A 141,396-nucleotide genomic window follows, 5' to 3' on the forward strand; every position below is an offset into this window, starting at 1 on the left:
CAATAGAGCTGTTGGTTTGTCCTCATCTCCTCCTGCCTAGAAGACATTAAACATTAGCTACAGGCTGCTGGCTGAAGTGGAGGCATATGGAAAAGACTTTCTGCACTACTGGAAATAAGTGTGGTAATGATTCCAGAATGCAGAGCAGAGGGAAATTGAGCTGGGCTCCTGACACATGAGGGCCAATCACTTTACAACACGGAAATACATTTTCTTGTTCTCTCTGAATAAAATGCTCCTTGTTTTCAAAATGAAGCTTGTAGGAATTTTGATGCTGGTTAGTCATCAAAAGTGGTTGTTTAGTGGGTTACCAGCACACAGCCCAGTGCAAATGATTTCAGCAGCTGACAGTCACAGACTGCAGTGACCCAGCTGTCTAATAACCTTGCCTAGAGTCAGGCACCAAGAGAAAAATTAATTTTAACACGTCTAGATCAGCAAAAACTAGAACAGCAGGAGCTAAGCACAGGGAGTACAGTGGTGGGGTCAGGAAGGTGAAAGCATTGCTGCCAGCCAGAGGCAACGTTCCCCATGCTGATGCCTGGAGGACTGATCCATGTCCTGTGCCAGGGGATGGAGCTAAGCACCACTTATGGGGCTGGAAATGAGGTTAACTTCACTGCACACACTGCCTGTGGCTGCACTCTCTCTGCTCTTGGGATCCTGCACAGATGGATGGGAAAGGAGAGAAATCCCAGTGTGACCAGCACTAAAATTTGCTTTCCTACAACAAACAGGAATGACAATAGCAAGAGATAAGGCTGCCTTGGAGAGGGTAACTGGCCATATCCTACTGCAGTAGACATGAACCTGGACCACCCTAGACTGACTTTTTTTTGCCCTGTCTCTGTAATTCCTTATGTTCTTCTTGTCTACCACAAGGAATTCATTTGCTCTCTGCCCCATCCCACATACAATTACCACAAAAGTCACATTGCTTTCAAGCAGTTCTCTCTTTCCTGCTGTGTCCCTGGCAATAAAGTTTGGGGAATGCAAAGCACAGATACATAAATGTGGGCTAATACACCAGCACCAGTCCATGCACCCACACATCCTGGGGAGGCTGGTACCCATCAGAGACTTCTGGTTTTCAGCAGGATCTGCCCTGCCCCATCAGCACCCAGCTACCTGGAGATGCAGCTCAGGGAAAACAGCTTCCTGGATCTGCTCAGAGCAGGACACTTGGCCTGATCTCTGCTCTGCAGAGCACAGGAGAAGCAAAGCCTTGCATTGCTGGACTTGTTAAAGAAACTGCTCCACTGAGTTTGTCCCAGCACTGCATTGGGTTTCTGTGCCCTGGGCCCAAGGGCAGCCACACAGGGTGTTTGATTTGGCAGGTGTGGTGCAGCCTGGCCTCAGAGCTGGGAACAGCCACAGCCTGGGCTGTGACACTGCAAAGCAGCCTCTGTGCCAGGCAGGGTGCAAGGGAGCAATGTCCCACCACACCTCCACACAGGGTCCTGCTGCTGTCACACACAGCACAGCTCCTGCACAAACACACACATGGCTGGACACAGAGCTTTGCTTTGAAGGATAACCCTTTTTTTCTCCCCCCCTGAGTAAATATCCTTATCCAAAATCAGCGTAAGAGAATTCTGGTGAGTCTTATCTTGTTCTGCAATTTTCCTGCCTTGCACAGTCACTAATAGTTCCCTATTTATTAGCACTGGCACACTTCCACACCATCTCCCAAGCCCTGGGCTTGCAGGAATGTAGACAGCCCTGCTTCACTTCCTCTCACCATAGATTTTGGAAGCTGTGGATGAATGAGTTTTGTAGCAGATGAAGGAACTTTGTGCTAGCATGAGTAAAAGGAAGGAGGCAAAAGCTAGAGTGGCAAAACAATAAGAAAAATAAAGGAGAAAGTCCAGACCATGTGAGAACAAAATTTTCATAAATATGTTATAGACTAGAAGTTTAGATTAGTTAGGATCACAAAATAATTTAGGTTGTAAAAGACTTTTAAGATCATCAGCATGAATCCAGCTGTGCCAAGCCCACCACTAAACCATGTCCCTCAGTGGCACATCTACATCTTTTAAATCTCTCCAGGGATAGTGACTCAACCACTTTCCTGGGCAGCCTGTTCGAGTGCTTGACAACTCTTTTGGTGAAGATATGAACAAATCAGTAAGCATTGGGAACATAAGAAAAAGTGTCCTTGAGCAGAAGAACACTTCCTCAGTTATCAAGCACAGCCTCCAGCTCTCAGCCTGCAGCAGGTGAATATAATTCATTAGCTGTCCTGCAGCCTCTGTGTATCTTATTTTGACTTAAGCCAAAGGAAGGCAGAGTGGAGAGAAAAATGAAAGCAAGGCCATTGCTGCAAGCCCAACGGGCACAAAGGGCAGCACTGTGCACCCAGACTCCTCCTTGGATGCCCTGTGCATGTCCCTGCTCATCCCATCCCATTCTGTACCATACAGAATTGCCTGCATGAGCAGCTCTTGTGTTTCAGGAAAGTCTTGCCCCAGTGCAAAACCAACTGCATGAAGTATTGTACCACATCTATCTTGCCAAACCACCAGGCTTTTCCCCCTTCAAACCCTCCCTAAAAGCTTCATTCCAGGGTAATGTTGTCCAGCTCTGAGCACATTGCCAGGATTTAATAATAAGAAGCTGCATGCAGAACATCAGGCCCTGGAAATAACCAGGTTACAGCACACCAGAGTGTCACTGGAGATAAAAAATGACCAACTGTCAGCTACATGGCAGAGACTGTATTTTCCACAGTTTGCAGATAACTCTGTTTGGTTCTTCTGCCCAAAACTACTGTGTCTGATCTTCTGCATTTCATGTTCTCTGGAAACATTATTTTCTTTGTAAGCAGTTGCTTGTACCTTAGCTAGGAGAAAGAAAACATGGATTCAGTAACTTTTTGGGATCTGCTCTTGGTGGGTTGATAAATCAAGTAAAGAGACAAAATCACTTTTTCATTGTCATGCTTTTTTTGGATTTTGGTCTAGGTGTAGGAGGGGCATTCACCCTGTTGATATGAACTGCAAATAAAATGTTAAGTCACCCACTCTCCCATGTGCTTCAAAGGTCAGTGAGTCCTCTATAAACTCAACCCATAAGAACTGTACTTGAGGGCTGCACAAAGGCATCACATGTGTAACTCTGCCTTGCCACTGATGAGTTGCAACTGAAGAGCTCTTGTGAAGCTGCATGGGTGAAAAACTCTTCTTGACAAGAAAGAGTGCAATTTTAAATAAGTGAAACATATACTGCAGGAGAGAGACAACACGAGACACTGGGCTGCTCCTTTGCCAAAGCAAGAGCAGATTAAATAGGAGGCACTGGTGGTTTCACAGCACAATCTAGAATCCCATGAGGTGATGTGTCATCTGGCAGCCAGGACAGTGAGAGGGAAGGCAGCCTGCCCACAGCCTGGCAGGCTGTTAACTTTGGTGGGCAAGCTGCACTCACATGGGGAGTCCCAGAGACTTCTATAGACTTTGATTATGGATTCCCTGCACTGCATAAACTTGATGGATAAACTTACTGATAGTTATCTCCCAAAAGTTGTTTTTAAGTAAAGAAATTCCCAGAATTATTTGAGTAAATGTTTCTAGTGGGAGGTAAATTCAATTTTCTGTAGTTCAAAATATTATGCAGATTCCCATCTGCTTTCTTGCAATGGAAAAAAAAAAGTTACAGATTATTAATTTATTCACAATACCACTCAGTTGTTCTCTTTGATTGATGACAAGTGTTTTTGGCTTAATATCCTAGTTCTTATATTCTGTTAATGTTGTGGGGAAGTATTTGTAAGAAAACAAAACAAAAGTCTAGTTGAGAACAGATGCCCTAATTCTAATGGAAGAATTTCACACCGACTCCTTAAAGGCCTCTTCTGAACTCATATGAACCCCTACAGTGTGTTTTGCAGTTTCTCCCTCTCCCTGACATACTGTGCATCAGAGTAAAACGTTTTTAATTGCCCTGTCAGGCTCCCTTTCCCTCTTCCTGATTGTCACCACCCCTCACTTCTGGTCTGTGATGATTTTTATCTGAGGGCAGCTGTCTCAGCTGTGGATATTAGCACTGTTCAATAACCCAGCCAAGAGAAATGATTTAGCTTTTATACAGTGGAAAAGCAGTACAGGAGAAGCATCACTAAGCTGCCAGATAAGAAGCTTACATTTCAACAGGGACAATAAAAATTCATTTCAGTTCTCTAGGCACAGAGTCACACTAACATTAACCTGGTAGTGGCAAAGTCTCTTAAGGGCCCATCCAGTTTCCACTGGAATCAGTAACAAAGTCATACTGGATGCAGGGCCAACCCTCCATCTGATTATTATGATTATTGTGGCAATAAACTGCATTTATAGAAATCCATATCCTTACAAATTAAAAAAAAAAAAAAATCCAACAGGCAGTCTCCTTCCATTGTGGCTCTGTAGCCAGAGCATTTTCTAACACCCGTTAAATTCACTGTACTCTGTTCAAGAAGAGAATTGATGAAGCACTGTTTAAACAAGTCTTCAAGAAGTATGGCCTATTTCCTTCCTCCTAATTTCCTATGTGCTAGTAGTTTATGAAGTCAGAGTCCTCTGTCTGCATATTTTCTACAAGAATATTGCACTATAACTTCATTTAAAAGTCATACTAAATAACACTAGTCCTGCTGTTAGTCAGGTTGGAAACACCTGTCTCCTGTCTGGTCCTAAGTCCTCTCTTCTCATGGCACTGTGTGGAAAGTCCCTCTGTGCAAACAGTGCTCCTTGTCATTTTCTAAACAGCAACCTTTTTGAAAGAGCTTTAAAAATGCCCCAAATACAATTTCAGGAACCAGCGAACACCAATATTCCAGATCCACCCTGTGCTTCAGTCTCTGTTTAAAATCTTCATGGGACATTTCTTAAGGGACTGGTTTTCCCCTGTGACCTTTGGCAAAATTTCACCTTTCACCAGTTACATCACTTGTGGTTGCAGTGAAATAAGAATCCAATGCCTGCTGCCAGGTGATCTTGAAAAACTCTGTCCACTCTTTCACAAAACCCTGAGAAAGGGAAACCAATGTCTGTGTTAGAGTGTTTTTAACCATAAATAATCACCCAAGAACATGCAGTTGTGTGTTTATGCAAACAAGGTGTTCACAAGTTATGTAAATGAAACTCCACATTTTGACATCTTACTCAGAATATGATAATTACATTGACAGCATAATAAAAATATTAAACTGAGCTTGATGACTATATTGGGGTACTAAGCAGTGCTTGTAACTGAATGAAGTGTCTACTATAGCTCAACTTTCTTTGTGCAAGAAGACATGGGGAAATCCTAATAAAGAGGCAACTGGTACATGTTCAATATGTTTAATACTTCACTCCCTCATTTAGAGAACAAAGAGTTGCCTGTTTCACACTACTGGTTTGGACAAAAGCAGGGCATGGAAATGTGTAATCTGCATTTTCTGAATAGTCAAGATTCACAAAGATGATTTCATGTCTCCTGTTGTTTAATGTTGGCATGCTAGCAGAAGGGGAAGAGAAGTAATCCAACATATAATTCTTTTTGCTAAAATCCAGAATCAGGATCAGAAATACTCCCAGCTCTGTTGTGTCTGTAATGCAGTGTGAAGCATTGCTCTAATCTAAACACAGGACTACCACCACAGAGCATAAAATTGAACTAATCTTTTAAATCAGTCTAAAATTACCACTCCTATCTCCTAGACCCAGCCTAATAAACTGATGAATATGTAAGAGTTTCTGATATCCAATGAGAAATCCAAGTGTATAAAAAGAATAAAAGGGTGATGGGAAGAGAGTCTGATTTTTCTCAGGAAGCTGCTCCTGCTAATGTGATGAGGAAACTCCCACTGTGAGCCACGTCGCTTCCATCACGTGGGACAACTTTATGAGACTGTGTCATTTTGTAGCTTTGGAAAAACACTGCAAAATGAATTTTCCTGGCAATTTTGACAACAAAATGTGTTTAACCTTAAGTTATAATGATCAGACTGACAGCCTTTCTGTAAATAATTCATATAAAAATTCATAACATAGGACTATGCAATTCAGATCCAGAGATGTGCACCTGTAACATGGCCAACACAGAGAACTAAATACTCATTGCAATCAATTTCACTGGGCAGTTCTAGCTAAATATGCCCTACATTTATTTAAGTTTGAAAGAGGAGAGAAAGAATGATCTAATGCTGGTGTGTGCTTTATCTATTAATAGTCTGTTAGGTAACTGTCACCTTTTGGCAAGTTTAATTTTTCTGACAGTAAACAGCAAAATATGAGATGTGCTTTTACATTATACAACAGCTAGCACCTTCCATTAGTGTTCCTGGTTGCTACATGAATTTATTACTTTGTACCGTTCTCACCTACAGGCATGGAAATGCCTCATCTTTCTGGCCTGGAAAGGGATTTTTTTGTGCCTGAATGCATGTTTGCTTTTCTCCTAAAATCAGAAGAAGACATTAATATCTGAAGCCATGTTTTCTCCTGGTCCTGGTGGACATGCCAGCATTGGCCAAGAGTATAAAGTTTCCCATTTGGGAAAACAACTTCCCATTTTTCTGGCCCATGTCTGAAGTGCAGGTCTGGCCTCATCTCCTCCTCTGTTTCACCTCCTTCTTCCCACAGCAGCTGTTTGCTTTTTCTTTCTCTGTTCGAGGCCTATTTGGATTAACTTCTGTTCTCCACCACTTTTACGCAAAAGCGTCCCTAAGGCCCTTGGTTTCCTGAACCCTTCCAGCAATTTTCGGTGTGAATATCTGTGTAGCAAATGTAGAAATTAGGACACTTATGAGGTCACCTATCCCAAATTGGGCAGCTGGAAGCTGTGTGGGGAAAGGCCATGGCAACAACATTCTGTGTGCAGGAGCACCAAATAACGGGGTGCAAGGCATAACAGGTGCAAGGGATAACGGGGTGCAAGGGATAACAGGATACAAGGGATAACGGGGTGCAGGATAACGGGATACAAGTGATAACGGGGTGCAGGATAACGGGATGTAAGGGATAACAGGGTACAGGGGATAACGGGGTGCAAGGGATAACAGGGTACAGGGGATAACGGGGTGCAAGGGATAACGGTACAAGGGATAACAGGGCACAAAGGATAACGGGGTACAGGCACCTGCACTGCCCTTGCTGCTCGCGGGAGCCAGGCTCTGTGCCTGCCCCCGGCTCTGCCCTACGGGGAGCTCCTCGCCCATTGTGCACCAGTACCAGCGTTCCCTGGACATCCTCAGCATCACCCGCAGGGCTGTTCCTGGGGAGACAAGGGGAATTCGGAGGGAAGCCCAGAGCTCCTCTGTCTGCGTGGCAGGGCTGAGGCAGCCAGCGCTGCTGTGCATGGAGACACAGCGTGAGCACAGAGGGAAGGGATGCCTAGAGAGAAGAAAGGATGCTTGCTTGGGGAATTGCACACAGGAGAAGAATGAGGGATGCTCGCCGGGCAGCAGTGGGGGGTCATACATGCCGGGCATGAGGATGAACGCGCGCAGGACAAGAGCGGTGAAGGCAGGGAGCGCAGCGGGGAAGACACGGCGGAGCAGCCCGACGGCGGCAGCCGGGGCCGGGGCGTGCCCGGGCGGGGAGCCGAGCCCTGCCCTGCCCTGAGTGGCTCGGCGGGCGCCCAGTGGCGGCGCGGGGCGCGGTGATGTGCGGGCGGGCGGCCCAATGGGGCCGGGGCGGCGGGGCCGCGGCGCCGAGCGCGGGCAGCGGGCGGGGCGGCGCGGCGGGACGGCTCGGAGCGCACGGACGGTGAGTGCTGCGGGCTGCTCCGGCGCCCGTGCAACTCGGGAAAAGTTGCGGGAGTCGCCCCGCCGCGGGATGTGCGATGTGCCGGCTCGTACGGAGCATCCCGCCCGCCGTGGCGGGATTGGCAGCGGCGGGGCGCCGAGCGGCTCTGCCGGGCCCGGCCCGGCCCTCGCTGCCGCCCGGGCGCGTCCCGGGGCTCCGGGGCAGCGGGGCGGCGGGCCCGGAGCCGCCGGTGCGGGCGGGACGCGGGGCCGTGCCCGCCGGGCGCGCTCTGCCGCTCCCGCTCCCCGCGGCGGCGAAAAGGCGCTTGTCTGATTCATCCCCTGCGAAACTCCAGCGCCGGGCTGAGCCGGGGGGATGCGCTGCCCGCGGGGACGGAGCCCCGGCTGCGGCAGATCTGGGGCTTTGTGCGAGCTGGTGGGAGCAGAGCCCGGCCGAGGGCGGGAGGTGCCGCTTCCCGCTGTGTGTTCCCGCAGAGCGGCACTGGAAAGGGGTTCGGTTTGTATTTCACTTTTATCTTTTGTGCACGGTAGCATTCCCAAAGCAGAGAGTGTGAGGAAATGGGAACCACTGCTCATCTGATTGAAGCGGGGTGAAATAAAGTGAAGTCGTGGGACAGCTGCGTGGGTTTATTTTTATACATCTTTAATTTGGACTGGGAGAGGAAGTGTCACCCTACTCCCCCTAACAATGGCTTCTTGTTGGGAGCCTGGGAAGGGAAGGAGAAGAACAGGGAATTTTTCAGGACTTGAAGCTTCAAACTTTCCTTTGCTGGGGCACCCTAATGCTGCCTGGAAGTGTTGTAATGGATTACATCAAGTCCCAGTGCTCAGAGAGGTAGCAACTGCAGGCGTGACTGTGCTCCAGTTAGAAGTTTTTCTAAGTAGAAATAGTGATGAAACATGTGGATGGGAACAGACCTCCAGTTAATGCTTCCTTGGGACAGGCTGCATGTGCCTGCTCTGTAAGAGCATCTGTACCTTCAAGCAGGGCATCACTTGGACCCATTTCTTTTCAGGAGAGCTGCTGTTATAGATCTGAGCAAATGCCATTGAATCAGCCTTTGAGGTTGTTATTGCTGTTACACAATTCCAGAGGAATGTGAGAACTGGGCTTCCTGTTTTTGGTCAATCTGTAGAAGCGACTATAAAAGATAATAGATATCTCAAGTAAATTGCTTTTGCATGACAACTTGGAGCCATTGTTCAGCCAGTAACACTTGTGACTTCTCCAGTGAGCCTGGTAACCTGAGAAGCAAAACTCCTTAATGCTGGGAGACTTGTTCAGAGTAACTTTAAAGACAACAGCTGGAACCTGGATATAAAGAGGAATAGTTACCGGGATCAGCATGTGCTAGTGCTGTGCATAATGATGTATAGAAATTCAATCTGTTTTGAAAAGAAATCTTGTGCAAAGAGGAGCTGCTGGTAGCTTGTGGGTCGACAGCAGTGATTCAGGGGGATTAGTGGACACAAGGCAAGTCCCCTGGGTGCAATATTCTGCAGCTGATTCTGCCCTGGGGGTGTTTGATGTTTTTTTGTGGGGTGTGTGCACACACAGAGACTTAAAATTCCGGATCTGTTTGTTTGCATCTAAATAATTCTTGAAAAAAAAAATTGTTAAATGAAACCTTTTCCAGGCGCTGTTTTTATCGTAGCCTGTTAATCTTGCCAACGGTTTAACAATTTGAGGATGTTGCTTGGTTGTAACCAAGCTCCTTTGAAGGAATTTTTTGCTTGTGGAAGGTGAATTACTCATTCTTTGTCTGAGTTAAGAGATTATAATGTGATTATTAAACTCAGTTATTCAGTGCTAGATATAAAGAATTGTTTAGTCAGGGTCTTTGTTCTCTTATCAGAGTTAATCTGATGAAGTTTCCCCTCCTGTAAAACACGCAAACATCTCCCCAGATTAAGAATGCCTCAAACTCCAGAAACCTGTTTACCAGTTTTGGCTAGATGAGCTTTACGGTGGAGGGGGCTCTGATGACTTCATTAGGTATTTGGATAAATGCAGAGGAAGCCCTTCCCCTGGGGCTCCCTTACTGACTTCTCTGCTCGGGATTTCAATTGTTGTGAGATTAAGATGGTGAGTGAAGGAATTGCAGCCTTGTTAAATGAGTGTGTGCAGAATTCACTCATGCGGGATCTTCTAGTAACTCTTTCCTGTGTTTACTTGGCTTTCTAGTGCAGTGACTTAAATGGCTTTGAGGAGCGGAAATACAACAGTTCTGGCTTTAGGGAAGCAGAGAGTGCTGCTCTGTGATTGATTGGGAGGGGACAGTTATTTCAGTAGTTGTGCTTAAACAGCTGCTGCTGATCTAAGTGATCTGTGTGCCTCGTGAACCACTTAATCTCTATTTTTTCTGTAGGAAAACTGCGAGTGCTCCACTTTAGTATGGCAGTTGCATTTTTGACAATGTGTAGCAGCGCATTGGGAAAAGATGAATACTTTTGTTTTACACGATTGACAGTGAGTTTAGGGAGGGTGTGCCCATCACAGATACTGTAACGCACTTCTTTATCTAAGTAGATGATGCGATCAGTAGCTCATTTCACACCTGGGTTTGTCTTGGTAGTGATATTTTAAGTGGTGATAATTTATTTGGTGACGTGTCCCAACACACAGATAGTGTTCTTGGTAATCTATTTTACACCGCATTAAATAATAGGTGGTGAAACAGAAAGGGGCAGTGTTTTCAGCAGAGACAAAGACCAAGTAAGTTGTTCTTTATATCAGTATGAGGCATTTCTTGTTTGTGGTTGGGGTTTGTGTGGTTTTTTAAGTTACCGTGTTTTGCATCTCTTTGAGAGATGAGAAATGTGGACTGGAATTCTCTGGGGACATTTGTCCCTCTTTAGATACAGGCTCGTTAGCTTGATTTTCTTGCACGTGAATTGCCTGTGGCAGAGGAGGTGATGGAAAAGCAGCATCAAGCCCGCTGGTATTATTCCAGCACAGGTTTTGTACAGATCCATCAGAGCCCTGCAAAGCACAGTCCTGGCTCTCTGATGGTGCTCACAAGGGCAGCTCTTGACCTGCCACGTCGGGAGGCAGTTTAACCCTGTGCAGGGATGTGGTGATGCTTCTGATCATGAACAGAGAGGAAAGCAAAGGAGGGAGATGCCAGCTGCTGCAGTGCTGCTGTGCAGTTTGCAGAGGGCTGGACAGATGAAATGTGGCTGCTAGTTGGTTTTTATCTGTGTATCACCCAGTAGCACTAAGCAGCAAAAGAAACATGGTTGAAGTCGATGTTTTGTTCAGGCTTTGAGTATGACTCTGCCTCCACATATATTAGAGCAGTAACTCAGCATAAAAAAAGCAGATTCTCATCTCTCCAGGCCAGCTGTTTAAACATGTGATTGACAAGCTATCAACCTGCCTGGTGCAATAACAGAGATTAATTTTTAACTTTCTTTTAAGTTTCTTGTCAAATTTGGAATAGCCGTGGCGTGATATGTTAATATTTATCAACCAATTACTGGTCTTTGCATGCTCAGCACTTTTTGGACTAAATACTACTGTGCGTTTAGTAATCTGTGTACCTTTTTGGACATTGAGCTCATGAAGTAATTAGAGTTGCTGATTACATCAAAAAAGCCAAACATGGATCCAGAAACCCCTACCAGTAGATGTGTTAAAGGTGGGTACTGAATTTTAAAAGTTTACCAAATAGCCTTAATACATACACAAAGCAAAACATTCCTGAATATCTTCTCTTTTCAAGCATGTTGCACAACTGAGACTAGGTCTTGTGATGAGAGTGATGCAAGTTTGAATTAAACCAGTATCTGTTGTGTTACTGTAACAAATGTCACAACATCACCTATCCATGGCCCCCAAGCCTCTTGATAGGCATCTGTTGACATCTTTGCACATGCATTCCTATTGGCACTTTGGGGATTGGATTATTGCACAAGCAGCAGTGGTTGTGTTTGTGGTGGGTAATGTCTTGGCAGAGCTCTGCCTGCAGCACAGCTGGTAGGGGAGGGCATGAAAGGATTGTTTCCCCTGTGACCCTCCCAGAGAGTTGCTCAGACTCTTATGCAGATTCAGCTATCCCTGCTTGCACCATTAAAACTCTTTTCTAACCCTGCTGCTTTTGCTGCTGCTGGGTAAGTAGGTGGGAAGTGTGAAAGCTGCAGGCAATTGGGTGGGGGCCCAACATCTGGGCTCTGGGTGCTGTGGCTGGGAGAAGTGATGCTTGGGGGGCATCCTGGAGGTCCCTGAGCAGCAGCAGCAGCTCAGCTGACAGTGACTGGGCTGCTGTAATCACTTTCAGCCATGTGACTGCTGGCCATGAATGAGCTACTGTTGTGTCCCCTGCTCTGTACACAGGGGCTTGGGTGTGCCTGTGGGTGTACTGTCTCTCTTGGATTTATTGAATTAAAAATAGGTGTCTCTGCTGTGGTCTATGCTGGGGGTAAGCATGAAGTGGGTGTGTATAGACACAGCAGCATTAGTTCAGCTTCAGTCTTGGCAGCTGCCTGCTTTGTGCTCTTCAATGCTGAAGTTGTAGGTGATGGGTCAAGCCTGTCCTGTCCTTGCTAGTGTTTCCTGCCCTGGATATCCTTCCTGCTTCTAGGTCAAGTTTCTCTGAAGTGGAGTCTTGGATAGCACCTTTCTATGTGTTGTGAGATCCACTTGGAGCACTGCAGAATGCTCTGTGAAAAGTCTTCTGGTTTGTGCACGTACTTCCCAAGTGAAGGGCTGAAGGTGTTGATTTCCTCTGCTTTACCTGGGTGGCATTGCCATGCTGTGCCATCAGCATGGGGACAGGGGACCCTGGCTGTCAGAAATCCTCCTTCCTCATCTCACTGTGCTCAGCCCCCAGCCCAACCCATCTTCAGTGGCAAATGGCACTGGCACAGCTGGGGTGGGTGTGCTGTGACACTGGGGACATGCTGCCTGGGGAGGCTGATGGAGGCCCATTCTTTTAAGTCTTGGTTGAGGTGAGTATTTGATTATAGCAAAAAAAATGGGACTTATGTGTTTGTGGCTGCAGAGCCCAGTTGGGGCAGCAGGCACTGCATTTGAGATTTCAGGTGTTTGGTGTGCTTCTGTGTGATCTTGCCAGCCTTGTTAGGAGCAACCTGTACCAGCTAAACAAGCAAATGTGGTTATTTGATGGAGCTGAAGACAGAAGTCCCCACTTAATAGGGCTGGAGAGTGGGTTGGGAGGAGAAAACATGCACTTCTGCACTCTGCTAGTGCCACGCTGTTTGATCTGGAGGTGGTGGCATTGGAGGTGACAGAGCTCTTCCTGTGGTGGGCACATCTGACATCAGTGCTGACCACGACTGACATCAGTGCTGACCAGCAGCTGCCCTGGCATCAGGGCTGATTGCTTGGCTGCTCCACCTTCTCCCAGTTCTGTTCCCATCAGGGGTGTGGACTTCCCTGGGCAGGGTGCTGAGCTGGTGGCCAGCCAGTCCACTCAGTTACTGTGGCATCTGCTGGTCTCCTGGGAATCTATAATCTGTTGGCTTTTTTTGGTAATAGATTTAAAACGCCAAAGATGATAAGCAAGTCCTGTCTGGCCTGCTTGGAAGAATTATATCACATGTGCTCCTCTAATAGCTAGGGTTTCCTCTCTGGGTTTGTGGGTTCATGGGCTACTTAAAGCTAATTTTGCACTGGGTTTGTGAGTGGCATGATGATGAAAAGGGGGCTTCCATGCCAACAGAGATGGAGCTATCCACAGTCATTCTTTCCCTTTTGTTTGTTTTGCCAGCTGATTCCTGTTGGTTTGTCTCTACCTTTCAGCAGCTGAGCTGTGAGGGTAACCCTGCCCATGAAATGCAGCATCCTTGGCAGGTGTGCTGCTTGCCTTAGGTCCCCTTCCTTGTGTCCCCCTGTGCTGCTGGGCAAAGCACACATTCCTGGGGGCAGATTGACTCCTCAGCAACATCCAGGCTGTCCCCATGGGCTGTGGTGGCCTGTGCACTACAAACATTTGGGGTCAGTATGGAAGAAATAAAATAATGATTGATGTGACATGTCTGAGGATGTGGGGAGCAGGATCACTGTCTGAAATGGGAAGCTCTGGTCAGGACTGCTGCAGATTGCTCATGTCAATCTGTATGGGCCATGTGCTTCTAACAAGTCTCCTTGTCTCATTTCCTTCTCTGAAATGCTTACAGCTGTTTTTCCTGCTGCTTCAGTAGGTTTTTTGTTCCTGTAAAAAGAGTGACAGCTCACAGATGCTGTTGGGAGTCCCCACTGAATAGCTGGGAAGAGAGAGACTGTTACTGAGATCTTCAAGAGAAGATAAAGTGTAGTGTCTCTGTGGGAGGCCTGATTACTGATGTTTTAAGTAAGCTTTTTTGTTTTTTCTTTTTAAACCTGACAATAGACTTAACTGTCTCATTCAGTGTTTCCTCATCACATACTGCCCTTAGTGATGTGTACTGAGAGCAGGTAGTTGATGATATTGCTTAGATGTTTGCTTTTTTTCTAAACAAGTCTGTGACCAAAGTGATAGCAGTGCTTGAGGTTGGTCCTCCATTTGTCCCAGTGTACCATCCTGCCCTTTCTGCATTCTGCAAGAGAAGTAATTGCAGACTTTTGTAGTTGGGTTAATGATCCAGCCCTGGCTGGGTGAAGAAGGAGCTGTAGAGATGCTGATGCCTATGCAGGTGTTTCACAGTTTATGGATGGGTGCTAAAGGGGCACCTGAAGACAGTGAGAGAAGCTATCTGTATCTCTTTAGACAAATAACCTGTGCATTACAAGGCATGTGGGGCTAATGTGGCAAAATAAATGGCTGTGTTGAGTTGGCTTGAATGCCAAGTTAACACAGGGTCTGTAACAAATAAAACCTAGTGGTATGTTATGTCTGAAGTCCCTACAATCTTGGATTTGTTTAGGTGCTGAGAGTACAAAAAAAATCTCTGCTTTTAGTGGGTTGGTTGCCTGTTGGCCATGAGCCCTAAATGAGCAAAACTTGCCTTCTTTTCCAATCCTCTGCTTTGCCTTTTTTGGGTCCCAACTGCACAAAACAGTGAGGTGTCCCAACAGCTGCAGTCCTGGTGTCTGAGATAGGAAACCTTGTATGGGATCCTGTGGTATGTCTATGGCTGGTGATTGTTTCCTGCCTTTTCCTTCCAAGGGTCTCACTGCTGTGCAAGGAGCCATGGGTTGGCTTTTCCTCCTGCAAAAAATACTGGGGCTGTACTCTCCTCAGCCCATGTTATAAATTATAAACTACTGTGGGAAATGGAAAATGGAGTAATTCTGATTTGTGTTCTTTTAGAGCCCTGTTCTTTAGACCAAAATACACAGGATAAGTCTGGCCCTTCCCTCTATTCACTTTTCACAGCCTCCTTTGTTTTTAATTTATATATCTTTTTATTCTAAATTCCTCCCATCCCCAAAATAGAACAGACATCAGACTGCAAGCGAAGATTGCCAGGCATTGGTCTTGTGGATTGTAGTGGCTTTTTGGCCTGGTTGGAGACTGAGCCCCACCCTACGCAGGCTTGGATTAAAAATAGTCTTCCTTTTCATCAGTCTGAAAACTGTACACAACACGTCTGTGTCTTGGTTTCTGGGGTATTGGTAGCCACAGGAAGCCCTTCAGCTATAAAATGCCTCAAAAAATCTGTTTGGTGCTAATTAATCCATAAATGCTAAGGTGACCACTGTTGGAAAGGTGTAGACCAGATGTCTGACTGCCAGCCATGTAGTTATCATAGATGTTGATCAAAGTTTAACTGTGAAGGGCCTGAAACAATTGAAAACTCCAGTCCACAGCCTGTTTATTAGGTTGGCACTTTAAAGCCTCAGCTCAGGTGCTGCAGGGATGTCCAGTGCCCCAAAGCCTCCAGCTCAGAGCTGCACACTCCTTCCTCTCTGTATGAAACAGAAAAAACATTGAGGGCAAGAGGCTGGCTGGTATCTGGAGTGGTGATCTCACTCCCCCACTGCCTCTTGGAAAACCCAACCTTCTTAGGCAAGTCTGAGTGGTTTACCATGGCATAGCAGAGGGAAGATCTGAGTCTCTCCTTGCCCAGGGCATCTGTTCTCTGCCTCAGAACCTCAAGTGTTGACTTCTTGTGTTGTTCTATTTGTTTCCACTGTCCTTGGCCATGCTTGGTGGGGCAGGGAGTCCTTTTCCAGGGTGGTAGGAAATGCTGCTGGCAGGCTCTGGCTGCTCCATGGGGAAAGGCAGGATGAACCAGGATCTGGGAGCAGGCAGAGCTGCCTGGCAGTTCCTCCAGCTTAGCCACAGCCTTTATGGCTGTTTAGGGCAGGGCTGGGGGTAAATGAGCAGGGGAGTGTGATGGGAGGAGGGCAGGGAGGCTGCCCAGTGCTGCTCCATGGCTGTTAATGACTGGTGTGCTCTGTGTGACCTTGGTGATCAAAGATCTCTCTGTAATCAGAGAAAATGCTGCCTTCTCTCCAGTTTTTTGTAGACTCTGCCTTGGTCTGTTCTGTTTCTGGTAATTCTATTCTAGAGTAGACTGTAAAAAATACTTTAAAATGTGAAATATTTTTCACATGTGAAGCATTGTCTCATAAAACCTTTGTAAACAGTCGTGAAACTGTCTGTAGAAGGACACTAGAAGGATTTTATTTCTCCCAAAGCCTAGGGATGAGCTTTCAGTCTTTGTCTAACTCAGTTTTTTACATTGAGAGTCAAGGGGCTATTTATTAATATCTCAGATTCTTAAAGTGGAAAAACTGACTTGTTAGGTCTTTACTAAAGACTTTTTTATTTTCCTGGCTAGAGGAAACTGAATTTTTCTTGAAAATATGCTAGCCATGCTGTTCTAACAAATTGTATATATACAGGAACTGACACACAAGGCAAAGGGAGTTGCTGCCTGCTGCAGGGTCAGGTCAAGACAAGGAAAATTCTGCAAAACACCAACTTGGGGAAAAGCATAAAGGAGATCTGGTAATCTGGTAGATGAGACAGGCTGAGTAACATCAGAAATGCTGCTGGCACGTATCAGTGTTTCCCATAGAGCTGCAGAATGGGGCTGTGGCTCAGAGAGATCCTGTGGGTAATCCTGCCCTGGCCTCTGTCCTGTTAGTGTAGCTTCTGCTGGGCTTTTGTGTGCTGGAACTGCTTCTCCTGCCATGTGCCCAAATGGTGGGGAGACTGTCTTGCTAGGAGGAAAACAGAAAGAGCTCCAGGGACATCCTCTTGGATTGCTATTGAAATTGTTGTTTTTTTGAGGTAGTGGGAAAAGAAAAATCCCCTTTGTTTTCTCTTGCTTTTTTTTTCCCTGAAGGTTGACATATGAAAAGTATTTCTACACTAGAAAGCAAATAGGGAGGCATATGATTCTGCATTATATCTATGTGGCTTTTTTTTTTTTTTTGCCAAAGTATTAGTGATTAAATTAGGGGCTCTCCAGAGCTGAATGCACAAAATGTTTAAAATTCAGACTGAAGACCCTGGATAACAGAAGCTTGTATCCTGTCTGGATTAGATGGAAGGTGATATGGGTTGTTCCTGAAACAAGTTTCCACTGTCACCTGTGTGCCATTTCAATGTTCTTCCTTGCCTGTTGTAATATATGAAAACTATATTGAAGTCCTTTTTTTCTGTGTTCATTCCCTCAAAGTATCTTTTTTGATTGGATTTGGGGTATTTTGATGTTTGTATTGATCTTTGCCTCAGTGATGTTGCTGGTGCATGTGGTACTGTCCCACTGTACCAGGACTTCTGCTCAAAATAGCAGGGAACTGGGGTTGCTGATCTGCCTCTTCCACTCTCTCTTCTGTACTACAAGGCAGCAGAGTGTCTTGCTCTACTTTCACAAACTGTAGGACTGAACTCATTGCCTTTGCCTCTGCCCTGCTGGGAAGGTCAGGAGCTGGGGGAGTTCCTGTGGATTTTCAGTCTCTGTTTTCATGGAAGATCTCAGTGCAGCCCCTCTCAGCAGATGAAACTGCTGGGCAAGCACCAAAGTTCTCAGTCTGTCCAGTGCAGTGCTAACCAAGTGGAAACTTGAGTTCAAGCTACCCATCCCTGTAATTGGCATTCATATTTTGTGAAGCAGTGCTTCAGCTGGGTCTGAAAGATCATAAATTCTGGCTCCTTGTTTGTGCTGCCATCGCAATCTTGTGCTCCTGCCTGCTAATCAGCCAGGAAGGGTTTGTGCAGTGTTGTTTGGGTTTGCAACAGGGCTGTGGTTTTGAGATTCCAGGATGCTGAGTCTTGTCCCAGGGACTGGCTTGGATGCTCTCCTGCCTTGGAGCCTCTGCAGCAAGATGTTAGTGAGCAGGCTGATATTGCAGCCCATCCCTGTTTTCCTTGGGCTAAACCAGTGTTTGCCTTCTGCTATAACTGTTGAGCAGCTGCAGTGCTGTGGTGATATATACACATGTATATTCTGCTATAAATCCTGTAGTTAAACATTTCCTTGACCCAGCATAGGACAAGGTGCTTGCCTCCAGCTGGTCAGAGAAATAAAGGAAGTGAGCTCTAAAACAATATTGCAATTAAGCTGTTTTTTCCTGAATTTTGCACAAAATGTTTTGCCTCCAAGAATGCATTGTGAGGACTTTATTTTAGGGAATACATAGGGTGTTGTGGGTGTATGTAAAGTTACCCTGTTTTGATTGATATTGAGCAGGCATTCAGGGAGAAAGTTGGCCCTTGCTTTTAAGAACTGTTTTTGAGATAGCAGCTTCCTGAAGGTCAGTAGAGAACAAATGAAAATACATTTACAAAAGCATTCATGCTTCTTAGTGCTCCTGGTACTAGTATGCAAGTTTCTAAATCCTCACTTTAATAAAATTCACCTTTCCATAAGGAGAGAGGGGAAACTGGGCCTTCTGAAGACTGAAAATATTTTGAATAAGCAGCCTTCATGTCTGAGCTAAACTTGAGCCTGTTCCTTTCTGCACTATTTGGCTGAGGCTGGGACTAAGCTTTCCTTGGGGACATGGATGGGAGGTTCCTGTGCAGTCCTGCTCCTGCCCTTCTTTTGCCCACCCCTTTGTAATGTTCTCGTTGATCTGATTTCCAGCTGGGCTCTTGCCACTCTGTTATATAAACCAAATGCTCAAGCAAAGACAGTGTCGTCAGTTCTTGCTGAAAACTTGAAAAACTGACATTGCTTTTGCCCAGCTAAGAAACTCCTGGAAGTTATTGTAGCTGTGCTGACAGATGGTCATGGCAGTGCCCAGCCTGCATTAGTTAGATCCATCAATAGTGGCAATAACTTTAATTCCTTCCTCCTCTTTCTCTAAGTAGTATATACACTTTTTCTGGGCTATATTGGGCTGTTTTAGTTGGTCCCTTTGCTCCCTGTGTTCTGAAGGTCTGTATAAAAAGAGTTTTGAAAATTATGAAGTGGAGTAAGATTCTGCCCTGTACAGTCCTTGAAACCTGCTGTTACGCAAGAGCCTTTACAACCAGTACCAATCAATAATTCCCTTTAGCAATTAAACTCTGTGCATTGGTTTGATATCAACTTGGCACACAGCAAGGCATTGCACTTTCTTTAGTGCATTGCACTTTCACGTGCAACACTCATGGCTGATATTCTTGCTCAGCATTTGGACCTCTTTGGTGTAATCCATGTTGAACCTTGTGTCATTTCTCCCAGCTATCTACCTGAGCCCCAAAGTCACTTCATGCCTTCTAGCAAATACAATGCCTTGTTTGGCTTTATGTAGGATCTGTGGGTGTTTGGTTTTGTTAACTTCTAGGATAAAGGTTTCTTTAATACTAATTCATAAAGAATTAAACTCAACAGAAACAGCAGACTAGAGAATTTAAGAAATCTGCTGTCAAAGCAAAGACTGGCTTCACAGCACAGTCTGCTACTAGTAGCTGTTTTTTATGGTCTGGAAAATGTGAGATGGCTCACTAATTAACAGTGTAATGAGCTGTGTGGTGAAGATTGTGCTCTAGGGACCTGAAGGCTATGGGTGACAACTTACAGTGTGTGTTGTGAGTGATAATCCAGCTCTACCCCACCTTTCTACATACTTGAAAAGAGTTGCAGTAGTTGTGGGTACCCCTGGAGTTACCCTGTCCAGTCTCCTACAGGAGACTTTCTGTTGGGGTCTGAGATAAAAGGAGCAGTTGGAGAGAAGCCATCAAGCTTCAATGTCCCTTGAGAGAGATTTTGGACTAGTTCAACACAGATGAACTTGTAGGTCCCCTTGCACAGTGGGATGAGCCTGTGGCAGGATGCCCAGATGGGATACAAGTCCCCTCCTGGCTGGGCTGGGTGTGTGTGCTGGGCAGTACCTGAAATCTTTCTGGCAGTGGGAGCTCACCTGCAGGTGTAGATGGGTCGTGTGGGACTGAGGAGCCACCCAGTGGCAATCTCCCACTGGCCAGGAGTGGGTGCAGCAAACTGGTCTGCACAGTGGTCAGCAGTTGGCCAAATGTCCATTTAGTGGCTGGAGCAGGCTGGGACTGCACAGGTGTAATCTCTTGTGCATATAGGTGGAAGGTATTAAGTAGTTCCTGACCTTTAGTTCTGCATAATTGCCACTCTTGCTACAGTCCATGGATCTATTTTTCACATCTTTTTTACTGTTGTAGTTTTATTTTGAAGATTACACCTATTTTATTAGTAGTCTAATAGGGCACTTCTGTAGGCAAATCCCTGGTGGTGTTTGGCATTAGAGAGAGCTCTTGTTTTCAGTTCAATTTTTTAAAGTGGAAATGGGGTGCATTGTTTGGCTTTGGTAGCCGTATTTGTTTTAGTTTTTACAAAGTGAATCTTCTCAGGGGAGAAATCTGGCTCAAGTTGCTGAAAACTTTGCAAAGGTGTTGGTGCTGCTCAGGCAGCAGAGTATTTATCACTGATAGAAAGTTAAAAGGCTTATGACAGACTTGTATGAAAATATGAACCTCTTCTAAACAACTCTGTACTCCTGTAATTTGCATTATGATTGGGTTTTTGGTGCCTTTTAAAAGTTTCTTTAGTGTATGTCAAAAGACCTTAGTTCAAAGAGCTACATTCCTATTAAATGGCAGCTTTTCCATATTAATACATTCCATGAGGATACAGTCCACATGAATGCTGTATACTTCTCAGTTGTAGATGTGTGTAAACTAAGTGTTGACAAAACTGGATCAGAATGGTTTCCCTGTTCTGAAACATTGTGTAATAGTCACTTGTGTTCTGCAATAGCAGTTCTAGTGTGAGATAGTGTTTCCTTGAGTAGTGGCTGAAGCTGGATAGTCACCTAGAGCTGGATAGTCACCTCAAGAGAGCAGAGGATTGCCTAAGTCATGTCAAGGAGGTTTGGGTGATGGACAGTGCTGGCAGCTGGGATGAAACATGAAGTATGTTTGTGCCTCCAAGACCTGGCCCAGTGACACTCTTTCTCCAGTGGCTGGTCTGTGGGGTGGCTGAGCTGGTTCTAACTGGGATGCTGTGCTAAGAGTGGGTCCTCTGCTCACTGCCTCCTCTTCATTGTGCTGATGTCCACTGACCCCTCAGCCAGCCAGGATGGGAGCACTGAAATGCTGAGAAGGAAAGGGAGAGGATGGCCTTTGGATGATGTCAGCCCTGCCTGGGTGCAGTTTTACTAGTTTCTTTTCCCATGCTTCAGTGACAGCCACCAGGCTTCATCTGATGCTGTTGTCATCACTCAGAGTGTTTTCTTTGGGGTGTGATTGTTGCAAGGTGAGCTTTGTGATTGGTTAGGTGGAACTGCAAAAATGGCTTAAAAATATTCTCTACTCCCAAGTTCCTTCCACTGGCTTCTCCAGTGGCATCCAGCAGAAAGGATGGGAAAGTGCCTCAGAAGTGGTGATGCCCTGCTCAGCCTGCAGGACTGGCTGGAGAGATCCCAAAGGCACTTGCAGACTCCTGCAGTGTTTTTAGTGCTGGTTTCTGCCCTGGAAAGTGCAGCTCATCTGGCAGCTGCTTTTCCAGTAGATGTGCAGAAAGGGTTTTTCCAGCTAATCTCTTAATTTCTTTCTCCCTTTACAAAAAAGAAAAAAACCAAACAAAAAAAATTCAACTCTACACTCCCCGTGGCCCATGATCTCCAGAGAATAACTTGTTCACTTTTCCACTTATCCCTTCTCCACACCCACCTTTTTTGTCTTTTGAATTTAATAAAGTGGGTGACTCAGTACTAAATATAAAGCCTCCTGCTTCCGGCATCATCTGCCTGTGGCTCATTTCCTGGAGCTGACATCAGTTGAAGCCTCCCAATTTCCTTATGAAATAGCAAGACATGAAATATCCTTTGCGTGGTGATCTGGGCATACTTGTGGACTTCTTTGGTGACTGCTTGGCTCCCTGATCTAAGCTGTGAATAATTAGCTGGTTAATTGCTAAGCTGAGCACTGGTGGAGCACAGGGTAAATTGGGCAAGTCCTCAGATCTGTTTTGCACTGCAGAATCATACTCCTGTTTGCAGGCGTTTTTTAAATAAAGACCAACTTTCAGTTCCTGCATATGGAAGGTTTTTATTAAATAAGCATGAGCCTGACTAATGTCTTGCTTTCTTCCAGATGACAGGCTCGCTGACAGAGCAGCTCAGGAAGCTTTTAAGGGGGAAGTCTAGCAAAGATGGACCTGTTTTTTCTTTAAAAAGACTGATAAACTGGGGAGTTAAGGTCAAATGCTTGCTCCTCAGTTGTCACATCTTTCCATAGCTGTTTACCTTGATGAGATATATACTGCCATTGGTTTGCACTGAGAGAGAAAGCAAAAAGTGCATAAACCCTCAATTTGTATCAAAAAGCACTGGTGAGAGCCTTTCTATCTGTTAATAATTTCATTAAAATCCTTACATTTAAAAGAGAATGTGGACAGACTGAAGGAGGAGAACATCTTGCACTTACTAAGTGGTCACTGATGTCAGTCCAAAATGGAGTGATGGCTGGCCCCTTTGTTCCCTAAAGCCCTGGCTCACAGGGCATGGTGTTTTTTCTTTGGTGAAGTAGACTATTTGAGTTACCTGGTGTTCTCTTTCAGTTAGGTATTCTTTGGAAGTTCTCCCAATTTTCTCTCTCTTTTTTTTTTTTTTTTTTTTTTTTGTAAGGAGAGGGGATGTTCCTGAAAACACAAGATTTGCAGCACCAGAGCAGGCAGAGGCAGGAGACTGAGCCACTTTTGCTGCTCCTGAAGGCTTGCCAAGGTCTGCTGATGCTCTCTTGGCTCTGGGATCTCCCAAGGCTGCTGTGGCCCAGCCCTCTGGCCATGGAAGTTTCTCTAGCATGGAGATGCTGGAATGGACCAGCATGTCCTATACCCCTGTGACTGTTTGACAGTGGAGCTGGCTGTATCCCAGCAAACAGATATTTTAGGCAGGAGCTAGAAGTGCCAGCAGTTAAAACCCATCCCAAAAATCACTGGGACAGATGTAGCATGCTGAGGAACTTGTTTATCACTGTGGATTTCGTAAGTTATCTCAAACACCTTACAACATCAGCATGGTATCTCTTGGCATTAGTGAGGAAAATGCTACTTCTGGAGTGGGCAGGAGAACTTGGTGTCCAGAAACAGATGGTTGTCCTTCTTCTGGACTCTGGGGAGAGCAGTGAGGCTGCACAGCCCTCTCTAGCCAAAGGCCAGCACACTGGGTGAGCTCTGTTCCTCCCCCAGAACTTAACAAAGGGTCTGTTCTTGAGGGTCTGTGGTGGAAAACAAGATGACTGTGAATTTACCCTTTCTGCACCCTTGTCACCTGGAAGGCAGAGCCATTGTTGAGTACCTTCTGAAGGGCAAGCATGTGTTAGTGGCCTCCCAGTGAAACTTGGCAGCTGGAGCTGCAGAGATGTGTCCCTCTTGTGCAATGATGGGCTGGAGTCACCCTGCCAGTGCTGGAAGTTCTCTCTGTGCACAAACCTACAGCACAGTGTTCCCGTGCAGGGGACTGGATGTGTCACCTGAGCACCTCAGGAACCTTCTTCTTCCCTAAAAGGCTTTTTTTAAAGCGTGAAGAAGAGGGAAATACACCGGTATACTGGCTCTACAAAAAAAAATTCCTATTTTGGAAGAGTTTGGGGAGTGGTGTGAGAGCAGGCGTGTCACGGAAGTGCTGGGAGTGCCCGGGGAACTGAGCGTTCAGTGCCTGCCATGGCCACACCCTGGACATGACGTGGGGATGAGTGGTATTGGCACTGCCGAGCTGCTATTTTGGGTTTGACTGTAATTGCAGGTTGGACCGCCAGGACTGGATCTGAGCATTCACAGAGCAGAGTGCTCTTAAAGCTCTGGAAAAACTGGCTATCTCTGATCCTTTGCAAATGTAGAAGATGGGGATTTCAGGTGCTCTGTGTGTGAATTGAGCTCCTTGTGGTGGAGCCACTGAGGGAGGACCTGTGCTACCTGGTGACAGGGGCAGGGATGTCCTTTCCCTGAATGATCATACCTGATAGCCCTCTGGGATGCTTTACCCTTACCTGAAAACAGAAAAACGAGTGAGCAGAGGTCTGAAGACATGGGCTGGTGACTTTTAGGCATCTGTCTCTGCAGTGCCAGTCTGCCACCTGCACACCTGCAGGTGCTGCCTTGCTGTTCCAGCAACACAGAGGACAGAGACAAGGAGAGGAGGCTTTTATTTCCCCCCCAAAAGCAGACACTGCTTTTGCAATGGCTCTGTCATTGACTGATAGAAAGTCACAACCTAGTTTGGCAGCTGGGCTCTGGCATGCTCTCCCCAGGACCTTCAAGCCCCAAAGCCTCACTAACCCTTACAGGATGAATTTCTGCTGTGCAATGTACTCATGTAGGATGGAAAATGGAGACACTAAACTTCATGAGATGAGTTTCCTCATTTTTGTTGCATGTTTTCCCCTAGACTTCACAGGCTGATGCAGTCTCTGGTTTTGGTCAGAGCAGCCAGAGGCTGATGTGATGCTGAAGCTGGTTGCTGGTGCAGAGTTGAAGTTGCTCTTCCCTAAACTGTCTGATGTGCATTCAGCCTGGTCTCCGTGCACTGCAGAAGTGTTTTCTCAAACCAACTTCTTTCCTTTTAAGTTGCAGCTGCAGTTCTGGGCATAAAACCCTCTATTTTGGTTTCTATGATGTTTACCATCCTGAGGAAGCTGTCAGGCTGTGGGTTTGGGGTTAGGTTTTCTGTTTTATTTTGTTTTTTGGGGTGTGTTTTATACCTCTTTTGAAACTTTACAGCTGGAAGCTAAATTTTCAGGTGATACCCAAGAAATGGTACCAGGCAGTGACTCACTTTCCAGGGTGATGTAATTTTTAAAGAGAAAAAATAAAAAACCATCCAGTGACCATAGTGACCATAATTTTTAGAACAGTCATGACTTCTTCAAATTTTTTACTAATTCAAATATTGTGTTTATTAATAAATGACATATTTTCCTTTTAGCTATGGAAATGCTCAAACATTATGGACTTAATAGAAACAGAAATCTCTAAAATATGATTATAGTTTGGAAAGCTGACTTAACCTTTCTGGTGATTGATTCTGTTCCCGTGCATTGCATCAGGAATACACAGTACATGATGTTTCTGTTGCTTCTGTCTTCCTGGCTAGCAGCAGATGCCTGTCCTTGTTTCATCTAGAGCAGACAAGGATTAATTGCTGAGGTAATGCAATATATTACAGTGTGGGCCAGCTCTGAACTCTGAATTTAATTTAGTCTAATCTATTCAGACTATTTTAATTTTTTTTTTAATTTTTATTTTTGAGGAGCTATGAGGTGAAATAGCAGGGTGCAGACTAAGGCCGAATAGGTCCTTGGTATTCTGTGAGCTTCTGCTTGTTTCAAAGACATCCATAAAATCGGTACATAAAGCCAAACAGAAGCTCTGCGTTGCTGTTTGACTGGACACGCTGGGAACTAGAAAATCAAAATGAATTTGTTTTAGACTGAAGAGCAGTAGAGGGTTGTGGGGGTTTGGGTTTGTGTTTAGTTTTTTATTAATTAAAAAAAAAAAATGAGTTTGCTTACCGAAAAGCTGTGTATGTTACTGCTCGCTGCTGCTGGGGACAGTCCCCTCGCCCGCGGGATGCTCGGGCGCTGTCGCGACATGAGCGCATCCCTGGGAAGCGACCTCCCATCTGGGCGGGGAGGGACGGAGGGAGGGAGGAATGCTGCTGGCTGCCCAGCTCCGGGCTGGGGGCGTGGGAGACGCTGCAGAGCTCGGGAATTGCGAGGGAGCGATCCTCCTTGCCGGGGAGGAGACGGAGCGCAGGTAAGGAGCGCTGAGCTGTGAGCGGTGCCCGGGATTGTCCTGCAAAGACTTGTTTTGCTTTGCTTTCCTCTGCGAAAACTCTTGTGGTTCCTGCTGCTGTAGTAGACGGGGGAAAACACACGAGGGCAGAGTGAATTTCAGGTTTTGGTGTGTCTGGGTTTGGAGTTTATGGGAGCACCTGATGCTTGCGAGGCTCCGGCTGGGCATGACCCCGTTCGGTGTTCCAGCAGGCTTGGGGTGTGTCCTCCCAGAGCTCTGGGACACAGTCTCGTTCCATCTCAGTCTGCAGCAGCCTTGCACAAAGCAGAACTGCTTCAACTTGCATATTGAAGTGTTAAATAGTTAAACCTCTGCCTTGCAGAAAGTGCGAGGGGCTCCGAGTGCTTTTGGGAGATGGCTGTAGCTGCTGGCTCTGGTGGCACTGAACTTTTTGGGGTCTTTCTCCTGGAGAGGCTGGGCTCTGAATGCTGCCTTGCCATTCCAGCTGGAATGACATGAGGCATTACAGGCTGGCAGGATTTAGTTTCCTAACAGAGAAGTTTATCTTGCTGTGGTTTCTGGCTATACCTGACACTGAAAGCCAATGTAGAGCCTCTCTAAACTCTTCAGTAGTCACTACTATCTTAAAGCATTTCTATACCAGTACCTTTTAGTATTGAACTGAAATGCTGAAATTTTTTGTGCCAAAAGCTTCACTTGTCTGCAAACCTTTAAAACACTTCTATGTATAGCTTCTTACATCCTAATTTTGTTTGTAATGAATTTATTGCTCTGAGGTTTTGCTAAGTTATGTTTTATTAAACTGATAATATACTTGCTGTTAGCCAAAAGGCTGAGAAGAGATATTTTACTCTGCATTTATCCTGCAAAGCATCTGTCTCTAAAGAATGATTTCCACAGCTGGAGGACTCTTACACCCTCCTGAAATTCAAAGTAGTGATGAGGTTGCATGCTGTTTAAAGTGCATACGTCTCTTTAACCACAACATCTGTCCTAGGGGTATTGGGCACTGGCAAAACAGAGGGAGGAGGAGGAGGAGGCAAAGCAGCTTGAAGGAACCTAATGAGAAGTTAGTGCTTGGCTCCAGGAGTGCCTGATGCATTTTCCTAACATTGATGCTGGATGCATTTACCTGAGCTTGAAACCTGCCAAATAGAGTGCATTTTGTGGAGGTTATTATTGCTTCTCCAAAATCCAAGAGTCACACAGTAGAGCTTGCCTGATCCTGAACTGGCGACTGCTGTCTTGGGCTCCCTATCACTCCTCCCCATATTAAGTTAAATTATAGAGAAGTGTGGGGAACACCCTGCAGTTAGACTAAATGTGATTTCATTGTCATTGCAACCTCCTGGGAGGCAGAGCCAGCATCTTTCCTTCACTTCTGGCCATTTCACATTAATTTTTGAGATTAATGTTTCTGATTTTGCTAAGAGTATATGAGATCTACACCATCTATTCTACAGTGAATAAGTAGTGAATTTACAGAGATTTTTCCTACTTCATAAGCCACTAAGACAGCTATGCACTGATTTATTGTAGTCTAATGTTGTTTTCTTGCTCTGAAACAAATTAATTTGACTTCTTTCCCTTTTTCCCAAGTTTTTTCTAAACAAGATTACAGACAGCTGGGGAAGGATGGAAAATGGTTTTTCTTTTATCAGAAGCTTTTTCTTGTTAAAGATCTGTTACTGAAATTCCTGGGGTTTAAGACACTTTTGAAACATAATTACGACACTTGGGGTATGTTTGTAGTTTCTAGTGTTTTGTTTCTTGTTTAAGAAAATATTAATTGACACATTTCACTGAATGTTTATCATCTGGGCAGCCACAATTTCAGCCTTGGCTGTGCTCTTTCCGGACAATTCTGTTTACCTTCAACTGATAAAACAGTTTGCAAACTGCTTGACCACAGCTATACCTTCTAAAAGGTTGCACAGAACCCACCCTCCCAAAATTAATAGCTGGAACTCCCTCTTGTCCAGCTTGCTGGGGATCAGCACCATCATGCCGGGTGTTTGGCTTGCAGGAGCTTGTTTGCTGCTGTTGAATAAGCAGTGACTGTACTGTGATTTATTTTAGGGATCTGGTTGATTCCCCCACCTGGGTGGAGGGGAGAAGTTTAACAGACTGAGTAATGCTTCTTGCTTTATCATGGCACATTGGATATCAGTCCCTTTACCTGCCAAGAGTGCTACCTGAGAGCAGAGCTGGGGGTGCTGGGGGGATGGAGAGCATTCATGGGCTTTGCAGGGCTTTATCCACCTGCTCCTGAGCCAGGGTGCAGCCTCAGGTCTGCAGCCCACCTTGAGAGGAACTGGGTTCCTTTTGGGGCTGAATATTGGGAAATCCAGAGATACATGCTTAAAGTATGTTGAGGGTAACCTGCAGGTCTCAGCAAGCAGGTCCCAATCACTTCTGGGGAAGAAAATTTGCTCTGATTCAGCCTTGTGAACCTTATTCCTCCTTGCTTATGTTGGCAGGGAGCCCACTGTCTTTTGCACTATTTCTCTGAGAGTCCCCTCCTAAAATGAGGGATGCTGACGCTTTGCAATGGATGGTAAGAAATGGGTCCTTTCTTGGAGACATTTATGGTTAAGATACAGAACAAGCAGAAGGAAGTGTTAATGCTGCTCTTTTTTCAGGGAACTGCGCAAGAATTAAGAATTACTACCAACATAAGAATTTCCTGAGAGGCTTGCATGACTTTTCTGTGCCTGAGCCAGGAATTTAAATGAAGCCTTCTGAGTTTCAGTCCATTAGCTGACACCTGACCTCAGCCCCCCTCTCTTTTACCTTCTTGCACTTAAGTTTTAATAATCACTGAATGTTATTTGCTTTTGCAAGTTCCAGGTAGATGAGTGTTCAGATCTTCCTTCCTTTCCTGGGACATCTTGAAAGGATCACCTGTTCCATGTTGTACTAGCTAGGTAATGAGAATATTGCTGTTCTGTTTCCACTGACATGAACAAAATATTTCAAAAGTTAGTTAAACTAATCTTGTGGGTTATGATTTCAAATATTCTCTAACCCTGGAGTAGCTGCTCTACTAAAACTGGAGGTGTGTCAAAATGCAATACTTAGTAGGAGTATTTGTCAAAGAGGCTTTTAAGGATTGATTCATTGATGCCTTGAGCAGTATTTTATCTGTTTCCTACTGTGCCCTGTAGATTAGAAGTACTCTGTAGATATGTGTAATAGGTTTTGAGCAAGGTGTGTGTGCTCTGGCTTTGAGCCTGCAGCATGATGGGGGTGTGTGAGTGCAGTTGGTCTCCTCTGTGGCCATCCATCCAGTCCACTTGGCCCTGGTCTCCCATGACAGGAGCCTTCAAAGACTGTAAGGTCTGCAAAAAGCTTTCAGTGCTTCTCCCTTCCATTTGAGTCCCAAAGCAGTTTAGTGTTTCTCTTCAGCCTTCTTCTGGAAGATGAGAGTAACCAAGCATCCATCCATCTGCTTCAAGATTGCATCTTACCCCTTAATGTGCATCAGAGGCAGCTCTGCTCAGAGGATGGGATGTGTTGGGGAAAATTTCATTGAGGGGCTGGGGAAGCTTTATTTTTCAATTTTCATGGGAAACTGGAGTGGAAGCATTTGTGTTCTTCTGACTTGTGCTTCCCTCCAGCCTCTGGGCAATTTGGTGACCAGGCATCCTCAGCTGCTTGCTCTCTGTCTGTTTTCTCTATCTGTGAGTGATTAATATACTTGAATGCCTGTGAATTTCTGTTCATATCCCCAGCTTTCAGTGTTGTGGGTGCTGCTGTGGAGGATGTGGCTCTCCTGGGCTTTTATCAAGGGGCTGATTCCTATTTGATGCTGTGAGCAAGTTTGATGCTGATTTTTTTTGTTTTTTCTGGGTGCTGAGTACAGTTCAGTTCTTTGTCAGGGTTCTGATCATACTGATTATTATCCAGGCCTGACCACACCCCAAAGAGCTTCCTTGGCTGTGCAGGACTGTCCAAGGCATGTAAATGGGCTGATGGGTCAGCAGTTGCTTTTACTAAGGATTTAAGATGATTGAAGCTAGTGAATTTGGTTCTGTCATGAAGGGAGAGAAAACACTTTCATGCAAAAGAGGAAGGATCAGGTTGTCCAGACTGTCAGTGGATGTTGGGGTGGTTAAAGTCTGGGCAGAAGGCATAGGAATAGTGATTTGCTGCATTTGTTCCCATACTATTGGAGTGGCCCAGTCTCTCTGCAGCTCAGATCCCTGCGGGGCATCTACCCAAGTGCTGCTCAGAAAAATACCTGGCATTATTCTGTGCAGGTCTGTCTAGGAGAAACTGAGCTTCTAACCTGGATTTGCTGGAGGAACATACTTGTCCAGAGCTGGATACTGCATTGAGACATGCCTCCAAATCCAGAGAGAACCTCTGGCAAGCTAAGAGCAGTGACTAACTCCAGCATGTGTGTCTGCTCCTGATGGATTTGGCAGATTTTTCCCCTGCAGCAGTGGTATGTTGTGCAACAACTGGAGCAAAGTTTCACAGTCCACTCCCAGGTAAACATAAGAATAGCAGGGAACTTGCCTCTCCCAGCATGACAGTGTCAGGAGACTCTGTCTGAAAGAATATGAAGCAAAACCTGCTGATGGGACTTCTGCTATTTTAGAGGTGCTTCAGGAACAGCAGCTGAAGGTAATCTCAATATGGAATTGGGATGAAGTGACCTGAAGAGTGCCTGTGCAGTGGGAATCCCTATCTGCAGCCCTGTGCCCTTTCCCTGTGATGCAGCTGCTGGGCTGCACAGCCAGCATGGATCAGTCAAAAGGTGTACTGGGCTTGAGGTGTACAGGTGAGGGAGCTGGAGAACTGGGTGGTGATCAATTCAAATAGCCAGGCAAGCTTAAAGTAATTCAGGATTAAAATTGAATTTGTGTAGTTGGTCTTGACCTGTTGAAGTGAGGTTTTAGGTGCTTTGCATGGGCAAGGAAAGCTGGATTAAGAGTGAAATAAAGCTAGATTTGGGTGATGGCTTTGCAGGTGTTAGAGTACAGTGTTCAGTAGTTAAAGCATTGCAGACCTGCAGATTTGCAGAGCTGTTGATTCACTGCTGTTGAGCCTGGTGTGTGTGGGACTGGGAAAACTTTACTGAAGGGGAGATCCACAGATGAGAGATGCAGCTACTCAGCCAATCTGGCACCACAAAGCAATGCCTCTCAAAGCACTGTGTGCCCCTTTCCTGTCCCTGGGTGGATAGGAGCACCACAGTGTTTGTGAGCACAAGAACCACGATTGTGCAAACAGCAAACACCAAATTGATTTCAGAATCTGCATCATCATGCTGATGATAAGAGGTTAGGCACTAACATTGTGGAGCCTAATCACTGCTCTGACCAGGATTACATCTGTCACCAAAGTGTGGTGAAGGTCTGGTTCCAGCCACTACCTCTGACCAGTGGCTGTCAGGTAATTGCCAATTAAAAGTTTATGTGCTTCCATCAGCTTGGTGTTTGCTAATAACCACATGCAAGGTGCAGGTGCTGTCTTGTAGGAATTTGATGAACAAAACACCGTGGTGAGCATTTGACGAGCATGCAAACTGATTATGAGCAGGAGAGGATGGATTTTATGATAGGTTTTCATTTACAGGCCATCAGTTCCTCAGCTTTCCTGTCTCTCTCCAAAGCACTGGAAGCTATTTGCCTCAGAGGACTCATCAGACCAAGTGTGTGCACTGTAATGTCCTCCTGTCCCTGTCAGGTTTGGGGCTGTTGTCTGTAAAACCCCAGAGGCTTTGCTGGGACTGGACCAGTAAAAGCAGCCATCAGAGCTGATGATGGAGATGGGAGTGGATGTATCTGTGCCCTCTCCTGCCTGCAGACATTTCTTGAACCAGCATGAGCCAAGTCTTGTGCCTGTGGAAAAGGTTTCCTGCAGAATCAGGAGATTGCTGCAGCATCTTCCCAGTCACTGGGAAGGGATGCAAAGCAAACTCACACTTGTACCCTTGGCAGTGACTGTTCCCTCAGTGCCATGAGGGTGGCTGCTCTGCACTGTCCTGGCACCTCTGGAACGTGCAGAGCCCCTTTGGGGTGGTCACAGAGCTGCTGGCTGCTCTCAGAAGGGGCTGAGGTGAAGAGGGGAGTGCACACAGCCAGCCTTGGCAGGGACCAGCCCTGCCTGCCCAGGGAGGAAGAGCAGGATGAGGTGAGCCACAGGAAGGCTGGGGCTGGATCTGTGTCACTGAATCTCTGCTTTCCTCCAGATTGGCCAGGCAGCTGTGCCAGGGCCCTGGTGCTTGCTGTGGCTGTGAGGGGACGGTCCCTGGCTGTCCCCTGCTGATCCCATGTGCTGCCTTGGTGCTCACAGGTCTGTGGGGTTTGAGTGGTTTTAATTAGCTAATGCTGACTGACTTGTCTTCTGATGTCAGGAGCTTTTGTCATGATAAGGAAGCAAAACCACAGGTTCCTCAGAAATGGGGAATGCATAGGGAGTGAGTCACTGCTCCAGACCAGGTCTGGCTCACTTGTAATGGATTTTTTTCTTTAAATTGAGTGGAAATAGGACATACTAATGCCTTTTTGCTGACACTTTAATGTGTCTCTGCATTGGCCTGTTTGAGTAAACAAGTTGATACTGTTAATCAGTCATTGTAGAGATATTAAAGTAAGGCAAGCCTGGAAGGGATGAAGCGCTCATTTTCAGAGTAACACAGAGCTGCTAAGAAAGTAAATTCTTCCATTTGGATCAGCAGCAAATTCCAGCTCTGTTTCTGTTGGAAATGTTCAAGTGGCTGTCAGGAAATATTTGGTTGTCATGTGCTTTCAACTTCGAATTAATCTGCCAACTTTCAAGACATACAAATATCTGAATATCCCCCCTTCATCAGCTTTCTACCAATCCTCTGTGTAGGATGCAGCTTCCAGGGCTTTCCCTCTTGGGGAAGAGTCTTGAGAACATTTTTCTCTGTGCGTAAGTGTTTTTAAGTTGCTGTCTGAGCAGTTAATCCACCCAAATATCCTGGTTAGCTTCTGGCCCTTGTGCTGGAAGTGCTGAGTGCTCAGCAGAGGAGTCCCTGCAGTGACAGCCCTGCAGTGGCCTGTCCCCAGGTGGCTCACAGCTGTCAAAACACACTGGGACAGCTTTCCTTGACCTGCCCCTATTGCAGTTCTGCAAATAAACTGCCCCCAATTCTGTGACTGCAGTGTGTTTAGAACCTGTAAAATTTGTTTGCACGGGAACTTTATCTGGTCTGTCTCAGGGAGGGAGTTGATATTCCAAAACCTGATGTGTACTTCCAGCAGCTCTGATCTGTATCTCAGGTAGTCTCAGAGGGCAGGAACAGGCTGCACCATCTGCCAGCCACGCTGTTCTGGCCAGGTCAGTGCCTTTGTGCATCCAGGTGTTACAGAGCTGCCTGTGCTTTTCTTCTGTGGGCTGAGGATGAGGGATCTGGAGCAGTGATTGCTTCCTTGTACACTTTGTTCATCTGTACATTGATCAATGGGCTGTCAGCCACCAGACTAAAACTTTCCTTTTGTTCTCCCTTCCCTCTGAGATGTTTAAATGTGACTGGTCTCTGCCTGCCATACCCTGGCTGGAGCCTTCTTGCAGCAGCAGCAGTGAGTGTGGTGTGTCCCCACAGGGCTCCCAGTGAGGCAGCTGATGTGTCATCCCTGTGCCAGGGTGATAAAAGGGCCTTTTATGTCCCACCAGACAAAGCCTCTTGTTTAAAAATGCAACTGAATGAAAAACACGCTTCTGAATGCCCTAGACTCAGCTATTAAAAACAAACAAACATAAAACCCCACACACAACAAGAAAAAGAGGTCCCCTGCCCCCAGCCCAGTGTCCCAGTGATGGTGTAATACCTCTTCATTGCAGAAAAACTCTGTACAATTGCTTTGGGAGCTTTTAACTTTGTGGCCCACTAACCCTTCCATAGACTGATTTGTTATAGCACCCTTTCCCTTCACAGACAGCCCTGACAGGGTCAGGTGTCTGCTTTTTCTCTGCTGGTTTGAATTCTTCCTTTCTCCTCTCAGCAGAGAAACAGAAGGAAGAGTGATATTATAAAAACTGAAAGGGAAACCTGTTTTATGGAATGAGCTGAACAGTCTAGGGACTAGAAGGAAATATTTTTTTTTTTTAAGTCAAGACCCATGCAAACATCTGCAGGGCATATCCAAAGCATAATATTTCCCTGATAAAGTCAAACAGAGCAGCATTTTTAAAAGTTCTTGGCTTATGGTGGTGTTTGCTGCTTCTTTTGGTGTTAAAGATGTTAGAGATAGTCAGCAGCAAATTAAATTCCAATTAAGTGGTTAAGCAATGATGTTTTCGGAAATCCCTTTTCAAGGGGAATCCTCATGGTTTGAAAACAAATTGGTGCAAATGAGAATTAGGAAGAAGGCAGAACTTGTTGAGGATCTTTGGCTGAATTTTCAGTCTGTAGCTCAGCCTGTCCTGCCTGGCAGCTCATGCCACCTGCCTGTATAGCCAAAACTGGCTCTGTTCTTGGTAGCATTCTCCAAGAGTTTTTGCCAGTTGTGAAATTCATCTCCTGTATCATGCAACAAGCTTGCTCAGAGCTGATTTTCTTGCTAAGCAACTCCTTTATCCCCAGGTTCTGGTGGCACTGAGGCTCAACTGAGGTGCCCATGGGAATGCTACAGGGGAGGGGCTGCTCCAGCAATGGAGATAGATCCCAGACTGGACATCAAGCAGGACAGTCAGTGCTGCACACAGCATTCCTGCATCTTGCAGGGACCTACATGGTGGCATTGCCTTGGTCAATTAGCCTGATTTGTAATCTGTGAAACAGTAAAAAAATCTACTTTTATATATTTTTTTTTTTTTTTAAAGCTTTGTCAGTGTGACACGCCTTTGCTGTGATTCCTCCCCCTGCCCCATTTTTTTCAACTTGAGCCCAGTGAAATTTGTTGTCTTGTTGTTGGTGGCTTTTACTGACTGTTCAACATGTTGTGCCTGCAATGCTGGGAGGTGGGATCTGAAGCTTTCCTTCATGTCTTAGCAGTGATGCAACTTCTTGTTGACTCTCTCTGCTGCAAGCACCTGTCTGAGCTGCTTTCCCAGGCTGCCACACCTGCCCATCACTCCCATCTCTAACAACTTCATTCTTTCCAGACTGAGTGAAGTGTTACAGAAAATGAATATTTACAGCTACAGGCAAACTTGTGTTCTTAAGTTAGGGAGTGCTTGTGAAGGCAGCTGGGAGTCTCAGACAAAAGAGGGTTGCTAATCAGAGCACAGGCATTTGTTAAACTCAGTCTCTTGTTGCTTGAGCCTTGAGCCAGAGCCAGCCTGTTCAGGATCCTGCTTTCTGACAGTCTGTAAACCTCAATCCACCTCTCATCCTTTTGCTTACAAAGGAGGAGGCAGCTGTGTCTGTTCCCATAGGCAGAGGAGGAACCTTTTATTTCTCAACTTCAGGATTGTAGTGAACAATGTGGGAGCTGGAAAATCTTGGGATGCAAATCTCATTTGAAGTCACACCAAGCCTGCCTAAAAGCCCATTACAGCCCCTGAGCTAGAGCTAGCAATGGTGTTAGAATGTGCTTCTCAGTGCCTGTGCTTCTGCTCCTTGTTGCATCAATCACTGCTCTCTCATGGTCGTGTCAGCCAGAGTGCCACCCAGCATCTGATGCCCTGTCACGAATGTCTGGATGGGGATGTGTGTAGGTGTCTGACTTTCTCCCATCCCTGTGGTGATACCTCCTGTCCAGGCTGGCTGGGTGGCACCTAATCAGCATTTGGAAAGGAGGATGATGGCAGATGGGTGGAGGAACTCTGTGCTTCGTCCTCTCTGTTTCTTAAACTCCAAGCAGATCCAAGTGGAGTTTCTGTGAACTCAGGGTTATCACTGTTTCTTGTGCCTGCTGTTCTGTGCTTGCTCATGGTTTCTACCATTCAGGGGAACAGTGGCTATGCAAACAGCCTGTTCCTTGCAGATTTTTGGGAGTCTGACTCTGGGGAAACAAGCAGGTGCTGATTCAAACAGCTTTCTTGCAGAGGAGCAAACTATTTCCTTTTTGCAAACAGTACCAGGTATACTACTACTTCTTATCTTCATATACCCTCTTCACATACTGTCCAGAACCTCTTATTTGGGTTTGGTAACTGTGTGCTCTCCATTGACATTTTAAGTCTGGATTCTGATTTTGTTCAAAGTTAAGGGAAATCTCTGGAGATGTGAGTTCTGACCTACAGCATACACTGACAGCAGGTACCTTAATATGTGCAGAACAGCATAGTCATAAAATAATATACAGAGCTAAATATTAACAAGGCTAATGGGCATTTTAACTTGTTAGAGGGTGTATTTCCCATCTCTGGGTTTGACACATCTGTTTTCTCAGTGGAAAGATAAACGTGGTTCCGGGAGCTGTGGTGACACTGGTGCTGATTGCTGCTACGCTGCTGTTCGAGGCTGTGGGCTGTTGAATGCAGTCTGGTCTCACACAGTGTTCCTTTTCTCTCTTTAGGTACTCTCTTAATTCATGAGATGGCCAACACCATGCAAATCTCCAAAGATGAGCTGGAGGAACTCAAGGAGGCTTTTGCTAAAGTTGGTAAGTCACACCGAGGGGGGCATCTCACTTCTGTCTGCTGCACATTTGAATCGGATTTATTATCCCTGTGATGAACAGCAGTGCCAGCAGGATGTGGGCATTCTGCTGCTCTCATGATTGTCTCTGCCAAGGAGTCCCTTGGCAGCTTTGTTGCATCTGGCTTGTCACTTTGGCCAAGGAGCATGAAGGCAGGGACATGGGCAGTCTGGCTATCAGGGAGCACTGGCAGGCAGCCTTGTACTCTTGCTCCAGGGTGAGCTTTGTTGCTTCCTGATGGCAGAAGAAATATCCAAACAGGTACTGCATTGCTTGGGCCTTGGCAGCACTTCAGGGCTTGCACAGTGCTTGGTTCTGGTGTTTTGGCAGATGAGCTGAGCCATGTGCATGGTCAGTGTAGGTGCTGCATTTCTGGTTTGTGCCAGGTGCATTTTGGGGCTTGTAAGCAAAACTGAATTTGTTTACCTGGCCATCATGGAGTGACTTATGGTGATGATCAATGCCTTGTGCTGAGCACACCTCTATTGCCCTCTGGTGGCTCCATCTCTGCTGCCCTCCCTCAGCCTGCCCTGCTCCTGGGCTGCACAGCCTCTTCAGGAGCTGCTCCTCCTGTCTCCCAGCTTTCCTCCTGCACTGGCATTGCAGAAGCCTCTGGCAGGCTGCTTCAGGAAGCTGAAATGGGCAAAAAACTGACATAATGGAAAAATTTGTTTTCTGTTGGTTTAGTTTCTTGATATGGCTTACTGAAGGATCAGAGACCCAGCAGGGAGGGGTGGGATGGGTGCTGGAGCACAGCCTGGGCTCTGAGGTCAGAGTGTGCAGCTGGGGAGCCACACCCAGGGCTGGCACTGGCCAGGATAGAGTTGCACAAGTGGTGAGAGCCAGCACTGGTTTCCTAACTGGACATGGGCATCACTTGAGCACTGGTTATATTTACAGAATCATAGTTGCCTCGTATCTGTATTGGATGTTACCACCCTTTAGAGCTGGGTGGCTGTGCAAACTCACTTGCTCAGAATTTCCAGTCTGCAGAGAGAAATGTGAATTTCAGAGGCAACTGATTCTCATGGAGCAGTATCCCCTGTTGGAACTTGAAGCAAGTTTCATTTTAAGGAGTTCCCTCTCCTCTCTTGTTCTTCTCAAGACTTTTGCAGCAGGTGGAAGTGAGCTGCCACAGAGGGAGATGTTCCCTGGGAGGAAGCATAGTGTTTCTCCCTGTCTAGTGTGCCTCTTAGCACAGATCTCAATAAGGCTGGGATGTAGGCAGTCTGTTCTGTCTTTGGATGCATTTAAAATTATTAACCTCTCTGGAATGTTGTGGATTTTTATCATTAGTGTGGGAGAAATTATCAAGATTACATTGGAAACGTGGAGAAATGCAAGTCAAATCCTGGTTTCTGGTAGGAAACCAGCTCACCCTGCTCAGGAAGTGGATCCCTGTTTGGTTTTAAATTATAAAGGCAGTGTCAGAACTTAAATATTAATGAGGAATGTGGTAATTATCCTGGACATACCCACAAATGAGATAGGATCTGCTAGTTCTTTTCAACTGCCTTGTTTTGTGTGCTTTGGGCATGGTAGAGCCCGCAAGCATGTGGGACACACCTGTCAGGAGTGTCTTTAATGCTCTCATTCCCTTTATTCTTGCCTAAAGGAGCCATGTTTGCCCTGGGATATAGAGCTGGTCACTGGCTGGGTGACTGGCTTTCACTTCTAATAGCATCTCTAGTGATGTGAACAGAAGTTGGACTAAGACTGCTATGTAAAATGAAGCCTGTTTTTCATCTCCCAGCTATCTGGAAGATCTAAAATGCAGCTGAGAAGCATGGTTATAGCAGAACTAACTGGTTGGCTTCTAGGATGTCATGAAGGAGATGTGGGGAGAAGGATATGGTGATTTCTGGATTTCACCAAGATGTGCCCTGCTCAAAAATGCATGGCTGGTCGGGCTTCCTGGAGACCTGCTTTAACTCCAGCACAGGGCAGGTTGCTAGGGCTTTAAAGGTATGTGTTTAATCAGCTTTTCTGTCTGCCCCTGGACTGGCTTGAGGCATCTGGGGATGCTGGAAGGCAGTGAGGTGTATTAGTATGTGCTCTGTCACCACTGGCCTTCCATGCCCCTTGGAGGTATTTGCTCTCTCCCATGCAGCTGATGTGCTGTTCTCTGACAGCCAGCAAAAGGCTTGAGTCCATAGACATCCTACTGCTTATTGGGATGATCCACAGGTGAGAAACCACAGTTTATGTTATCACTGAACCCAGCTATAGCACAGACAAGCAGTTCCCACCATCCTACAGGCAGTTATTTGTCTCGGAACTGATCCAGGTGGTAAAGAGCAGTGGGGGGAAAAAAGCTTTGTAATGTTTGTAAACAGTAATTAGTGGGGCACTGGAGCTGTCTAGGCTTTGAGTGACCCACAGGTTAGTGGGAGAAGAGCAGGTTGCTCCAGATCTCATTGGAACTCTGAATTTGTTCTGTGGAACAGGTGCCTGTTTGTGTGTACTTGGCCAAAGAGGGGCACTTCAGAGGGGAGGCGTGCCAAAACAAAATCTGCTCTGTTTATTTGTCTTCATTCTCCCTCCCTCTAAGATAAGCAGAGATAAGCATCTTTTCTGGAAACATGAAGTACTCAAAAATCATAACTGAGCTGAACACTTTGTTCAGCTCTGCAAGGTGGTAAAACAATGCTCAAAAACGTTTGCTTAGGGCAAGCGGGGATCTGTGATCCTGCTAGTGTGTCCTGCTGAGCATATGTCCTTAAAAGGAAACGTGTGGGTTACTTTCCCCTCTTGCATCCTGTTATTTAAGCTATTTTAAGTGCTTGTCCTCGGGAGGAAGCTGAGCCAGAGCTGGAAGCAGCTTTTGGGATTCTCTGCGGCTTTGCTGCGCCACCTGCGCGTGGCAGAGCTGGAGCCGCGCTGCCGTGACCTTCCCCAGGTTCAGCTGCTGCCTGCATGCATCTTTCAGGAGAAATAGGAAACTTCAGATGTGCTGTAGTTTCCTTTCCATCAGGCAGACTGTAATGAGTCCAGGCTGTAGCTTGTCTGTTAAAACAATTTCGTTTTCTTCCATTAGTAATTCTGGGCAGGCCGCCGAAGGATTTCATTTGGGATAGCTTCTATTCTGACAGCCTCTTCAGCTGCTGAATACCATCTCAGATTTTGTTAGAGTTCTGTCTCAAGTCAGGGCCTATTGCAGGACATCCAGCAAGGCACCATATGGTGCGCCTGCAGTGATGCTGAAAATAGTTTTGGAGCTGGCTGGTACTGCAGAGGTGGATTTTTTTTTATTTTTTAAATGCTGCTTCTTTGTACATTTGATGCCAGAAGGGGAACAGAGGCAGTAGGAAGGTAAGCAGCTGTGGGATGGGGGTCTCAGGCCTATTTGTCATGTCAGGCTTGTTGACATGTTAAGAACAGATCCATTTTCCATCTCATAGTCAATCACTAGCTGACTCAGCTACTAAGCCAGAGCCACAGGCCTGCAACACTTTATGGCAAAACCAGCAGGCTTTAACACTCAAATCTGCCCTTCTGTGGCCAAGGAGCTAAAACTTGAAATGAGAGCATCTTCAGTGCAAAACCAGTAACTTGGTGTGTGGTCTTAGTTAAACTAGCAGACCTGATTTACTTGTAATTCCCACTTCTAAGTGTCTGGCACACAGATGCCCTTCTACTCTGTCAAGTAAATCTGAGATTAATTTTTTTCCCAGGATACTATGGAAGAGTAACTTTTACACATGGGTATTTGGAATATTTTTAAGAGTTGCAAGACCTTAGTCCCAAGTCTTCACAATCAAATGTTTTGAATGAATTGAGGTGTGTCCTTCACACTTGATTTTGTGCTGTTTGTCTGAGCCTAATGCAGCCTTTCCTGATGGGCAAAATCATTCTTTGTGCCATGCTCCTGACCTATGTGAGCTCCCATGGGAGTGTGCATTTCAGATGGCTCTTTGTGTGGCAGAGTTACAATTTTTTTTATATATTTTTTTTTGGTGAGCAAAGGTAAATCTCTGAACTAAGCCCACCTGGAGGACTGGGGAGATGCTGATTGCAGGAGTGAATGAAACCATCAAACTGGGCAGATGTTGACCTAGCTTGGAGTAAATTCCTTATACCTGCCCCCTTCATGTGTAGAACCAAGCTCTAAATAGGTTTCAGCATCCTTTTATCCTGTGTCCCTTATTGGAGTTGGAGACTTTGGAGCTCAGTTTCCTGATGTCTCACCTAGGAGGCTTCTGCCTCATGAAATCCCATATCAGTTTTTATCCCTTTCACATCTGAATAGGCTCAGACATAGCTCATGCAAGCCTGAATCAGGAACACTTCTGAATGCTTAACCTAGACACATCAAGAGGAAAACCTTTACCAAATCTGAATCAAAATTGGATCCCATCAAGGATGCACTATATATTTTGAAATCTTATCTTTCCTCTGTCCTTTGCCTGCTACTTATATCTACTCTAACATTTGGGTAGATGCAAGACTTAGGTGGTGGATTGACTGGAAGAAGTGATGAACAGATGATTTTGGATTTACCTGTTTAATTTGGCAGCATGCTGAAGGATTGTGGTTGGTTCAGTCAGGCAAAAACAAGGGAGTTGTCTGCAGGCTGAGGGTGAAAGCAAAGTTTTGTTTTAGGTTCATAGGCCCTGGAGATTAGGAAATCCTTTTTTGTCTTACTTTCCTCACTGGCTGTAAGGAGGGGAAAAGATGCATATTGTAAAGTTAGATTCAGTAATAAAAATACTGTAATAGAAGAAGCTGTGATTTATCTAGAGAGGAAATAGTTTGGTCATGACATCTCAGGCTGGACTGTTAATAAATCTTGCCTTTGTAAGCTTGGATTATTTCAGAATAAAATGCTAAAATTGAGGGCCAGACAGCAGCTATTGGTACCATTAATCATTGCCCCAAACCAGTTTATTTCCTCAGCACTATTGTAAACACTGACTTTTCATGAAGTAGTTTAATATATTTATTAATCCACTGGAACTGATGCTCTTCCTTAGTCTGAGACACAGAGACTAGGGTGTAGGAGGGAGTACAGGTTTGCTCTTGTTACTTTGGACATTTGCCACTGGGCAAAGTTTCACTTTCTTGCTAACTGATAAAAACAATTTTAAAATCCCATATTCCCATATGGATCTGGAAAATGAGGAAGTTGGAGTGGTGGTGCAAACGTGCTGCTTGCTGGAACATTGCTGTGGAACAAAAGCTAAAAACCACAGAATCCTCATTAAAATTTAATTGACCTCCACAATTTGGTTAGAAAAAATAGCCCTGGACCTTAAAGCTATCCTGATTGTTTTCTTTCTTCTTGGAAGTATCTCCCTTTAAGTATAAATACCAACCCCAGTGGCTGTGGTGAGATTTCCCCTTGAAGCAAACCAAGTTCTGGAGTTGGTGCAGCTCTTCAGACACTAAATTAACTTCCCTGGGCTGTCTGTAGCACTTGCCTACAGCAAAGGCATTTTAGCATCCTATTATTGAGCCAGTAACAGTGCAACATGCCCTGAGTGTCTGTCTCTCCAAAGATGGGGCTTGGAGGGTCATGCTTATGTCTTGAGCTGTGAATCTGGGCTGTACAACTACTTCAAATGCTCTGTCTCCTTATGGACCCAACTCTGCTGAAATCTGGATGCCAGTTCTGCTGTGAGCAACACTCTGCTCATCCTGGTTAGCCTGAGGGAAGGAGGCACCCAACCCCTGCCTGTCCATAGTGACAGGAAAACCTCACATGCCTGAAGAAAGTCTGGGGCTGCTGGATTTGCCATGTGTGGTCAGTAGATGTGATGATGTCCCCACAGAGGCTGAGATCTGTTATGTGCAAAGCTCCAGTGTCACACTAGGTTCTTGTTTTCTTCCTCTCAGTCTAGTAGGCACTAGAGGTAGTAGACACTATCTCACTAAACACAAGGTGCTGCTGTGATACACTGGTGATACACTGTGAAAGCAAATGTCCTTGCAGAGCATTCTTGGGCAGCAATAAAATATCTGGTTGCAATTTGCTGTCAGTGTTAAATGGAGAACATCATTGACAATATGGCAAAAATGCAACTGCATTGGTGTTTTTAGTTCAGAAAATAAGAGATGCTGTGTTTCATTACTGTGTATTTTTAACATGCAAGGGCTGTGGTATTTAGATGTAAAAAGAGACATTCTGGAGATTGTTGATGAAAATGCAGATGTTCTGTTGTGAAACTTTTAACACCAGGCTTGTCACATGTGCCCAGAGTCATCGTGGTCAGTGCTGCTGTTGCCCAGAGCTGGAGGGTTCCCATGACTTGTGCTGGGACACTCTGAGGATGTGCTGTGTGTATTTACTGTGTGCCTTTGAACAATGTACTCCTTGGTATTTTTGGTGTGGCCATCCTGCTGTGTGCCCATGCCCTGCATGGACTCAGCAGGTCCCCAGTGTGCAGGTTGCTCTCCATAAAGCTCTTGGACATGGGGGATCATGTGTTTGCCCCTTTGTTGGGGATCAGTTCTGTCAGCTACAGGCACGTTTCTAAAACCTTCTGCTGCCTCTTCTCTTCCTCAGACCTCAACAGCAATGGCTTCATCTGTGACTACGAGTTGCATGAGCTGTTCAAGGAGGCCAGCCTGCCTCTCCCTGGGTACAAAGTGAGAGAGATCATCCAGAAGCTCATGATCGATGGCGACAAGAATAAAGATGGGAAGATCAGTTTTGAAGAGTTTGTCTATGTAAGTGATGTTTCTGAATTGCCAGCAGCCTGGGGGGGCCCCTTTTAGACAAAGCTAAGGGAGACTAGAAGAGGTTAAACCTGACTTCTCAGCCATTTAACCCTAATCCTAATTTTCTTTTGGCAACTAATCAATTCTGAGGACTGTCCATGTAAAAAAATCAGTTCTTTGTACAGGTATCTGTATATGATCAGTCTGTTGTGGTGTTATTGACAGACTTTAGATTTGGACAGAGGAGAAATACTGGTTTTTAAACCAAAACCAACCAACCAAAAAGAATCCATGTGGTTTTCATATATGATAGCTTCATTGGAGGCCAAAATACTGTTTCCACATGAAGTGACAACTAGAAAAAAAGACTTGCAATGATCCAAGCTTACAGTATTTGCTGGAAGCTATTCAGTTTTCCTGGGCACACAGATGAATGCTTGTTTTCCCTGTGTATCAGTATACAATTTCCTTTCTCTGTTTAGTGGGACTACAAGTATTTGCTGTAAAGTTGAAAGGGCATTTCAAAACACACTTAGATTTGTGTTAGATGCTGATCTAGGAAAATTCAAATCTCTTGCCTTGAAAGGGAAGAACAAGAGTAAGGTGATAGACAAGTTTAAGAATCAGTCTTTTTCAATAGAAATAGACCAGAATTTAAAAATTTATTTATTTTTACAAAAGTGCAAGATTTGAGATAATGGTTCAATGTACACTCTTTATCCTTTTGATGTTCTGATGGCTGAATGCTGAAGGAGTAATTAAAGTATGTGCAGTACATTGAGAGAGCTGTTTTCATGTCAATTTGTTATTTTGATATTTCTTAATTTGTCTTCACTTTCTGTTCCTTAATTGTTTTCAGACCCTCTGAACTTTTTGAGTAAGTTGGAGTTTGCAGTTTTTGAACACTTGCATGCTGGGTGCATGTTTCAGCTGTTGGTTTGAGCTGGTCCATAACTCTTAACTTTGCACTAGGAAGGAAGAAATAAATCTCTTCTGTTGCATTTCAAAGGTTCCAGTTATTGAGTAAAGACAAAATGTCTTAGGATAGCTGAGGTGCACATTAGCAGCAATGCTTACCTGTATGATTTGTACAAACTGAACTCTTGCTGTTTTCTAACTGAGCATTTTTGCTGGAGTTTATGGTACAAAGAATGACATGAACTGGTTTTACATTGGTTCCAAGTGACTTAGTGGTACCTCAGAATTAGAGCACATATTCTCAAGAAGATATGCAATACCAGTAGTTAATGCAGGAAATTTTAAAATAAATAGATCTAAAACAAAATCCTCGTGGTTAAAGTCAACCAAGCAGAAATCTCCCAACTTTTGGGCTCTCAGATCTTCAGTCAGCTTTACCTGTTCAACCTCTGCATTCCATTAGGAGATGATTTAACTGCACTGTTAAGACTGCTAAGGTCTTGACTTATCACCTTCCCTGTGTTTAAGGGACTGGGAAGGTAAGGTGTGAAAACCAGCAGCCTGGCCCTGTGGTGACACCTCTGCAGCCTGGTGTCCTCTCCTTTTAGCAGAAGCACATTGTTGTCCTGATTTACAGTGCTGTTTCATTCTGGATAGTGTTTAGAGAACCTGTACACACTTCATTTGTATTTTCAGCTTGGTTGAAACTAACTTAGTTCAGTTTTGAGGGAGCTACAGTAGGTTTTGCAGCCACTGAATGTTTTTTTTACTAATAGCTGCTCAGTCTGTATGACCTTGAGGCCACTAACAGTGGCATCCAACCTGTGCAAATGGCATGTGCAGTCCTGTGCTAAAGCATCTCTTCTGCCCTTCAGCAAGAGGGTGTTTTACCAGTTAGCTGAAACCTGCTGTTGAGGAATTGGGAATCTTTACCTGGAGCACTCATTGTTACACTTTATTACAGATTTTACTGTTATATGCTTAAAGGGAATTGTTTCTTGGGTTGTGGACAAAGTCTTTTGTGTAAACTAAAGTCACAGTCTCACGAGCATCTGGCTTACACAGAAAGGTTGGAATTGCACCACAGCTTTCTCAAGTTTGGCCCTGCAGGACCTGCTGCATGTGTTACCTGTGCTCAGACTGCAAAGGTGTCATGGGTTTTTCCTGTGGTATCTTGAAATCTACTTGTAAAGGTAAAGATATGCAAGGTACTTCATGCCTAATGCTCTGTTTCAATAGGCACCTGCAGTGTGGGGTGCAAAAACTGGGATGACTGCCTCGTGTCCATGTCAGATTTAATACCACTACACCCTTGCTGGGCCCTTCACAATTGCTGATTTTACTGTGAAGTTTGCTTTAAAGCTGAGAAGAAATAGCTCCTGCTGTGGTCCTTTTTGTTTTATGAAGACAATTTTTTTCTTGTCTAACGGATCACTTTAAATTGTAGATTTTCCAAGAGGTGAAGAGCAGCGACATCGCTAAAACATTCCGCAGAGCCATTAACAGGAAGGAAGGAATCTGTGCCATTGGAGGCACCTCAGAGCTCTCCAGTGAGGGGACCCAGCACTCCTACTCAGGTACCACTCTGCTTCCCACTCTTCTCTGGGGTTCTTGGAGGTCCTGTGCCAAAACCAGCCCATTTCTACCACCATGTGCTGTGCTCTAGGTCCCTGAGAGCTGAGTGATCTCAGGCAGGACAGAATTTATGTGCTGCAAATTTAGTAGTGTATGAGTTAAATGTGTTCTTATTTGCTTCATTAACTGTGCTTGCTGATGAAGTGTCACACTTGAATATGATAAAATTAAGTAACAAGTAAATAGCAGGAATATTCTGATAGCTGTGAGAATCTTCTTTCTTTAAACTTTGTGTGACTAATCAAATGTGTGGTAATAATAGTGGGGCTGTTGAACTCTGCTTCTTTTGGGAAAATCTTTGTTGTGAAAAAAACCTGTATTAAATTTACCATTGGTTATCTTAGAGGAAGAGAAATATGCCTTTGTAAACTGGATAAACAAAGCCCTGGAAAATGATATCGACTGTAAACACGTTATTCCAATGAACCCAAATACAGATGACCTGTTCAAAGCTGTGGGAGATGGGATTGTGCTATGGTAAGTCATGATGACTCCTGAATTAAAAAAAAAATAAACCCAAGCAAAAAGTAAAAAATCAGCAAAATAACTTTCCCAAACTGTGGCTAGGGGGAATTTTCATCCCATTCTGGGCTGGTTTTGTGATTGGTGTGTGTGCATAACGTTTTGCACATATAAAAAGAGACTCAGTCTCTCAGGCTTTCATTGCCATTGTGTTATGCCTCAGCTTTGGTGCCAGCTGATATTTTCATCCAGTGCCTTTGTTTGGGTTTGAGACAGAGTTTGCTGAGGGGGCAGGGGGTGCTCTGTGGGAGCAGGAGTTGTCCTGGTGCAAACTCAGCCTGGTGCTGGGTAGCTTGAGGAGGGCACATGTGATAAATAGCCCATTCTCTTGGATGTTTAGGCAGACAGTGTCCTCTGTGGGAATGTTAGTGACCTTATTATGCATTAACCCAAAAATGGATTTTCTGGGGATCTGCTTGTTCTTTTTAATAACTGCACTAAGTAAGTTAGGTGACTTATTCAGTTACATTCTGAGAACAGAAGGCGTCCAGGGCTGCTAAATACCAGCAGCCTTCTGTGTGTGAGTTTTTTGTTGAGATTATGGGTTAGGTTCATTTGTTTTATTGTAAGTGAATTAAGTGGAGATCCAGTGGAGAACTGGATCAACCTGGAATTTCAGTAACTCTGTATCAGTACACAAAGTAAGTTTGAATGATTTACCTTTAATTTCTTTTATTTTTAAACTTTAGCTTGTGATGCATATTTTTAGTTTATTTATTTCCTAAGTTTCAAGTAATTCATGGCTTTAGGCAAAGACTGAACTGAGTAGGAAATAGTTCATAGTATAAAGTTTAAATTTGCTATACTTTGTGTGGATTAAAATTTCATTGTGCTCACATGCTCCCCACTGAGCTCTCCAAGTGTTTGTTCTTTTTTGGGGCAGGTTTTCTTGCCAGCAGTAGTAAACCTTTACAATAGGAGGAAGTTTGTTATCTTACTAGAGTGTGCAGTGGATGTCAGCAGAGCAGTGAGTCTTCACTAGTTCAGGGACTGCACTGTGAATAATTCATGTGCTCTTTTTGCTCCAGCAGCTGAGATCAGTAGTGGCTGGGAACATGTTTAAAGTTTCAGGCTTAGCTATTAGTTACAAATACATTCTTGATAATGTAAATATTAACTTCTGATTTATGCAATCTTAATTTTTATGAAAAAAAATTACACAAAAACAAGTAGCCTAAAGGAAATGTGCTGTGGTGAGTATTGTCACAGTGCATTGAGTTTTGTTCAGATTAAATTCTAAATGTTGTTCAAATATCATTGGTTTTCCTCCTAACAGCAAAATGATCAATCTTTCTGTTCCTGACACAATTGATGAAAGAGCAATTAATAAGAAGAAACTCACACCATTCATAATTCAGGTATAAAGAATTTTTGTGTTTTATTTTCTGAAATTCCTATTAAGATAGGATTAATGAATATAGCATGGTAGCTCAAGGCATTATTGTGGAATGTTGGAAAGGAGCAAGTTTTATAGCTTCTGTTTAATTATTAAATGCAGTTTTGTACCATGCATAATTGACAGTTCTGTGGGCATGGTTCAAAATGCTGAATTAATGACAAAATGGGTAAAGTGGCTGAAATGTGCACATGTGATATTGCTCTGGTAATTATATACAGCACTACCTTTTTTAAACATGGTTATTGGTGTTGGCTATAAATCATTTCATACTAGGGCAGGTTGTTTTTGTGAGGATGCCTCTGTGTGTGTTTGTGTGTAAATTAGCACTTCTCCAGCCTTATTCTTGTTGATGCCACTAGATGCAACTAACTCAGAGGCTGAAACTAAATACCAGAGGCTGAAATTAAACCCTGGTGCCTAGTTCAGTTCTTATGGATTCAGCCTGCTGCCACCACAGCTCCCTTAAAACTTCAGCTGGAGAGTGACCAGGAGTGTTTCCTCTGAGCTGCTGCTGTTGGAGCAAGGACAAGGGGGAAACCTCCACTGTGCTGGATGAAAGGGAAAGCAGCATCTCCCTGGACTGTGTCTGACTGGGCTTTGCTGTTTGCAGGAGAACCTGAACCTGGCCTTGAACTCTGCATCTGCCATTGGCTGCCATGTTGTCAATATTGGTGCAGAGGACTTGAGGGAAGGGAAGCCCCACCTGGTGCTTGGGCTGCTCTGGCAGATCATCAAGATCGGCTTGTTCGCTGACATCGAGCTCAGCAGGAATGAAGGTAAATTCAACCCTGGGTGATTGCTTCTAAAGCATGAGCACAGCATGGCTGGTGCTGTCAGCCCCTGCCCTGCCACTGCCTCTTCCCTCCCTCCTGTCTGCTGGAGGAAGGATCATCAGGGCACGTGCCAAGCTGAGTGCTCTCCAGCCTGTTTGTAGCTGTGCAGCAGGTTCATGCAGGTGGGTTGTGCCATCCTGGTGATGTGTATCAGCCTTGGAGAACTGGCTGAACACCAGCCTGTAAATCAAGGTACAGCTTGGCTTGAGCCTGGCAGTGAATGAGCACATTGCTTGGTGTGATGCCCTAGGCTGCTCCAGCTGTGAAGGTTCCTAATGGTGTTGGGGTGTGGCAGAAGCTGCTTGGATCCTTTTGGGATTATAGACAACTGCATATCTTTCTCAAAAAAAAAAATTAAAAAGGGGAACTTAGCTCTGTGGTATTTATTTGGTTCTAAAATCTTCCTTGCCACTGTCAGTGGTGCAGCTACAGGTCTTGCTTTGTCCTTGGTGGTGAGAGACTGATGCTGCAGATCTCTCTCTGTGCTCACTCAGTCCTGCATGACAGCCTCCAGAATTTAAACTTTTCAAATCATCTGAAGAGCTCTGATATCCCTGCATGTGCTATCAGAGCATCCAGATGGATGGAGGGTCTTCAGTGTCTTCTATTTAAGCTTCAAAACATCATGAAGTGTTGACATTGTTTGGCTTAGATTGAAAATTCATGGCAAAGGAAGCACTGGCCAGCTGAAAGGGTGCTTATCTTGGCTCCTCTGGGTTTTTTTAACAGTGCTTATGAAACTGCTTGCAAGCATTTTTCATTGAGATAGAAGTGCATTTGCATTTAGCTTCCTGCCATCAGCTTAAAAGACTGCACATAAAGTCCAGAGAATTTTGTTACACAAGGAAAGGGAAAACACTTTCTAACACATTTTTCTCGATAATTTATACTCCTCTCTGTGTAACAACCAACTCAGAAAAATTCTGCTAATACCCAGAATATTTTGACATAATCAGTAGTTGTTGTTGTACCCCCCTGAAATCTTCTTGCATGCAGGTTTGACTCTTCCCTCACAATCTTTTTTCTTGTAGCACTTGCTGCCTTACTTCGTGATGGTGAAAATCTGGAGGACCTTATGAAGTTATCCCCAGAAGAGCTGCTCCTAAGATGGGCCAACTACCACCTGGAGAATGCAGGCTGGCACAAAATCAGTAACTTCAGCTCAGATATCAAGGTACCAAAGCTCTCCTGATCTGCAGTGCCTGGGAAAAGACTGGGAGCTGGACAGGGATGTGTTTGCATGGGTAAATGAGCCTTTCATCCCCAGGGAGGATCTTTCTTGACCCTAATACATCAAGTGGTCTTACCAGGAGGGTTTTGGATGTTACATTTGAGGTCCCGCAGTGCTATTCTCTCTTGCCATGAGATGAGCCCAGTGTTGAACTGTCTGTTTCCTCCAGTGCTGCTGTTGTGTGTTTTAATCAACTACGAACCTGGCATTACTTGTATGTTTTCAAATGTCCTTAATCCATATATTAATGGACATAACAGGGGAAAATGCTTCACTGGAGAGTGAGACTTCCTCATATTCTTGGCAAGTGATGTTATTTCATCTAAAATGTTGTGGGCTGGAGAGAGAAATGGAAGCAAGACCTCTTATTCTTTACATTGAGTTTAGTAGGAATGAGGACTCTTAAATCTGCTTTTCACATGTGAGTGAGGGCACTGGTGAGAAATGGAGGATGCTGACTCTGGGTTAGTGTGGGGCATCTGGACACTGGTCTCAGCAGCTTTCTGGAGCTTATTCACATGGCCAGCAGTTTCAAGGAGAAAGAAGTTTGAGAAAGAAAAAAAAAAAAAAAAAATCAATAATTGAGGTGTATGGGGAGCGTAGATCTGATCTCTTGTGTGCATAGTCACTCTTATTTCCAACTTCAAAGTTGCCTATAGTTTTGCTGACAGCTGTTGGCTTCTCTGGTGCATCCCCTAGGCTGCCATGATGTGCTGAGGTCCTCCTTAGTGCTGAGGACTAAAAGTACAGGTAGCTGATAAATAATCACTACAGCTATTGGCTTCTCCTGGTTTGTGACCATCACTGGCCTCTCTCCTCTAAGCTGTTCTAGCTAATGTGCAGGCACAAAAGAAAACATTCAGACATCTTTTAATCAGCTTTTTGCTTGGAATTTGTCTTCACTGAGCTGTTTTCATCATTGTTGTGGCAGTAGGAATGGCTGCCTTGGGGGCCATGAGTGTGAGCAGCATGGGGTCATTGTCTCCTCCAGCCACTGCAGATGTGGCTGTGACACCAGGGCTTCTAGCAAACAGTCAAACCGAGTAAATGTCATCTTAAGTATTTCTAACCTTTTCCCTTTGTTTCCTTTCCTGCTGCCTGGATTTCTACCATTGTGCTCTCTTTTAAGCTTACAGATTTTGGCAATTCAGTAAAGGTACATAAGCCAATTATGCATGGTGACTTGTTAAAAATGAGCTTGAAATGAATTGTTATGGTGTATTCACTGCTGTGCAGGAGAGCTGAATTTTCTTTTTTGTTCATTTCAGGATTCCAGAGCCTATTTCCACCTCCTCAATCAAATTGCACCCAAAGGGCAGAAAGAAGGAGAGCCTCAGATTGATATTAACATGTCAGGTTTCAATGTAAGTATTCAGGCTGTCGTGTCCTCATCCTGTAGAACCCTGAGCTACCTGTACCCTATCATTGCCCCATGACATCTGGGTAACCTGGTATCTTAATTTCTAGAGTGTGGTCATGTGTCAGTGTCAGTGGCCACGTGCAGACCTAAGGTTTGTGCTCAATGAGTGCTTGCTGTCAGCTTGGTCACTACCCTCCAATTAACAGAGATGATTGAGAAATCCTATGTGGGCTTGCTGCACTTGAACCACCAAGTTCCAAAAGCATTAAAACTTGACAGCATGAGAGCTTGGAAAGCAGCATGCTAAAAGAAGTATCTAAGACAAGCCCTGACAGTGTCACAGCAGCAGGGTTGGTGTGTGTGCCCCATCCCTTTGCTCTGTTAGTGACTGATGCCAAATGTGGACTTGCTGTCCAAATCTGGGCGTTGCTGCAGGTGTGGTGAGGAGGTTCCCATGTGCTTTGTGGCCCAGTGTGCTCCATGACAGCTGCTGTGCATTGATCCCTGGCAGGAGAAGGATGACCTGCGGCGGGCAGAGTTCATGCTGCAGCAGGCAGATCGGCTCGGCTGCCGCCAGTTCGTCACTCCGGCTGACGTGGTCAGTGGCAACCCCAAACTGAACATGGCCTTCGTTGCCAACCTGTTCAACAAGTACCCAGCACTTACCAAGCCTGAAAACCAGGACATTGACTGGACCCTTCTGGAAGGTGATGGCCGTATCAGTCACAAAATCAGTGCGGGGGGATTATCTGAAGTAAACAGTTGTGTCACTGGAGGCTGTGCCCTGCAGAGGTAGCTCCCTTGAAGCAGCACCTATGATTTGAGGCTTTGGTGCTGCAGTGGTTGTTTACTCATTTGGGGCAGATGAGAAGGGCATTGGCACCTTGTTCAGCTGCTCTGACCCTGTTGTGGAGCCTGAACCTGCAGGCACACTGCCCATCACTCGCCATGCTGGGGAATTTGGTTTTGCCATTTCCTGTAATGGGCAAGAAAACCTCAGAAATGCAGTGAGATGTTCTTGGGAATTATTATAATTATTGGCACAGTTGGGTTGTGACAGCAGTTAGCTAACACCCATGTGAAAGACCTTTCTGCTCATTTTCTTGAAGAAAGTGCAAAAGGCTCTTCTGAGGCCTGAGGAAATCAGAATGATGTCCAAGACTAGATAGCAGGGTCACCCTCTTCCTTTGAAAAAAATGATAGTAGAAAAAAAATACTCTTTATCTGCCCAAAACCTCTGAGTGAGCTCTGCTGCTCAAAGCTCCCTGCCTTGCTAGGTGAAAATCCCTGCTCAGCTCTGAACTTGCAAGATTTGCAGTGTGCCTGTTTTCCATCCTGCAGGAGAGACACGTGAGGAACGGACCTTCCGCAACTGGATGAACTCCCTTGGTGTGAACCCCCACGTAAATCACCTCTATGCGTAAGCTCTGGGCTCTTGGGACACCCAGCTTTTTTGTCTTTTTAGGGTTGTTGTTGAAATTGCAACCACCTGTAAAGAATAGTAATTATTCATGATGTGACAAAGAGATTAGACTTAATCCATGTTTTCCACTGTAGTGATCTCCAAGATGCACTGGTAATACTGCAATTATATGAAAAGATCAAAGTTCCTGTTGACTGGAATAAGGTTAACAAGCCTCCGTACCCTAAACTTGGAGCAAATATGAAAAAGGTAAACATGTCAAAAGACTTTTAAGGAAGTCGTGGACACCAGAAATTCCTGTTCAAGGCTTCCAGTCAAGTGAGTGTGTTTGTGAGTGATTTTTCTGTTTAAACTCTTGTCCTGTGTAGCTGGAAAACTGTAACTATGCTATAGACTTGGGAAAGCATTCAGCTAAATTCTCCCTGGTTGGCATCGGAGGGCAAGACCTGAATGATGGAAATCCAACACTGACACTGGCCGTGGTCTGGCAGCTGATGAGAAGGTAGGACCCCTCTCAAACATGTGGAATTTGTGAATGGAGTACAGAAGTTGGGAAGTTTTTTCCATGGGAGCGTTGCAGCACCTGGAATGGGTCGCCCAGAATGATTGTAAAACATCTGTCCTTTGGGGGGTGTCTGAGACATACCTGGACAAAACTGTGATAGACCTGCACATGAGAAGCTGGAGCAGACATCTCTGGACAGGCTGTTGGTGGACCTGTGATCATCCTGTGACAAAGACACTTCTCTTTCACCTGCTCAAGTCTGGTCCACAAGCAGAAACCCTGAGCAGGATTATTACAGAACTTCTATGTTGTGATTTTTAATTGGAAATTGAGAGGGGAAACATGCTAGAGCTGCTTCATAGCCCTCTTTTTTTTTGTGTTGGAATGGGGGAATAGAAGAAACTTAATAACAGATAAAGTTGATCTTCCTGTTACCCAGTTCTGAAGAATTGAAAGATTATGCAAACATATGTCTGGAAGAAAGGTGCGTGGTAGCTCCTAGTCTGGCATTAGAGGTCTGAATGCCAGCTCCTAAGGTAATCCACACCTTTTAGGTAGTGTGTTACCCTATGGAGCAAATGTTCTATGATCAGTTTAACAAGTGTCCTGAGCCCAGGCAATTTTGTGAGCTCCTATTAAAGGACACGAAATGCTAGAAAGACGAAATGCTTTAACAGAAATCACACCTCAGATAAGATACATGGTTGTTTCTTTTTGCTAAAGGAGTTTAAAAAAAACCCCCAAATCCTGGGACTATGTAAGGACTTTCCAAGCTGCTGTGGCTCGTGTTGCATCCTGGCTGCATGGCTTTGTCCTGGCTCTGTGCCTAATCTTGTTCTCTCTCTGGTTCTCAGGTACACACTGAATGTCCTCGAGGACCTGGGTGATGGTCAGAAAGCCAACGATGACATTATAGTCAGCTGGGTAAACCAGACCCTGAAAGAAGCTGGCAAGTCCACCTCCATCCAGAATTTCAAGGTGCAGGTTCCCTTCTTGCCTACAAAAGGAGATGAGTGCCCAAAATCTTTTTCCTCAGCTGGAGGAATGGCAGGGGCATCTTAGAAAGGAATTCAAACAGAACAGGATTCAGTCTGTGCTGGTAACAGAGTGGCTTCAAGCAATAAGATAGGAGACTGTTTAGGACTGCCCATAATGGGAAATAGTGGCAGAGGAGGGAGGGAGAGTGGTCAAGATCTGGGGCAGAGAGGGGAGTTGAGATGCTGGCAAGCAAAGGGGCTGGAGCTGGTGTGCATTTATAGGTGAGCATTGTGCCTTGGGCTGTGCTCAGCAGGGCAGAGCTGCACAATGATTACTGCTTTGGATTTTCAGAGCACTTGCAGCAAATTGGAGTAATAGTATTGTCACCAAAGGTGAGGCAGCAGTTTGGTTTTCCCTCTGGTCCACCTGGGAATAGTCACTAACAGCTGCTGATTTGAAAAGGCTCATTTAAAACTTCTTTGGTTTGCAGCTGAATTGAGGTGAGAATTAGCTTTAACGATTGGACACTCATCTTCACTTCTCTGTCCCTGTATTCTCTAGGACAAGACTATCAGCACGAGCTTAGCAGTTGTGGATTTAATTGATGCCATCCAGCCTGGTTGTATCAACTATGACCTAGTAAAGACTGGTCAGCTATCAGAAGATGACAAACACAATAATGCTAAGTAAGTTTGCTCTCTCAAAAGCTGTTTTGCATTGAAGGGGTTCACAGTCAATGTGCTGGCCTCAAGCTGCAGGTGTTTTGACCACACTTTATTGCTGTGGTTTTCAGTCTCTTTTAGCACTTTTCACACAGGCAGCACTTACTGAAATGGAGTTGCTGTCCTTGCCTGTGACGCTGGAGGGAGCAGTTGGCTGAACTCTGCCTTGCTGAGAGAAATTCAGAGCAGCTCCAGCAGCTCTTACCAGTGATACTCTATTTCTCACCTCTTCGTTCAGATATTTGAAGTGCTCAGCTGGTGGCTCAGAGTTTTGAAATTGAACCCTTGTATGTCTTATGTCTTGTTGAATCATCACAGATTGTCAAGTTTAAAGTATGCCTATTAAAACATGCCTTTGAAATGTGTGTTCTGCAGTGGCAGAATGACAGTCAAGTTTCTGGTAGATGATAGTCTCACTTTGTTATTCATAAGGAGCAAACAGAAAAGGAAGTGTTACATGATTAATCCTTCATTATATATGCTATTAGCCCTAACAAATATTAATTAAGATTCTTTTTTAACCATGGTAAAGTGGACTTGACATTCAAAGGTCAATTTGCACATTAAAAACACTTTACCATGGAAAAGGAAAACAGCAAAAATGAGAAAAACTTGTAAAACAAAAGGATGTGGTATGATTAAACTGTTCCACATCTTGAATCTCAATAAAGAATAGGTGGAATTGTGTTGGATGGAGCAGGATTTGAGTTGTCATTTACTGGTAGCAGTCTCAGTGCTGACCACCTCATCTTTCCTTGGTCAATAGGTATGCTGTGTCCATGGCAAGAAGAATTGGTGCCAGAGTTTATGCTCTTCCAGAAGATCTCGTGGAGGTGAAGCCAAAGATGGTCATGACCGTGTTTGCCTGCTTGATGGGCAGAGGAATGAAGCGAGTATAAAAGGGATGATCCACATAAAGAAAAAAAACCAAAATGCAACAAAAACCCAACCTGCCACCCTGGGTGCATGAGTAGCAGATCAGCTGTGACCATGTTGAAATGCTGTTGGCCTTGGAACTGTTGAAGTTCAAAGGACTTTGTTTTGCTTTGCAAGACAAATTTATCAAAATTCTCAGGGGGAGGAGTTTTAACCAACAGACAAGCTCTTTTCCCAAAGGAAAGTTTAACTTATCAAGAGCTCACAGAAATGCATTCATAGCAGACCTGCATCTTGCAATATTGCTCTGGAGCTGTTTTCACTCCATTATTTCTCAGATACTTGATGTGTGGTGTTTTATCCTTGAGGGCTATAAGGTGGTTGGTATGAGTTGTAATGGTAACAAATCTAATTTCTATCTGCAGTCCACTTTAATTTCTATCATACAGTCCAAGCACATTTTAGGTTTGACCACATCCTTAATTTTGCAAATAAAGCTACAGTACAAGTTGGGACCTGCAGGCCAGCTCGCAATGCTAAATGAGAAATGTGTAATTAGGAAGATGTACTTCCTCTGGTATTCTTTGTACATGGTGCTTTTTTGTACATCTAACTATTTTGATTACTTTACAAATAAAGCATGGCAGTTTTTTCTCTTGCTGCTTATAAAAAGGGGTTTTTTTTGTTTGTTTTTAAGGTTATACTACATATGATAATACCACCATCCTTGGACCTCTTGCAGTAACATATGATTATGTTGCTGATGGCATGGTCACACCTGAGAGTGGAAGTGAATGCATTTTTGTATGCATCTTGGTTCAGTTCTGTGCACCTAGAAAATAATTTTTACAAAAATCTGCATGAAAACTATAACTTTTTTTATTTAAAATGCTGTTAGATACAAAACCATACTACATTGTGGAGAGGTTTTGTGCAGGGAAGAGGCAAATGGTATAAACAGCAGGGTTCAATAAAGTGAACAGCAAAATGTGCTGGAATATAAAATTATTTTTACAGATAAATGGAAGGAAGCATTGTCGCCAAAGAAGAAAGATGCTGTATCCATAGGATTTAATATTCTCTTGCTTTGGCAAGCTGTTTGCTATATTTTGAGATCATATTGCTATTCCAAGCTATTCAAAGTGATGTAATATGGTGGCAAAGCATTAGTTGAAATAAAAACATTTAAATACATGCCTCTCTCCTTATTTGCACTGACCCTGCTTGGCAGCCTGTGTTCAGCTGGGGCTCTGGGCTGCAGTGCCACACACAATCTTTCTTCATCTTTAATGGCCTGATGTAAATCTGACACTAGGTACTGGACCTTCAGAGCTTGTTGAGGGGTTGGTGCTGCTGGGAGCACAGCAGGGAAAGGTCCCTTAAAATCAAAGTTTGTTTGAAGCAGTGGCTTCTCTTCTGTTGTGCCTTTAGAGGTTAATGTTTGCATGAGGGCTAATTGAGTGAAAGGGACTTGATTTTTCTGTGTGTAGGAGATGAAGAAAAGGGCAGGTGATGAAAAGGAGGAATTTGACAGGGAGCTGAAGAGAGGTTGGGGCAGCTGGGAGGAGATGAGCAGGAGCCCTGCCTGCTGCAGGGGCACCAGCTGGGAATGCTCCTGCTCTGAGTGTGAGTGTCAGCAACACCCCAGTGCTTCCCTGCGTGAAGCCTTGTGCAGAGCTGGATGGAAACTTTCCACTGGCACGATTTTTTTCACAAGAAGAGTATGTTAACAAAGCTTCCCACAGGAAATTGCATGTTTTCACTCAAGATGGAGTGATGTACCATAAGTGGAGTCACAGGCATCCCACTGAAACACTGTTCTGGTGATTTATGGCACTGGATGGGGGTGTGGTGTAGTTAAGGTCAAAATTCTTGGACTTTGGAAGTGGCCACGTGCATCTGTCTCCTGTCTTGCCTCTTTTGGTTCCTGGTACCAGGTTAAAGAGGGAGACATGGGTGTTTGGCAATTACAGAATGGGAAAGCATCTCTTTGTGTTGGATGTATTTAAGAAAGAAAAGTTTGGGGTCCATGCAAGGTGGACTTCACACTGAAGTTCCAGTGCAGGGCAATCAGGACAAACTCGGTGCTTTCTCTTCAGTAAACACTCTTAACAAGCAAGTTTTCAAATTGTTTTGTCAAACACACCTAAAATTTCCAACAGGAGATGTAAACTTTAGGACATTTCCTTCAACTCTTTTGCTCTTTAATATTCAATTATTTGCAGGTATTTATACTTTGTTTTGCTTCTTCAATTATGTGCTTTTTGTTTCCAAGGTTTTTTTAGCAGTGTCAGCTTTGTTCATAATGAATTTTTTTTAAAACAGTTGGACTTGCTGCTGCCCTTATGGGTGCATGTTGTCCTTATCCTTAATCTTAAGGTCCTCCTTCAAATGTCTTTGCAAAGCCCAAACTTCCTCCTCAGGGCCTGTATTTTCTGACCTCTTGTATTCCTTGCAAGTTTCCTTTTTGTGGATTGAAAATGTAGCCATGTGTTCTCCCTGAGCATGCTGTATATAATTTGTTAAATATTTCTATGACTTTTTATCGTAGCACAGAGGAAGCAATTTGGTTTTGCTCCTGTTTCTATTCAGTGAGGTGATGGTGTAGAAGTGGAAGGAATGTTTTCTCAAAGCATTCAGAGAAAGTTCTTGTCCATATAAATTTTTTATCAATTTATATTATTCAATGGAAAAAGAAATTAATCTTTCAGGGACTTAAGAAATGGCTGAGGTGGACTTTGCTCCCTTTTTTTGCTTCTGCCTTTTTCTGTTGCAGCTTGATAGAGAGGAATGCAAAAGTAAGGAACCAGCTGGAGTTTTTTTCCCACTACTTCTCAGAGTATGTGAAGTGAGTAAAGTGAGGATGGTGAAACAGCACAAACAATGTAAGCAAAAATTTATGTTGACTGTTAAATACTTTGCACAAACCTGATCACAAGTATAACGAGGATGCAGCATGTGTGGTTCTGTATATATTTTGTATAACAGCAAAGGTTGGTCCTGCTCTGCACCCCATGGCAGTTTTCCCTTGTCAAATTGTGCTGGTTTGTGTGTTTTCAGCCCTAAACAAGGGTTCATTTCTCTCTTAACCTCTTATCAGCTTGGGATAATTCCTCTAAGGACAGGGACAAATGTGGTGTGTCTGGCACACATTCCTTTGCTTCCTTCTGCAAGCACCCAGTAAACATTGGATAAGGGTTTTTAATATACCTGCACAAATGGAAAATTCCATTTGGGAGGACAGAGAAGGCTGATCTGTCTCCCAGCAGCTGAAGGGAGGCAGTCTGGGGGTATGGCACTGGAATTGTGCTGTGGCAGAGCTCCTTGACAGCAAGCAGGGAGACACAGCTTGTACAGACCATCACTGAGACAAATTGCCTCTTTGCAGGGGTAAATGCAGAGCCATGTTAGCTGAGGTTCAGTGCTGTGAGGAGCAGCTGAGTGATAAAATGTTTTACATGGTGGTGTTTTTGCCCACACCTCCAGCCCAGTCTTACATTCTAACAGCAGAGATCCCCCTGTGCCTGCTGTGGGGAGGTACCACATGCTCACAGTGACACTGATGGGCTGGGCCTTTTCTAAGCACTTGCAATTTATTCCTATTTCAGCAATGCTGTAGATATGCCCAGTGTGGGCTGGGCACAGGAAGGCAGCCCCTCCCAGGGAGGTGACACCTGGCTGTGCTCAGTTGGGAAATGGGGAGGACAGAGGGGAGCATGCCCCAGCCCTGAAATTGCCAATGTGAGCATTGCATTAAAGTTTGATGTTAGCATTTCATATTAGAGTATTGCCTATGAATAATTTATTCCTATATAACAAAATCCCTTTATTTCCATATAAAATCCACCTGTCATGAAAACAATTGTTCATAAACAAATATCAAGAAAATTAATTAAGTAGTCTCCATTTATAATGCAAACACCATTAAAAGGTGGCCACCAGGATGCCCCATCCCCTGTCATGGTACCAGGTGTGGCAGGCAAGTGCCAGCAGCACGAGCTGGCCGGGCAGAGCGGGGGGCCGGGGGGCCACGCTGGTGTCAGCCACCCTGCACTTGTCCTTGCTGCCCAGCTGCAGGGGCACCCTGCAGTGCCCCAGGGGTGCAGGGTGGGGCTCCCCAGCTGCTGTGGAGCTGGGGGGAGGCAGGAAGGCGCAGCCCAGCCCCTCGATGGCCGCCCTGGGCGAGGCCCAGCGCCAGAGCCAGAGCGTGCTGCAGTCACAGCTCCAGGGGTTGTGCCACAGCAGCACCCGCTGCAGCTTGGCCAGGCTGCTGAACAAGTGCACGGGCAGAGAGCTGAGGTTGTTTCTGCTCAGGTGGAGGAAGTGCAGCTTGTTCAGGTGCAAGAAAGCAGAGTCTGAGATCGAGGAGATCTGGTTGTTGTTCAAGTACAATTTTCTCAAATTGAGCAGCTGTCTGAAGGTGCAGTCGACAGCAGTGATCCTGTTGGCTTCGAGGTGCATGGTCTTGAGCTGGATCAATCCTTCAAAAAGCTGATTAGGCAAATCAGTGATGAAGTTGTGTCCTAAATTTAACATGTCCAATCTGATAAGCTTTGTGAAGGCTCCGTTCTGAATGATCCATATCCGATTCTTCCTGAGATTCAGATCGTACAGGGTTCCCAGGTCCTTCAGGGAATCTCTGCCAATGGCTTCTATGTGGTTGCCCTCCAGGGACAGCCTCGTGAGGCTGGAGAGGTTCCTAAGGGCTTGTGGGACATACCTCATGTTATTGGAGGCTAAATCAAGCCTTTCTAAAGAAGGCAAGTGTGAAAATACAAGTGGGTGGATTTCGAAGATATTGCAGTGGGACAAATCCAGGCTGATGAGGTTTGATAGTCCTCTGAAGGTGTTTGCGTGCAGGTAGGTGAGGCGTGAGTTCCTGCTGAGGTGCAGCTCTTGCAGCCTGCTGAGAGCATGGAAAGTTCCTGGGGTCAGGAAAGTCAGATTGTTCCCATCTAGCCAGAGGCTGTGAAGGAAAGTCAGATTTCTGAAGGTGTTGGTGTTGAGAGTCCGCAAATAATTGTTGGAGAGGTTTAGAGAGATGGTGGATGCTGCAATTTCTCCAGGCAGGGTTTTCAGTCCAGCTCTCTGGCAGAGAATGGTCTCTTCAGGTGTACATTTGCACATGCTTGGGCATGAACTGGAGACATTCAGACTCAGCCCAGCCTTTGCTGCACAAGTAAATACAAATATAACGAGAAAGAACATGACCAGCCACACATCACCCACAGCATCTAATACCTGCTGGACAGTAGAGAAGGAGGCAAGAAAAAGAACAGGTACCTTTTGGGCAGGTGAACCACGGGCATGGCAGGGTTGGTTGGACTGTACCTCGATGGTGAAAATAAATCAGCTGGTTCTTCCTGCTGCAGCCCTGTGGGGATTAAGTGTTTAGGCACGTCAGAGCTGATTAAGCACTGCCCTGAGAGGCAGGGAGACTTCTCAGCCCAGCATCAACTCTGATAGTGACTTTTCCCACCTCCTGCCCTCTGCAAACAGCAGCAGGTGACAGACTTCCCCTGGCAGCTGTCTGGGACAGGCTCCTGCTCATGGATTATCACCATTCTCACAGTCTGCTTGGCAGCTGGCTCGAAAAAATTGTTCTGGGAGGAATTTTAGTGATTTTCTCCAGCTAGAGCTTCAGCAAAGGCAGTGGAAGATGACTCTGCCAGCCAGGTGTGAGGTGAGGGCTCACCCCAGCGTGGCTGCACACACTGACAGATGCCCTGGGCTCAGGCTCAGGGCAATGCAGCTGTGACCAAGCCCTGAGCACAGCTTTGGTGGTGGCTGTGACTCCAGACTGCCAGGAGCTGTGCAAGCCTCATGTTCTCTGAGCTGGGAAAGCACAGGGGAGTGCTGTGGGATCAGCTGTGTGTCCTGGCAGTGCCTCTTCTGGGGATAAGCCCTGAGCTTGTCTCCAGCAGGTCTGAAGATGCACTGAGCAACTGAGCTGGACTTGTGTCCCTAAAAATCTGTGTCCTTAAAATTCTGTGTCGTTGCTTTTATTCCTATATCCACAGTGCAAAAGGAAGTGCATTTGGGGGCCTGAGTGATGAACTCAACAGCCAGGGATCAGCAGCCTCCAGACTTATCATTCTGTTTATGATGACAGGAAGACTAGACCCAGGGCTTGGATGTGTCATTAGGCCAGCCAGTGACACAATTGCTGCTCTTGCTTTTTGTCACTCTTAATTTTTCTTTTCTACTTCTCTCTGCTGGAGTTCACATGTATTCTGATGTACTTGAAGCACCTTTTGTCAGCCTCCTGCTTTCCAGTGCATTTCCTTGTTCTTAATTTCTTGATCTGTCTCAGCTTTTTGCTTTTTTTTAATGTTTTACAGATTGGGTTTTCTTTCTTTCCTCTGTTCTGCCAGCTCTGTCCAGACAGTGGCTAAACCCCCAAATATATACTATGCCCAACAGTAAGTGTGACCTGGATGAGTTTGTAGCTCTGTTGTTTTCTCAGCAGAAGCAGATTGTTTCCTGTGCTGTTAAATCGCTATGTTGGCTTCAGCTAGTTCTGTTTTCTCCTTCAAGTTTTTTCAAGCAGCAATCCCCTGAAGAGCAGCTTCTCCCTGGAAGCTTGGCCAGGATGATCATGTTGTGTAATGGTGACCATCTTCCAGCTGTAAACAACATCATTTATTTAGTTAGACAGGCTTTGGTGCAGTGTTTCTGGGGGCCAAAATCTGGTATCCACCAAGAGCAGCAGTGATGGAACTGTGCCCAGGGGCTGGTCCTGGGAGCCCCAGAGGAAGGTGGAAATGTGCACTGCTCATCCCATCCAGCTGATTGTGTCTGGGGTCAGGCTGAAGGTTTTGGTGGGTGAATCTTTGTTTTCTGTATTCCTGGCTCAGCTGGGACTGCTCCTTGGAGGATATCACCCTGGAGGGGTGGGATTTCCATGGCTTCTCTTGCCCCCTGATGCAGCACAGCTAAGGAATATCCATCCCTCTGTGATTTTGTCGGTGCAACCCTGTGAGGGAGACAGGTTTCTTCTGATCTATGTGCAGTGAGCTGCACTTTGTGCTTGGGAATGCTCTTGCCTTTAGCTGAAGTTTGTAGTTCAGGCTGAAAAAGATGGATCTCTTGCTCTGGTGTCTCTTTTATTCTACATAAGCTTTATTTCTGGTTGCAATTCCAGCAGTTCTAGCTCTTAGTTAAGCCCAGTGCTTTCTATAACTCTACTTGATTCCATCTTGGAAATTTTCAAACCAAAAGCATGCAGCTCTTGGAGCTCATTGCTGCCAGATGTTGCTTAACTGGACTAAAGCACTGTGGTGGAACAGGACCACAGAGCTGCAGAATGTTTCCTTGCTTTAGAGCCTAATAGGGTCAAGGAAACCCATATGTATCAAAGTGAGCAGATTTTTACACTTTGTCAGTTTTGGCAATTCCAGTTTATCCAGTAAAGACTCCCCAGAGCACAGAGGTGGGGTGGCAGCTGCCTTGCAGGATTTTGGCTGTGGCTGCCTGAACTTACTGATGGCAGCCTGGTTGCACTGCCCTTGGGTAGGAGCAATGCAGTGCTGTGGAAACACAGCACTGTGCAGAGCTGAATCTTTGCTGTGGGCTGAGGGCTGGTCCAAGGAGTGGCCACAGCAATGCCCTGGTTGTGCTGCAGTGCCCAGTGCTCCTGTGCAAGAAGTGCTCAGCATTGCTTGTCCAGCTGCATCTTCTGAGCATCCCTGCTGCAGTGATTGCCACACCAAGTGCTGCAGAGACAAGGTAAGGACATGCTCCTTGAGAAGAACTGACACAGGAGTTTTCACCTACCTTTGTGGTCCATTCAAATATTAGCATCCTGCTCTTGGGTTCTCTCTTCCAGGCTCAGCTCTCTGTGCTCCACGTGCAGGGATTTTGATTGTCTCTCTCCATCTGCTTGGAGGGTTTCTGGAGTGCATCATGTTTTGGCTGAGGTGGCTCATCCACCCGGCTTTAATGGAAAAGCTGAACCACTGCAGGTCTTCTGTTCAAGTGTATTCCACCCACCACATGACCATGGTGGTGTTTTTGTCTTTTTTTCAGTCACTGATTCATCTGACATCTGGGATTTACAGCCCAGCACGTCCCCTTCAGAAATTGTTTGTGGCTGATGTGAAGAGACTTGCCTAATACTGTAGATTTTAAGGAGATGAATTTTCTTTAGAAGATCGAGGCAGCAGTCAAAACATCTACTTTGGGATGGTCTTGCTGGTCTAATAAATTAAAAGAGTAAGGTTTGCTTTCTTTAAATGTTTTATTGGGAAAAGATGGAATGAGTAGAACTACTTAATAGCTTTGTTGGCTAAAAGATTGATTAAATAATGTGGAATACACAAATGTCAAATAATCTGACACCCCCAAAGCTTTATCTAGCTGGTGAACTCTCTTTTGTGTGTATCTCAGTATTCCTGGAACATAAGAGAAATTTCTAGTAAAAACACTTAAAGTGGGAAAGCTGTTTGCTGTGGTTATAGTTCAAAATAGCCAAGGGAGGAAGATTTTTATTATTAAAAGATCTCTCAAAAGAGACCCTTTGGGTGCTCTGTAACTCTGTAAAACTTTCCACAGAGCCCTAACTCTTCCTAAATATCACCTAGAGACCCTAAAGGGAAATGTGAAGCAATCTCACATATCCTTTAAATGCCAGGGTATATAAAACTATATTAGTACAAATCAGGCAGAAGTTAGAAAGGAGGGAATTTTCTCACACAAACTATGGGTACCACTATCTAAACTTCTGCTGCTCATCACAGCACCTGGTTTGAGAGAAGTGAGCAGGAGAAAATTACCTGTGATGATTAATCATGAAAGCTGACTGAGGATCCCTGTGTTATCTCAGTTGCTGAAATGCTGTGGTTTGCCACTGATGCTGCTATGGCCTTGAAGACTCTGTGCCTGTTTTTGGCAAGCCCTGGAGTCTGGTGGTTTTTGGGGGCATGGCTGGGAGCTGTGCAGCACTCAGGAGGGGAGTTTGACCAAGTCCTGCTGCCTTCAGCCAGAGCAGCAGTGCCAGGGTGTGTGTGCACTCCCTGCCTTTAATAGCAATGGGTGCAGCTTGTTTTCAAAATCACTTATGTGCTTGTTTTCTTTATTATTTTTAGTAGCTTGTAAAATGCTTACAGCCAATAATTTGAACAAATAATGTCATGGAGGATAACCTCAAACTTGGCAGTGCTATTAGCTGGACACAAACATCTCTCATAAAATAAGGCTTGGATAAGTTTTCTGCATGCTGGAGGTGGAAAGGGCATCCCTCTTCCCTCCCAAATGCCTCTGTCACACTCACTGATCTGCTCCAAAACTGACCTCTTCCAGCATAGAAGGTCTGTTCAATGGGACCAGATACTCTGGGAGTATCTGCTGGGCCCTGTCTGGGTGGCCCTTGTGGTCACTGCTGTGCTGCTCTGAAGTGAAAAAGCAGCACTTTCTGTGTGCTGACCAAGGTCTTGCCTTTGAGAATGCTGGCAGTTCTCCCTCTTGACCAAAACACCAGGTCTGCAGACACCCAGTGCCAGAACAGATCCTGCTTCAGAGGCACAGCACAGTGCCAAGAGGCAGAACTGACCCAGCAGGAACCATGGGTGGGAGAAGGACTCACTGCCTCAGCCTTCAAGGGCACTGCTCACAACTGCTGCCTTCTCTGAGTCCCCAGGAAAGATGCAAGCAATCAGCTTTTTCTGAAGGAGTGCTCTGGGGCTGGGGAAGGGTGAGCTAGATTCTCTAATCTTACTTGCAGGACTGAGCTATGAATCCCTAAAGAAACCCTTAAACAAACAAATGCAGGAAGGAGGAGTGCTTGGAAAAGTTTATGGAATGCTGGGGGAGCCCAGCTGCAGGCAGGATGGTTTTGGAGACTGTGTACAGAAGGGCTGTTGTTTGGCACAAAACACCCCAGAATCACAGAATGTTGGAAGAGACCCACAAGGATCAGCAAGTCCAGCTCTTCCAGCCCATGCAGGGATCAAAACTGCAATCTTGGCATTATTAGCACCATGCTCCATCCAACTGAGCTAATCCCAGGGTCTGGCATGATGAAAATCATCATTGTTGTTGAGGATCCATCCATGCTCTGGATCCTCAACTCCTGCTGCCAGCCCTGGGACCAGGGAGTCAGGGGACCCTGCTGTAAACCAACACCAAACACAGCCACAGTGATCTGTGCTGGGTTGTGCATCCAGGGGAGCACATTTATAAAAGGTTTTTTCCCCTCTTTCTGTCTCCCAAAGGAGCAAATCAAGCTCATGAATACAGTTTGCATCTGGATCTCACATTACTTTGAGCCTTTGGCAGGCTGGCAAGGTTCAGCCTCAAGAGGTGTCTCTGACAGCTGCTGGCACAGTCAGGCTGCTTGTTTGGAATACTCCATCCCTGACAGAGACAGCACTGCCCTGCAAAACCCAAAACCCAGGACTTGGAGTGCATGAGTCCTTTTCTTTTTATTTGTACAGTTGATCAGAAGGTGCCATTTGAATTGTGTGTGGTGGTGTGCTTTGGGGCTGTTTTTTTGGTTGTGATTTTTGTTTTGTTTTGTTTTGTGTTTTGTTTTGTCTTTGTTTTAGGGTGTTGTTTTTTTTCTTTGTTTGTTTTTGGGTTTTTTTTTGTTTTTTTAAAACACTTCTGATGACCTTTTGACCTCTTTAGGTGCACAGGTTTCAGGAAAGAAAGATAAACCTAATGGCTGTATGTGACCCTGCAGAAAATTTCTTGCTCCTCTTGAACAGCGAATTTTTAAATTTGGGTGAAAGACATACTTGAAATCCTCTCCCAAATTCATCCCCCAGAAGCCTCAAGCTTCTACTAATTTAAAAACAAGCAGGTCTTGTGTTGAAAACTTGCAGTTTTTGTAACTTTGCAGCCAGATGAGCAGTGAAAAGGCTCTGCCCTGTGCTGCCCTGTGCTGGGCTCTGCTGCAGCAGATCCATGGGCTGGGTTTACCAGCCTGGCTATGGAAAACATCCCACAGGCTCAGGGAGCATTAACTCAGCTGCAGAATTACATGGCACAAGGTTGTTTTGTGCATGGACAACTTGGGCATCTGTTCCGCAGCCATACAAGATGCTCAGAAATAGTGAGAGGAAGAAATAAATGGTGGGGGAAATAGAAGAGAGGGATTTGTACATTAGTGAGAGGAAGCTTTGCAGTGAGGACTTGGGATCAGATGCACTGAGCATTGGCAGGGGATTTGTCAAAGGGCAGCCTGAGGTGTCACCCCCATTGCACTGGGTGCATCAGGGCCATTTCTTGCCTGCTAAAGTCTCAGTTTTGTAGGCAAAACAGAATAAACACAGTCAGTATCTGTAAGGATCAAAATTTGTGTGGAAAGGAAAACTTTATATTTCAGCATAAACAGCTAGGGTTTGTTATTTTTGAAAAATAAACATTCTTGTACCTTTTTCCTTCACTGGGTGTTTGCTGAAGGAATGGAGGAAAACCTTTTCCCAAGTGTTTGTGTGCAACTAGCAGCAAGGACTCCTGGCTGAGGGTGTCCTAGCATGTCCTGTTACCAAAAAAAAAAAAAAAAAAAAAATGGTTCAGAGTAAGTGCTGACATCCCAGGTCACTCACCAGTGGGCCAGCAGTCCTGCAGACCCCAGGCAGGGGTGTGTACAGGGGAAATGGGTGGCAGAAGGTGCAGCTCTTCCTCTTTGCAGGAGGATTCATGACTTTCTGTCTCTTGCAGTGTTTGCTCCAAGCACAGGCACTGTGTGCTTGCAGCCTGACAGCCCTGGCCACCATCGTGTCCTTGAGGCAGTAAATTGCTGCACTGTGGTAAATAGAAATGCTGTGTGTAATTCCCTTCCTTTAAATAACTCAGTCTCCTTTCAGCACAGAAAATGCTAAGAACTGGACTTAGGGTTATGAGGCAGATAAAGACAAAAGCTGCTGAGGACTGTTCTCTCTTTCTTGAGTGTAGCACTCACCTCCAGGGGATGGATGGACATGAGTTTGCTGATATGATTTTCACCACTCTCTGAAGCTTTTTCTGGTCAAACACACAGCTGGGCTGTGGTGACACTAGTGAGACTGCTCTCCACAGCCTGCTCAGCCCTTGGTTTCCCTGAAGAGGCTCTTCAAAAGCTGTTTCCCCTGTTCCATCTGTCCCCTGGCTCACTCTGTATAGCAGAGCTGGTGATGGCTGCTGTCTCTGTGCTGCACAGTCCTGCAGCAAGGGCAGGCTCTGGCCTTTCCCCAGGCTCCCACAGCTGGATACACCTGGCTCCAAGGCTGTGCTGCTGTTCCAAGGATGGGATGTGCTTGCTCCAGCCCTGGCCAGTGATTGAGAGGCAGCCAGGAGCCAGGCTGGGGCAAAGGGACATGTCACTGCCAGGGACTGCAGGGCCTGGATTCTGTCTGGCTCATGGAGCCTTGCTGGGGAGCACAGCACGTGTGCCCCCAGTAGATGGGCAGTTTTGCATAGGAGATCACACTCAGGCATCAGGGAAAATGTTTAAGCCTTTGGGTGCTTCCTTTGCCCTGTTCTCATCCTCTCCAGGGAGAGGAGGCTGGGGCCAGGCACAACACATGATGCAAGGAAGGAGCAGATGTAAAAACCCTGTGTTGTGTGAATGGGAGTGGGCATGAGCTCATTTTGGTCATGTCCTGCCCCAGTGCAGCCTCAGAACCAAGCCTGCTCTCCTGACATGGATTTGTCCTGCTGCCCTCCTCAGCCCCAGCAGTGTGCAGGTCTCTGCAAGGAATAGGGCAGTGGCTTTCCCATTTCAGCTGGGAGATGGGATCAGCCCCCTTACACAGGCAATGCTGTTGTGGATGCAGTGATGTTCTGCACATTCTGTCTCTCTGTGTTCACATTCTGGTCAGTTCTGCCAGGACTAACAGCCTATTTCATTCTCAAATGAGTTAGCCAGTGCTAGGGCTCCATGGGCTGCATGGGAATCCCCCAGCCCTCAGAGATGAACAAACCCTTCAGTGGAGGCTCCCACATGTTGTGTGTGCACGTGGAGGGCAGGAAGGGGCTGTGTGTGGGTGTATCCTCCTGGCCCAAGAGCTGCAGTAGAAAACCACAGAGATATTTGTGTGAATTTCCTTTTTCTTGCTTGCTTCATTTTTTTCCCCTTTTTTTGTTTTTTTGGCTGTCTTGTTACTCTCTCCTGATTTACTGCATGTGCTCACGTGGCCTTGGAAAGGGGGGTTCTCAAACTGTTTTGCTTCCAAAAGGAAAAGAAACTGGCAGGCATTCATATTTCAGTTCTTGAGTTATGTAGGTTAAAGCCTCCCAGTGGGAAAAGGGAAGATATGAGAGAGCAGATTGCTGGTGGAGATACTCACAGAAAGAAAAGGGTAAAACGGAGCACAGAATTCTAGAGCTGCATCCAGACAAACATGAGGCTTGAGAGGTAAGTTTTCTGTCTGCTTCAGAACACGACTTCCATGGGTTGGATTCAATTTGTGCTGGAATGTCTCGTGCCTGCAGTGAGAGTAGGAATGAGGAGCTCAGGGCAGATTGTTGTTGGTGGCCAGAGGGGGGGAGTGTGTTTGTCAGTGAAACCTTGTTCTCTGTAGTGCAGCACAGCAATGATGCTGAGGTCCCTCTGCTAGGAGTCAGTGAGGTGTGTAATGCTCTGTGACTGGCTCTGAGATTTCAGCTTCCATGTGATAAAGTGAAGAGCTCAGGACATGAAGGGGAAATGGGACTCCAGACCCTCTGTGAAGATTTTTGTTACCAAACAAAAGAGCTTTCATTGAGTTTAGGAGCTGCTTGAATACAGAATATGGGTTTATGATCAACTATTTGTGACTTTAAATACCAGCACTCTGCAAGAATTCCCCTGCTGAATTTTCATTGTTGAGACAATGTATTTAAAATTAAATTTTTGTCAGTATATCCAAAGTAGTATATTGCATTGAGCAAATGATAAGCTATTGTACATTAAACTGTTGGTACAGAAAAATATGTTTGAAATGATCAGTTGTTTTCTGTTAAATGAGAAATCATTACCCAAATCTGTTGTCTTGGTAAAAAATTCTGTTATTTTAAGGGCTGCTTGAGAATTCTTAAATGTCTTTTGGTTCCACAAAAACTTAATTAAAAATTAATTGCCTCTTTCTAGTCTGTAAATTAAAACACTTGGGTATGATATCTTCTTCACTGACTTAGAAAGTCTTAAAGTTTGCAAAATGTCCTGCTCAGAGTGCAGACACAAGCTATTGAAATGCAACAGACAGACATGACAATTAATTCTCTTATTTTAGTTGTTTTAGAGCTACATTTTCCCCTCCTGAAATCCAGTCATGATATTTCTGAACGAATGGCACACAGTACTGCTAAATTCAGTGCCTGCAAGGACTGAGTTTATTGCTTGTGTCTACATTGAAATTCTCTCTTTTACTGTTCTGATTAAAGGTGTCAGGAGGGAAGGAGATGCAGATATGTTTCAGAAGGTCACTGACAGTTAATGCCATTTTGCAAATCCTTTTAGAAAAAAAAAAAAAAAAAAGAAAGAAAATAAAAAAGTCACAGCTTGCTTTCCTAATAGTCCTGTTAAAAGGCAGCTTTCATGCCTGTGGAGTCCCAGGAGACCCTCAGCTGTGATGTACCTGATCTCCACTGTTGACTGCTGCCTTTTTATACTATTTTAAGTGCTCAGAGTGCTGGAAATAGCATGAGAAAACTGAAAAAAGGATCATGAGGAGCTTCAGCATGGCCTTTGGGTCACAGAAGTTCCCAAAGTGTCTCCAGCTCCTGAGTCCATAATCCTTCTGTTCTGCTGGCCACAGAAAGCACCATCTGTAATCCAGATAAACCCCAGCTGCTCCCTTCTCTGCCAGGCTAATTAAAAAGTGCTGTGACCTCCCTAGGGCTAATTGTGTCCTGTCAGTGGGTTGGAGGTAAGGAGTTCAGCAGGGCTGCTTGGTATTTCAGCACTCAGCTTACTGATACAACTTCAAATGGTTTTTATTTTATTGCATCTGTGTGATTTCAAAGCTAAGACAGCTGCAGAGTGCACATCTAACACAGTTTCTGATCTGCAGGTGGGGGATGTGATAGGAAAGTTCTGCCAGCCCATGAATTTCCTGAAGAAATTCCCTTTCCACCAGCACCAACATGCAGAGCAACTACTCCCTGGTTGTCACCACCAGGGAAAGTCTCCAAGTGCTGTCTACAGCCCTGACAAACTCATCAGCTGTGTCACACCCATCCCCTCCCTGCCCCCTCACCTCTTCAGATTACCAGTTTTCACTAATTCCAGCCCTCTTCTCTGCAGTTTTTGTTCTTGGCTTGGTTGGCAACAGTGTGGTGGTGGCGGTGCTGTGTCGTCACACTGGCCCCAAGACAGTGGCTAATATCTACATTTTCAACCTGGCCATGGCAGACCTGCTGTGCCTGGCCACCCTCCCCTTCTGGGCCACCTACTATGCTCAGGGATACAACTGGCTCTTTGGGTCTCTCATGTGCAAGATCTCCAGTTCTGTCCTGTGTCTCAATATGTTTGCAAGCATTTTTTTCATTACGTGCATGAGCGTGGACCGGTACCACGCCATTGTCCATCCCATCCACTCCCAGAGGAGAACTCCAAAACAAGCTTATTTTGTGGCACTGGTTGTGTGGGGCCTTGCCTGTTTGTCCTCCCTCCCAACTTTTTATTTCAGAGACACTTATTACGTGGAAAGCCTGGAGGTCAGTGCTTGCATTATGGCCTTTCCTTACGAGAACTACGCAAAATGGTCTGTGGCCACCGCCTTCCTGAAAAACACCCTCGGCTTCTTCATCCCCTTGGCAGTGATCACCACCTGCTACATCTGGATCAGGAGGCACCTGCTGAAAGCACGGGAGTTTGGCAAAAGCAGGCAGAAGAGGGACAAAGTCCTAAAGCTGGTGGCTGCTGTTGTCGTGGCCTTCCTGATCTCCTGGCTGCCGTTCCACGTTTTGACGTTTTTGGATGCTTTGGCTCACATGGACATCATCAACAGCTGTGAGGTGATGGGGGTCATCGACACAGCTCTGCCATTTGGCATCTGCATGGCCTTTGCCAACAGCTGCACCAACCCCCTGCTGTACTGCTTCATTGGCAACCAGTTCCAGGAGAAGCTGCACCGCCTGTTCAAGAGGAGAGTCCATCAGCTCAACAGCCACCGGGAGAGCTCCTCCAGGAAGGGCAGCTGCCTCAGAGATGCTGAAACCCCCTTGGGCAAAGAAGGGGGGCCTGAGTCTTTCCTCTAGGCACTGGGGTGATGGCAGTGCAGGGTGTCCCTGCAGTGGTGACATTCCTCTCTCCTCTTCCCTTTGTTTCGTGCCCATTCGTTCACCAGCTGTTTGAAGGAAAATCTGTTTTTGTCATACGTGGGGATTTATTCCTCCTTCCTTTTCACAGCAAGAACTCCAGTTTTACACAGAGAGAAGGTTCTGACAAATAACTATATTGATGGCATTTTAAATATCACCTTTTTTGTATGGTTGAGATCAGGCAAGTGTTAAGTGTAACACAAGAAGTCTGAATATACTGAAGGACCATTACACCATAGTTACAATTACATAGGTGCTGAATATTAGGCCCTGAACTGATTTTCTAAAAGATTCTCACTAGAGAATGTGTAAATAAAGCAGTGCAGATACTTCTGTACCAACCAGTAAGAAAATGTTTTGACATTTATTTTGTATATTTTAATTTTTTAAAAAATAAATGGCTAGAGATGTATATAAAATGCCTCAAATATACTTCCAGCTTGCTTCAGCCTGGGATCCTGAGTATGTGTGGAGACACATTTCTGCAGACTGCTGAAGGTGGGAGGGTATTCTTATGGGAAAGTAAAACCTCCCAGTGCATTTTTATACCTTTCTCATAGCAGGTAACATGTCCACAGGCCAGATGGTCCTTTCTTTGTTTCAGTGTGGTCACTTGGGACAAAAATGCTGCAGGAAGTGAACATGCAGTGTCCCACTGCTACATGGGCATGCTGAGTCCCACACAACCTTTGTAGCAAGGACTTGCTATTGTGTGGACCTTTTATATTTGAAAAATCTCAATTATTAATGCAGACTGGGAGTACTGCATGCTGAAATCCTGACTGACTGTCTTGTCACCCAGAAGCAAAACCATGGTGTGAGTTTACTCATTTTAACTAAAAAAATGAATGAGAAAAAAAGTATTCAGGAAATACTGATTCTATTTTGACATTTCTTTTGATGTTTTTTTTTTAATTTTATTTTGATGGAGAGATACTGGTCCTCTTAGACCCTTTGATAGGCTCAGCCTAAAAGATGGGTCTGTTAGCACTTTTGGCCATTGCCTGCAGGTTTTCTAGATCTTTTTCCAAAAGATCATTAGTGTCAGGGAATTGTCTCTGATGAGGCTTGCATTCACAGTTTTGATCCAGGAAAGCCTCCTTGGAATTCCCAGCTGGTTGGAAGCCATGGGAACCTGGTGCAGGTTCACTTTTCTGGAAGGACAGGACTAAGTTTCTTCACTGGATTTTACAAGAAATGTGCCAGTCTCAGAGTGATGTGAGATTAAAAGTTTGTGCAGAACTTGGCAGAACAGGGCCTGACCAAAAGTAACCCTTTCTCCCTGTCCTGCTGTGGTGTACTGGGGTATGTGGCTGGAGAGATGCTTATCCCAGAAAGTGGCAGAGCTGCTAATGCAGCTCCCCTGGAATGTTTTTGTTGAAAATGTTCCGAGGAGCTAATAATGTCTGGGGCGTTGGGTATTTCTGGAAGGACAAACTGTTAATTGCTTAGCAATGAGGGCAACAACCAAGTTGTGCTAGAGCAAAACAAACCAGCACACTTAGAAAATCACCAGGTGTTCAAGGCAGGAAACTCAGAGGGGTAATAAGAGGTGGAAGCTTTTTACCTTTGCTGCAATGCAGGTCAGTAATGAACACAAGTGGGACATTAATTGATGTATTTGGAATCTCAAAACAAATGGTAACCTGCACCATCTGACCTCTGTGGTACCTGTGCTGTACCTGAGAGGAGGCACAGGCTGAACATTCTGTGCATGTCAGGTTGGACCTGCTAAAAAACAAGTGTTGAACAAGGATTGTGCCTTTTGCCTGGTGTGCAGACTTATGCTGACAGGGAAATACTACAGCAATCTGAAATCCAGTTGGATTTACACCTGTGAGAGGCTGAAGAAAATGAGAATAAAGTTTCCTGAGCAGAGAGCAGCAGTGCAGCATCTCCCACTGCTGTGGGACAAACTCATGTTTGGCTGCTGGAGGGCAGGGATTGAAAACCACTTGAAGCAGCTGCACCCTGTGCCACTTTGCTAGAAACAGGAAAACAAAAAAAGGGTATTAAATGTGAGGTGAACTGAGAGGGGAGGAAAATTCTTTCTTTCAAAATGAAGTTTCAAAAGAAGTCTGCCCTATAGGTCATATTCTGCAAGAGTGACAAACTGAGTGACCCCAGTGTGACATTTTTGTTTGCTAGATCTGCCTTGTACCTCTAATAGGTCATGAATTTGAGCAGTGCAGTTAAACAAACATCCCAAAAACTCTGTGTCAAGAGAGGGGAAACAGGGGAGGTGCTGTATCAAAGATTTTGCTTTATTTTTAGAGCAAACTGATTAATGTCGAGCTCTAAGAATTTCTTCCATCATAATCAAGTTCTCATGAGATTTTTGAGGGACTGTTAACAGAAAATGTGTGTGTGGGAGGGGTTTCACAGTTTCTACATGTGTTTATTTTTTCGTGATTTTCAGCAAAAGAATGTGGACGGAAATTTAATCAGTTTTTTTTTTTTTTTTCCTGGCAATTTAGAAGCTTCTTTTTTCCTTTCAAGAGAAAATTTTGCTGATATTTGAAAATTATTCTGATAGTTGTGCAGAGCTGCAGCCTCTGTCAGTCAGTTTGTCATATCTCCCACCCTGGACCTTTGCAAGCCCTGTGTTGCCTTAGGGTCTCCTAAAAAATGCAGACCCCTCTCCATGGCAGGAGTCCTGCAGCCCTTTCATGGAGTGTGCAAGCCTGGACCTACTCAGATCAGCCATCCCACAGCACCCACCCAGACTTTGGGACACTAGAGCCATTCACACAGTTTTGGCAGGGACTTTGGGAGAGTGTGTGGTCACTTTGGGTTGCCCACTCTGTGAGTGCAGAAAGATGAATTCGTGAGCAGCCACTGGATTTTGGCTCTGCTGTGGTGCAGCAGTGTCAGTGGAGGGGAAAGCCTGTGTGGAAGGGGTGTTTTGTGATGTACCATATGGAAATCCTGATGGGTTTGGAGAGGGGAATGTCCTGGAGCACTTCTGGATCTGTCAGACACTCTTTCCCCAAAGAGAGATGGAAGGGATGGTTTCCTACGTGGATCAGTCTGATGCATTTGCTCAGCAAAACCTGTTTGTGGCTTTCTTTTTCAGCTCTAGTAGAGTGCTCTCAGCTTAAGTGATTGCTCAGACCACTTTGAGCATCCTGTGTGTGTCCCTGAGCTGCCTTGAATACACAACTTCAATGTACACAGCAGAAAAAGCCACTGTATTTTTTATTATGAGCTAGTGCTGGGTGGCAAGCTAAAAGTTTTGTTTATGTAAGATATACAATAAGAAATGTTTGGTACAGCATGTTCTCCCTGAGAAGTCAACACAGCCTGAATCTTGTGCTGGCACCCACTCAGCACACTTGGCCCTGCCAGAGTCTGAGCAGGAACATCATCCTGCCACTCTGACTGCCACAACTTGGCTTTCTTTCACACCTCCCCTTGTCCTGGCTGAAGGGCAAGGAGGTGCCACAGAGCAAGTGAACTGCTCATGTTTCTCTGTGAAAATGAGGCCTTTTGGAAATTCCGAGTGGTCCTGGCAGGAATGCAGGAAACCTGAAGCGTGGGGAGTGAGGTGGTCTGGAAGCCTTTGCTCCAAGCCTTGCTGATCTCATCTGAACCTCCTTCCCATGGAGGAAAATGCCTGCTGCTGTTGGGAAGGGCTGCTCCATTCCCAAGGTCCTGGGATGGGCTTTCCTCACATCTGGCTGCTGCAGGATCCAGCCACGTGCCACAGAGAGGGGCTTGTTCCTGTGCCCAGGGGCTCTGCCAGGAAAGGTTTTGAGCCTCCCATGGCTTTGTCTTACCAGGTACCTGCCTACAGAAGGAGCCCAGGCTGCTGTCTTCAGCATCCCACATCCTCTGGTTTGGGTGCAGTGCACACCCAGGGCTATGGCTGTGGCAGGCACACAGTGAGGTACCTGTGTGAGAGAGGATGCTCCCTCCTGTTTGCCAGGTTTCATTAGGAACAAAATGGGAAAGAAAAAATAATATTAAAAAGGGGTAAAAATTTAGATTTGTTAATTGAAAACAGTGGGGTCCTGGAGTGGTGTCCCAAGCCAACCTTTCTCATTGCCTCCTTAAAATGTTTACTTTCCACTTCCTCTTCAGCTGAGGCAGAGCCTGGATTTGACACTGTAAACTCTGGATAGAACTCAGTTAATCCTCAAAACACTTCACAGGGACAAAGCAGAGGGATATGGAGGTTGATGAGCAGCATCATGACATTAATTTCTCCACCATGAGAACATTTGAACTTGCCCCCTACCCCCTTCTGACAACCAGTAGCTCTTTGGAGCAAGCAAACAAAATCACAAAGCTCTGCTTCATCCCTGTAACACAGGCAGTTATGGGAAACCAGGATCCAGTGTGATTTTTGGCTTCTAGTTTGTAAATTTAAATAAGAAAATCAACAACTGCAAAAGTGCAAATGTGACTTATCTGACACAGCTGTCAAGTCTACATGACCAACAGCTGAAATGGAACAGAGACAAGGCTGTCTCTAGAAATCACACCTTGGAATAACTCTAAGAAGTATTTCTAACAGAAAGGGAAATGGTATAATCATTAAATGCATTTAGACAGAGATGTATTGAATATATGAGATACAAGTACTCTTGAGCCATGCGTGGGACAGCTTGTATGCTATGGAATAAAAAGATGTCACGCTCATATAATATATCCATGAGGAGAGAGAAAACCAGCATTTATTACTGTTTAAACTTGGATTTTACTGTGTCTTCTGCATTCCCTGGTGATGCCCCTGAGGTTGTGCTATGAATCTGTCTGCTCACACATACTGCAGTTCATTCATTGTGGAGGAGGTGCATGCATGTGGAGGTGTTTGCTGGGCTGGAGGCTTGGGACTGGACTGAAGCAATTTGTCTGTGCCCTAAACTTGGCCCTTTGTGCCATCAGCCATCCCAGCCCCAGGCACTCTGGGGTGCCCCACTGGCCAGGGAGCAGTGCCATACCCAAAGCCTCCTCCAACAAGCACAGCAAAACACCTGCAGGAGCAGGACAGCACCAAACAGGAGCTCTCTGCAACGACAGGAAAGTGAAAATGATGGTACAGAGTGTGCTCAGTGTGCAGCTGTGTCATGGCAGGCTGGAAAACAGCTGGAAAACCCAGTCTCTGGAGAGAAGGAGCACTCCAAGAGGTGATGTTTGTGTGTCATTCAGCTCCTTAGGGCCTTCACTGGCAGGGGAGCATGGTGAGTTTTCTCTGTAGATGCTGAGCAGTGTTACCTTGTGATTTTTGACTTGCTCTGGTGAGTGCTTGGAGGAGTTTTACACACAGTGAAATAGATCTTATGAAACTTGTGCTCCATCTCACCCTGCAAACACCTCCACTGATCATAGCTGGATTTCTTCCAAGGGAAGGATTCTGCAATTTGTCTCCCTATACATATCTCTACTGTCATGATTATGAAACCCTTTTTATCATAAAGTGCTGAGTGTCCTTGTATTAGCAATGCTGCTCAGCATTTCAGTGGTTGGGAAATTCTGAAAGGCTGTAAGATAAGTACAGTGTGCAGAATTTGTTCTTCAAAGTGATTGTACTTCTTTGCAAGAGGATTCCTCCATGTACATTGAGTGTGCAGTAAAAATGTTTGACAAAGGTCTGCTTAAGAATGTACTTCTAGACCAAGACAGACTTCATAATGTAATCAACATGTTTAATAGTGAAAAGATCCATTTTTCTTTTAAAACTGTCCTAATAGACTGCTGTAGTTCAGTATATATGGGGTTTTACAAGGTAAATTATACAACCCAAGGGAGTTGTTTTCAAGGACAAATCTAAGTAAAAAAAACTTTATAGTGTGACACTAAATATGCTGTATTAACTGGGTAAAGCCCTGTGGACATGACTGGCACTCAGCCTGGGATCTGACTGTCTTTCATCTGATTTTATGCTGATCTTCCTCCCCTGCAGGAATGCAAAGAGATTTTTCTTTCACCCACTGGAACACCCGGAAAAGATATTACCAGTAGGAGTCAGGAATGTTTATTCCTTCAGCTCTGAGTCAAACATGAATCTGAACTATGACACAACAAGCTGCTTTTCTAGCTATCTTTATTCTGAGGTTTCATACTTTGCAGGTAACTTTAGGATGAATGAGGAACACAAACAGGTAATGAAAACAAAAAGTTGTTAATGTTGGACTAACCTGTAGCTAATTCAGCTGCAGTAGCACCCAGAGCAGTCTTCATGCTGAAGGCAGGAGCAGATTTTATCCATACCCAAGCTGGGTGGGAAATGATGTACTTGTTGATTGCAAAGACAGCACCTGGGTTAAGCAAGACTCTTGTAAGGCATGCTATCAGAAAAAAATCCACCCTTAAAAAAATGTCAGAGATTCACATGGAATGAACAGGGTGGATTCAGCACGAGGGTCTGTTGAAAGCCTCTGGATAATTACTGAGGAATGTCCTCAGGTTTTCCTTGGTTCCAGGGCAGGTGACAGTGCTGAGGACGTGTTGCAACACGAGTTAGAAGCAGCTGGAGACACAGGAAGAATTGAGAGGTTGATCCCAGAGCTCCCTCCTACTGTGGATCCTGACATAAATCTTTGATATGTTCATGATGCCACCTGTGCCTGTCCTGTAATCTTTGTTGTAACATTACTGCAGGTGTGCAGCAGTGCTCAGAGCAGCTGAACCCATCATAAAGTAGGGCAGTGCTGCCAGCTGACACCTAAAGCTGTCAAACATTTCTTTTGGCCTTGCTTCCTTTCTGTCTCAGAAAAAATATTTAATGACAATACATAGAGGAAATCTCTCTTCAGGTTCACTGGGGTCTTAAAGCCTTCCTGTTACTCGTTTGAGAAGAAAAATACTCCAGAGGAGCAGAGGGGTTAAGTCAGAGACAGAGCAGCACAACAGGGACAAACAAGAAGTCACTACTTTCCTTTTCATGGGGATGTTCCTAGAACTCCCCAGAGAAGCAGCCTTTCATAAATCACCCTTTTGCTGGCTCACATTTACTAGCTCTACAGGCTCCAGTCTTCATTCTTTGCCTAGCAAGAAGCATTTACCTGCTCTGTAAACAAATTATCCCATTTCAACTGATGGGGAAGTTGCTGCTCAGCCACACCATGGCAAAACATATTTTATTTCCTCATGTGATCTCACCTAATCACATATACTGCTACAAGCATTTGTTCAGCACAAAGCTTATCCTGCAGAAGTGATTTTGCAATGAAGTGATTTTGCTTTTGGTGGTTGGGAAATTCTGAAAGGCAAATTAAGAACCTCTTTCCTGAGGCCATTTTGCCAGAGTGCTCCCTTGCTGTAGGCAATGCTCATTTCCTTGTTAGCCTGTTCAAGAAAGCTAAATGCTTCAATTAAACAATTATGCTGGTCTCTGTATTAGAAACCTCAATCCCATTAGATTTTTTTACTATCCATGAATCTCTTAAATGCTCCATGATTCATCAGAGTTTTCTGCTTTTGCAGACCACTTGGCAGAAGGAGCACAGGCTGTTGGAGTGCCTGAGCTTTGTTCAGAGCAGGGGAGGTGAAGCTCTAATGTTTTGGATCTCACCTGGCAAAACCTAAGCCAAGGAGAAAAGTGTAATTGTTTTATCTTCACATCCTCTTCCCCTCTGTATGCTCTTGCATCTATGAGTTGGATGAAGGCACATTGTGCTTTTGTGCTTTTTTTCAGGAATAAAGGAAGTTGTGTGGATAAAACATTGCCCAAGGCTCAGGCTGCAAGCCAAGATAATAATTTTTGTATTATGAGCATTCCAGTTAAGAAACAATGAGCAGTTTTGCACTATTTGTCTTAAAATTCTACTGAACAAAGCTCTTTAGGTTTGCTTAATGTTTTTTTTACTTTTGGTTGTCATTAGGTGATATCATGATATATCAGACCTGTTTTGAAAGAAGAAAGAGGCCACCTAGTGCTGAGTTAAGGACTGCTGTAGAAGACTACTTGGAAGGTGTGAAAACAACTTCAATGCAATAATAATAATACTTGTGGAAGGTTTAAAAAAAAAAACCACAATATTTTTAGACATTAAAAATCAGATCTCATTTAGCCCTACTTTAAAAATTCAGTGTGTCTGTTTTACAGGTGGATCTGCTTGCCATAAAAACTGAGTCTTTAAGTTCCTGAAAGTTCAGTGTGCTCTGGTAATTAACCTGACACCTTTGTGAACACCCCAGTGCCCCACAGAACTCTGCCACAGCTGAGTGAGGGGTGCAGGGCAATGAAACAGATGTTCATAAATGCTAACTGCTGGTGCCAGACCAGCTGCTGGGGCACAGAAAATCCCTATAGAGGCTGCAGAGATACCACTGGCACTGCAGGATCTCTGGTTTGCATTATATCCAGTGTTGAAAAAGGAACCCCTGCAGATTGTTATAAATCTGAATTACTTGCTGACATTGCTCCTCTTCCTGCACTGACTTTTATGAGGGCTTGGGGATATTGATGTGTTTGGAGGAGGGTCTAAAATGAGGGGTTTTGACCTAAGATCTCTTTGCTGTCCTCTGGAGATACCTGGATTTTCATGCATTGTCTGCAGGAGGAAATGTTCTCCTAGGAGACTGTGCTTACCATACTTGGATAACTAAGGTAGATGGCATGAATAATCCCCCAAGGCATGTATCAGGCATCTCTGTTAAATACTGCTATTGCATGCCTTAGTGTTGAATCAGAGTTCCAGTGACACCCTTTGCTTTCAAAGGTGAATCTGTAACAGGCAAACATTCAGGGTAACAGGTAAATCTCTGGTTTTGTCTGAAATGAGTCATCTACACAACATAAAACAATTTCCTTGAGAGGAAAAAAATCACTTATCCATTCCATAGTGTTGTCCAGAAAGATAGCTGAAACAAAGTTCTTAAATTTTAGATTTGTCATATTGTAGTGCTTAGTTTCACTCACCAATCACTGATGGCTGGAACCTTCTGTAAGTTTAGTACTTTCCAGATTAGGTCCTAAGTAACTTCTTTGAAACATCAAGAGATAGAGGTGCCCAAAATCAATATCTGTGCACTTTTGTGCCTGTATCAGTTTATGCAACCAGTATCATGAAAATCCATCTTCCCTACAAATATTCTCTATGCACATCAGTGCTTTAGTAATCCCTGCAAGCACAGGGAATGCCATGATGGGACTGCCCATATCACCAGTGCATGCCCTGGTGACATGGAATTCCAGCAGGTCAGTTTAATTCCTTGAGTATCTATAATAAGAATGGGGTTCTGTTGTACAGGGCTTCTCAAAAAAAAAAAAAAAAATTGCATAGAAGTAAAGGGTAAGTCAGAAGATAAGGTAAGATTACAGGTAAGATTACATATTGATGAAATCAGCTTTGTTCTGTGTTTGAGGCATTTTGCTGCAGGCATAAATTGTTGTGTGCCAGATTTGATGGGGATAGCAATATAATAGCAAAAATAGTAATACTTTTTAACTTGCATAACTTCAGAGAAAAAGCTATATTTAGAGAACTCATTGTGACAAAATCCACAAATATGAATATGATTTTATTCCTAAGTGAATTATTTATTGTGTTTGGAAAGTGTAGCAGTTTCATGTGGCAATTCCAGCTCTTTTACATACTTCAGTAGAAGCTCTAACTCAGGCTGACATCTATGTGGGTAATAAATAAATTCCAGAGCAAAACAGTTAGATTACAACAAATAAAAAATAAAGTTAGTCAAAATTTACTAGGGACACAAGTCCTCAGAGCTGGGTTTTAATGCCTCCCAGTTATCTGACCATAATATCAAGTCCATCCCAGGTGTGCTCTTGGATACCTGTTCTATTCTTGAAGAGGTTCACATAGGCTGGTGGGAGCTAAAGGGTCTCACTATGCCTATCTAATATCTGAAATTCCAAGATTTTAAGATAAGAGGGATGTTTCTAATGTTTATAATTGACTACTCTTATCTCCTGCACAGTCCTCCTTCAGTCAGGTTGTGTTTTTCTGACTGTTTGGATACAGGAGCCCTAAAAAAAATAAAAAAATCCTATAAAAGTGCAAGACCGAGAGAGTCCTACAAAGCTGTTTTTTAATAATTATTCTTTGTAGAAGTAGTCCACCAGTCTGCAGGGATTATGGGCAAGAGATGCCAAACCACAGAGCTGTGTTTTCCACCGGATTGGCAAACCATGAGGTGGAGCAGGGTTTGAACATGCTGAAAACAAAAGCGCACGTGACGAGATCTGCACACGCAAACTCTCCCACTCTGAAGCCAAAAGGTGTCACAGGCACCACTGCTGATCCTTCTGCATCTGCACAGCTCTGCCTCCACCCATGAGCCACTGATACCAGTGTTGTGCAAACCAGTTGGGCTGATCATGGAGAAGAAAAATATTCTCTACATAGAGGTCAATATACTCCAGCTAAACAAATGGTTTGCAGCTGCTGATCTTTATCTGTTAGGAAATCTTGTTGGAAGTTTGTAAACTTTGAAGGGAGCAGCAGACTTTGTCTTGGTGTCCCCTTCCAAAACACAGAATACTGCACTATAACCAGTCTCCAATGGTGTGTTTGACACTGCAATGAGCAGTGGGATTCTCTTCCCTATAGGTATGGTCACAGATTTGCCATGTCTCTCTCTGGTACATTTACAAAAACTCTTCTCTTTCCTATCTGAAGCAAAGTAATTACTTGAGTAAATACCATGTGGAAGATTTATCAGCAGCTCTAATTTCTGCCTGCAGAATCCTCCAGTGTTTTCTGTCTTGTGCAATTGAGGAAATGTTCATAAACCCCTAAGATACAAAAACTGAAGGAATGCTCTAGAGCTTTTCTGATAAGCTTCAAAATTCCCTGGTACTAATGTCTTAACTTTTCAAAACTGAAGAAATAATGCAGATAAAAATTGCACATGGAAGGAACACACACAGACAAGAATGGCATATTTCAGCCAAGAGGGAACATTCCTCTCTAAGATTCTATTTAACACCATACTATCAGATTTTTTTTGCCATTTGCAACACAAAGTAAAGCTAATATTGAGAAATCAGATGCTGCCCATCAGTACCATACCCTGCAATAACTCCTGATGGAAAACAGAAGCAGCCAAATCTTCTTTGGATTCCCTTTTCTCCCTTTTGCTTTTGTGCAGCCTACCAAAGCTGTCAGGTCAGCATTTCAGATCTGAACCTATTTGTCCTTGTTGCTTTACTCCTCTTTTTTTTCCAGCTTACCCTTTCTGTTTTGCAAATCTCTGGCCATCTCTACTCATGCATCTTCCTTCTTGGTTCACAGCAATTACAAAGCTTTAGTACTGCATTCCTTAGACCTGAAGTTAGATTTTCTCTCTGATTTTATGTGTCTTTTGTCCCATGTGCCATGGTTACTTCCTTTTCCCTGGCTTTGCTTGGTTTCAGTAGAACCAGTAAGCTTTACTTTTGTTTTCCTTCTGATAAAAAAACATGTTTTGCTGAATGATTTTAACTTTCCAAGCAGCAAGTTGCACATGGTCAGATCTGAGAGTTGGTTGTTTACAGTGAGTTTCTTCCAAATCTGTTGACCTTGTCCTCTTCCTTCCCCCAGCCTCCACCACAGAGATGATGAGAGTAGTGCTGGGATGGCACATGTAACTTAGAGTACAACACAGGAGTCCTGCCTTGCATTCCTTTAAATAAACAACCACATCACCTCCCCCAGTTGTTGGAGTTTGCTGCTTGATTTACAAAGTGGGGAGCTATGGCTTCTTTCTTTCCTTCAGCTTCTTCTTCCATTTCAGCTTCAGAAAATGAAGATTCCTGCAGTTGGAATGCTTGGCAATACCAGTAAAGCCCATAAATCTTCTTTGAGAAGAAAGGGTGTGGTGGGCTCTCAGGGCAACTCTGACCTCCAGCTCCAAACCCTCTTTCTGCAACTTCCAACAGGTAAAGAAAGGCCTTATAAGACAAAACACTTGCAGTTAGAATTTTCTTACTTTTTAGCAAATACATTTCTCTACTGCACTGAGAAAAATCCAAGGAAAACTCTAAATCAACCATCTAGTAGTTACTCCTGTTTCTAAATTTGGCCTGGGCTCTGTACTGGAGAAGACACCTCCCCAGAAGATCTTTCTTTAGTTCATCCTAATTGTCTTTCTGTGTTTTGGTTTTTTTCTTGGTCACTACCTGATGTAGGAAACATAGTGGTGTTTGTCCAAGATTTTTGATCTGATAGCTTTCTACATGTCAGCTCATTTTTTATTTATTTATCTTTTAAATAACCTTCTAAACTTCATCTGGGAGTCATAAAAAGCAACTATTGGTGTAGGTGTAACTGTGAATATTCTTCTGGGTCTCTGCACAGATTGCATAGAAAACTGGCCCCAAAAATTACGACATGAAAAATCTGTGTAGTACTCCTGAAGAACTGGTCAGGTATTACTTCAGTGTAATCCTCTAAACTCTCTGCTGGTCTTAATCCTCCAAATAGGTATTTCTATAATTCTCAGTTATGTGCCTTGGGACACCATTCAACAAAGTCAGTGACATTGCTTCCTCTTCTTTCTCCCACCAGGGAGCAGGTCAGAGGTTTTACTGTTTCTTGTTTTTTGGATGAGACAGAAACTTGCTGGGAGCACATGGGGGGTGTGTGGAAGGGATAAAGGTGATGTTGCACTTATCTCTGAGTAGAGGGATGGAGAGGGACTGCTCAGTGTTTGTTTTCAATCTGGCAACCAAAGCATTCCTATTTTCCTTCCAATCTCTTGGAGGATTTGTCTCATACGCTCACAAAACTCTCCCTACTGAGCAACAGTTTTGCTCCTTCTCTGGAGCAGGGTACCTTGGGAGAGTCCAGCTGGAGCACAGAGGAACCACAAGGCAAAGAATTACAAACCCAGCATCTGCCAGGGGCTGGGGAGGGTGACCCTCTGCACCTGTGCCAGGCTGTGCCATCGTGCTCAGCTGGTCTCCAGCACCACTTGAGAGCTGGTGCTGGGAAACCAGGCACCATTCTGGTCAGACTCCTGCCCCAGATGGGTGGGAACATTTCTTCCCAAATACCATCCATGTATGAGTCAAAGAAGCTCCCAGGGGTGTTTATCAGTTGATCAGTTTGAGGGGAGAGGAACTCTCCTATAGAGGAGGAAAGTTGTCTGTGCCCTTCTCACTGCAGGGGGGAGGCACCTCTGCCTTGGCACTCTGGGAACTTGCTGTGCCAAACTGTGCCATGGGCACAATGCAGCCTGTGAGAGTGGGCTCCAGCCTGGGGGAGGCAGGCTGTGGGGTTTAACTTCCCTGAAATGCAGGGCCATAGGGGAATCCTAACAGGGGGTGAATGTACTGGGATGGGGCTGGAAGAAGGAGGAAGTCTCATTCTTGCCCTTACTTTCTATTGCTGACCTCTAGATGAAGTTCTCCTCACTTTTCCCCACCCTTTCAGTGATGTTGGTGGAGTTGAGGAATGTCTACGTGAATTTTGGGAGGGAGAAAATCACCCCTCTGTCCTAAGACTTAATTGCAGCCTGTGGTATCATGATCATTTAACAAAAGCTTAAATAGTTTTTTGTGTTGGTGGCACTCCTCCCCAGTCTGTCTGTATCTGCTATCAGTTTCTGGGAGGCTGCCTGAAGTTCAGCTTTGCTGTGTCTGAGGGCTGTACATTCACAGTCACTCCCCTAGCATGTGCTCCTGGTGTTTTTATCACCAGTGTGATCCTCGAGCAGCCCGCAGGGAATGAGCTGGGAACAAGCTTTGCTTTCACACAATGTTCTGCAAACACAGGCCAGCAGCCCACAGGTGATTTGGGGGTATCTGCCCCCAGATTCCAGGGCAGATTGGCTGCTGGGTGAGGGAAAAAGGAAGGTTAAGGGGTTGCAGATTTTGGACATATGATGAGCCTCTGCATCTTTTTTCACTCAGCTCCTGGAAGGGATGCAGCAGCAAGAGCTCAGGGCTCTGTCTCTGTTGAGGCACATCAGCTGTCAGGGCTCAGGAACACACATCTACACATGGCTTTTATGAATAATTACTCATAATCTTCAACTCTGCCCTAGTCCTGTTGGTAAATCAAACAGGTGCAAGGTCTGGAGTTGCTCTGCACTGCAAAATGCAGTGCAAGGGTAATCTTAGATTAGATTTGTAGCTTAGTAATTCTCCCAGTTCCCGTACAGGAGGAAACAGAAAGATGAAATTTCCCTCTTGAGCCACGTGGCTGCATTCCAGGCACATCCCAGGCTCCCACAGGCTCCCTGAGAGCTGGGCTGAGCAGGAAGATGGGAGTTGAGCAGCAGTGAGTCTGTGTCACACTCAGGATGGATGGTTGCAGTTTCCAGTTCCTTGTTGTGTCTGGCAGGCTACATGGTCTCTGATTTAAAATTTGTAAGAATGTACTATGAGCCATGAGGAAATGAAATGATGCCAGTAATTCCATCAATCTCACCTGCTTTTACAATCTAATAAAAAATGACATTTTTTCTGACTAGGAGTTCTAAGAATACTCTTCTTTGGAATCATTATGAAAGCTGACATTCCTTTTTATTTACTACAATTAAATTTTTCTGATACATTTTACTTCTAAATGATCAAGATAAAGATAATTTGTTTTGCTAGATCAAGGCATTTAATTTCTCGGCAATGTTAAACCCAAGATTTTAAATTCTATTGGACTAAAAGAAAGATTAACATTGAATTCTTTGAACTCAAAACTAAATTCTTCTGTAGAGAATAGATAAAAAAATAATGTTGCTAAAGACCCTTACACAACTCTACCAAGTTACTGCTCTTTTGGAAAATTGTTCTGTGGGTGAATTTCCAGCTAGATCTAACAGCAATTGAAAGAATAAGACTGATGGGCTTTTTCCATTACCCCTAAGACTCTGTGGCAAATAATTTTTACAGTAACTCAGAATTAGAAACATCTAATGAGAAGTGCCACAACTTTTCATAGCAATATGGTAGAAACAAACATAAAGTTATAAAACAAATAGAAGAGTATTTGATTTGACAACTGCCAAATATTTTTAGAGTGGTTTCTGAGTTCATCCTTGAAAACTGCTGTGGGATGGCATCACTGAGATCTGCCTGTGCCCCACACTGGAAGGGCAGATGATTGTTTTCTCCTCTGCAGTTGCCTTGGATCCAGTCTTGTGCCTGTAGGCAAGGGAGATTGTTTTGGTATTCCCTGTGGGAAATGCCCAGACTGTCTTTTCCTAGATGTGATGAAATCCTGATCCTGCAATGTCAGTTCTGTTTGCAGCTTTCTGATGTGTGTTTGTTTGCCTTTCTCTGGCCTTGAAATAATCGCCCCTAAATCAGGTCAGGTTATTACTACTGTGGGGAAATCCAATTCTCCAGAGGATAAGTGGTTCTGACCTGATAGTTATTTCCAGTCTTTTCCTTCTTCCTTTCCCAGAATCCCTCCCCTTGCTCACTCCCCAAACTTCACAATCTGTCTGTGATAGTCTGTGATAACCTTTGGAAGTATTTCCTTGGCAAAAGCCAAACCAAATTCTCCCTACCAGTTAATATCAAAGCAAATATAAATAGTCAGTAGTGACCTTCAGTTTTGTTTAAGCTGCTTTCTGATTAAGACTGTGCACATGGCTTCATACAAAATATGATTTCCTAGTAGATTTCTAATCTAGTTGACCAGGTCTGTGGAAGGACATGGCATTTCACCTAAGGGAGGTTAAAATTCAGTCATAAGATCTGGGCTGCAGATCAGAGCTCTGGCTCAGAATTTGTCTGGTGCCTCCTGAGCTTGACCTTGTTTCCTAGTTGTTGTTCAGATAAACCAACCTTTCCATAACATTTAATCTCTTTAGAGAATGAGAATATTATAATTTTTTCTCTGTGTGCAGTCCCAAGAAGAGTTCTGAAATCCTGCCAGCCATCCTAATTCTGTTCTCAATAAACTTTGAAACATTGATGGATTTATCTTTTACACATTATTTAATTCTGAAAACTATACAGATGGTCACTCAGATGATGTTCAAAGTATGGAAATCCTGCTGTATTAATAATAAGTACAAAATTTCTTCACAATATACAAATCATTACAACACCTTTATGTGAAGAGCAAGAACTCAGTGGCCAAGGACACTTCAGACTGAGAGCTGAAGTATGGACAGAGGTCACTGAAATCAGCAACCAAAAGATCTATATGCATGTAAGACCTAGGCAGAAATGTGGATATTGCATCACAGGATGAAGGGTTTTCCATTAGTGTTTTGCACAATATGTAAGAATTTTCACAAATTGTAAATACTTGCTTGAACAAATTGTTCATTGTCTAGTGTCAATGTCCACTCCTATTTCCTACTTTAGATTCCTGTGACTTCAGCCAAAGTGAAATACCATTCTGAAGTCTTACTAAATCTTTAAAATTTTAATTTGTCTTGCAAATAATTTACAAATAATATGAAGCAGTAACTTTGTATTGGAACAAAACATTAAAACTGAAGTTGCTAGGAGCAGATGGAGCCTTCACCCATTAAGCTGGTCACAATGCACAGGGAGTTTTACCTGGCTAATTGGGCTGACCTCCATGTACCTTTTGTTATAGACAGGTATTTCTGTCTCAGAGGTTTCTATATCGTGGTGTTGGCCTCAAAGATTGTCTCAGCCAGAAAGTCTAGATCTTAAGAATCATATGGAATAAAATATGGGAGGGTTGCAATTAACAATGAAAGTAATGACTAAGATTGACAGCAATGAAAGCTTCCTGATTAAGAATGCTGTAGCAGTTTATAGGAGTAATTTATTTTTGTTTGCTCATTCTCTCAACTGTGTGTGTGATCTCATAAGGTTTTTAGAGTGATTCAAACAATCTATCTTTGTATTGCCATTGCCATTTGAGTTCATATAATGTTATCCCTCTTACAGGCATGTATAGCACCAACAAAATCAATATCAGAAGCAGAAACAGAACTTAAAAAACCCAAACAAACTCCTGCAGCTGATATTGCTGCATTAGTAAGAGAAGACTGAGGCTGTGCTAACCTTGACCTGAATGCCATGGAGATGGTGATGAAAGGTGGTACAAGGATGGGTGTCCCTCCCACGTGAGCTGGCTGAACTCTGCCAAGCAGCCCTACAGCCTCTGTGGTTTTGGGATGGATCTGCTCCTGCTGCCCCCCTTCTTCAGCAGCACAAGCACAGAGGTTTTATGGTGGGCATGGGAAGAGTAGGATGGGGCAGCATTGTCATGGGGAAGGAGTGCCCTGTGTGTACTTTTCACCAGGAATTACATGTTGGTTGCTTATGAGAGAATAATAAGCAAACTTTGTGTTGCTCTGGCAAGGGAAGTGCAGCTTGTCTGTCTCAGTGTGTGTATCTCAGTGTGTTGAGTTTGATACTTTGGGAGATGGTGATTCACATTCAGCTCTTGCTTCTCTGTTAGTCACAGCCCTGTGGCTGCTTTCCTTCAGGGATCCCTGCCATGGCTGGTGTGAGCAGCACCGTGGTACTCACTCACATGCTCTGTTTGCCACCACTGCATGGCTCAGGTCCACAGGTCAGTGTCTAAGACAATGCAGAAACACAGCCATGGGAAGATTTGTCAATGCAAATCAAGGGAGAGGGCAAGATAACAGAGTGTTTAATGCTGAATTTCCTCTAACAAGTGCCAACTCCTCAGCACTCACAGGCAGCAGCTGCTGGGCTCTCACTGCCAAAGCTGCCAAACCCAGGCACCTGTAAATGGAAAATGGTAGCCCTGTGGTGTGTTTATTCCAAACCATGTGGCTTCCAAGATCCTTTGTGTTCAGTATCATTTTAGGCATGTTATTTTTAATACAGAGCCTCTTTCTAGCATCACTACTTAAGCTAATACTGTAGGCCAGTTAGTTACAAAAACAAATATGTTCTAATTGTGGTAAACCCTAGGGACAGATCAGGTCATGGCAAGGGCAGTAAGTGAAAGAGAGAGAAAAACAAAGTGAAAAATCGTTGAACCCTGCTGCTGACACTTATGGAAGAACATTGCATGACTTTTAGGCTGTGCTAGGTGGGAAGAGGAGGCTGCTGGAGAGAGCACAAGCTGTAGGACATAAATCCTTGTATTAAGCAATGCAGGAGTTTCCTCTTATCTGAAGAGAAGGAAATTGCAAGAAAGATATGCCCAAGCAACAGGTGAAGTCCCATGTTGCCTAAGCCAATAGAATCCTACTCTGTGTGTGTGTGGTTTCATAAATGCACAGGATTTTCTAGGCTAAAGGAAAGTTAGGGAGTTTGGTATTTATCTGTCTTCAATCTTCAGAAAAATACAATCAGATGCTGTTTGAAAAAACAAAGTTACTATTTCTTGTAGCTCTTACAGCATGTTCCTGTTGACTCTGGACATTTAACTTCGGGCAGTTGGCACAGAGACAGCTGTAGAAAAATAATCAAGTTGTTAATGATGCTCATAATGATTTCAAAATTGTATTTATTTGTGGGATTCTCTGCCTAGATCCTTCTGAGGAGGATCCAAAATGAAAATTGCCTGATTTTGAGTCTTGCTTTCAGGCTTGGAATGCTGATATGAACTTCCAATTACATAAACAAAGTTGAATAAATCTTAGCACTGTCATTTATTTTGACCCAAATTTAGCTATGAACTTTTGCCCATTTTTGAAGAAAACTTCAGCAAACAGTGAACACAACTGAGCTACAGAGAACTAGCTGCAAGTTTGTACTGGAGTGCTAAATACCCACAAAATGAGCTGTGAGGGACACATACACTTACACATTTATTTCTACTTTATCCTTGCCCTGGTGAGGTTATGTCTCTGAACAGATGAAATAATGACCTTCTGCAGCAATTGTACTTGCTGTTATGAAAGATGCCCCATGACATCATACTCAGTACATAAAGCAGGGGAAAGAAAGAAAGAGGAAGGGGATGATGTTTGGAGTGATGGTGTTTGCCTGCCCAGGTCACTGTTAGGTGTGATCTCTCCTGGATGTGGCTGAACTCCTGCCTGCCCAAGAATTCCTTGTTCTGCTTTGATTGTGTGCATGGCTTTTGCTTTCCCTATTAAACTTTTTCTCAGCCCCTGGATTTTGTGCCTTTTACCCCTCCTGTTCTCTCCCTGGTCCTGCTGGTGAGGGATGGATTGAATGGCCTGTGGTGCTTGGCTGTTGGCTGGGTTGAACCACAGAGCTACAGGAGAGGCTCAAACAGACCCAGCTGAAGAGCCAAGAGCTGCCTCTTGTGCCAAGGATGGGGAGAGAGCCAGGCCCCTGATCCCCACTTGTGATTTCACTGCAAGTGGGAATTGCAACAAATCCCTGCAGTTTGCACCACAACACATTCCACCTGACTGAGCTCGAGTGCTTCCTCTCCTTGTGGTGTCAGACCAAATCTTGTTTCCAGCTTTTTGTTCAAAGGCTGGGCCAGCCCCATGCTGTGAGTGTGTTTCACAACTGACCTGGTCCCCAGACCTTTGTGAGGTGACACAATTGCCTACTTTCTTGAACTTTTCACTGCTTGGCCTTTACTCTGTGGCTGCTGCAGGTGGAACATGCACTAATCCATTTCTGCCTTTTACTGCTCCCAAGTCTGTAGGAGGAGAGGGTTTGATAAAGGCTTTCAGTAAATTCCTTTTGGGTAAAACAGAGAAGGGAAGGCTATCTTGGGTCATCTTTGTGTCTAAACTCCAACCCCTTCTATGTAAATAAATTACCTTCCTCAATGCCAGACCAAGTAACTTTAAGGAAAGTTTAAAAAAATAAACCTCACACCTCTGAAACAAACCAGCCAGAAAACAGAAACAGAGCCAGACAATGGCTAGTATCGGGGAGTTGGCTCTTTACACAGCTCCATGACAGCTGTTAAATCCTCCTACCTTTACACCTAGCAGGGCTTCACAGCATGTCTGTGTTTCTGGGACTAAGTGGGGTTGCTGCTTTTAGGATGACACCTGCCTGTTGGTGCTCACTCTTGTTACATGGGGTGCTGAGCATGACAAAATAGACCTTGTGGCATCTTGAAATGGGCAGTTCTAACCAGGCATCCCTGCTCCTGAGGCTTTCTGAGTATTTTAATTCCTGAGAACTGTACTGGGGGTTTGGGTTGATGGCAAGCTGAGTATGTATGGTGCATCAACCCCAGCATCAGCAGGGAGGGGATTGTCCTGCTCTGCTCTGTGCTGGTGCAGCCACACCTCGAGTCCCATCTGCAATTCCAAAGTTTCTTTGTAAGAGGAACATCAAATTATAGAGCACGTCCAAAGGAGGGCAACCAAGATGGTGAAAAGTCTCAAGGGCAAGACTTGGAGGAGTGTCTGAGGTCTCCTTAGACTTGGAGAAGAGAAGCTTGGAGTCCATTTGAGAAGGGACCTCCCTCTTCAGGGAGGGCAGTGGAGGGGGAGCTGCTGATCTCCTCTCTGGTGACCAGCAAAGGATGAGGAAATGCAGTGAAGCTGTGTCAGGGGAAGTTTAGATTGGACTTTAGGAGAAGGTACTTCACTGGGAGAGTGACTGGCTCTTCACTGGAAGTGGCTGGCACTTCACTGGAACAGGCTCCACAGTGTGGTGTGGTCATGGCACCAAGGCTGTCAGGGCTCAAGGAGTGTCTGGAGAACATTCTTGCTCATATGGGAGAGCTTTAGATAGTCCTGTGAGGAGCAGGGAGTTGGACTTGGTCTTTATGGGTCCCTTCCAACCTGAGATATTCAATAATTCTATGATTCCTTTAGCTCAGCATGGACTTGCAACACAGAAGGCTTTTAAGTTTTCCTCTGTTCAGGACTTGCTGACAGAGTCAGAGCTTGGAAGAACAAGGAAAAGACATTGCAACCTAAAGAATTTAGCTTAGTTTGGTAGGAGGTCACTGCAATATTTAAAGCAATTAACATATCTTCAGAGGTTCCATTTAGCAGGCTTTGTGAAAATAGATATAATTGTATGGAACCTAAGATAATCTGACAACTTCCATGAGGACATACTGTGTCCCATTTGGGAAATAAAAGAAATTTTATATAGCCTTTTGGAATACAGTTTTCTAAATGGTCTACAATTACTCTCCTTGTTCATACAGAAGTCCTGTGATCTGAATACATTGCAAATAAAAAAGAAAATGGATGTTACATCTGATAGGCATCCACCTGACAGATAATGGTGTGGTTTAACAAAGAATTAGAACAAGCCTGACATTTCTTTCACAGTCTAAATAGTCTAATCCAGAGAAAATATAGTAGGCACAGAAACATTATATTATTTGAGTTTTTCTAAACAGAATCTAAGGAATAGAATTCAGTGGAAGAAAATAAAATGCTAATAGAAGGAAATAGATGATAATTTCTCATTTTGAATAAATACTGGTATAAAATAATCACATTTTTTTACAAAAGATGTAAACTTTGACTACTAGTTTAAGCAAACTGTGAGTCCATTGCTCTCCAATTTCTATCTCACCTCTGAAAAAAAGCATATGTAAAAAGGAAGTTTTCTTCACTGAGTGAGACTCTACCTCTGATGGTATCTAAGTGTTTTGTCATAAAATGAGCTGAAGTGAGACAGGAAGAATAAAATATATAGAAAAGTGCTTTGCTGTGGATTGCTCCACATGATTTTTAGGCATTTTATCTAGATGCTGACTTTGTCCAATAGACACAACTACACAGGTGTATGTGGGAGATTGGTCCAGTATTCAAAGCACATTCATCAGGCTCATTGCAAGCTGTTTCAAACTGCCTGTCCAAGGAGGTCCCAGACCATTGCTGGGGTTTGAAAACTTGGCCAAGGAGGAGGAGGAGGAGGAGACTGGTCCTGTCATCAGCAAAACCAGCCCTGTGGGTTTCAGTCCTCTTAACACATCTTGGTTTCTTCAGCAGCTGTAAACACGAGTGAGCCTCCTGCAGAAAACAGCTGTCTGTTCTGGAAGAGGAAGAAGTAGGTATTTTTAGAAAGAGCTTGGAGGTCATCTGAGTGTCTTTGACCAACGTGGCCACCACAGGCTCCAAGGCTCACCTCAACTTTGCTTGTACACAGGCTAAGCTCAGCATCTCAGCAGAGGGGTGAGGAATGGAGATAGGGGTAGTAAACAAACAAGTTGTGCTTGCTATCCTCCCACAATCAAGCTTGAACTTTGTCTCTTTCTCACCATCCTGCTGTGAAATTGGAATTTCTGTTGTGATTGCATGTGGCTTAGGTTTTGTGTATGCTGGTTAAAGTGTGTCTGGGTTATATATTAGTCTGGCCAAACTGGAAAAAACAAGAGCAGATGCAAAGGCATTTCTTGAAGACAAAAGGAAATAGCCAACACACACCTCCCCCACACTTTATTTCATTTGCAAATTCTTCTTCACTCATGACACAAAATAAGCATGGCCAAAGACCTTAGAGCCTAACAGATTTCAGTAATGATGAGAAATCAGATATTGTGACCTGATAAAAAATGACTTAGAAATAGATTTCAATCCAATGAGGATAGATACAGCCAATTGACTCAGACAGAGAGAGTTGCAGAAAGACAGCTGAAGGGTTGGGATGACATCACAGTGTTAATATTTCATTATCACAAGGTTTCATAGCATCATCACAACATTTGTGTATGTGATCAATCTACCATATTGTTTAAGCATGGGATGCACAACAGTGACTCTGGAGCAATAGCAGCTTTGATTTCTTGTTCTACTGCCTGCTCTCAAGTCTTCAGTTTCCTATGTTATTTCAGCAGAAGAGCTGAGGAGGGAAAACGCTTCAGGTCTTTTCTGTGTTCATTGCTTTTTTCTCAAGAAAAGTATCTTCTCTTTTCCTGGCACTAGTCTGGCAAAAATTTCAGTTTCATGGGGCTTGAGGAGATGATCTATGTGCTGTTTTCTGCCTGCTGAGCCTGTGAAGTGCCATAATATATCCAAATTGCATCTCTGGGCTTCAGAGTCATTAATGACTTTTTTCTGCCTTTTCCTGTTGAATTGCTTCTCTATGACTGTCAAAGCCTTGTTTTAATTTTTTCTATAACTTTAAATTATTTTAGGGTGTTAGAAGCTTTTAGTTGTTCTATTTCACCATTTTTTCCTTTCCCTCATCTCCAGCAGGGTTTTTCTTTGGTATTGACTTTTTAAGTATGGAAGTTTTCTCTTGACTTCTCTCTTTCAGGAATCTCATTTGCACTACTACAGGTTCAGTAAAATAGATCTCAGAACTCTTAGCAGAAATGTTTGTTGTGACAATATTAAAGCAGGCCACCTCTGATTGCCTCTGTTCACTCTGAGATGAGGATAAGCTATTTCTCCTGGCTGTCTTCTGAAGCACAACCCAACTGCTTGCTTCAGCCTAGATTTCCATCCTCTTTACTTAATTTTATAGAAAAAAAGGCAAAAACCTGTTCACCTGGTGGGTAGGAGTCTGGATTGGAGGTACTTTCTTGCCTGAGTTGTTCTGTTTCTGAACTTGTTGTCATATAAATGCTCAGGTTAAGTTGAAAGAAAAAAATAAAGGCAATTACAACAACATTTAAAATATATTTTGCAAATAAAAGTTAAAACATTATGTTACAGTATTTTTACATTTTAATTTTTGTCAGTGCCAGAGCTTTTTGTTGAATTTGAGTTAGCTCTTTGGAAAGTCAGTTCTATTGAGTTTGCCATTTAAAACAGACATACCACTTCCAGTGACTTCCTCCTAAATACTTTTCTCATTATAATGCAGACTAATATTATCTAATCCTTTGCAAATATAGTTGTTTGTTTTGTTTCCAGTGGGAAACTACCGTCAATCAGTAAACAAAGAAACACCTTAATAAATAAATGTATTAACCTGATAAAGACTTCAGACTTACTGGTTCTACTTTATCACCCTTCTAGGATCAACAGCTTTTCAAATGTCTTGAGAATGTGCCTCTTCTCTTTGGGTTCTCATGTAAACAGGATGCTTGGGGTGTCTTCTAAGTTTGCATCCTTGCCCTCCCTGCTCTTTGTCCCTAAGCCTGTGGTTACCCATGTTCAAAGGAGCTTAATCCAGACTGGAAGATGTGCAGAGAAGGGATGTCAGAATGACCAGAGGAACTGAGATGTGACTAGAGGAATTTGGTTTATTTACCTTAGAAATACCAGAGGGAGAAGAGCTATGACAGGTCTCAGTAGAAAAGGGCAAAAGGAAAGACAGAAGGAAAGGAGAGGGGAGGAGAAAATCAAAGGAGGAAAAGAATTAAGGACAAGTACAGTTGTTAAAAAAGTACATTTTGTCTTCAGAGGTGTCAGATTGTGGAAATGCTCTATTTGGAGTAGTGGATGGAAAATCTTAACAGGTTAAATTGAGGTTTGATAATTTTGAGAGGAACAGAATGATGCTACTGTCCACAGAAGATTGGATTGTACAACCTAGATCTGCGTGTCTCCTAACTCCAGCTTTGTCCCCCCTGACACCACAGTGACCCTTCCTACTAAAGAAGACAACCAGGACAAACTCTTGCAGATTAGCCATTCTAACAATTTTTAATAGATTTTTTTAATGGACCCTGTAATAGGAATACATGATATCTTCTTTTGGTAAAGAAGATCCAGGTGCCAAGTTGACAAATATCCTGTTTTGGAGCAAAGCTAGCAAGTTAGCCATTTGCAGTCTGTTTTATCATTTTGACCTCAATGTGCCTGTGAATCTCCTGACCTTGCTGAGTGCCATGTGGTGATTGTGTTCTTGTGTTTGCAATCATTATCTTTCTCAATGAAAGGCCTAAAACAAGTGTCCATTAAATATTGTGCTTGAAATATTCAAACTAGTAGAGATGTTATCTGGCCTTGATTTAGGCAAATAAGGAAGAACCTGACCTCAACCTTTATATAAACAGCCAGCAGCATAGCAGTAAATCTGTTTGCTAGTGTGGCAGATGGAACTCTTCTCTAGGTTACAGCTCCCTCTCCACCCTCCACATCCACTTCATCAGCCAGTGCATGCCCATGGAGAAAGAATACTCCTTGTCAAGTGAACCCTGGAAAGCCTTAGGAAACAGTCAAGATAAATGTACCAGGATTTCTGATTGAACTCCTATCACTGGTATTCCTTTAGACTTTGATGGGAAAATGTTTCGTTTACAGCACCATCAACCTCCTTGTAATCTTGTTGAAGTTAACAAACAAAAATATCTATTTATTTAGTGTTTCAGGTATACAAACCCCAAGTAAGCCCCAAGTGCATGCAATTTGAATACAAAGGACAAAATGTGATTGTCTTAGTTAAGCAGGAGAGTAAACACAGCTCTCTTGTCTGGCTTTACTTTCTACCACAAAGTTTCCTCTCCTGCCTCAACATTCATTTAACTAGGAAGGACACTAAAAGGAAGGACACAGAGCTGTGTAATTTAGCCTGTAAAGCCACACTGTATATGGGCAAAAGGCAAGACATAGGAAGCATTGAAACATCAGGAAAAGAAAGCAGCCAGTATTAAGCCCTTGCTGGAAGGACTCGTGTCCATGTGTTGCCCCTTTTACTACCAGTGCCTAGTTTAGTATCAGTGTCAGTGCTGCAGACATCCCTGGGATCACCCTCAGTGTCCCAGTAAAGGAAGCAACCATGATTTACACCCTAGGAAGATTCAGATTCAGGCAAATCTTGCTCTGTTTCCATGCACATGTATCAGAATAGAGGTGACCAAGTTACATCCTGACCAATTCCTTCTAAATGGAACTATATTCCAACATCAACATCCACTTTCCAGGGACAAATAAAAAATAAAAACTGCAAAGGAACCCCTCATTTCAAAGTGAAAACAAATTTTCATGTAGCTAACAAAGCCCTGTCTCACAGGAGTGTTTTGTAACCACAAACCTTGTATAAACAAGGTTGGCATTTCTTCCATGAACTGAACACTTGCTGGCACTACAAACACCATGGGAAACAATGCTGTATATTTACATCCTGGTTAATACCTACCACCAGAATGACCTAAATGAAATGCTACCTTGAAACATCTCTAGAAGGAAGTGATATGTGCTTAGTAAATGAAATTCTGCAAAGTGATGATCAATAAACATAGAATCTTATGGTTTGGATACAAACCATCAATTTTTAAATTAAAATTAACACTCAAAAATTATTGTCTCAAATTCTCTCCGTAGTGCAACAGCTCTGGAATGATTGTACTAAGCCTTGAATCATCAGCTCAGAAGTGCATGGGATTGGGTGGAATAATGGAGGGAAGTTTCCTGGGACTGTTTCCAGGTGCTGCACTGTGCAACTGGGAAAATTATCATTTTGTGTGATGTCAGTAGGCCAGGATCTGCTTTGAATAAATCATCTTATCACATTACTTGATTAAATTCTTTAATCAAGGTGGGTCCTCTCCATTCAGTAGCTTGAAAATATGATGTGTTTTAACTGCATACCTCAAGCTGCTAAAGCAGGGCAAATACTCCTACGTGTACTGGTGTGGGAGGTATGGCTGCAAAGCATGGATCTGGATATGCAAACAATCTCTGTGCACATTTCTTGGGTTTGAAGTGGCCGTTCTGCGTAAACTCTGGGGCTTGCTGCTATTTTTAACTTCCTACTGGGTACCATGACTCAGCAATCAATCTGTGGGGCATTTTTACACGGTCCTAAAAGCAGCTGCATAGGCTCTGTGCTGTGAGGAATAGCCCTGGAGACTTCCCATCACAGACAGAAAATCTGGTTCTCTCCTTTGGCATTTGCAACTCTTCATAAAAGAACCAAAATCAAACCAACAGAGAGAAGGTGAGCCTTTGGGGATTAGAAACAGAGCATTGTGCAGCCATCACACCCAGACAGTCACCACAAACCAGAGCATTTCTCACAGCTCAGTACCTGCTGTCCATCACAGTTTCTGTGGTAACTTCCCAGGGACTGCTCAATCCACTGTTTTTAGTGGTGTCTCTGACCTTTCCTGGTGTTCCCTGCCAAGTGCATAAACACAGGTTCTTGTGTCTTGCTTCATCTCATGGGAAGGACGTCAGTGCACTTCCTTATTTTGCCTTCCTGCACTCCTGTTCAAACTTTACTCCCTTGTTTGCCAGACAAGGAGAAGTTTGTAATGAGGAGATTATGATTATAGGATTGCCAGACCAAGATTATGCAAAGAAACTCATGACTGTATAAAAGTTTGCAAAGCTTCACAATCCAGAGGTGTCCAGATGTTGTGTGCCAATCCAGTGTGCCAAAAGTTGATAATACCAGATATCAACCTTTATATAATTGCCCCAGCTTTAAGGAAAAAAACATCTCTTCATAATACTTTTTTTCACTTGAACGTAAAAACCAGCCAAAGAAAAATCAGGTCAATTGAGAATAAAAAAATAACAGTGTAAAAGTCTTTAGCCTTTAGGAAAGTGGAGTGTACTTTTTTAATCCTCTGGAGTAAAACATTTGTAGGACTGGGCACCTTTTGCACTACAGAGCAGCTGTAACCTAGTGGAAGCAAGTTGTTGCCACTGGGTATACAAATAATTTCAGCAATTCAGCTTTCAGAGGTACAGCTGCACTGAGACCTCACATCAGGAAAGTACTCAGCCCCTCACCTTTCCATCCTGAGACTCCTTGAAGTCTGATAGAGACTTCAACCCTTCCCCCAAATAAATTACCAGTCCAAACTTGCAATCAGGTGGAACAATAATCCAAAACTATAACCTAGTAGCTTCATGCTGAGATGCTGCTTAACATGTTTAAAATCTGTGGGCCCTGAGTTTATGCCCAGGAAGTCAGGCAAAGTCTGGAAAATCCTCAGTGTTGGGAATTCTGAGAAGCTTAAAATCAGTGTTTCACTAGAAAATGGCATCTCTCTGTGTGTCAGGTGAGAGTGTGCTGAGAGGATCCACCCCAGAGCAGGTGTTGCCACTGCTGCCTTGCTAATGGCAGGGCCATGGCAAACAGGGAGTTGCCTTCACATCCCTTCCACCCAGCCATTCCCTGGACTTTTGGGGTCAGGTATGGCTGTTTCTGCCCCTGCAGGAGAAAAAGATGCTCTGGGCTGTGAGGATGGGCTGCTCAGGAGAGCCTGAGCCAGAGGGAGAGAGCCCGAGGGCCTGGAAAGGAATGTCAGGGGAGTGACCAGATTTGTGGCAACCTGGGTGAGTGTTGTGGGTAGTAAAATATCTTCTGATGTTGCTTGTTAAAGCTTTTTTTTCTCAGCCAGTAGTGGATTATTTGGGGGTGGTCAGCTTTTTTGCCTGCATAAGGGGAATACAAATGCACTCCCTGATTTTAGAGGGGGGAGGTCCTGGGGTGAAGCTAAAGAAATTATGGGATCTAGTGCTTGTGACCACTGCAGTCCACGTGCTGCCTGCTAAACTTGTGCTATATTAAACAATTGAGCCCTACCTCTGCTACCATCCTCGAAACTAGGTAAAAAGACCAGTTTCTTTCAGAAAGGATTTCTAAGAACAATAATGAAAAGAGTTGTAAGAGATCCAGATAGCAGAAGGAATAATATTAACACCTCTAGTATTGAAATCCTTTCAAATGCCTTTTTTTTTTTTTTTACAAATTGTGAAAATGCTCAGCTCAGTAATTGTTCTAGTGTCCCTGCAAATCTTGGTTTTTTTGTTTGGACTCAGAATCATATTGTTGCAACAGGTGACTTTATGGTGTTTCTACTTGATATGAGGTTGTTTTTTCTTTCCTGAGAAGCCCCACTGACTTGGATGAGCTCTTTCTGAGAGTAATTGCTGAAATGCAGGAACAGGTACCACGCGGAGGAAAGTGTTGATGGAGGTATTTCCATTCTAAAGATATCAGGCAGGACTAACAGCCTGGCTTTTGTCCTTTTGTGAAGGAGGACAATCACAAAGATAATTCTCTTGGCTATCACATAGCAAGACTGCATGTCAATATGTAAAATTACCTCAAGGAAAGGACTGAGCTGAAAGGTTTTCTTTTTGCTGTGTGATAGCCAATACCTGTATTTCAAAGCCCCTCTGTTAGTCAAAAGCTTCTCAAGAATATGCATTTACGTTATCTTCTGTGAAAAGTGGTTTTTTGCTTTTTAGCAACTAGCAAGAAAGTATAGAACTGGGGGGCTGGGGAAGAAAAACTACCTACCAGCATCTCTTGGCTGTGCTGAACAACAGAAATACTGGCACTTGGGGAAGAATTTAAAAATGAAACTGTTAATGAGATTGATGAACTCAGTACTGCATATTTGAAAATTACTACTGTACTCCCTCCTAGGCTTTATTTTACTCAATTAAAAATGACTCCTTGGTTTCTACTAGCCCCACCTCTGAAATATTTCCTAATAGGAAAGTCATTATACTCTGACACCTATGTGCTCCCTGATCATTAAGTTTTGATAATTGCATGCTCCCAGTTTTTCGTTTTCCCTTACTTTATCTCTTCCCTTTTCCTTGTTGTATCTGTTGTTACGTCTTCCCTCATGTGATACCCCAGGTTTTGTTTACAGAGCATTTCAGTTGCTCAAAGACAAGCTGGACATGTTTGGAACCTGCCTCTAGGATGGTCAGGGAGGGGGCAGGTACAGTGACACCTGCCTGATGCATCTTGGAAAGGCTTGGGTGTTTGTTTGGCACCAGGCTGCAGTGATTCATGGAAAACTGAGATGCTCTGCACCAAAAGTGGAAGCAGAGCTGGGGGAATTAGGAGCCCTGGGCCACAAATGTTGTCATTCCATGTGCTTTGGTAGCTCTAATGCAAGGCTGGATTTCAGCAGAGATTTTCAGATGGTTGTGTGGTTTGAACATCTTCAGTGTTTATCAATATTTAGTCCTTTCTTGGTTGCTTTTCTCCTTATTCTATATGGAGCTTGTGTTTGAGAACAACCATATTTTCCTGTATGGCAACTTCAGTAATTTCTGACAGATTGATGAGCTCTCAGGGACTGGAGAGAGACAGTGCTACAAGAAAGACCATGTTATCCTGGGGCTTTGGTAGAGAGTGAAGTGACTGAGGAGAATATTCAAAGTCTTGAATAAAATCAACTAAAGTGGAAATTAATGTACCATAAACACAGAACTGTCAATCTTGCCAAGAGTCATGAAAATACCTTAATTAATTTTGTGGATGGAGACCTGTGGCTTCCTTTTGAGCAGCTGGGACAACAAAATCTTCCAGGCTCAATGTAGTAGAAGAGCAGTTCTGCAGAACCTTTCAGTTTTATTGGTATATTTTATTTCTGCCTTATAAGTTTTACTACATGTATATGTGAAACTTCCCCATCACTAACTTGATTACTGCATATAATACTCACAATTTGCAGGCTGCAACCTGCTGAAAGGGCCTGAAGGCAAATTTACTTCCCATATGGTTTCAAGTCTCCACCCATCCTGAGCATGACTTCGAAGGCTGAAGCTTTTTGCTTTTACAGCACTTTTGCAACTGTTACACTGAGAGGAGATAAATGAGTGAGGTGCTTCTTTTGGGTTATGATAGCAGATTGTCCACAGAGGCAAGTAGGAGTATCTGGCTGCATTTCTCATCTCTGAGATGGCCCTAGAGATGAATCCAGAAGTCCTGAAGTTGGGGGAAAATTGGATTAAGCACCTCATTGAGATTTTGCCAATACAGGTCTAATATGATTACATAATTCATAGTAGTGTGTATTATTTACTATTATGTTAGTGAACCAAACTCATCACACATTACTGAAAACTTTTGATGTTCCCTTTCAGATTTTTTCAGGATTTCCATTTGATGAAAACAAATTCATGGGAGAAGATCCTTACTGAGTAGATGTGTGTGTCCTGGTGGCCTGTTCAGCAGCAACAATGAACATCCCACTTATGGAGAAAAGTAAAAACTGATAAAGAAAAATAGATCCAGGAAGGATATATAAAATGTCAACTCCTTTTCCCATAAGCAAAACCTCATCACCCTGAAGGGATTGGCAGAGTTGGAAGCAAAATTTTCTTCATGCCTTGGTTGCACAAGTGGTTGGATTTGTTCTTGACACCATCATCATTGCCTCTCCATTCTGTCTCCAAAGCAGAAGGGCCACTTCTTGCCTTGCCTCCTTGTAGAAACTCCTCCACCTTGCTTACAGCAGGCTCACAGTGAAAAAAGACATTTCTCACCAGATGCAGATTGCTGCCTTGCTTTCATGGGATTCTAGACCCATGACTGATATATATTTTTTCAAGTTACCTGTAGGTCAGTTCAACACCAAAGAAATTGTCTCACTTTTTATCACTTTGACTTTAAACCAAGGTTGATGCTTTCTTAGGCAGAAAGCATTAATTTAAATGTGAACTGTAGAGCTTGATTCTGTTCAGATGTAAAGGAGGGGATAATTCCTGCAGCTGCAAGAGCCAACATTTTAAGTTTTTTGCCTTGCTTCACCTGTCAGTTTATAGCAGCCCTGTCTTTCTGATCCTCTCCTCTAGAGAGTGTAACATACCTGTTGAGTTCTGAATGAGAGTAATTACATGCTGTTGATAGACATTTAAATGATTTAAGTCATCTTCTTAAGATCCTGAAGGCCAGCATGGGGGTTTTTTAGCAGTTGTTGGTTGGTCTGTGTTGGCCTGCCAGGATTTAGTGTGTTCTGAAGTGATTTGCAAAGTGGGTTTTCTGGTCTTTAGTTCATGCCAGTTGGGAAGGGGAGAGGTAACTGAGCCCCAGCTTTGTCTGCTGAATCAGTTTTAGATGTGTGTGCCAGGTGCCAATATTAGTAAGCATGGCTATCACAGAAGATAGAGGTTAAGAACAGAATTTACTCATCGTATTCTTAAATAAGCACATCAAACACAATCTGCTGTATCACCAGAGCTGTTTGTGTTAGCTAAGGGCAATACCCAACATCTGATAATAGCACTGATGCAACCAAATGGAAAACATGGGTATCTCACTGCTCCTAGGAAATGTCAGAATTGTTTGCTGTATTCTTAGCATGTTAAGATTATAATTAATTTATTTTAAAATTAATTTTTCTCACCATTGGACTAACAGAAGATTCTGTAAATGGAATTGATAGTAATCCAGGGGTGCTTTCCCCTGGAAAAGTGGGAAAAGAAAAATGACGTCGGGCTGCTGATCAGGAGATGGGATATCTCACCTATGCTAGAGCCAAACTGGCTCTGGTTTGCTGGCTGATAATAATTCTGTATTCCTAGCTGAGACATTCAGGGGTGACTGGCTGGCATGGTGCTTGGCTGGTAGGTGGCTGTGAGGAACCAGCCTGATGGATCAGCCCCAGTGAGTGCTGAGCTAACAGGGGAAACACAGCCCTGCTTCAGGAGGATCCTCTCTGAAGATCCTCATCTCTCCATTTCTCACCCCGCATTTATCCCTGTGCTGTGATTTTTTTCTTTTCTCTTTTAGATACACAAAATACATTTAAAAAGAAACTTTCACATATTCAATGTGGCTCAATAAGGCTCCTTTAGTTTACATACAGTTCAGACAGATGGAAGACTAAGGACTAATTTCTCAGTGTGTCCTTGGTCTGAGTGAGTTTTGTATTGTTACAGAGAGAACCAACCTGAAGTGTCTGGTGTTGTAGCTCGGCCACTTATTCTGAATTTGCAGGCAAACTGTAAAGGAGTGTTTTCTTTAATTTTTGTTTATTATTTTCTCCTAAAGCCTGTGTCAGGACGCTGCACCTGTACTGGCTTTTTGTTCCCAAGGTAAGAGTATTCTGGCATCATTCCAGTATCTAAAATAGAAGTCTCCTTGAGAATCTGCTGCACAGAGTGATAAAATACAATCTTATTTTACCTTCCCACCTTTCAGATGCTGTTCCACACTCTCCTCACTCCTGGAGGAGTACCTGTACCTCCAACGTACTTGGTTGGTACTTAGTTGTCACTCTAAGGAGTACCTGTACCAATTAAGAGGTAATGTACCTCTTAGTTGTGGCTAGATTGAGACAGGCTGAGTAGCACTTTGCTAAATGAAAGGTCCCACTAATTTGGACAGAAAAGAGTATTTGTCCAGGTGTGGATCTGAAAGAGCCATGGAAAAGACCATTTATAAATAGGGGAGAATAATTAAGTCACCAGTTAATCAATCTGTGTCTCCTTATGTCTGTACACCGAGTGTGCTTTGACCAGCGTCCTCCTGTGTGATCCTATGGAATGCCTGGGGAAGGTCACTGTGACATCTCTTCCCCTAAAGGGTGAAATGTCACAGCCACCTTGGTAGTTAAAGCTTTGGAAGAATCCTCAAGCCCTTCTTTTTAAATTCCTCCTCTGGAGATGACTTTTATGACCTGCCCTTTCTGTGCCTGTACCTGAAAGGTGCGTTCAGAGGCTGAAATTTCCATGGTGTTTAACCCCCTAGTGTCCTCTCCTTTACGGCGTCTCCTGAGCCAGGACTGCAGCGTGGAGCAGGTAGAGGTGGGGCGGCTGTCGGGCAGGGAGTGTAGGTGATGCAGAGAGGGGCTCCGTGGGGAGGCGCGGGGGCACCTGCTCAGGTGAGGGTCGGTGCCTGATGGGCAGCCTGGAGGGAGAGGGAAAGGAGCAGAGTGTGTGGGTAGAGGAGGCAGAGGGGAAGGAGGTGGGTGACAGAGGGGGGCAGCAGGGCGCAAGGAGAGGCCGGAGCGGGGCAGGGAGCCAGGCAGGTTCCTCAGGGGAAGCGGGTCGGGCGGAGGGCAGGCGGTGCTCGCAGGGGATGTGGGCAGCGGGCCGGGCAGGGCTCGGCGGGCGGGTGTTCCCGAGGAAGTGGGCGCGGGGTCAGCGGGCGGGGATCGGGTCGGGTTCCGAGGGGCTGCCCCGGGGCGGGAGGCGGCCCCGCCCGGGCCCGGGGCAGCGCAGGGGCCGCGGCTGCGGCGGGGCAGCGAGGGGCGGGCGGCACCGCGCCGATAAAGGGCGGCGGCGGCGGGCGCGGGCAGAGCGCAGCGGCTGCGGCACAGATGGGGATGCTCAGCCTGCCCGGCTTTCTGTCCTGCGGGAAGAAGAAGGTGAGGCGGCGGGGGGAGGCGGGCCGGAGGCGCACCTGAGCAGGTGGGCTGTGGAGCTGCCCAGGTGGGCGTAGAGGCGCTCGGGCAAGCAGAGTGCAGATTCTGTTTTACCTGCTGAGGGCAGGTATGAAGTTGTCTGGGCAGGTGAGATCCTAACAGGTAGTGGAAGGTAAAGTGAGATGAACACCTGGGCATCTGTGAAAGGCACTAGGACAGGTGTTTTTTAAAGTACTGATGTGAACGTCTGGAGAATTGTGGGGGCATCTGGGCATGTGCAGAGGAAGAATTGGGGAGTCTACTGGAGCTGCCCCCAGGAGCTGACTGCACAAAGGACTAAGACAAAACTCTCTGTAGAGGTGTTCGGGTGCTCTGGCAGGACCCTCTCTCACAGGTCTGTGCTGTCCTGCCAGGGAGCAGTTGGACTGGCAGCACAGCTGGCTGTGCCCACCCTCCCATGGCGCCTCCAGCTCCCCAGGCTTGCCAAGGTATGTCTCTGGACAGAGAAATGAGGATATCATTGCCTTTCTTGCCCGGTGAGTGATCACAAGCCTTCCCTCTTCCCTTCCAAGGACTTCAACTTGACAAATGAAAAAGATGCCCACTCCAGCGGCAGCGATGAGAACGCAGAGCGAGGAAACTGGTCCAACAAGGGCGACTACCTGCTGTCCATGGTGGGCTATGCCGTGGGCCTGGGCAACGTCTGGCGCTTTCCCTACCTCACCTACCAGAATGGAGGAGGTACCTGTGCTGAATGCAGGGGTGGGTGGGCACACCTTGCTGTCCCCAGGAGAGAGGGGGGCAAGCTCCCATGGCCAGCTCTGAGGTTGGGCATGTTCTGTCAAAGCTGGATGAGTGCATCACCCTGGGAACTGGGATAGAGCCCACTCATGGGAGTGGGGAGTGAGAGGCATCTCTGTGCTTTTTGAGTGCCAGCTGAGAAGGGAAATAGTATTTGGTTTGAATTGCAAATTTCTACCTGAGAATTCCAGAACTCTTCTTACTTATTCACAACCAACATGCACCTTTTTGGTCCATGTGCCAATATCCTCTACTTGTCTAAATAGCTATTCTCCTTCTCCAGTGCTTACTTCCTAGTACGTTTATGTTATATACCATACCTGGTATGTTTATAGAGAACAACTGAATCCCCTCTGCACCTTTGATTTTCCATGCAAACAATCTAAGCTGGAATAATTATCCCAGTTTAATAATTACCCAGATTAGACACTAGGGAAGTGTGAGACAGAGAGAGCCTCTACCTGCTTATGCAATGAACTAGTGACAAAGCCAAACAGAGGCACTGGCTTCCTTGCTTGTATTCCAGAGCTTTATCTTCTTGCCAGGCTACCTTTATCTTCTTGCCTGGTAATTAAAGAGAGCGTAAATAGTAACTGCAGAGAATTTACTTGTATGTACCTATTTGCTCTGCCTAACAGTCATTGAAGTCAAATTCTGGTCTATAAATGCAGCACAGTCCACACACATGCACATGGAGCATAAGGAGGCATTCTCAGTACAGAATATTTATTGGAGCTTGGCTGGTTTGCATTACTTACAGTTTTGTTGAAGAAAATTGTGAAAACAAAATAAGTTGTGATGTCGGCCCTTGGACTTGATACTTTTTTTCTTATCTGCTGCAGCAGAAACTTTGCATTTAAAGCATACTTATGCTTCTTTGCTTCCTTTTCTGTGCCCCTTGCCCATGATTGGCGTGGTAAAGACAACTGCTACATCTTTGTTTCAAAACACAGGAGTAATCCAGTTAATTCTCTGGGACAATTTGCTTCCTGAAATTACATCAGGTATTTGAAGTTCCTTGCAGAACCAGGTCCTTGATTGCATAAATTCACTGAGAGTGATGAGGACAGATTCCTGCAGGGGTATCATGTTGTGTTTATGAAACTTGTGCTCTCGCTTTCCCTGTCTTTTGAGCACATACAAAGAAGTGCCAGTCCCTTCCTCAGAACAGGGTGCTCACTGATATCAGGTTAACATGCACTTTTAAATGGACTTGAACAAGAGCCATCCTGAGATGCTGTTTGACACAGGACTCAGCCAACCATAGAAAATAATCTTCATGCTTTGATGTCCAGTAGCTACTTAACAGGGCAGTTGCAAAATACAGCTAAGTACACACAGGAATGGTTCTGTTCCTCTTTAAATTAAAAGCTGAAAGATTAAATAGAAAGTGGACAAGGCTGGTGGTGCCTACAGCTGAGCAGTGTTCCTGCTTGTATTAGAGCACAACTTCAATAGTTTTTGTAAAATTAATTTACTTCCTATAAGAGAAGCCATTATTTTTAAATCAGCAGTTCTGACAGTCTGGATCTCTTCATTGTAGGTGCTATTTAGTCTTATAGAAAACAGGACTTGGAAACAAACCTCTCTATTTTGAAAAAAAGCCCCTACAGTCGGGTATTTGAGGGGAAAGGGGGAGTATAAAATGTGATAAAACTGGGGTAAATGCTGAAAGATGCATTGTTTTCTCTGTGTGTGTGACTCTGCTTTCCCCCTGTTTTTTCTCTCCTTCTCTCAGGTGCTTTTCTGATCCCCTATACCCTGATGTTGGCATTAGCTGGCTTGCCCTTATTTTTCATGGAATGTTCCCTTGGGCAGTTTGCCAGTCTGGGGCCAGTTTCTGTCTGGAGAATACTACCATTGTTTCAAGGTTGGTTTTGTTATCTTTTCTGAGATCTTTTTAATTCTAATAATACACTGTTGTGAATTAATGATTTCTTCATAAAGTTACTAATTCTGAGACACCAATATCCATGTAGCACCTATTCCTAACGTTACAGGGTCAGTCTTATGTTCCCAGGTACATACTTCCTCATTATTCAGTTAATAAACAGATGTTGAGTAAAGATTTCCCCAAAAAGGTTCTTGGTTGTGAAAAGTTTTATCAATGATTCTTCCAGTATTAAGGAGCATATCACCCTCACTCCAGCTGTCCAGGCAGAAGGAAATATCCCTGTTCTGCTGTGCAAGGGAAAACTTCAGTAAAACAACTGGTGTACTGTGTGCAACAGATTGAAAACAAATTTTAGAAGTTGACTTTATCACTTTTTTTATGCTTCACATCAAGGTAGCTTGCAAGGCAACTGTGTGTTGGATGGATTAATTCTGTATTTGGCTGCCAGTGTGTGCACAGGCATTCAGGTCTGGCTGCTCTGTGCAATATTGTGCACAGTCATCCAGCAGCTGCCCTGGGAGTCATCTGCTGGTGTGATAAAACAGCCCAGGCTCTGGCTTTGTGAACTGAAGTGCCTCTTGTGATAGGAGAAATGTCTGCACACTGCAGTGGTAGTTTGTGAGGGTTTGTATTTCATAGGGAGATTTGTTTGGGAACAATTAATCATGTGCTTTGCTCACCTGTCCATCCCAGCCCTGAGCCATGGGTGTAAAGGACTATACAATGGTTTTATTTGCCTTAATCTGCCAGAGGAGTTAATGTAGGAACAAGGAAGTTTCCTTCTGATGCAGCAAGAATTTGCTTGTCACCTACAGAGATTGGTTGCCCCAACATTTACTCTTTTTGCTAGTCTCTGTTCTGCAGCACAAGAGCTTTCATGAAGCAGTGTGTTTATCTTTAAAACAAAAGTTTATAAACACAGCATATCATTGATGTGTCTGTGAAGAGAGAAACTTAAATATCGTTTCTAAGATGACTGGTACAGTTTGTCAGGCTTTCCCAAACTCACAGAACAAAACAAATTTTAAAAAGGGGGAGAACAGTAATACTGGCAAAATTTACTTGCCAGTTTAAAGCATTCATTACAGTGGAATCTTTAAAATGGCTTGGGCATGTCCTTGTACAGTTTGTTTTCTTTTACTAAGTTTCTGTCTGAATAGGGAGAGAAGAAAATACTGAATTTCGTCCTTAGACTTTGCAAATATTCCAATTTTTCTATGGGCCTGATACAAACTCTATTTCAAAACCGTGTTTGAGAGGGTTGGTTTGGATCATGTCCATCATTTCATGGGTTTAAAATTTCACTGTTTGTTTGCTGTTATAAAATATTTTATAACCAAACAAAAACCGACTTCAAGTTCTTCCCAAGTAGCCTTTGAAGAGTCAAGTGAAGGCTATTTGTTTTGGTGGGGATATTTCTGCAACCTGAATTTGGGGTGGTTAAGACATTGTGTCTTTCTCTTTCCTAGGAGTGGGCATCACAATGGTCATCATCTCAGCATTTGTGACTATCTACTACAACGTTATCATTGCTTATGCACTTTACTATTTATTTGCCTCATTTCAAAAAGTGCTCCCATGGTCAGAGTGCTTTTCCTGGGCAGATGAATTCTGCAGCAAGACACGAATAGGTATGATACTTACCAGGTAGAATTTAATATTATTTTTGTTTTGGTAATTGGACTGGTTTTTTGAGATGGGAGTATAGGAGCAGGACAGCTACCTGTGGCTTCAAAAGTCCTTCCTGGAGTTTTGAATCTGAACACAGAGGAGTGATGCTTATCCACATCCGTGCCACCAGTTCTGGGTGCTTGGGAAATCTACAGAGAACTGGGCTGAAATCTTGTTGGATCCTCTTTTTCTTTTTTAAAAACCTCAGCTTTTCTCTAGTACATGCAATCCCTGGAAATACTGCATTCCCATTTCATCAGGCTTAGTGGCAAAAAAATACTTTCCTTCCTTGAGACAAACTGGTGCAGTATTTTTTATCGAGGTTTTTTCATTATCTCTTGCTTCCCCTGTGGCAATGGTAATCCTGAGCACCACTCAGGCACTGGTTTCACACTTCATTAACCCTTTAGAATCTATCTCTGCACTATTGTTCTTGTGTTCGACTGCAGATGTAGGGCCATAACACTTGTTATCTCGCCAGTTTCCATACCAGACCAGTTTAAGGCAAAAGGTGAAGCTGGTGAGGTAATTACCAGTTAGCAGCTGGAAATGTCTTGCCAGGTAACCAGTGATTATTAAAATAACAAGGACAGGTCAGGATGGATTACGTTGTTTACCGTATTAATGTAAATATATCTCAACCATAGATCTGAAAACCTCTTCTATGATGCCTAATGTAACAAAAAGTTGATGATTGTTTATTGGCAAAACAAAAAAATATTTCAGTATATAATTTGTAAGTTTTGGGGGAACACAAAACTGAACTGAAGAAGCTGACCTGAAATATGCTTCAACAAGAATTTCCAGTAAATGCTGCTACGTATGCAGATAAAGTGTTTTTTATTGTATGTTCTGGCAAAAAGTTTCCAACCCTAGTTTCCATTCCTCTAATCCTGCTCCAAGGAAAATATTTAAAGTGCTCTCTGCCACAGTAAGATGAAACCAAATGATCTATGTGTCACCTTGGTTTGGGACAAAGGTTTTCATAGAGTAACCAAGGCTACAATTTTAGCTATGCTCACTTCTGATTTTTATGAGTATTCTTGAGGATAAATAAAACAGACTCTTGATGTTTAAATTTACAGTCAAGTAGTGAAGTCACAGCTGCAAATGACATTTCAGGTTTGTTTCTAAATATTGTTAGCAGGCAAACTGAAGCTGTAATTGCTTAGGAAACACATTTACTGTATCAGTCTGATTTTTTTTTTTTTAAATAATAATCATCCCAGTGTTAATGATTCCTTTTTCTTGATTTCAGTAAATGATTGCAATGCAACCTTGGGTGGGGAAATCATTCGTGCAAACTTCTCAGTCATCACAAGCCACAATCTCACGTGTATAAATGGCACCATAAATTACAAACCAGTGCAATTTCCCAGTGAGCAATACTGGAAGTAAGTAAATACTTTAAAGAAATTACAAAAAATACCTTTTTATTCATTGTGGTTTTGGATATATCTTTTATTTTTGTCTTATCTTGCACTCCAGAAAAAAAATCTAGTCAAGAGACACAGGCATGCAAATCACTATAGAAGGGATTTAAAATTTAATAGATAAGTTTGGCCTTTATAAGAGAAATTATATATAGAAATAGAAGCAAGTAAGTCAACCTTTAACCAACTGAAAAATACTCCAATTTAAAGAAGTCCTTTTCTCTGGAGTCCTGGTAGGCACTAGTTGGCATCTTTACATATAGCATATATTTTTATTTTTCTCAGGAGTTACTGTGTAAAATATATTCACCTTATTCTGAATCTGGGCCTGTTGTGAAATTGCCATTTCTTTATAGCCCCATGATCTCAATTTGCCCCATGTTCCCTGGGTTCCTGGAAACTGATTCTTATGGGCTCTTCTCTTCCTGTCAGAATTTCATTATTAACACAGAATGTCTTAGGTGGGCCTTACAGGAGATGTATGGAGAGATCAGAGCTGGAAGGCTTCAAAAATGCAGTTAAATGTACATTTTCTCAATGCCAATTGTGCAATTCTAACTGCACACTCTTGGAAGAAGCTGCAGTCTTGTCACAGCCACACACAGCAGCTCATGTTTTCCTGAGAAGCAGCTGCAGAGGAGGGGAGGGTGCATGTTTGGGTGGGTGTGGGGGTGTGTGCTGCAGCCCCTCCTGAGCAGAGCATCCTGTGCTTTCAGCAAAGTGGCTCTGCAGCGCTCGAGTGGGCTGGATGAGACCGGCAGGATCGTGTGGTACCTGGCTCTCTGCCTCCTCCTCTCCTGGATAATCGTTGCAGCTGCCCTGTTTAAAGGAATAAAATCTTCTGGAAAGGTATGTTAGAGCAAGGAGATGACTTTTGGCCTAATTCTGCCCTTCCAATGTCAGTTGGACCAGGGAAGTTTAGCACAAGGCAGGATGCAGTCCTAACATCCCCCCTCTGCTGGGCTCAGCATTTGGCTTCCCTCTTCAGCTTCCTAGCTGTTACATAAAATATGAGTAAAGTGCTGATTACACAGCCATTACTTAACACCTGGGCCTCAACTCCACCAGGCTACCCTGTATTTTGGGATCTTGCTGTCATGCAGTGGTTCCAGCTGAGTTTTAGCAGTTGCCTGGGCTGTGATGGAAGCGTGCATGTGATGGCACACGTGGGCACACGCCCCGGGAACACCCGGTGATTATTTTGTATTTCCAGTCTGGTTGAGATGTTTGGACAATACAGGTCAGGTCCTGTGAACAGATGTGTGTGTGCAGGTTCCTGCCACATTGTGAAATGTTGTTTGTTCCCAAAAGTTGAAATGATTTTTAGGGACAAGGTACTTAGATGCTTGTTTTCACAATCTGCCTCTGCTGAGCTCCCATTTCCACAAGCTGCAGCATGGTTGTCTGGAGTTTTCTTGGGCTTGGCTGTCTTCAGGCAGGCTTAATTTCATCCTTCCTCATCTGAGACTCTTTTCTTGGTTTTGTTCCTACCTCCTCATACTCTTTTCTCACCTTCATGTTGTATCTCCATCATTTACTCCTTCAGCCTCAGTTGCCTCTGTTCTTTTGTTCACCTTTTCTGCACAGATTTTTTTCCCCCCTCCTTTTCCTTCTGTCATTCTGCCTTTCTTTGGTTCCTTGCTGCCTGCTTTCCTCTGCTCAGTGTGATGCCTCCTCCTGTTTTGCTTTCTGCCCTTGTGTCATGCTCTGGGGTGGAGTATCTGTGCTTTCCCAGCCTCAGTTGTTTGGCTGCATGGCTCCTCTTAATCTCATTGGGTTCCTGACAGTTGGCTCTTCCTGTTGTCACTTTTTTTCTGGCACAAGGCAATCCTCTTTGGAGAGTAAGGTGAGACTTGGAAGAATCTAGCTGGGCAGTAGCAAGACAGATGAAAAGCAGAGAGAATTGTCCATTCTAAGCAAGCATGAGGGAGGTCTTCAGAAATGTCAGACTCGCCACATGATGGTGCAATGCTCTGGCTGGGTGGAACCAGCAGTACTAGGTAAATTACCTGTCTGCATAACACTGAAACTAAGACTCAAGAAACCAGAGTATTGTTGAAAATAGCCTGTGTGGCAATAACTCTGCTGCTGGCCTTGGTCCCATTGTGTTCAATGATCAAACAACAACACAATAGATCTGTGCCTGAGAGAACCTGGAGTCCTTGCTCCTGTAAAGAAGGCCTCCAGAACACCGACTTTTAAAAATGGTTTTGTTTTGGTTTTTTTTGGGTTTGTTTGCTTGTTTTTGGTGGGTGGGAGTAGCAGGGAGCTCATCAGGAGATAATTCTACCCTGATCACCTAGTTTTTCCTGGCTTTCAGTTTGCACTTGCTAGAAGTACTACTTAGAAAGAGATGTCTGGGGTAGTTGAGTCCAGACCTTGCTACAGCAGTCAATCATGTCAGAAAAAGCATTTCTGAGACTAGTCAAGTGCAATCTGAAATGTGGATGTGTGGCTTGGGCCTTCTGCTTCTGCTGGAATGCAGCTCCAGAACCGGCTCAGCCAGAAGGTTTGGTGGTTGGCATGTGCTCACTTCCCTGGCTCCCTGTTTTTCTTTTGTACCAGCAGACCTTAGCCTAAAGTCTGTCCAGCCTTCCTGCATGGAGGTCTGTGGATCCCCTCACACCTGTCTTTCTGCAGGTTGTCTACTTCACTGCACTCTTCCCATATGTCATCCTGCTGATCCTGCTGGTGCGAGGGGCCACCCTGGAAGGTGCTTTGGATGGCATTGAGTACTACATTGGGCGCCAGTCCAACATCACCAAGCTGATGGAGGCAGAGGTGAGGCAGCGTCAGCCCCACAACTGTGACACATTTCCCTTGTTATGTGGGCTTGCTGCTTTTTTTTCCCCTGTCAGTTGCTTCAGGTCCTGCCCTGTATTTTGTATCAGCAGCTGGTTGTGTAAAAAGTCCAACCACTCTTCCAGCTACTCTTGAACTGAAAGACAGTCACTCTCTTCCCTGTCCCTGCCACACCAGTGATGACAGCTGTGCTATTGCCTCTGAACAGTTCTTGGGGATCATGCTGGAGTTTCTTCTTAGCAAGGCCTGCTGAGAAACTTCTTGCTGATAATTTTGAGGGACTTTATCATAAGGGAGGGGATCCCTGTGTTTGAATTCAGGCTGTGCCTTGCCTGAGAAATTACCTTGGGTAATTAGGTGGACCAGGAAGGGCACCTCGTGCAAAGAAAGCCAGGGCTTCTTTTGTTCTGGCTTATGCCAATATTACTGCAGTTTTATAAAAAACAACAGTTAAGTGTGATATTTATTTCTAGTACTTCAGTGAGTGGTTGGCACTAGCTGAGGGGCTGCATCAGAGGCAGAAGTGGTTTATCTGGGTAATGATGTGTTTGACTCACACAAGTGGGAGGGTACATGGAAGTTCTCACTCCTGCAGCCAGTCCTAGTTATCCTTATTTGTTGGCTCTGTGCCAAGATTCATATCTCAACAACCCACCTATGTGAACAAATTGAATCTCTTCTTCAGGGTTAGCCCAATAAGATTTAAGTATTCAGCAATATGACCTTTGAGACTTCTTAAATATTTAAGTATTCCCTATGACCTTTGGAGATCATAAAGATACCGTTTGTGATTGAGACTGCAAGGTCACCAGTGTGCTATATTCTATCCTCCCTCAAATTCATGTGAAATAGAATTAGATATACAGGCTGAATGAAAAAAATTACCCTTGACCTTAAACAGATTTAAATGTTTATGATAAGTACTATAAGTAATACAGTAATGTTCTTTTTTTTTTTTTTTTGGTAGGTTTGGAAAGATGCTGCCACCCAAATATTTTACTCCCTGTCCGTGGCATGGGGTGGGCTTGTTGCTTTGTCTTCATACAACAAGTTCCACAACAACTGCTACTCAGATGCCATTCTAGTTTGTGTGACCAACTGTGTCACCAGTGTATTTGCTGGGTTTGCAATATTCTCCATCCTGGGACATATGGCATTTGTGTCTGAGAGACCCGTGTCAGAGGTCGTGGACTCAGGTAGGCTGATGGTCATAATTTTGGTACTGGGACTTGCATTGGCCAAGGCATGACAATAACCTCCTTCTTTCCACTGTTTTCAGGATTTGACCTGGCCTTTGTAGCCTACCCAGAGGCTCTCTCCAAGTTACCTGTTTCTCCTCTGTGGTCCTTCTTGTTTTTCTTCATGCTTCTGCTTTTGGGTCTTGACTCGCAGTTTGCCAGCATAGGTGAGTGGGTTTTAAGTGACTCATGGCTTTTCAAATGACCATTGCCTTTCTTAATTGTGCTGCTCAGACTCCCTACTTCTTCCTTTGCAGAAACACTTACAACCACAATTCAAGATATAAGTCCCAAAGTGATGAAAAAATTAAGAGTGCCTATAACCCTGGGTCTGTGTGCAGTGCTCTTTCTTCTTGGGCTTATCTGTGTTACTCAGGTAAGAAATTAAGTTTTTGGGGTTGTGAGTTTAGTTATGCTGCAAGTGATGAACTCAAATCAAAGAAGTTTTTCCAACTGTTCTTGTCCTTGTGGATCAGTCTTAGAGACCCTTGAATTTTGATAGTGTGCCTGGACATGCAAGTAAGCAATTCCCAGGGGAAGCTTGAAGAACCAAGGTTTTCTGTGATTATTGAACTGAGACATGCTTTTAAATAGAAGGCCTTTACAGAGCCTGTGTACTATCAGCCTGATTTATCGTTCCTCAGTTCAGGAATTTGTTTGTGTAATCACAAGTACATGCATACAACATGTCCACGGCACAGTGAGTACTGCTAATAAATGCTGATGGGATCTTTTTGTTCAGAACTCAATACCAATCAGGACAGGAACTGAGGAATGGCCTGTTCATGTAATAAAAACCCATTAGCTCATGAGGATCTGTAGATTGCATGGTTACTTCTCCTCTGTGTGTGTATATATATATAAATAGACATATAGAAAAGGAACTTTAAGTATACTGTGTAAAATTTCTTGAGGCAATTGCTTTTAAGAGTATGAAGGTTCATTGCAATTACTTCATCTAGAAATGCAGATTTATGTGATTGTGGTGAGTAGACAGTTGTATGGTCAAGCAAAGCACATAAGTCCTGAAACAGGGTGGTGGGGAAGTTTGCAAGGGATTTAGGACACCAGAGTGTAAAATGGCTCAGAGATTGTTTCCTGCTCTGTGATCCTCTGTTGCATGCTGGTGTTTAAAGCTGTGGTTAGCCCCATGGAGAAGTAGTGTATATAGGAGGATAGAAGCCTCCCAGAATTGATAACTGGTATAGCTATTGCTGTAGCTCAGTGTGAAAACTTCAGCACCAACTTTATTCCTGTAAGCTTCAAATTTAAATCTTGCTCTCGGCTGTTTATAAATGCTCTGCACATACATAGATCTTGGTCTTAGTATCTATAGTATTTTGTTTGATGTGCTTTTCAACTTTACATAGAGAGATTTGAAGAAAATAATATTCACAAATCTGTACTTGACTTGGGGAACTGTGAACTTAAAAACTCAGTCGTGATTAGTTAAATTGTCTTGAACAAAAGCATCTTATTTTGTGTAAGTATTTTACTACTCCAATTTTAACCTCAACTGTTTGTTCTGCAGGCAGGAATTTACTGGGTTAACCTAATAGATCACTTCTGTGCTGGATGGGGAATCCTTATTTCAGCTGTCCTGGAGATAATAGGCATCATCTACATTTACGGTAAATTATTTGCATTGAAAACACATAATTAAACTAAGCAATCCCAGGAACAGTGTAGATCACAGAGTGGTTTTGGGGTGGAAGGGACTTGAAAGATCACACTGTTCCAGCCCCCTGCCATGAGCAGGGACACCTTCCACTAGACCAGGTTTTTCAAAGCCCCATCTAGCCTGGGCTTGAGCAGTGCCAGGGGTATGATATATATACTGATTACTGCAATAAAAAATTGGTACGTTAACAGTCTGAACAGCATAAGAACAAAAAGGTTAATAAATAATGCAGAACTGGAGAAACTGTCTTTGATCATTGCCTTTCTTTGATCACTTTTGAGTAACCCCATCTGCAAGGGAGGTACCTTTACAATGAGCCCCCTGATTGTCTTCCAACAGGAGGAAACAGGTTCATTGAAGACATTGAAATGATGATTGGAAAGAAGAGCTGTTTGTTCTGGATGTGGTGGAGAATATGCTGGTTTTTCATCACTCCTGCGCTGTTAATGGTGCGTGCACATGACTGGATTGTGTTAGTGGGACAGAACTCATCACTTCATATTGAAGAGGTTTCTGTGTGAAGATTCAGGGCTGACTGCCCAGGCTCTCTGTATAAAGATGGGGCATAGCTGTGCCAGTGAAGTATCTATGGGCTGTCTCTGCTGTCTGATTCATTCCCTCCTCCTCTGATCCTCTCCAGCAGAGGCTGGAGCTTGAGATCAGTTACTGATGAGCTGGCTCTACACTCCCAAGGTCTAACATAGAACAACTAGATCCTCTGCCTTGGCAGCTGGATTATCTTAATTTTAGACTGAGATTGGTTTGAAAACCTTTTGAGGAAAATCCCATTTTGGGGTCAGATGTTATTCTGTTCTCCTGTCTGATTGAGACCTTTTAATATCGTGTTAATGTCTACTTTTTGTTACACCATACTTATAATTGTGAGTGTAGATGGTTGGATTATTTTACTGTGACAGAATTTATTAACATCCCCAATCCAGGAGCAGTGGCAAGTCACTCGGGCCAGCACATTACTTGTAATCATTCCAGACTATAGTTTCAAAAATGCTTAAAACGATCTAATTTCTGAAGCAATATTTGCCAATTTCTAATCTTAGATTCTTTCCTGTGTTCCTGTAAATAATGGAACTCAGGAATGCATAAAACTTATAGAGGAAGGTACTGGGCTCAGCCAGCAACATATGTATTATTCAGCATAAGATTTTAAGAGAACCCAGAGATCAAGTTATGTTTAAACACAGATATACTTAGTGCATCTCACTGACATTTTTCAGTCCTGCCCTTCAGTCTTTGGTGACGACTGAACATCAAATCCTGCACAACTGTTCTCACACTCAAAGCAAGATGGAACAGTGCAGAACTTGTAGACAACTCTTCTTTTTATTAACCCAAATTGCAAGCAGTGCAAATTCAGTGTTGCTGGAAACCTGCTTTTCTCTCTTATTGATTTGCCATTTTTTCTAGGCTATTTTGATCTGGTCTTTGATCACGTTTTCACGTCCCACTTATGGCTCAGTGTCATATCCAAACTGGGGAACTGCTGTTGGCTGGTGCATGATCATCTTCTGTGTCATCTGGATTCCCATTGTTGCTATTGTAAAAATACTTAAAGCTGAAGGAAGCCTTGTTGAGGTAAGGGAAAAAAAAAGCCCACTGTCATCACCTCAAATCTTAATTTCTTTGGTATTATCAGGACCATCTGTGCTTTCTTCTCCAACACATCTACTACTTTGACATGTTTTTCAACTGGATTTTTAGATCAAAACATTATCTCTGGTAGTTACATCAAAGTTGCATCTATCCTACCATGTTTTGATGAGAAGATAAAGTCTAGTTCTCTGGGAGTGCACACATACACACCATTCAAAAGAGATTTTTTTCATCAGTTCTGTTGCTATTCCAGCTCCTTTAAATTCTGTGAAGAATTTATATTGCTTTCTATCCCCATATCATTTTCTGGACTTCTGCCTCCCACTCCTCACAGAAGCAAGCAACAGATCTGAGGCATTCTTCTCTTGGCAAGCTTTCCCAAACAGTTGTATTGGCCACAGCTTTCCCTGTTTTTGACTTCAGGGTCCAGAACCCACTGACCCCAAATCTACTTGGAACTATTTTAAACAATTTTGGTGATTTGCCATTTGTTGAGTTGCAGTGCGTATGTAGAGCTGTGGGAGTCTTTTGTATCAGGATGGACAATCCCTGGGACAAGCTCAGGCACTCTGTATAAACTGGTGCTACAGGTGCAGTTTATTGTAAGGGCATGGGGATAGAAAGTCCTGCTAAGGGCTGCCAGCCACAGCCCTGAGCAGGACGGAGAGAGAGTGAGGAAGTAAAGGGTAAGAGCAAAGAGGGTAAGAAAGAGAGAGAGGAAAGAGGGGGAAAGCAAGAGTAAGAGAGCGATTTCCTGTTTACAATACAATAAGTATTCTTCTATGATGAATATTCTAATTTCTATTAACCAATCTAACAAAAGATACAAATTATATAGCATTTACATACAGCCTATCAGAATCATTACATTACATTACCATAGTGTGTTGTACTTTAAACTCTAAAATCTACTCTTTGGACCCTAGCAGGGTCTTCTCTGACCTTTGGACCTGCTCTCCAGCAGAAGGCATTGTTCTATTAAGAGGGCATTACTTTTAGCTGGCTATCCTATTGTCTTATAGTTTATTAACTGAGGTTTGGTATTTCAATCTCACTTACGGTTTCTATATTTTCAGAATCTAAGCAATCATATTTGTAAGGTTTTCCTGGTTCATCCTTCCCAACATCAATCTATGATTTTACTGTATTTTGAAAGTGGGCTAGAGTAAGCCATGGAACAGCTCTTGGTTTTGTTTTGCAGCGCATTGTCAGCTGCTGCCGGCCTGCTGCAAACTGGGGCCCCTACCTGGAGCGGCACCGGGGAGAGCGATACAGCCACGTTGTGGATCCCAAGAGAAGGGAGCACGAGATTCCCACTGTGTCTGGGGCTGTGTACAAGGAACAATGTATATGATGTGTTTAATGGCTGTTTGGATGATTGTTTTTTAGCACATATGTGGGTTTTGTCTTTTTGTATTGGAAAGGGACGAGGCAAAAAGAAAAAAAAAGAAAAAGGCAAATCGGCACCCTTGCCCTTTAAAATCCAGCCCCCAGATGAAAGTAAGTGGTATTATTTATTTTTAGTGCTTTAGTCTTTGGGGAGGAACACATCAATTAGGCACTGAGATCTCACCAGATATGTAGTTTGAGAGGGCAGGATAATACACTGCAGGCTCCCAGTGCTGGACTGGGCACGCTTAACCCCATCCAACTGGTATCCAGCTGGACTGCAGATACGGGTGTGGAGGAGAGTGAAGACATTCTGGTGCTCCCCAGCTGGAGCCCCAAGGTGCTTTTTGTGTGTGTGTGTGTGTGTCCTGAGCTGCAGCTGCTGCCTTCTGTGCTCTGCCACCCCAGGGGTGTGCAGCCAGCAGAGGGGAATGGGTGTGCTGCTGCCTGGCACTGGAGCTCTGGGAACAGGAGGAATTCTTCTCTGTCTAAGCTTTGCTCAGTGTGCTGGGAGGCTGCTCAGGATTTGATGTTGAGTATGCTCTGTGTGTGTATGTGTGTTGTCTAAACAAATATAAATATTGAGTGGCAAAACATTACTATCATAGGAAATAAGGCTTAAACATTAGAAAGCTGGCTGCTTTCTATTTCTCATTATTCCCCTTGGGATCCCTAAAGAGCTATCTTCTCTGTCATGCCCATGCTCAGTGCTCATCTGTCAGCAATTCAAAAACCTCATGTTTCCATACTCTGTCATTAGGCTCTGCAGAATGAAAGAGTAACTATTGAATCCTGGTTTGTCTGCTCTCCTCCTTTCATCAATGCTTTACCTATCAAGTTGTTTTCTGCTTCTTTCACTGAGATTTGGGTTTTCCCTTCCAAAGGAACTCAAAGTGCTTTTTTCAAAGATTCAAACAGTGTTATGGTAGGGCCAAAAGAAGCAGAACTTTACTTAAAGTGAAGGTTACAACTACCTTGTCATGCTGTTATTCCAAAATTTGCTGAAATCATGAAATTACTGAAAAGTTATGAAGTTTTAAATGCTTTTGGGAACACAGACTTGAGCATCTACATAGGCAGGAGAGGGTTGGGTGAAGAGAAACTGACTTCACTTGTAATACAAGTGAATCCTGATAAAGGGGGGGAAAAAAAGACTATGTAGAGAATGAATATATTTGGTGTGCTGAGGAACATCTCTCTCACTGTGATACTTGTTTCTTGGGAACAAAGCAGCAGAACAAGCTGTCACTTCCTCTCAGGGCTTTTTCACTTTTTCTGAACATGAAGGAGTGTGGATAGTGGCATTCTTGCCTAAGCTGCATGCCTTGGTGTATGTTTTATACTGGTTTGTTTTTTGTTGGGATTTTTTGGGGGGGGTGGGGGGGGGAGGGCAGGGGAAGATGTTGTGACAAATCAACACTTTATGGCAAACAAAATGTGATTTTTTCCTCTTTTTAATGATTTTGGAACTGGCAAATAAAATGTGATTTTCTGTTTTTAATGGGTCTGAACCTGGAAACTTTTAATTATCTGTGTGGAGTTGGTGACCACAAATGCTTCTATGATCCTACGGCTCTGAGAGCTTGAACTGGAAAGATTCAACCTCCAGAAAGTCTTGTCTTAGTCTGGTTTTGGAGTGGGCTCAGCAAGTACAGAAAGTAATTAAATAGGAATTTATAAAAAGGACTGTGTGACTGGAGGCTGTAGTAGAAGCTGGTGAAGGTGACCCTTTTCCTGTGCTCCAGCTGCTCTAGGATCATAGTTTCACCAGAAAAGAGTGAAGAAGCTGGGAGCAGGAGGGTGCTCCATCCATTGGAGCTAAGAGCAGGGAGGGACAGACCCAGACCTGGGGAAAGAGAGGGCACTTAGTGAAGTAATGAGTGAGAGCACTGAGATGGTGGGGAAGAAGATTGGACAAATGAGCTTCAGAAAGAATTCAGGAAATCTGTTGCAAAGGAGATGCTGAAGGCTCATACCAGCCATCTACTGCCCTGCAAGAAGCACACAGGGCTCACTTGAGGCTGCTCCTGCTCTGGACCTGTCTTATGGGCTTCTAGGAGTTGTTTTCATCATGCTGCCCTGCCAAAGCCTCCCAGAATGACAAATGGAGTTACCTGGACTGACTCTGCTTGCTCAAAGTCAGGCTGACTGACAGTAGTCACAGCTACTATCAAAGGTTTTCTTCCTCAGTGAAACAATCTCAGGAAGGCTTGAGATAAACTTCTTGGGTGGTTTTATGATGATACTTTATTTATTAATCATCTGCTTTATGCCCAGAAATGTCTGTGGTATCTTAAAGATGACCCAGGGGCTGGGAGCCCCAGGCACGGGCTCTGTTCAATCCCTCTCCAGCTCATGGATTGTTACTTGTTGCTTTCTGCTGGATTAATTCTTGCCAATTTAGGTGAGAAACTTCTGGGGTTTTTTTTTTTTGGTGTTTTGGTTTTTTTTTTTTTTCCTTCCCTCAGCCTGGAGGCTTTTCAGTGGCAAATGCTTTTTGTTTGAAAATTTTTGTTTGTTCGTTATTTTTATTTTCCCCTCTCCGGTGTGGGGAGCCTGCAGGGTGGCCCTGGTCTGTCTGAACCCTGGGAAAGACCAAGCCAGGGAAAGAAAGGTCATCAAAACCCACCAGGCTGCGGTGTGAACTGCTTTTCCCCTTCCCTGAGACAGAGGGACATTTCGTTTTCCAGACCATGTAGTCAGCCTGTGTATTTTTCTAGGCATTTTTGAGGGTGTTTTTTGTTTTTGGTTTTTGGTTTTCTTTTTCTGTTCTGCTGTGGGTGTATATGGGTGGAGGGTAAGTTTCTGGGATTCCATATCTAACATTTATTGCATCCTTTTTTGTGCTTTGCAGGCACTGCCATCCCCCCACCCCTGGCTCCCTTTATTTTTGTTAATAAACAGTTCAATTGTTTTTTCACCTGCTGCTATCAATTTCTCTCATTGGCAGAAGAAAAGGGAGTTACTGAAGCCTTTTCCCTTTTAGAGGAAAAGCTCATTCCAGGGCATTTTCTCCTAAAATTTGTCTCCAAAACCAAGACAGATGGCTATTTGTTATTTTTAGCAATTTTAGAACCAGATAAATGATGGGAACTTAACTAGGTGTTGGCTTTGAAGGCACAGGAAGAATGTTTTGCTCAATGCTCAGTCCAACTTTGGAGCTCCTTCCTAAAATGTGTTGGTACTAAATGGTTGCATGGCTTCAAAATTATTTAGTAAACTGATGAAAATAAGAGCTCTCAACAAGATACTACTCCTGGCTCAGGAGATTTCAAGAATTTTATGCAAAAGGTTCTGTAATGCTTCTGTGGGTCTTATGCTCTTCCCTAGTGTCTAATCCAGGTTTGGGTCAGGGACAGGATGCTGTCCTGCTCTGGACCTGTGGTTTAATCTCCTACAACTGTCCTGAAGAGTAAACTTCAAGCTATAAGATTAACATTTGCAAACTGTAACTAATTTGCAAGAAAATTAAGATTGTTGTCAAGAGAAATACATTGAATTTTCTCTGTGTGTGTGCTTTGCTGGACATGAACAGATTCACATTCAACAGAGCTTGGATACAGTTTCATCTCCAGGTACTCAATCTCCTGAGTCCCAGATTTTCATTATTTTCCTTCAAGAAATCAGGAAAGTAGAACTTCTTGGCAGAGTTGCTTAACTATAATTTTAAAAAGTATGGAGACCATGGCTGGTTTGCTATGGGCAGTCTGAGTTCCACAGGGTGAAACCAGCAGCAAGCACTAATGATGGAAGATCCACTCCACAGGAGGGATAATTGTTCTCTGCAGTGTTAATAGAAGAAAAGTAAAGAAAGGTAATTCTCCTTAAAAAATGAATTGTGGTGTTTTCAAGAAAGCAGAGAGCTCATTTTCACCATTACCCCCTGAACTGGATGCCTGCAAGACAACTTGTAACCACACATATATGTCAGTAAAATACTAGCAGCATGAAAACATAAAATTTCCCCAAGTGTTGTGTGGCCAGAATGATTGATTAAACTCAAGCAAATGAGCACCAGGAATTTTGGTCCTTAGTTTTACTTTGCTGAGTCTTGTGGAAGTACTTCAAAAGCAGGAGAGGAAATTCCAGGTAAGACCCCAAGAAGCAAGCACACATTATGTGCCCAGGACAGACTGGGAAGGCAGACAGCAATGTAGGAAGGAATAACAGAGTGATGTGAAATGCAGCTGTTGATCAGAGAAAGGAGAATGCTTACAGGAAAATCTAGAAATCTGCAGATTACTGTGAATTAATAACAGCTGTTTGACAAAGACTAAAATAATGAGAGGAATCTGCCAGATTCCACCTGTTCAGATAGAGCTACGGGGCTGTGAAATGACAGATCAAATTAAGGTGTCAGGCAGAAAGGCTGGGGTGAGAGAATGACTGCTGAGACATTAACCAGACTGGAGATGGTGACCTGGGAAAAACTACTGTGAGTCACTGGAGGGATCCTTGGTGTGAGGCTGGGCAGCCCTGAGTGTACTGCTTCTTATGTGATCTTGGAAAAGATCATTTGGGGTTGATGTTTCCATGAAAATCAGTTTGGAAGGACTGTTTTGAAAATTTTCATCCAGAAAACTGGGTAGCAATTAGAAACAAAATTAATTTCAGGGTTGATTTTTCAACAAAACCATTAAAAATGTTCCCATGAGCATTTCTGTATAGATCAAAATATTTCTGACAAGCTTTGGCCAGCCTGTCTCCCTTAGGTGGGGATACCATGCCTGGATGTTAGTGTGGAGCTATGGGGCAGGAAGCATCCAGCCTTGTTCCCATCACCTGCCTTCCAGGCTGGACAAAGCTCGTGGCTGTGCCATGCCTGTGGCAGCTCCAGGCTTTGTCCAGGTGAGAGCTGACCATGCTGCTGGGGGAACTCTGAAATCCAGGCTCTGTGGTTGATAGTAGACCCCTGCCCCAAGCTGCCAGAGTCAGTTTGTTGCTATCAAATGAGACCTGTCTGCTTGTGCTGGGATGATCTGGGATGATGCTCCAGCCATTAAGATGTGAAATTGTACAGTCAATTTTGGGATGGAGACTTTGATTAAATCTGGGATTTACAAAAGAAAAGGAATAGGAGTTAAGGGGGATAAGTTAAGGGAGGGATGTCAGTAAACTGTGAACTAGAAGAGCTGGGCTTTCCAGCTCCTATCTTTGAGCTTCAGCAGAGCTAACATCAATAAAAGAACTAAAAGGCACAGGCATTGGTGGACAGGCACCTCCATCTGCTTTAAAAGCCATGCTCCTCTGGAGCTCTGAAATGCTACCAGATCTGTGCTGGGATCTGCACTTTTCACCAGCCACTTTCTGAGGATTGTCTCACTGAGGTAGGTTTAATAGAGGCTCCTTCTGCACCCCAAACCCTTACAGAACTGGCTAGTAATATATATTGTTTACTAGATGTATTTTTCCAATGTCAAAGCTTATACTTTTATGAAATATGAATGAATGTTCATTTGCTCCTTCATTTCACTTTCCCAAGGGCCACTGATGGTGCTTAAAGCATGCTTCCTCTGTGTGTGTGTGTGTATGACAGATTTTTGCCAGTGTGGATGAAAGAAGCAAAACCTCAACCTCATTCTCTGTGCTTTCTATAACTGTCTGCACTGCAGACACCCTGCCTGGTGCATGAGTGTGCAAATGGCTGCAGGAGGAGGGCTTGCTCTGCTCTTGTTGAATCCCAGTGCTGCTCTCAATACTGTGTTTTCCTGGCATTAGGATTATCTTTTTCTTTCTTTGGTTTTAGTTTTATAAAGAATCTACAAACTATTTTCTTCTTTCGGGCCTAGACACTGTCTTCAGTGTGGAGAATTGAGAAATTTTTACATTTAAACTCTGTTGCAGCAACATGGTCATATTGATTCCAGTTACCAACAGCAGCATTGTTTAATAGCTTGAGTTTGGGCAGGGACTTTGGAGCTGGTTGCAACAACAGTCACCTTTTCATCCTGGAAGTGAGGAATGGCTTAGGCATACAAGCAGGAAAATAAAACCTGTCACTGGAAGACAGATGAGGGCAGTATTTCCCTGTAATGTCAGAATATGTGTGTTCCTCTCTGAATAGGTTTTCGTCTTATGTGGGCTGTTAGTGTCTAAGCTCTTTCCAGAGGAACCTTGCCAAATGTTCTCCTTCATATGAAATTTGGGATCCATGATGCTGGTGAGACATGCAGAAAGTATAGGAAAAGGAGGGATTGTCTTGACAACTCTGAGAACTCATTTTTGTAAGGAGGCTTGCTCCCCTTATCAGATATTTTCTTTAGGATTGTTTTCTGTTTGTGTTTAGAGATTTTTTTTGGGGGGGGGGGGTGGGGTGGGGTGGTTTTTTAAAATAATTATCAACAGTGAATGGTGCATTTTCTGTTTCTCTGCTTTTTAAAAGGAGGAATAGCTACAGTAGACAACAGGGAACTGTATTAAATGACAGCACCACAGAAGTGGACAAAGGTCCTACTTTTTGTGTGCTGGTGCTGTTGCCTCTGTCCCTGTAGTTATCTTGTAGTTATCTACCAGGCTGAGGATGATATTTAACAGTTGGGATGGGGAAGGAACTGTCAGGACTGATACTATTGTACCTGAAAGGCTTTTCCCAGAGATCTGGCTCTGTCTTTGCACATATCACCAGCATAAACAGCATCCTCTATTGTTCTTGGGATGTTTAGAGTTTGCTCCTCTGAGCCAGATAGTGGCCACAGCATTCCCACAGCCCAGGTGACTCTGTAAGACCAGGCCAGGCGTAGTTAAAACCTCTCCCTCCTCTCACTGCAGTGCTGCAATGGATGAGTTGGTATTTTAGCTCTTGAGCTTTCAGCTGGCAGTTGGACCCCCTGGTCCTGCTCTGCATGTGGCAGCACTGAGCTCCAACTGCTCGTCCAAGTGCGAAGATTCATTAGCCTGCATTTATCAGCTCTTGCCAGGGAAATGGTGAATAATGAAGGCTGGTTCAGGTAATGAAATGATCTCCTTCTCACATCTGATTACACTGCTGCTTATTATTTCCTCACTGTGTAATTTTGCTTCTCTGGAAACTTGTTTTGTAAACACTAATGACTGTGCAGTTGTGGCCTGCAGTTAAACCAGTGCTGCAGGAGGCTGGAGAGCTTTTTGGCCTGGCTGTTGTCTTTATTGCCTGTGCTTCATCAGCTAATGGAGGGTGGGGACAGCTCTTGTCCCAGTGCTGGAAGGTACAAGGAGCCCTATCAGAAGAGGTGCAGCCCTTGGCATCCAGCAGGAGCAGCTTTTTCCCCTTGTTCAGGTATCAGTGTTGTGATTCAGCTTGACTGCCCTTCCTCTCTGGCACTGAGTTTCTCAGAGAGCCACCTGCCATGACACTTCTCTATTTATAATCTGTAAGCCAAGAAAAAGACATGTTCCTCTCATTTTTTCCTTTATTCCTTTTCTTCTTGAGTAACTCTCTTAAAAAAGCAGAGTACTGCAGGCTATTCCAGATGTTTTATATGAGAATGCTAAAATTGTTTTCTCTCTACTGGAATGACTTTTCTTGTACATCTTAGAATTGCATCTGCTTTTTCCATGGCAGTTTGGCAGTTTGGTGTCATCCCAAGTTCACCAAATGCAGTCAGAAATCCTCATCCTTAAACCTGAAGACTTGACTTTGCACCATGTGCTCTTTGTCTCATTTATACATCATAAGGGGGTCTTCCAGTTTTCCTAGCCAGTCTTCTTTTTGATCTCTGTGTGAGCTTGGGGACACCATCCCCACTTTAGCTTCTCAAAATTTGTTTGTGTTCTTTCTCGTCTTTGTTTGTGGGACCCCCAGCTCTCCAAGGATGGTATTTGTATATGTGAGAGACTTTTTTTGAAGATTAAGCAAATGAGAGGTGTTCATCTAACGTGGTTAGCACACTGGGAACATCTCATATATATATATATGAAAAACTCTATTCTTAAGTAAATCCCTCCTTCAGGAAGACAGCTCTTTGCCATGGGTTGTGTATGTGTTCCCATAATGTGCATAGTCCAAAAAATGCAGGACAGTTTTGAGTTACTGTTGAGAAAGTGAAGCCCTGCTTATGCAGGATGTAATTTATTTTTAAGCAGCTCCTGTCCCCCCTGCAGTCATTATTCATCTCCTCAAGATGAGAATCTCATTTCCCTCCTCATTATTGCTTTGCCAGACTACATGGGAGCAGCATGATCTGCCTGGGACTCCCTCATGCCAGGCACTGCACAAGCAAGGAGCAGAGACCAGCAGGAGCAAAGTCACCCCTGAGTGTGCAGGCAGACACAGCCAGTGGTTTAATATGGCAACAAGACAACACTCCTTCACCAAAGCCCCCAGGCTGCTATGCAGAGACTTATGTGACAGATTTTCACTCTCCTGCCCTCTCTGTGCTCACTTGGGTGGCCATGCATCTCTTAGGAGATGTGTTTCTTAGGTCCCTTTGGACACCTAAAAGTTGCTGGAAGCAAATCTCATCCTACCCGTAGGTTGTGTTTCACCCAGGAGCATTTTATGGTCTCTTTAGGAGGATTGTCAAGAAACAATTCATGTATTTGAGGAGGCACTTGGCCCTGTAATGGTTGCTGTGTTGTTCATTACTGGCAAATTATGCCCAGGGCAGTGCCTCACACAGTGTTACCTAAGATACATGTGCTCCTGTATTGATTACATTCCTTTCAACCAGTCTGAAAGGGAAATTTAACCCCACAGCGGAAGGGGCCCTAGAGATATCAGCCAGTTTATTGGCCTGACTTCTCTGCAGGAGCTGAAAAAAATTTAAGTCATCCTTGAAAAATAAAACAAGTGCAGGGGAAAGAAATTTCCACACAGAATGGTTGTTATTTTAAATTAGAGGTTTTTTTTTTTCCTAAACTATTGACTAATGGACTGAAATTTTTGTAAATGCATCTGTTTTTGAAGACAATGCCATTTTTCTTAGGAAAGAAAATCATTAAGTGACAAGGGAACAACGAGTCCTTGTCAATGTGTTTCTATGGCTCAGCTGGGGAAACAGGTGTGGAAAACATTTAAATGAAATGGTTCTCCAAACTCTGACTCAAAATGTAAACTGCTAAGATTCTGATGGTTTTGTTTTCTTTGGGGTTTCACACACTTTTGCTCTACAGTCAATTGTGCACCATTCCAGAAATCAGTGACCTGGTGCAAAGCTCATTAGTGCATTATTTTCCCTAGCAGTAAAAGCTGTGATTCATCATAACACCCCACATATTTTGGATGATTTTTCATGGGTCCTGTGATCTTTGCTGCTCACATTTGGCAGCTCCCTCCTGATGAAGCTGCACTTGGGGCTTCCCCACCTTTCAGCCCATGTGTAGGCAGATGCTGCACGTGCCAAGCTGCCCTGTGCTGGACCAGCACCTTTTCCCAGAGCCTGGGAAAAGCCAAACTCGGGCTTTGCCAGAGCAATGACTAACCTCTTTTGCTGCCATGAGCTTTGTCATTCTGACATAAGCTGTTATAAACCCTGCACTTTGTACCCAAGACACTTCCCACCTATTCCTTTACAGTATTTGCTTGTAGAGATTAGTGACTCCAGCTGCAACTCACAAGCTCCACTGAATTGGCTCCTGTTAAAATAATTCTTGACTGCATTCCTGTATTCAACAAATATTCTATTGCATCTTCTCTAAAATCACAGACCTGATAGAAGGAAACACAGCACATGTGGCTTATGGGTCCTCTTGTCTTAATTTTCCCTCTTAAGAGACTGATGTCAAAAGGCTCATATGGTGTGAATTAGGCAAGATTTAACAGAAATAGTGGAGTTAGGGTTTGGTTTTGTTTGTTTCTTTTATTTATTTAAATACTATGATTTAGTATCTTATTTATGGTTTTTAGGTAAGATTTTTCAAATGGTAGTGGTACTATAAAATTTGAAGAGGAATAGGGACAATATTGCAGAAAATGCTGGATCTCTCAGTAACTGGATAAAGGAATTCTTTTTTAAAGCAAAACTGACCTTTAACATACAAAAAGTGAAAGGACTCCTTCATTGCTTTGTTTCATTGACAACACTCAATATTATAAAAAATATGAATCCAAATGTCTGAGTTGATTAAAGCCTCATGCTGGTGCTTTTGTAAAGAACTCTACAAATCCTCAAACTTTAGTTTTGTTGTAAGATGCTGTAACTATTCCTTTGATTCTACCTGGCCATGGTGAGGAACAGTTAGGGAGCTTTTAGTTCTTGGGATTTGCATTTGAGTTTCCTTAGGGTGGATTAATCCCTGATATGAGGAGGAGGTGACTCATCTGAAGAGAACTGAAGCCCTCTGAGTGCTGCTCCCTGGGGGCTCTGAAGAGGAGGGACAGTTCTTGGGCTGGGAGTCTGCAGGTGAATGAGACATTTCAAAGCAACTCGTTGCTCTTGCTGTGTTAAATGGTGCTGCTGGAGAACATCCAGTTGTGTGGAAAAATATTTCCTGACTCACTTAGAATTTCATAAACCACAAGTCTATCCAGGATAGACTTTTTATCTTGTCTAGGAACCAAGACTGAGCTCTGCTGCATATTTAATTAGATGGGGGAAGGCAAAGAATTTTAAGATAAGATTATCTTCTGTTCCCCATCACAGCTCTCATGCAAGAAGTTTTCATGGCATGCAAACCAGAGTCTGATGGTAAGGAACTTGTTTTTGAGGACACTGAAAATAACTTTGCAGAGTAATATTGTTGGTTTTGGGGTTTTTTTTGAATACTCATATGAATTCTTTTCTGTGTATGAGTAAAAAGATTAGTTATGTGCTATTATGAAAATTACCAAGGAGGTGTAAAGAGATGTGTGGGAACCTGGTGCTCTTGGAGGAATAAACACTTTCATTCCTATGGCTGTTGAAGTTAGCAGAAGAAGGACAAGTGAAGAGAACCTGAGCCCAAGTTTCTCATTGCTGCAATAATTCTAACAATAATCAGAATTAAGGCACTGGGAATAACAGTATTAAGTCAGCTAGAATTCAGAGCAATGGAGTTTTACAAACACCAGTTGAGTTTATACTGTGGTCTCTCAGTTCCAGTTCTGCTAAGGTTTTTGAGTATGTTTAGGGACTGGCTGCTAGTCCTTGCTGTGGATGCAGCTGAAGTAGCAGAGTTTGAGGTGGCAGAAGGGATGTGAAAAGGGGATGCAGAACCAGGATGGAGTCCTGTGAGGTTTTCTGTTTAGTTTAAATCTTCAATGTTGGCACCTGTGTGCAACAAGCATTGCAGCTACAAATCACTCTCACACAGAAACCAGAAATGTCAGTCTGCATCCTCTGCTCTGAGCTAGTCTGGTCCTTTGTGACTCAAAACCCTTCAGATCTGTGCCCTCCCCTTGCAGTGAGGTCAGGGGAAACCTGGGCAATGTCTGTAGAGCTAGTCAGTGTTTTCTGTATTGTCCAGGGATTGCTCAGGAGTTGGGGTCCGGCTCTCCTCCCAGCAGAAGGATGTGGAAGGCAGAGGAAAAACAGTTTTGCTTATTCTGTAGCTCTGAACAAATTGTTACTCCTATTCAACAAACTCCCTACCCGTGATCTTCGTGGTCATGAAATACTGGCTGCACTTTGGTAATGAGTCACTGATGAGTTTCAAGTGATGGCTTGGTGTGGGGAGTGACTGGATGTGCTGTAACCTGGGCAGAGGGGATGTGCATGAGACAGGCACAAAACATCCCTAAGGAGATCAAAGTTCATCAGGCTGCTCACCAGTCTACCTTGGTCCAAGAGCATTCTGCATCTCCCTGCTGCTCAGAAAAGGATCCACGTTGCTCTTGGCCAGAGGGAGATCCACAGTGTTGAAGGGAAAGGGGGAATTCTTAACACAGAGGTTCTATAGCTTTCATGCACTGCAGTAAAACTCAGCCTGTCATTAAGCATTCGTGGGCCAGACAAACAAGTAAAAGTCAGGAACAATTAAATGCCTTTGTGGTTTTGTGAGGACCTCTGTGTCTTTGCACTTCCAAATGCTGGCATAATAAATCCTGAAGTGCCTTTTTGCTCACAGCAGACATGATTAACACAGCTGTTAGCTGGTGTGTCTGCTAGAGGAAACAATTGGCAACTCCTAGGTGGATAAGCACCAGAGGACTGCAACCCCCACAGTTTTCTCCCCTTTTGAGACATTAAGACATAATATTAAAATGTTATTTTTTTTTCTCTTCAAATCCATAATCAGACAAGACATAAAGAACAGTCACTTCTGCAATGAATATTTTGAAGAGTGCCTGTTAAAGTGAAAATGCTCTGATGCTCTGCACAGCTGGAGCCCCTGTGGGGTCAGGCAGGTCCAACAAGCACCAAGGCAGCACATCCATCCAATGCCCACAGCCCCTCCTGCCCTCATGGCTTGGGGACTGAGGGATGTCCAGATGTACAATGCCTTTTTTCCACTTAGCAGCTCTTCCACAAGGTAAGAAGGGAGCTTGTGGTAATGGCCATAAAATTCAGGCTACAAATGCATCTTTCCTCATACCCATTTTCTCACAGGGAAATCCTGAGCAGGACACAAATATCCTCTCTAACTTTACCAGCTTTCCCTTCTGCTTTTTTCAACATAATCACATCCACTGATTTCTGCTTGTTTGCAGGTCTTGTTTGCAGCTGGAAGCTCAAAACACTATTTATTTTCTGTATGGGTTCCTAATCTGGAAATGGATCTAATTTGCTTTACCAAATTACAAGTGAATTAAGATTGTGCTATGTCCAGATACATCGTGGTGTTTTCATAAAAGAGGAAAAAACACGTTTGTCACTGCTGTGATTTTCTTCTTTCCTCAGTATCATTAACTCAATGTTCCCCCCAAAAATAGAATGTCTCTATAAATGACAGTATTTTTTCTCGGGGCAGAAGTTGAGGAGCCAGAGCTGCATCTGTTTCACATCTTTCATCCTTTCAGCCCCTTAAGAATATCCCTGCCACCACCTGCAGTACTCTTGCCTTGCAGCTCCTCCCTTTGCTCTTATAAACATTTTGATTATCTGCAATATTGCATTTGATAGTATTACAAAATAGTTCTGAAAATTTTCCTTTTGGCAACTGCTTCTTCCCTTTTTGAATGGATTTTTTTTCCCTACCTGTAAATCAGCTTTAGGGCCTTGTGTGTCTAAGGAGAGTAAATACCCCACAGCTCCAAATGAGACAAGTATTTTGCATTTCCATTTCCTGACCCATCAGGAAGAATTTTATGCAGAATGTAGGAGAAATGTCTAAGTGATAAAATGGCATTGGCTGGGGTTCTTTCTCTGCTTAGAACAGCTTGTGTTATGGAAAACATTCAGCACTATCCAGACTTTGTGGAGGGCAAATACTTTATAGGTACCACTGCATTTCAATGCCAATTTTATTGACTGACAAATACTACATCAGCTGAGGTTTTTGTTATAATTTCTTAGTTTACTATTTTAAACCTGAAGCATATCTGAAGTATATTTCTTTGCTAGGAAAGTTTGCAGTCTGGATGTGAGATGGACTCCCCATACTGCATTTATAGGTAGAGACATCAACTTTATTTTCCTACCACCAAACCACATTTATTCTGAGATGTGGTAAACACTGCTTCTTTTCAGAAAATCTGTTTAAAGCAACTGATTTGCAAGATTATTTTGTAGCTGAAAACAATTAAGAACTCTAACAGCTTAACCAGCTGTGATAATTAGCACTCACTAAGCCTGTCTTTGGGGAAATATAGCACACTGTCCTATTTTAGTTCTTCCATAGTAAGGAGTGAGAAAATAATGTAAATAACCACTGTTTTCCTGAGCAGCTTCTTGGGATGGGGAGCCTGGGGCAGAGTCTGGGCTGGGTGTGAGCTGCCACAGCAGTGATTTGTGCCCGCCCAGCTCCCAAGGTGTGTCATTTTGGTAAACACAGGTGATAAATTTAACTCCTCATCAGGATGTAAGCAAAACCTGTTGTCAGTGAGGGTGGAAGTGCACGCTGCTCCCTTCTTAGTGGAAGGGTTATTTTTACTTTAGTTAGTCCTAGAAGCAGCCTCCTGGCCGGGCTGGTGGGGCAGTGGTGGTCCAGGGCAGGATGCTGGGGCACAGCCCTGGGCTGTGGCAGAGGGTGGCTTGGCTGGTCCTGTGCCCTGCCAGAGCTGCTGGCAGCAAAGCAAGGAACGCCCAGGACGTGGCTTTGCAGAAGGCTGATCCAGGTGGGTAGAAAGGCTTTGGTCACTGTTTTGTGCTGCAGCACGGTGTGGGGAGGGGGGAGGGTATTTGCAGGAAAAGGTGAGAAAATGACCCTCATTCTCAGCTGTGGCTGAGTTACTGCAGTGCTCTGTTTCTTGGGACACGGAGCACACCAGAGCTCTGTCCAGCACAGTGCACAGGGATAAAGTTTTTTTCTGTTACATAGCTGTTCTCCTATGGCAGCAAATACCAAGTTCATGTCAGGGAACATGTAAATTAAAACAAATAAATGTTTCTCCCCTTACCTAGCTGCCAGGTCTCCAGAGGAGGGCTAGTGTGTGTCCCTGCATGTGCAGGGCTGCTGCAAGTGGAGGACTTACTCCCCTCTGCTTCCTGCTCTGCTCCTTGCCAGGTTACAGCCACAGCTGTGTGTGCTTGTGCCAGGCAGTGCCCTTGATTATGAGGCAGGTAGCAGGCATGGGCTGCTCCCAGATGGACAAGCTTCCTGGTTTGGACAGAATTTCTCTTAACTTGCACCACCACTTTCTTGGCTATTCCTTTACAAACCCCTTGCCCTAGGGAAGTTGGGCTGCATGGATCTGCCTGTGCTCCTGTGGGATGGCTGGGATTTTCCAGCATGGGGCTTTGCCCTTGTCTTCCTTGAGATGGAACATGTGCTTTTAGCAAGTGTACTGCTTGCTGCAGATTTGATTCTGGTGCTTGTTGATGTAGCTCTTCTGGTCTCACTGCACTTTGTGAGAGAAATAGGAGAAACAGGAGACTAAATTTATTTGGCCAAGATTTACAACCATGATTTTTCAGCCACTTACAAGCCCTGGCATACATGAGCAGATCTGGGGCACTTATAATTTCACCATCTCAATACAGGCAGGAAGAGATGCTCCCCATGCCCTGTTCTGTAACAGTAGTGATTTCCTTCCAGCTGAGTACCAGCAATCCAGCAACAGGCAGGGAGTGCAGGATGCTGAGACTGGGGACGTCTTCATGTCTATTTCTTCCTGCCCATCCTGGTCACAACTGGACATATCTTAACCCAAGTCCTACATTTGCAAGCACAGAGCACTGTAGTGTGGCTTTCTTGGGTGCACCTACCTGGATGTAAGTACTGGGTGAGCAGTCTTTGCTGCCTTGCAAAGACCACTTGTACAGGTGTGCAAAAAACAGGGTTTGAGCTAGCCATTGCTTACTGTGTTTTTCAGGCTCTCCCTGCCACTGTCCTTATTGTTGCCTGTTATTGGGCTTGTTTCCATCAAGAGGAGCCAGAGTCCTTTTCTCATCGTGCTGTGGGTGACAGCATGCAAATGGCATCACCGTGGTAGCCTGATGGGGTGTAATGTATCATCATTAGAGTGCAGTAATGTGGTACCCAGCTTGCATGAGAATGACTGCCAGTCTCCCACCAGGCTGCATTTTAGCAGACATCATCTCTCCATCAGCGATTTCAGGAGAAGCTGTTGAGGAGTTAGCTTCTTGTGCTGCTGGCAGTTTGCATAACTCACTAGTTGGGCCATTTAAAAGCAAGATGCTCACAGGGCGAGATGTTGCTGTGGGCTTGGGGTCTTCAGCCCCACATAATTTGCCCCCTTAATAAGGAAATTTAGAAGAAATTTTTAGTTTAAAACATACCAAAATTAAAGGGAAGAAAGCCAAATTAAATAAGCTGCAAATGTAACAAAGCACCCCACACCAGCTGCTGAGTCTTTTTGACATTAGAAAGCACAATCCACAGAGTAGAAAAGTGCCATTTTACACTTTCAATCCTTTCCTCTCTGTACCAACAGCTCTTTTCCCTTCTTGAAGCTTAGTTTATTGCTTTTTACAAAATCTCTTACAGGTAAAGAAGCTTTCAGGAATGAGAGAAGGCCTACCAATTTTGATAAAAAGGTGCTAGTATGGTCAGGACGCTTTAAAAAGGAGGAAGACATTCCCAGGCACATATCGTAAGTGGACCTGTCAGAATGATTCTTTTGGCTGTGAACACACAGATTGAGACCCCAGCCTGCATCACCCAGGTGCATGGGGTGCAGGTCAGTGCTTCACCCATGCTGGTGTCCAAAAATAACTGTAAATAATTCTAACTCTTGTAACTTTTTGTCATTCCCTGTGAAGTAAACTGGATTGGCTTATTTTAGTTATCATAAATTTCAGACTTAGCTGAAGTGTCTTCTGCAAGACAAGTGGTTTTGAAATTTAGAAACCACCATGGTAAGATACATTCACTCTGTTTTTTTACATGCTTTTCTAGGTTTTATTGATTAATGATTAATAATACTGCATAAATTTTAATAAGAAGTTGAGGTTACATACAGCTTTGGTGACAGATTTGTGCAATGAATTCCTCCTGTATGGGCCGTGGTTTCACTTCCTTGTAGAGATATTTTGTTAAAAGGATTGTCACTCAGTTTTGGAGTCCTAATGCTTCTGACTTGTGACATCCTGGGTTCTCCTCCAGCTGTCCTTTCCCTTGCAGGTGTGAGTAAATCCACGGCTGGATATAATTCCATGGATGGCTCATTGCCATGCTGCAGTTCCTTGCAAACATGAATTGTTGGTTTTGTGCCAGGAGTTACTCATGGAAGGTGGTGGAGATTTTGCAGTGACGGATGGGGCTGTTCAGCTGCTTGGGAAGAGAACTCCTGGGTGGTGCAGTTGTATGCTCTGACCCGGTCAGCCTCCCACTGCAGGCAGATGCTCGTGGGGCTGCTGCCAACTGCCTGGCAGAGGCTGTGCTGTGGTGAGCTTTAAATTCCCTGAGGGTGGCATTGCCTGGCTCTGGTGACATGGCCCCGGTGTCTCCTGGTGCTGCACAGCATCCCAGGGCCTGCCCTGCAGCAGCCAAAAGTTTGGTCCTTCATTATTATAGTGGAAAGACTTTCCTGTCCCTGTAATTTTACAGGCATTCACTCTCACATACCATAAAAGAATAAAGGAGAGCAGGAGTTTTTAATCCTGTTATTGTTTATTACTTTTGGGAGTAGCAATACCTTACCTAAATCTTTTCCCCACAGGCTAATTTTTTCAGTCCTTTAAGCAGCTGCAGAAAGAAAAGGCTGAACCCCACTGTATATTGACAGGAAGTTGCTGCAAGGCTTGAGCATTCATTACCCATCTCCTCATGATCCCATTTCACACATGCTACTGCAGAATGGAAACTCTTCTCTGTCTTCCACAGGTCTGACATCCTCAACACCGCAAGGAACATTGTCAGGATAAAGGTTTGTTACATCATGATTGCACTGTCTGTGCTGGGCTGTGTGACCATGGTCATCACAGGCAAAGAAGTGAGTATTGTTTCTAGGAGAACTGGTTCACCTAATGTATGGTCTATGTATGTTCTTTGGAAATAAGCACCTGGGTGTCAGATAGGTTTGAGAATATGTACACATGGGCAGTGTATGCACAGGATCTGTATCACCCCTTCTCCAGAGGAGACACTGCCATTGGAAAGCACAACTTGCTAAATGTGCTGCTTCTGACCCATGCTGCCATAAACCTGTGCAGTGCAATGCTTTATATGATGGTGTCTCAACAAGAGGCTGGGCCAAAGGTAATGGAATAGTTCAAGTGTCAATGGAACCTGGTTCTGCCTGGCATCTGTCAGCCATGAGGCTCCTGTGTTCCTGCTTGGCCTGGATGCTACCATGGTCACCAAGAGCTGTGACTCTTCTTCTGTCCCACCCCACATCTCCAGTTTGACTTCCAAGTCCCAGTTCATCTGTTAACAATTTACAGTGAAATTCTCCTGCTAATCAGAGCTGCAAATGCTGAAAATGTGATACAACCAGGAAACAGATTAACTTCTATCACTGCAAAATATGAAAAAGCACAATGAGGTGTTAAAGGAAGTGGTGCAAATGCGGGGAAATTAAGTGGTGTCAACTGTGTGCATGCAATGATTTCCACCAAATCATTTCCAGGCTGCAAAGAAGGATCAGACACTCCTGAGGATGAATGCAGAAAAGAAGGCCAAGTGGAGGGCTGAAGTGAAGAAAGGTCAGGAGGCAGCTGTCGGGAAGTCACAATGATTTGGAACAGATTTATTTTAACAGAAGGAGATAAGTGATTTGCACATGTGGCATATGGACCTGTTTTCATATAACTTTTAAGAGCTTTTTCACTGAAACTCTCAGAGCAAAGACCTCACTGCTTAAAAACTGCTCCAAGCAAGCTGGGAACCCCCTATGAAAACTCCAACTGCTTTCTGTGGCTTTTGGTCTTTGGCACCAGGCCCAGCTCACAAACAAGTTCTCTTTTAGACTGGAAAGTGTGGAAAGGACAAATGCAGGACTCCTCAGCTCATGGTGCTGCTGGTGCTCAGGACTCCTCACAGTCAGAAAGGACATGGCCCTGCATCAGAGAGCATCACATTCTGTGCAATGCCTCCAGGGCAAACAGCCTTGGCAAAAGTGACCCAGAGCAGGGGGAAAAGCAGTCTGAAATATGTTTTGCAATTACAAAGATGTCAATTATCTCTGTTTGAGCCTGCTGCTATCACTAACCCCTCTCCCTTCCACCAGCACCTTGTGGGATGCTGTGGACAGGGGAGAGGGGGGACATGAGCATGAAGACAGTCTGGGAAGATAGAAGAGTGTGAGCAGATTGTGATGATTGATTTGGGCCAAAAGGGGCTTTGGGCCAGAGCAGATGGTGGGGGTGTGGTTCCTGTGGGGCAGTTCAGGGAATCTGTGGCTGAGCCTGGAGACATCTCTTGTCCTGTAGCACCTCACTGTTTTTTCCCTTTCATCTTCTACTTTCACTCATTGTCATGGAAGTTGTCTAGCACTTGCTTAGCTGTGATTTTAGTCCAGAATAATTGTTAATACACGGTTTGCTAAAATGGAATTCTTTTTAATCATCATAGTTCATTAACTCATAATAAAACAGCTGTCCAATTACATCTAAAACAAACGCATCTCTTCACAGCTTCATTTAGAGTGTCACCAAACTCTCTGGGATGATGCTTAACAGATGGGAGAAATCCTAATGAAATACTGAAAATTACATTTTCACAAAGTGATTTAACTTCAAGACAGGCCCCTGTTCACTCCTGTGGGTGCTGATGCTCTAATTCCCCCAAGTGTCACCTGTAACCCCTTGAGACCCGTAATGCTGGCTGGTGGAGCTGGATGTGCTGCATGGAATCCCAAGGGACACAGTGTGGCAAAACCCAGCCAGTGTTACCCCAACTGCTACAGGAGATGCTGTAGCCATGCTCAGCCCTGGTGCAGTGTCCTGAGCATCACACTGGTGCTTGGCCTTTCCAAGGTTTATTTCTTGCAGCAGTCACACTTGTGCTGCAGGAGAGTCTGGAAGCTCCTGCTCAGGTCTCTGAGGTTTATTGTGTCAAAAACCACATCCATTTATTGCTGGTGTCACTGCACAAATAAGCTGCTGGTAAAGTTGGGCCGGGGCATTGGTGGGTGGTCAGCAGCTGTTGGACTCTGGAAATCCATCTTCTGTGCCTGTGGTCTTTGGGCAGTTTTTTCCCCTCTGGTACTTCTTAGGAGCACTTCTCTCCATGCTGCACACCTGCTTAGGGTGAGGGGCATGTTAACTCTGTCACATCTCCAGGCTTGCAGTCCTTATTTCTGACTCACAGCCCCATGCAGTACAGTTCACCAGAACTGGTGCCTGGTCCCTGTAGTATTCCCCACAGAGCACATTTCAGAAGTGAAATAATGGTCTAGGACAAGTAGAGAGTGAACAAGTCTTTGCCGAGGAGGCTTTTTTGCTTCACAGGTAATATGGGCTCTTTCATTTTATATGACCTGGTTTTCTTGGTTAGTGCAATAAACTGCAAGAATTGGCTCAAAGTTAGTGCTCATTTGGGGATAAACTAAAAAAACTTGTTCAGCCTCTTAGATTTATTTAATTTTTTTAATTCTTATATGACTTTTGTGTGCCCTTTTTCAGAAGGTGAGTGTAACAATTAAAGGAACCATTTTTATGCTTGTAAACAAATCCACATTAATGTTCTGAGCTTCCCTGACTTAAGCAGGAAAGGAGATGACCATAGCAATATCTAAAGAACAAGAAAATTAATTGTGACTTGTTCCAGTCTCTGCTCTGCACTCCCCTCTGCCTAGGAAAAAAACCTGCTTCAATTGTGAGCTATTATCAGATCCTCTTAAACAGCTGTGTCTCTGCCTACAGTGCATAAAGCTGCCACATGACACATAGTCATTGAGAAAAAATCAATTCTTCCTCCCTGAGCCTCTGGTAAAGCATCTGAGTGACCAGATGACCCAGGTGCTTTGGGCTCTTGCAAGGAGCTGTAACTATTATATAGGGAAAGATCCTTTACCAGTGCCTACATGATTATTCATTTTAATATCATAATACTTTCCCAAAAAAATCAATTGGACTGATCTCTGGCTTGCACTTGGTTGGTGGCTGCTGGTGTAGCATAGCCTCAGCTGGAGTCTCCCCTGTATGAACTGGACATGTCTCTCCAACACTGGGACTTATCACTGCTTGTTAAAATCTGTTTCCATCTGTGTCTGCAAAGTCCTTTGACTCTCCTCTTGAAAAGCCTCTAATTAACACAGACTATTGAATGTATAATTGGCTGACCCTCAGCACCTTACAGTCGTGGGTTTATTTATTTCCCCTCCCATCTGAATTGCTTCACTGTCACACTTAATCCTCCAGGCATTTAAGAAGGGGATGGGAGGTGTTATTCGCTATTCTTCCCTTTTTAATAAGGTGCCTTGTGTTTTGCCAGCCTGGCCCTGAGGAGAGGGTCTGGCTCCTTTCTGAGGCAGGGGATAGAGCTGAGAATGTGCTGGTTTGCTGTGGTGGTCAGAGAGACCAAGGGTGAGTCCTTTCAACTCTCACCTCCTTGTTTGTGGCTCTGTACTGGGGGGAAAGGACTCTTCTTCCCTTGCAGAATCTTTTCTGTTTTAATGAACTCTTGTATGGCAATGGTTAACAATATGCTGGTGGTTAGTGCCGCAGAGATGTGCATTAAGTAACAATTACTGGGGAAGCTTTTCTGTAGTAGCTGGAGTTGATCTAATTCTACTTCCATTAAAACCAGTGCTGCAATTCCTCCTGGCTGTGGATTAAGGTTATCATCCATGACTTTATGAAGTTTCAGTGATTTCCAGGGACTTAGCTTCCCCAGGGAGTCCCCAGCTGCTGCAGGGCAGAGCTGGGTGCACTGAACTTTCTTCCTCTAATGTGGTGAGATCAGGCTTTTATGGGAGGCTCTGCATCATGAGCATCCCAGTGTAGCAGAGGAAAAAGTCTGAGCTCAGGAGATCTCAGTTCCTTCCTCATTCATTTTACCTGTCATTTTGATCTTATCAGGGTCAAAAATAAATCAGGTATCTAGTGATGTTGATTTATTTCCATCTGCTGTGCACAGGTCTCCTCCAGACTGGTATGTTCCTGCACTT

General features: G+C 44.1%; 5 protein-coding genes across 13 annotated transcripts; 4 read left to right on the top strand and 1 right to left on the bottom strand.

The window, feature by feature from the left end:
- The first annotated feature begins 7,702 nt into the window (after positions 1-7,702).
- PLS3 (plastin 3) lies at positions 7,703-55,502 on the top strand. Of its 5 annotated transcripts, none has more exons than XM_079318898.1 (16): positions 7,703-7,733; positions 36,286-36,372; positions 42,914-43,077; positions 45,434-45,563; positions 45,966-46,098; positions 47,420-47,501; positions 48,153-48,318; positions 49,407-49,549; positions 50,875-50,970; positions 51,478-51,673; positions 52,308-52,386; positions 52,524-52,638; positions 52,758-52,891; positions 53,749-53,872; positions 54,434-54,558; positions 55,361-55,502. In XM_079318898.1, exons 2-16 carry the CDS (start codon positions 36,306-36,308, stop codon positions 55,491-55,493), a joined length of 1,887 nt encoding a protein of 628 aa, XP_079175024.1. In that variant the 5' UTR covers positions 7,703-7,733; positions 36,286-36,305; the 3' UTR covers positions 55,494-55,502. The 5 variants fall into 5 exon arrangements, with proteins under 5 accessions (XP_079175024.1, XP_079175021.1, XP_079175025.1 ...); XM_079318895.1 differs by lacking the exon at positions 7,703-7,733 and adding an exon at positions 8,900-8,972; XM_079318899.1 differs by lacking the exon at positions 7,703-7,733 and adding an exon at positions 13,903-14,046.
- Positions 55,503-59,377: 3,875 nt separating this feature from the next.
- LOC306808598 (uncharacterized protein) lies at positions 59,378-61,261 on the bottom strand. Its single transcript, XM_079319311.1, has one exon. It carries the CDS (start codon positions 60,676-60,678, stop codon positions 59,395-59,397), a length of 1,284 nt encoding a protein of 427 aa, XP_079175437.1. The 5' UTR covers positions 60,679-61,261; the 3' UTR covers positions 59,378-59,394.
- Positions 61,262-67,942: 6,681 nt separating this feature from the next.
- AGTR2 (angiotensin II receptor type 2) lies at positions 67,943-72,119 on the top strand. 2 transcript variants are annotated; one of them, XM_079319333.1, is made up of 3 exons: positions 67,943-68,809; positions 70,061-70,301; positions 70,446-72,084. In XM_079319333.1, the coding sequence occupies exon 3, from the start codon at positions 70,519-70,521 to the stop codon at positions 71,632-71,634; it is 1,116 nt and encodes a 371-aa protein (XP_079175459.1). In that variant the 5' UTR covers positions 67,943-68,809; positions 70,061-70,301; positions 70,446-70,518; the 3' UTR covers positions 71,635-72,084. The 2 variants fall into 2 exon arrangements, with proteins under 2 accessions (XP_079175459.1, XP_079175458.1); XM_079319332.1 differs by lacking the exon at positions 70,061-70,301 and having other exon boundaries at positions 70,446-72,119.
- Positions 72,120-104,648: 32,529 nt separating this feature from the next.
- Positions 104,649-119,892, top strand: SLC6A14 (solute carrier family 6 member 14). 4 transcript variants are annotated; one of them, XM_079318885.1, is made up of 15 exons: positions 104,649-104,802; positions 105,782-105,856; positions 105,941-106,109; positions 107,908-108,039; positions 109,533-109,694; positions 110,993-111,128; positions 111,884-112,016; positions 113,808-113,948; positions 114,937-115,165; positions 115,249-115,374; positions 115,465-115,583; positions 116,739-116,838; positions 117,228-117,337; positions 118,314-118,481; positions 119,701-119,892. In XM_079318885.1, the coding sequence occupies exons 1-15, from the start codon at positions 104,734-104,736 to the stop codon at positions 119,851-119,853; spliced, it is 2,022 nt and encodes a 673-aa protein (XP_079175011.1). In that variant the 5' UTR covers positions 104,649-104,733; the 3' UTR covers positions 119,854-119,892. The 4 variants fall into 4 exon arrangements, with proteins under 4 accessions (XP_079175011.1, XP_079175013.1, XP_079175014.1 ...); XM_079318886.1 differs by lacking the exon at positions 104,649-104,802 and adding an exon at positions 105,296-105,371; XM_079318887.1 differs by lacking the exon at positions 105,782-105,856.
- A 13,874-nt stretch (positions 119,893-133,766) lies between these two features.
- Positions 133,767-140,308, top strand: LOC306808380 (protein FAM162A-like). Its single transcript, XM_079318938.1, has 4 exons — positions 133,767-133,998; positions 135,831-135,936; positions 137,169-137,277; positions 137,914-140,308. Exons 1-4 carry the CDS (start codon positions 133,878-133,880, stop codon positions 138,019-138,021), a joined length of 444 nt encoding a protein of 147 aa, XP_079175064.1. The 5' UTR covers positions 133,767-133,877; the 3' UTR covers positions 138,022-140,308.
- Positions 140,309-141,396: the final 1,088 nt, after the last annotated feature.

This window comes from Erithacus rubecula (genome assembly GCF_903797595.1).
Source record: "Erithacus rubecula genome assembly, chromosome: 15".
Lineage (NCBI taxonomy): Eukaryota > Metazoa > Chordata > Aves > Passeriformes > Muscicapidae > Erithacus > Erithacus rubecula.

Coding starts and splice junctions, on each gene's coding strand:
- PLS3 (XM_079318895.1), top strand. CDS start 8,915: ATGACAACTTGGAGCCATTGTTCAGCCAGTAACACTTGTGACTTCTCC. Junction 49,550..50,874: donor ACTTCAGCTCAGATATCAAG/GTACCAAAGCTC, acceptor TGTTCATTTCAG/GATTCCAGAGCCTATTTCCA. Junction 52,387..52,523: donor CACGTAAATCACCTCTATGC/GTAAGCTCTGGG, acceptor TTTCCACTGTAG/TGATCTCCAAGATGCACTGG.
- LOC306808598 (XM_079319311.1), bottom strand. CDS start 60,678: ATGTTCTTTCTCGTTATATTTGTATTTACTTGTGCAGCAAAGGCTGGG.
- AGTR2 (XM_079319332.1), top strand. CDS start 70,519: ATGCAGAGCAACTACTCCCTGGTTGTCACCACCAGGGAAAGTCTCCAA.
- SLC6A14 (XM_079318885.1), top strand. CDS start 104,734: ATGGTGTTTAACCCCCTAGTGTCCTCTCCTTTACGGCGTCTCCTGAGC. Junction 116,839..117,227: donor AGGCATCATCTACATTTACG/GTAAATTATTTG, acceptor GTCTTCCAACAG/GAGGAAACAGGTTCATTGAA. Junction 118,482..119,700: donor CTGAAGGAAGCCTTGTTGAG/GTAAGGGAAAAA, acceptor TTTGTTTTGCAG/CGCATTGTCAGCTGCTGCCG.
- LOC306808380 (XM_079318938.1), top strand. CDS start 133,878: ATGCTGGGGCACAGCCCTGGGCTGTGGCAGAGGGTGGCTTGGCTGGTC. Junction 133,999..135,830: donor TTTGCAGAAGGCTGATCCAG/GTGGGTAGAAAG, acceptor AATCTCTTACAG/GTAAAGAAGCTTTCAGGAAT. Junction 135,937..137,168: donor GACATTCCCAGGCACATATC/GTAAGTGGACCT, acceptor TGTCTTCCACAG/GTCTGACATCCTCAACACCG.